The sequence below is a fragment of the Lygodium microphyllum genome, chromosome 16, assembly GCF_053477565.2.
Source record: "Lygodium microphyllum isolate KBCC chromosome 16, Lygodium_microphyllum_v1.1.10, whole genome shotgun sequence".
Lineage (NCBI taxonomy): Eukaryota > Viridiplantae > Streptophyta > Polypodiopsida > Schizaeales > Lygodiaceae > Lygodium > Lygodium microphyllum.
This window is the reverse complement of record NC_141150.1, coordinates 117,214,841-117,359,019: the sequence shown is the minus strand read 5'-3', so window position 1 is coordinate 117,359,019 and position 144,179 is coordinate 117,214,841. Positions and strand designations below refer to the sequence as shown.

The window sequence follows — 144,179 nt, the reverse complement described above, 5'->3', positions numbered from 1 at the left end:
TTAGGCCCAGTAGTTCTCCTTTTGGTACATTTGTCCTATTAGTTAAGAAGAAAAATAATACGTATAGGATGTGCATTGACTATCGTGCCCTAAATAAAATCATTGTTAAGAATAGATATCTGATCCCTAGGGTAGACGACCTCGTGGATAAACTACAAGGGGCCACTGTTTTTAGCAAGATAGATCTCAAGTCTGGATATCATCAAGTACACATGGATACACCTGACATTTTTAAGACTGCATTTAGAACTCAGTTTGATCATTATGAATTTCTTGTTATGTATTTCGGTTTGACCAATGCACCAGCTACATTCATTCGTATGATAATCATTTTTTGAAGTATTAGAATTGTGTGATTGTTTTCTTTGATGATATTTTGGTTTTTAGCAAGGATGAAAATGAGCATTGTGAACATCTATCTTTAGTTTTCAAATTATTGAAAGAGAATCAATTATATGCTAACCCTGACAAGAGTGAATTTTTCCAAACCCAAATTCAATACTTAGGTCACATTGTTTCTTCTGATGGTATTCACGTTGATCCTAAAAAGATAGAGGCAATTTTAAATTGGTCAATCTCTAAATATCTACATGAGTTATGTCCTTTCTTAGGCCTTGCCAGCTTTTATAGAAAAATTGTGAGAAATTTTTCATTGCTTGCATTGCCTTTAACAAAATTGTTAAAGAAAGGTGTTGCATATCGATGGTTTGACAACCAGCAAAAGTCTTTTGACTTGTTGAAACGTGCTTTAACACATGCACTTGTCTTGCAATTACCTAATTTTAGTCAACCATTCTTCCTAGTAGTCACTAATGCTAGCAGATCAAGAATAGGAGCTGTCCTCATGCAAGATTCACATTCCATAGCCTATTCTAGTTTTGATGGATTTATGTTTTATGAGAAAAGATTGTGTGTCACTGTTCAATTTAGATCATTTGTGTTGCATGAAATTCATCATCCTCCATATCAAGGTCACAGAGATATTCTTTTCACTTTAAAAACATTAGTTGAAGATTTTTACTAACCATAAATGGAATCTGATGTTTCTAACTTTGTTTCTGAGTGTTTAATTTGCCAAAGAGTCAAGCAACACCATGGTAAGAAATATGGTTTGTTAATGCCTTTACCAATTCTTGAAAGTCCATGGAAACATATTTCAATGGATTTTATAACTGGTTTGCTTAATACACAAGCTAATCATGATATGATTTGGACTATAGCAGATCGATTTAGTAAACAAGAATATTTTTTACCATGCAAGAAAACATTAACTACATCTCAAGCTGCACAATTATTTTTGAAGACTGTTTTCACTAATCATGATTTGCCAAAACTTATTATTTCTTATCATGATTCTAGATTTTGTAATAATTTTTGGACTACTTTGTTTGCTAATTTGGGTACTAAGATTGATTTCTCATCGGCATTCCATCATGAAACCAATGGGCAAACAGAAGCTACTAATAGTACAATTCTAAACATGGGACACACAATTGCATCTACTTCAATTTGCATACAATAATGCACCACACACAGCTACTCATAAAGCACCTTTTGAAATCATTTATGGATATAGATTGCCTACAGTTGTCACATCATTGACGAATAAAGTTAAAGTTGTTGATGATATTGCCAATATACATGCTAGTATTTTTGCTCAAGTTAAAAATATGATTGCAAAAGCCCAACAATCGTACACTAAACAAGCTAATAAGAAAAGAAAAGCCATGAGTTTCAATATTGGTGATTAGGTTTGGTTACGCATTGAAAAGAAAATATTGAAAAGTGTTGAGAAACACCTTGTTATTAAATTAGCACCTAGGTTTTATGGACCTTTCAAAATAATTCACAAGATCAATGACAATGCATTTAAATTAGAACTACCCAAACATTAGAAGATCCATAATACTTTTCATATCAGTTTGTTACGACCTTTTAGAGGTCGATTGCCTATCCACCCTGTCTATGAAAACCCTCCTTTGTTAGAAGAAGAAATTGAAATCCTTGAACCTGAAACTATTCTAGACATTGACTTTATGACCACTGGAACTGGCCGTCGTAGATATTCTAGATATTTGGTTAAGTTTAAAAACCATCCTATTGAAGAGGCCCACTGGATACACGCCGGTGACTTAAGTTCTTACCCCTCACTACTGACAGCACATTGAGCTAATAGCAATTGAGGACAATTGCTATCCCACCCTGGGGGGTATGATGCCAAGAGACATATTCCACTATGGATTCCGTAAAACTATTTATTTGCAGGGGCTCGTACACAAGGTGGATTCCTTATGCGAGAAGCTGATGGGGACACCTTTCCTATTCGTGTATCAGATTCATTTAATGTGCATGTGGGTGAAACACAGCATGTGATTCCGTAAATGGACATTTATGAGTTTAGAGTGCATACTCGAATTAAATTAAGGTTAGGACAGAGTTCCAACCTATTTGATTATTTTTGTAGCTGAAAGCTACTAGGTATTCACTTTTGTTGGGTTTTATTTAATTATTTTTTAACAATTGTGAATGCTTCAGTTGATGTGTAGAGCAAGTAGTGATGGCATTGGGTAGCACCGGGTGATGGCATGAATCCAAATGCCTAGAAGAATCACTATTTTTTATGGGTGTACATCTTATCACTAAAGGCATGGCGCCAATATTTATTTAAGCGTGCTTATTTATTAAAGCGCTTGACAAAACATTTATTATCTTATATACGCATAGCACTCGATTAAATATTTTATTATTTGATATTTGTATTTGGACATAGCCCGACTCTTGAACACCCACATGTCTTACTTTATATTTGAGCAAACGCAAACGCAAAAAGCAAAAGCATACTATTTGTAAAGTGGGCTATTTTTTAGCTTGAAGATAAATAAATCTATAAAAGCATGCCTTGTGAATCACTCACATAAGGTATGGAGGGAGATTGCACCCAATTTGTCTCTTTTGTCTCATGTCATGCAAATTGCTTTTGCTTTGTACTTGACATTATGAAGGTTGTAGAGTTCTTTTTTCTTGGGGACCTTTCGGCATTCACTACACACGCATATAGCAATCAATCTGTGCACTAGACACACATAGAAGGAAGACAACAGAAGAAGTATGAAAGAAGAGAAGTGGAGAAGTGGATAGGTCAAGAAGAAGAGAAAAGGAGGGAAAGAGGAAGGGAAGAGAGGAGGGGGTGAAGAAGAAGTGTTGAAGAAGATAAGAGGAGGAGGAGAAGAGAAGAGGAGGGGAGGGGAAGAAGGGAAGAGAAGGAGAGGGAGCAAAGAAGAAAAAAAGGGAGTAGATGAAAAGAAGAAGAGGATAGAGAGAGTGTGTGTGTGAAGAAAGAGAGGGAGAGGACGAAGGAGCAAGAGGAGATCATCTTCAAAAGCAAAGGGAGCACCACTCTAACTCACGAAGGTCTCATCTATCTTCGTACCTCTCGTCCCTCGAAACAATTCCTTCCTCTCCCAACAAAGTCTCGATCTCGCAAGGATCTACCAAATCGTTTAGAGTGCAAGACGTCAAAGCTTAAAGCTAGTACCATGAATTCTTCTCGCAATGGCCTCAAAGAGACGGTATTCTGAAGCAAAGAGTGCAAGAGTTACCAATGTAATCGTAAACATAGTCGACACACCATCACACTCAACTAGGTTTCTTCATAAATTAATGTTCATTCAATACATGTCTAGGAGTATAAATAAAGAAGTTTCAATTCGGTAAAGAAATTATAGTGAAATGAAATATTAGAACAAGTAAAGGCTATTAAACGAGGATTTTATAATATGAAGTTAGGATAAATTCAATAACATTGCATTGACTAAACTATCTTAAGTTGCTTATAAACAAACAATTGCATCAAGAATAAATTCCTTGGCATTTATAAATTATGCAAATGTAGGAAAATGTAAAAAGTTATATTAAGAATATTTGTATTAAAAATATTTTAAAGCATACATAAATATTAAAAAATATAAAAAATTATATTAACAATATTTCTTTTAGCATTTACAAATTATATAAATGTTAGAAAATGTTTTTAAAATTATTTAAAATATTTTTATTATTTATAAATCATATAAATATTATAAAATATAAAAATATTTACTTTAGCATTTACAAATTATGTAAGTATTAAGATAAGTAAAAGTTACATTAAGAATAATTTTTTTAGCATTTAAAATTTATATGAATATATAAAAAGATAAAAATTATATTAAGAGTAATTATTTTTGCATTTAAAAATTTCTTAAATATCAAGAAATATTTTTTAGTATTTATAAAGATTAAAAAATAGCTTTTTCTTGGTATTTAATAAGAATTGGGACAATGAATTTAGTAGATGATCAAAAATTATTGATTAGGAGTACTTCTGAAGAAAGGAAATTTCAATATTATTTCTTAGATCCAATAAAATCCCATAATTTACGATAAACTCTAGATTCTTAATTAGGTCAAGCGACCAACCTTTGACAAGGGTTACAAATGAAAGATTAAAAACAAAGACTAATGGCAACTAAGGAAAGACCTAAAGAAGGAAAGTTAATCAAAGTTTAAAAGGAGATTTAAAAAAGGCAACTCAAAAGGGGAGCTAGGAAAAAATCCAAGAGTTAAAAAAGAGCTAAGCTGGAAAGGATTGCCTCTAAGTTAAGATCTTGCTCAATTACCTTTCGATTTATTAGGAATATTGTTTGAAGGAAATTGCTTGTGCTTGTAGCGATGCATACAAGTTTAACTTGATGCACTTAGGAAATTGATTGAATAATCAAAAATCCTAATATACCAAGTATATAACAAGATAAAAAGGAAAGCATACTAGACCTCCCCCAAGGCTAGTTTTGCGAGTCCCTTCTTCAAGGGGGAATAAATTACCACCTTGGAGAGTTTTCGATGACCACGATGGCAAGAGCTTGCTCTGTAGGGGGATCCTTGGGCCGAAGGAGTTGAGGATGCCAAGGGGCTCTAGCGGGTAAACTCTTAGACTCGTAGGAACTATCCAAACTCCTACATGACTCAAGATGGATTTTCTGAGGCCTCAGAGCGAAAATCTTAGAGAAATAAAGGCCTTCTATCGTTCTTTCATATCGGTGGAAGGTGAACACTTGTATAAGAATTTTTATTAGATAAAGAAGTTATCTTTCAAAAGGGTTGTTTTCATTGTTTGTGTATTGTGATTTTAAATTACATAAACAAACATTGTGATTGAATAGATTAATTAAGAAAGTTTATTTTATGTGTACAACTTAAATGTGTTAGGTAAATAGATAATTAAAACTACCCAACCGAGGGAAAGCAAGTACCTACACGAGGGATAAAATGGTTTGATTTCTTCTCCCGCAATATAATCTTCTTCTTCTAGCTGGCCTATCATTGAGTTCACCTAATCTTTCACTATATTTTCTCATCCATGGCCTTTAGTGTTACTACCATTTCCATGGCCTCTTTTGGATGGTTGGTTAGGTTTTGGGTTTTGAGGAAAATTTGGATTGTGTGCTCTCAAGTATCTTGCCCTTCCATATTGGTAGCATTACTTGTTGCTTAGCTCAATTGCATGTTGGAGTAATAAATAGTATTAGCCTATCTATTAGTTTTAGCATTGTTTGTATGGACACCACGGTTTGTATGGGCACCATGGTTTGGATAATTTCTTTCATAGTTATTATTCATTGTGTAGTTCCTTTAACTACTCTGAGCAATCTCTTTGGCTATGAGTTTGGCTTGCATGAGGGTATGTTTGAGGATTACAAACCTCATCAACTTGAGACAAGTGTCCATAGGAGGATTCAAACCCTCATAGAGCCTTGTCATCTATTAAGATACCATCATCAATGGTACATACTTTTCAAGGGCCTAGAAAGTTTGAGTTTAATATTTCAAACGTAAGTTTGGCTCACAAACATTGTAGACTATATTCAACTTGACAGTGTAAGGATTCCACATCTTGGTTTTCTCCTAGGTATGAGAAGCTTTAGTTTACCCATTATATCCACACCATTTTTTCCACTAGAGCTTAGCCTTGCTAGTGAGATGAAGGCATGTGATCATGGATTGATTCATAGTAGTGAATTTACAAGTCTCAAAGTAATCATGCATGGCTTTGATATAGGCTTTTGCACCATATTCCTATTTGTGAAGTCCTTGGCTGAGAAGCCCTCAATGGCATGATTTAGTGGTCCATCAAGAGGCTTTTCCTAAGCAACACCACCCAATATTCCTTAGAATAACACAAGTCTTGTCACCTAGGATCTCTTGCGAGTACACTCCACAATGAAAGGTTGGAAATGTAAAGAATTAATCTCATCGACTCTCGACAACTATAGATTAACTGTCAGCCATGTGTGCTTCAATAAGTGAGTCAAGACCTAACTATGGTTAGGCAGTGTGGTTAGAAGTTAGACCTATGGTTTATACCATTGTAGTGAAGTGTGTAAGAGGTAGAGAATGAATGACTAATGAGGATGAAGGAGGCAGAGAGTACTCTGCTCTTAAAGCTTGCTCTATATCTATGTCTCTTTCTTTCTCTCTGAATTTGTAACATAGTATCAAATCCATGAAGCCATGATATTGGGGGTAAAGGCGCCTCCGCTTAGCCACCCGTGTATTACTACACTGACAACACCCGCACCTACACACTACAGGCAATGAGCGCCCATCATTATCACTTCATTCTTTATTCTTTCAATGGCATTTGAATAAAGAAAAGGCCGATCACACATTGTGACTGTTAGAGTTCCCACATTGTGGGTGTCTCTCTTGCTCTTGCTCCTTCCACCATAGCTCTTGCTCCCGCTCGTGCTTCCACTTCAAGGTGGCTCACCTCCCTTCAACTGGTATCAAAGCCTTCTTCTTCACGAGCTCAAGCTTGGTCCAACACACATTCAATATTCATTCAAATACGTATAGCTTGGCCTTCACTCTTGGCAACCATAGTTGCACCTTCAAGCTTTCGATCGGTCTCATCCTTCTTGGGCTCACAGTGGAGCTTCTTGGGCACCTTCGGAGTATTCATTTAAAGGTAGTGGAGGTCTCTTTTGTTGCTTTACTTTAGTTCACAGGGTATAAACAATAGGGCAGCCATGTCTCTTTACTTCTTATGAAGCATACACCTTCCCATTGCATTTACCCTTCAAGAGGAGCTTCCCCAAGTTGTTGGGGACCCCCCACACCTAGCCAAAGCCTTCTTGCAACCCCCTAGTCCCCCCAAGATTGAAGCCACCATTAGTATGGTTGCTTAGTGGCAATGTTTCAACTTTCTCTAGTCCAAAGCAACTCTCCCAGGCCTTGGGCACTTGAAACGGGTTCATCTAATACATACACACTTGCCTAGAGCTTGGCATTGAAGGCTTTAATCAATGGCATCGAGTTTGTACTGATATACATCAATTCTAGAACTATTATAATAGTCCATAGGAAGTTCACATGCAATATTACACTAGCATTTGATGTTTATCCTTGGTCGGTAATAGCATTTGATGTTTATCCTTGGTCGGCACTAGTTGTTGATGCCATTTGTTACTCGATTGATGCCCAAATGTCAGGGAATGCTATGCATATGTTATGGGAATGATTTGGAGCTAATTTTGGCCCTATTTTATCTCAATTTAGCAGTGATTTTATTGCTAATACACCAAGGATGAAATTTATTTGGTCACTTTATGCTTTGCATATTGGTCATGGTGTTTCCCATGTGATTCATATGGCTACACGGATGTATATGGAGGTTGGCACATGTCTTGTATTGCTCCAAAATTCCTTTTAAGCTTCGATCGAGCTCTATCTTGGTTGGCATTTGATTGACATTGGCCTACAATGGCATGCTTTGTGACATTCATCATGCCTATGGTCTATGCTTGACCCTTTGGTATACATGCTTTGAAGAATATGTTAGAAATGCATGCTCCTTTGTTAGAGATTTGACCTTGACTATTATATGATGTACTGGATGCTATAGGTGATGCTTGACCGACCCCTTGCTAGATGCTCCGTTGATATATGGTCTTGGCTACATGATGTCTTATATGTATTCACATGCTACCTTTGAGCTTGGTTGCTCTAGATATTGTAGAGCTTGCAATTTCTCTTATTTTCAGCTTGTTTTTAACAATGGTTTTGGCTTGTTTACTGTTAAATACAACAGCATATTTTTTGCATTGTCTGCCTCTGTTTGACTCATTATGGCTGGTCATCTCAAAGATATGGCTTTGTTTAACATTTCCAAAATGGATGGCACCAACTTTGGCTACTGGAAGTCTCAAATATGGCAAGTTTTAGTACAGAAATTGCAGAGTAAGCCACTAAGAAACAAGGGTATTAAACCCAAGAATATGGATGATGATGATTGGGCCGATTTAGATGCACTATGCAAGTCCACTATCATTTTATCATTCTCTGAAGAGGTCCACAATAATGTTGTTGAGGATGAAGATCAGAGTGCATGGAATCTATGGCAAAAGATTCAGGAACTTTATGCAAAGCAAAGCCCTGCTTTGCACAAATGTATTGGCTTAAACATTTAATGGATCTCTCCATGAAGGAGGGGACCCCATTGTCTACTCACTTTAACATGTTTCAATCTATCATGAAGAATCTACTTCAATAGGGTGTCGAGTTTCAGGATAATCTGCATCCTTTGTTTCTGCTTGGCACTTTACTTGAGTCTTGGGATGTATTTTGCATTGCGATTTGTAGCAACAAACTTGATGGGCTGAAATTGAAAGATGTAGAGAGTGCTCTTTTGACTGAAGAAATTAAGAAGAAAGACAATGATGCTTCCCATAGTTCAAAGGCTCAATCTGTTAGAGGTGGCAAAAGTGGCAAGAAACATAATGATCATCCTAGGAAGGACTCTCAAAAATCTCAAGTCCAAGTCACATGGACGCAGTAAGTCCCATGGACATAATTTTGATCTTACATGCCATTATTGTGGGAAAGCAGAACATATACACCCACAATGCCATAAGATGCGCAATGATAAGTGCAAACAAAAGGGGAAAGAGAAAGTGCAAGAGAAATCCAATGATTGTAGTATTATACCTGCAAAGTCCAGCGTAAAGATTAAGAAGATAAATGTCATGCAACCTCAAGAGTCCAATGGTAACTACATCTTAACAGCCTCTTCATGTGATGCCTCTCAGTTAACTGAGGCTCAATCTATGCATGCACAGTGTTGCCTCTTGGATTCGGGTGCATTTTTTCATGTGGCCCCCTACCTTGAGAGTGGTTTCATACCTATCATAGTGTATCTAGTTTTATGCACTTAGGTGATGATCGATCTCTTGCTATTGTAGGCATTGGTGATATCACTCTGCAGTTTCCCTCTAGTAGCACTTTTGTTCAGCATAATATACATCATGTACATGCATTGACTAAAAGTCTTATGCCTATTGGGCATCTTGATGATACAAGTTATCATGTATGCTTTGGTGATTCTACATGGAAGATAACTCGTGGTAGGCTTATTCTTGCAAGAGGTACCAAGTCTGGCAGCCTCTACCCCTTAGTTGTATTTGGTACTATTGACCATGTTTTGTCAATGGGTTCTATCCCACGTGTATCTCTTTGGCATGCTCATTTAGGGCATATGTCTCTCAAAGAAATGAAAATGCTTAGTACTTTGCAGTATCTTCCACCTTTTGACTACTCGCATTTTGATCATGTGATCACTGTTTATATAGCGCAGGCAGACTAGGAATCTGCATAAAAAGTCTGGTATTCCACGCATGGGTGAGCCTTTGGCTCTTATGCATTCAGATGTATGTGGACCCATACCTTGTCAGTCCTTAGGAGTGTAAAGTATTTTGTTACATTTATTAACAATTATTCACATAAGGTTTGGGCTTATCCCATAAAGCAAAAATCTGAAGTCTTGGTTGTTTTTCAGTGTTGCCTTGCTCTAGAAGAGAACCAATCTAGGCATAGGTTCAAATGCTTATGGACAAATAATGGGGGTGAGTATGTCTCACGTGCTTTTGAGCAGTTTTGTGTCATGAGTGGGGTATTAAGCGTCAATTGACCACCCTTTATACCCCTCCCCAGAATGGTATGATTGAGTACATGAATAGAAATATCCATGAGAGGATCCATAGCATGCTTAGCTAGGCTAGCTTACTGCAATATTTTTAGACTAAGGCAGTTATTACTGTAGTACATATCATTTTAGTAGGTCGCCTTGAAGTGGCATTGACTTCCAAGTTGCAAAGGAGGTATGGATAGGAAAGCCTCCCTCATATGCTCATTTGTGTGTCTTTGGATGTGAGGCCTTCCACCATATGCCCAAGGACAAGTGCAATAAGTTGAATCCTAAAAGTATGAAATGCATTTTTCTTGGCTATGGAGATGCAGGTGAGATGGGATATCGTCTTTGGGATCCGCAGGTGCAGAAAGTGATACGTAGCCATGATGTTGTGTTCCATGAGAATAAAATGCATATGCAACCTAAGAAAGTTATTGAGATACGCAAGGTTGTCTTTCAGAAGGAGTCCCCCTACCCCTACACAGCCAGCTAGATAGCTTGCAGTAGCTAATGCTCATGGCCAGGATGTCAGACAAGATATTAAATAGGATGTTGGATAGGCAGCGCAGCCTACATTGAGGTGTTCTACTAGAGATAGATGACCGTCTGACTGTGAGCATGGACAATGTGCCATCTCTCCCAACACAATCCCACATTCCTTTCATAGTTCAACATTCAAAGTTTAAGAACATAAATAAAAGATCTTTCAATACTCGATGATAAATCTATAGTTTGACAAATAAGCAAATTAAGGATTCATCAAGAAAGGCATGAGGAGTTGAGGGTGCCAATAGGGATCTAGCTAGTAGACTCTTAGGCTCCTAGGAACCACGGTATTGTAAGCCAACTAACCGAGAGAAGCAAAGTCTTTGTCCATGGTAGAATACCTCCTACCTCAACCCGAATTGACTTCTAAAATCACGTTTGACAGCAATGGATAAAAGGATGCTTTATTTCAGATGCATTGATTGATGGAGGCTCATCAGTAAACATAATGACGAATGTGACAATGAAAGATCTAGGTTTGCAAGGAATTCAACCTACACAATGGCTTATCAGATTGGCAACCTAAAGTAGAATGAAACCGTTGGGAATTCTTCTATATGTAAAAACAACCCTTGCAGGAAGAGACTATTGGCTAGCATATTTGGTGGTCAAACTAAATTCTTATGGGACCATGTGTCTCAAGATGGAATTCTTGAGAGCCCTGTTACTGGTTAGGGACAAAATCTTGGTAAAATAAAGGCCTTTGGGTCATTCTTCTATATTGATGGAAGGTGAACACTTGTTAAGTTTCTCTAATAAATAAAAAACTTGTATTCCAAAGGATTGTTTTCATTGTTTGTGTATTGTGACTTAAGTTACGTAAACAAACATTGTGACTAAAAAGGCCAATTAAGAAAGCTTATTTATTTGTACAAACATAAATATGTTAGGTAAATAGTTAACTAAACCTATCCAACTAAGGGAAGCGGGGGGGGGGACGAGATTCTCGACGAATCCACCCTAAGGCAAGGTGATCTTTGTAAGCTAAGAGCTTCTTCACATTTTGATGTGTTATAGTATAGGGAACATTGACCACATAGAATCAGTTAGCACCTTGACTCCGTATCATTTTAGGGGAATGAAGTGAGACTTTGCTCTACAAGTAGAGGGGTTGATGTGTCCATACTTTCCCTCGTTTAGTTCGATACGAGTTGGCTTTAGTTCGAGCAATCTCTCTTAAATATAAATTATGTAGTGATAGATAGAATAATTAGCAAAGAAATCGAAAAAATAATATATTATAAAAAAAGATGTAACTATTCAACACCTCTTTTTTAAGCTAAAGAATATAATATTTATGTAGTAAAGATATACTAATCCAATACATCTTCAAAAAGATAGTCTTACTTGGATCCAAATTGTATATTGATAGGTAGAATAAATAGCAAAGGACTAAACAAAAATTTTCAAAGCCTTATTATATTGAAGACACTCCAAACTACCTATAATTCTCTTTCCATTAAGTGATACTCCAAACTAGTTATAACAATCTTTATATCAAGCCACATTAATAAAGGGTATTTGGAAAAGTTATGAAAAATTAGAAACATTTGATATGTCCCAAATAGGGGATTCTAGCCATGCTTGAAGAGTTTATTCGCACAATATTATATATTTTCTATTTTTCATGTTTTTCTCAAGATTTTTAACTATAATTAAAAACTTCAATTTTTCTAAGATTTTCCAACTTTAGGGATATATTCACAATTAGATTTGATAATATGGTAATACTCTCATATCTAATTTTTTATGAGCCCTAACACTTGTTAAAATTTTTAAAAAGGAAATCCATAAATATCATATGCTTTGAAAAAAAATAGATTCAAATCTTTTAAGCTATAAATATGCCTTAAAAATATTAAAAAGTTTCTTAAAAGTATGAAACATAATGAATTTTTTGTTTTTTAGATTTAAAATATATAAAAATAGAAAATAATATTTAAACTTTGTAAAAAACTTATCCAAAAAAAATTAGATTATGAAGTGTTTATGAAATTTTTGAAATAAATTTATGGACAAGCTAACTACATATAAAAATAAATATTGTAATATTACTAGTACATCACAATGTATATAGCTAAGAAGAAAAGTATACATGATGAGAAGGTTAAAGAAGAATTTGAAATAAAGAAAGAGATCTATAAAGAGAAAATTAAGATACTTGCTTTTCTTGTGAATGTGTTTCAAATATATCCTTGAACTCTTATAAGAGGTTCATTAGATTGGTCAACTCATCCTTGGTTAGGTCATTAGTTATGAACATGGTCCAATGCTTTTTGCCTTTACTGGTCAAATTTACTTTCTTTAACTTGGTTGATCCTTCAATTGGTTCAATGACCTATCCTTGAGACGTCACTTCTAGTAACACCATGATTTGACTTCCTTTCGTGAATTCGTGAAACATTTGGAGAGATTCCAATGTTTATTTTGTCTCTTAGCTTTCGAATCCTTGGGTGTTTTCTTCATTTTGACTAGAAGGTTCCCTTTGGTGCATCAAGTCCTAAGTGACAATGGCATTTTTGGATCATTGTTAGAGGCAACTTCTAACTTGTAATAGTAGTCACATCATTCATTGGATGAGGATGTCTCACTTGGTGGTTGTAGCTTAGATTCAACCTTGACTTCATATAGAATAATTGGATCTACTTGGTTGAGTCCTGCTCATTTGTAATCTGACACTTTGAGTAGTCAAGCTAAGTTTGTCAATCTCAGTCCATCTTGACTACTCTATCAACAAGTAATGTAGTTGTTTCCATAGGTTTAGCATTGACAATGATCTACTTTACCTCTTAGAGTCAGGTATTTGTTTCAAGCTTATTGCAAGTGGTTTCTCCATTAGATTCACAATTGGTGGATTCTCTTTATGTATCCACTTCATTGGAAGGTCTATTATTGAATCGTGTATTATTGTCTAGAGTGTTGCTCTTCTCTAGAAGGCCAATTTGTAAAGAAGGTTTAGATTGTGCACCTTGGTCTACTTTCATTTTTGAGCATCTAGGAGCTTGTTGATTGGAACTTGATAGGTCATGCAAGAAGCTTAGCACTACATGTACACTTCATGCCATCATGGAGTTTGGGAGTACAAACATAACTGTTAGGGATAAAAACATTAAACAAGGCACTCTTGTAAATCCTTGGATTAAGAAAAGAGCTAAAGAGAGTCTATTACATACACAAGAATATGTTATTGTTATCCTCTTTGCTTTAGGGATAGAAGAATATGGTATTGTTATCTTCTTCACTTTAGGGATAGAAGAGTCTATTTTTTGGTTCTCTCCTCCTTTTTAGCCAAAAGATCTAAAGTCTGACATGTTTTGGTAGTCCCAACAGTCCAAGTCACTAACAAAAGCTATTAACAAGATATGATAAATATAGGACTCAAAGTTAATACTCCATGTTTTGAAAATTAAGAGATATGACTACACAACTTCTTTTTGGCATGCATTGATCTAAGCTATCTAGATTCTCCTACTTAACTTTCTCTTTAAGTTCCTTTCCCTACACAATATGTACACTTTCAGTTTTTCAATAAATGATTAGATTACCATGCTACTATCCTATAAGGGCTCCCACAAGGTGAAAAATGAGAAACAAGAAGATGTAAAATATCATTGGAAGGGGTGTATTGTTGCTTTTAAAGCTATACCTCAAGAAAGCTTGCTTAGCTTCAACATGTTTATATGGCTTGGGATATATATCTGCCTCCAACTAAATGTATTTCTCTAAAAATACACAATAAGTTGTGATACAAGTAATAAACGTATTTTCAATTCTATTAGTGCAAATAATAAAAACGGATCAATGTTTATAAGCATCTTTCCATCAACAAGTTTTGAGTGGCAGTCTATAGAGAGCTTGAGTGGTACTTTCTAAAACATTAGAAAAAATAGAGACACTTTGAAGTTATTGATAAGACAACATAAGTTTAGGATATAAGTTCTTGTGATAGCACTTGCACAACCTAGTTTGTGAGATAACACTTGCAAAACTTGGTTGTGAATACCTAACTCACAAAATAAAATAAAATAAAGATGTACATGTAAGTATAATAGTATAAACTAGTGGAAAAAGAACTAAATGCACTCTACCTTATGGGATATGTATACATCTCAGTGTTGTAATTTTTGAACCGAGAATAGAAATAGTTGAAAATTTGTTCTTGCTCATTGGCATTGTTGTGGAAAAAAATTTGCTAGAATTTTCCACTTTTCAATATGATTTCCCAAACAATAAAGTATTCAAATTACATGTTCAAAAGGATTTCATTTCATCATTTGAGTTACAAAAATGATAGTATATATGTATAGAAGTACCAAATGGTAATTTACACTTAGGGTAAAGACTGTTGGGATAAATATACAAAATGATGCTTTAGATCCTCGAGTGTAAACATCTTATAAGTTTTTGGTAAGACAATACAATTCTTGGATATATGTTTAAGCTCAATGGTGCAAACCATTGAAAAAGTAATTGAATGTTAATTACCTTGTATAAGTTATACATATCTCACTATTACATTTTTTGAACCATGCTCATTAGCACCTATTATGAATAAACATTTGGAAAAAAATTTATATACTTTAATATGATTCTATAACAAAAATAATGTTTGATTTTTGTGCCCAAAGTATTTTATTACATCATGACCAACAAGATGTTACTATACATCTATAAAGATATAAAATAATAACCCTTGGGATGTATTCCTTGGATATATTAGGAAAAGTAATAAAGAAAAAAATCTATTTATAAGATAAAAAGTAAAAGAAAGAGATGTATACAATATATTTTAGCATGGTCATACATTCCAATTAAAGGAATCGACCCTAGCATCATCACTCATAACATCCCCATGATACTACATGGGATACCTGTGAAACAACAATTGTACGTGAGGAATTGTAAACATGCATATGCTATCAAAGAAAAGATAGATAAGCTCCTAAACGTGGGACACATTTACGAGATTGAGCATACGGACTAGGTCTCACCAATTGTCATTGAGTTGAAGAAAAATAGAAATATTAGAGTGTACGTTAACTACAAAAAAGTCAATGAAGCAACAAAGAGAGATAACCACCCATTGCCATGAACAGAGCACATGCTAGAAAGGGTTGTAGAAAAGGAGGCTTATAGCTTTGTCAATGAGTTCTCAAGCTATAATCAAGTGCATGTTCATGAGAATGACATGAAAGATAGCATTCACCATTGAGTAGGGAGCATTTGCATATATAGTTATGCTTTTTAGCTTGACTAATATTCATGCTACCTTCCAACAATTCACGTGCGTGATCTTCAAGGATATGCTTCAGAAGTGGTTGAAAATGTTCGTGGACAATCTTTTTGTACGCATCAACCAACAAAAGAATCAAAAAAAGCTCAAAGCAATCTTTGAATGTTGTTCGCAATAATATGGTCTCTTACTAAACCCCTCAAAGCATCAATTTCGTGTAAAGCACGATTATATCTTAGGGCACATAGTTTCCAAAAACAACATCACCACCAACTTCTTAAAATTTAAGGTGGTTGTTAACCTACCACCACCAATGAACTACATAGGAGTTCAATGATTTCTCAATCATGAGGGATACTATCAACAATTCATATTGAACTATGCACGCATGAACTATGCATTGATTGCTAGACCGTTATACTTATGATGTACTACAAGAGGCTCTAATAATAGCACCCACTATACAAGTCATGGACTAGAACATAACCTTACATGTGCACATTGATACTTCAAATTTCGTGATGGGAGTGGTACTATTCCAACTGAGAGATCACTACATGGATTACCTAGTATTAAGTGGAAAAGGTTGTCCCACTTGTTTCCAAACTGACATGCTTCACAAATATGTAATTTTGCAATTCTAAATGCAATCAAACGTATGGCCAACCCTCTAGACTGCATTAATTTCATTGCTTACACATTTGTATATCCAATACATTTATGCCATATTCTAATGTCTACAACCTCACCTTTTACCTTTAGCATGGAATAATGTTTATAATCAAAATTTTATTATTCAAAATAAACATACAGCCAACCCTACTTCCTTTTGCAACTAGCCATTGAAGTCCTCCTTAAAACATACCTTCATATTAAATCTAACCTGCAACCCTTACTCTGCCATCTAACCAACAAAAAACAAAATCTTTGTGATGGATGACACTTCTAATACATCTAACAAACACTTCGTTTGCCCATCTTGCAAGGACAAATGAACTTTTCCAATGTGTGAAATTAGGTGGCACAATTTGTCTCTTCATAACCTAGACTCTATCAATTCTACATCTGCCCAAACCATTCAATATGGCTGATGATATGGTTAGATGCATCTAAATCAACAAATCATACATCATCACTTATCCTCTTTCACGTACCAAAATTCATCATATATTGCATAACAAATAAGCACTCACTTTTATCATCATTTTGTCTTGAAGATTGCGTAATTTCCTTGTTGCAATTTATTGCTACAAATATCATCCTTATCATAACAATGGATTGTAGTATGACATGTTCTTCCACAATAATGAAAAACATTGCTTGAAGTACAAGAACATCTATTCGACTATCCATCTCTTCCTCTAAAATTCTCCCTACCTCTAAAGTTATCATGGCCTAATTACCGCCAACACATCCCATACCAAGGCCTTTTGAAGAGGGCACCCCTTCTTGATGTTAAGTAGAATGCTTGGACCTACTCACCACTTCTTTTCAAAGATTCACCTCTCTTTTTTATCTCTTCAATAATCATGAGAGAGACAAATTTATCAAAATCTAGAAATTGCTTCCATACATACACAAAAGTAACAAAATATTTCCAAGCATTTTCATTACTAAGGCCACCTAAAGTAAATAAAACTAAATCGTCACCATTAGGCATTCACTACAACACATTGGGCTATTTAGTGATGGGAACAAAAAAAGTCATAGCTTTGCATAAGCAACCACATTAAATTGTGTCACTAATGCCACATCAAAATGAATCACGTAAATGATGTCATTTGTGATGCTTACAAATTGGAAAGTGTACTTCAATGAAACTAATATTATTTGTGTCACATAAGCGATGCTTTGTAGTTCAAAACTTGTCAGGATTCTAGCATGTTTCATTCTTGCTTCACTCCTTGAATCGCGCACACACACACTCTCTCTCTCTCCACTCACTCCCTCACTCAGATTCTATCTCCCTTCCTCTCACAATGTGAAGAAATGATCAAGGACACATATAGGTTGCGAGTGTAGCAGCTACCAAGGTTTTCTCTCTCACACACAATTGAGCATTTTTTTCTCTTTTGATGATTCAATGTGCTTTCAATATGGCTATAAAATATTAGTTTCTTTCTCATGTTCATTCTATGCATCCATAGAACATAGAAATAAATATATAGAGTTGATATAAAGGTAAAAATGAATACATACAAGGTAGAAATGAATTGTGTGTTCAAGAGAAGAAAGTAAAAATGATTGGCATTCAATATATAAATGGATGTGCCTTCATGTATTCCAAAAGGGAGCACATAGGTAGGATATAACTCTTCATTAAAGACTAAAGAGAGGAATCTAGGAGATTAATTATATCATTGCATGCAAAACATAAATACAAGCATATGTAATAGACTTGAATCAAGAGCCTAAGAGATTGCAACTATAGGTACTAATAAAGAGTCAGATGAAAGCCTTGATGAGTTCGCAAAGGCCTATTGCATCCTTAGGGTTAAATGTGTTGGGAATCAATGGATTTGGTTATCTAGAGCACCTACACAAGTGTACCTTTGATCATAATTAAATCTTTATCCAAGGCAAAGAATGACAGGTAGACCAACGTGCAAATCTAAGCCACAAACCAAGTAATTCAAGGGATTAAAACTAGACAACCAAACATTGAAAAGCCAATGCTTATCTACTGAAAGAAGACAACAACACCTATACCTATCAAAACACAATAGCCTAAAGAAATGGGCAATCTGTTAGATAAACCAAAAGTGTCCAACAAACCATTAGCTCAAGAGTAACAGAAATAATGTTCACATCCCTAGGATGTTGTTTAAATATCAAAACAATAAACACAAAAGAGAAAATGATAGAATCATCAAACATAAAGTAACAACCCAAGGCGGTTGTAAGTTCATCTTAATAGTTGGAAGCATCCCAATCTAAGGAGTTCATATTGTTAATATAGGGATAAGAGCCACAAGAACAACAATCCTTTGTCCACTCACTACAAGAGATTAGAGACATTTGTGACAAGGGGGCAAAATTTGTGTGAGCATTGCATATGCGACTAATGTTACTAGTGTCACATATGTGATGCAATTTAACGTCACATAAACAATGAGATTTTAATGCATACATGGCAAGGTATGCAATGTAAATAGCAACACTTACAAACTAGAAAATATAGGTAGCATATATTCATAGAGGATTGATCTCTTGTTGCCTCTTACATGCCAATAGCCCAACAAATTCTTGAAAATGTTGATCGACCCCTAGAGCACCACCCCACATAACCCACTTGCAATTATTAGTATCAAGTTCTATTTTATATTAACTCTAATTATTAAGCTAGCTCTATTTGTTTCATTGCAATAAAACATAGAGATCAAGACACCATGTTAAAGGAGTTTGCCCTTGCACAATTGGAACAAGAGTTTGTGGTGGGGCGGAGCCATAAGTGAGTCTTGCATGGCATGACTCTTCTATTATGGTGTAGATGAAGTAATACATATTATGTTCACATTCATTAAAGTTAGGCTTCTTGAGTTCAATTGATCACTAAAAGTCAAGGGAGTGGGTATGAAGATATCTCAAGGTCTGCATTGAGAATATACAAGATGTATGAGCACGACTAAAACCCAATAACTTAAACAATAATACTAAAACACGAAACTTAAAATGAAAACACAAAACCCAAAATGCAAAATGCAAAAACACAAATAGAGAAGACAGAGGACTCTCAATGAATGAACATTGTAAATGAAGGAAAGAGTGTACAAAATGTTCAAAGTTAAAGCAATGTCCGTAGTCAGAATGCGATGTCCCATTAGATGTGAATCCCAAGATCTGTTACCACTAGTCAATGTTGAAAATGGAAGAATAGTAGGCTTGAAACTAAAACACAACAATCTAGAGGTAGAATCTAGTGGAAACAATAGTGTAACCACCCAAAAATAGAGGCAACCAATCACTGGTAGCTGTGGAATGAGGTGTAGGCCGATGTTGACATAGGTTGTACTATAGTAAACATGGCTGTCTAAGAGAAGTAGGATGGTTGCTAGCAATATGGAACATATGGTAGCAATGTTGGATAGAGTGCCAAGATCTAGTGATGATGCGGCAATAGTTAGCAAGGACTAGGAGCCAATGGAAGAAGGCTAATGGCTCAAAACTTGTAAGACAAGAATGGGTTGAGTGGTAGGCAACTTGTATATTTATACACGAGTGGATCCTCCTAGATTAGGGTTTCACTTATTGGACATGGACACTCTATAAAAACACTATCATTTAATGAAAATTTTGGTAATAATCATATAATAGGCCAAGATATGTAGCATCAAATGCATGCTGCAATTCAACCTTTAAGGTTGCAATTTCTGTCTCATGCGTTAGAGATTTGGTCACCTCTTAGATAGACATACATTCAATGCAGTCTTCTACATTCTGCATACATTCACTATTGTCTTCAATATTCTTCTATCTCTTTCCTTGTCTCTCTTTTCTCTCTGTTCTCACTTTAAACTTGCAGTAGATTTCAGAACCCAAGCAAATCCTAATTGGGATTATTACCATCTCAATTTTTTATATTTTTCATAACTTGTTACCAAATTCCAAGAGAATATGGGGCTCGAGGAGTACTTCAAGAAATGGAAATCCAAATTGTCAATGAATATGGGTTTCTTGATAGGAAACCAGATAGTCCTCAATATATGATAATGCTACATTCATCACCATAGAATGCCTATCCTCTTAAGGAGAGTGTATGTTGCATTTGCAGATTTTTCACTCAAGTTATCATGAGCTTAAAGCATGACTTTAGGTTAAAGAAGCTTCTACTATCATTGTGTGCTTGAATTTATAGAAGACATTGTAACTTCTATTTAATTTAATCTACTCTATAGACAAAATGCTTAACTCAATGCTTGATTCTCAAAATGTTCCGTAAGTAATTAAATATATTATTGGACTAAATAGAGTTAAAACAAGTTGAAAACTTCACTTGCAATAAATAAAAAAGTTAAGAATTAGCCATTGAATCGAGCATTTTTCCATTCTTTGAAGAGAAGAATATCATTCATACAGACACTTGTTATTCTCGAAGTAGACAACAAAAGGGAAAACTCTCTTTGATATAGACATTTCTTATCCCCAAAGTGGACATCAATTGCATGGGTTAAGGAAAGATTCGTGGGCAAGGGACTAAAGTATACTTCATAATTCCAAGGGTCTTTCCTTAACTTATGTAATTGTGCAAAGTCAATACTTGGGTATTCTTGGTTAAATTTGAACTCCTAGATGTCTCAATTAGCTCTTTCTCTATAGAGCTTGCATCACATATTTTTTCCAATTGTTCAAAGATTTGCTCTTCACTGAAAGAAACCTTTAAAACAATTATAATATCATTTACTTTGGAAGTGTCTTCACTGAAAGAAACCTTTAAAACAATTATAATATCATTTACTTTGGAAGTGTTTTCAAAAACATCACCGAAATGATGATGAATAAACAAGTTCATTATGTCTTGAAAACCCTTCAAGCTACTCCTAAATTCATGATCCTCTGAGTATGAATTTTTCCACAACCTAGATCCTAACTTTTCCATGAACGATTTTGTTACTCATCTTCTTCAGCCCTCTTTATGCTGTCTTATTTGTTTTGAAACTCTTATTAATAGATCCTCTTATGTGGGAAAACCTCTTATATACTTAACCTAGTAATAAATGCCTTGTTAGTTATAAATTGTATCTTGGAACCTATGTCAATAGTAGATGCATTGTTAGCTATAAATTGATAAACATGTAAAATATAGATTAATGACATATATCTACAATATTTGAGACAATAACTCATGGCAAGACCATAGGATCAATATGTAGTGAAGGGAATGGGTCTTTTACTATCTATTCATTATTTTTCAAAAGTCTACATAAACCCTTAGTTTTCCAATCTTCTTAGGACCACCATAATTCGGAATATAACCTAGTCATTTCTTTCCATCTTCAAACGAATTCCACTTTTAGTGAACCATCAATTTCTTCCTATAGATTGTATAGATATATTGCTTGTTCTGTAGTGTACATCAAGTTTGAGTATTATTTTGTGATGATACACTTTAGGGTCCATTATCTTTTGATTTATGTGGTACCATGCCAAAAAATACTTGCCTACTTTGAGCATGTTATTTTGGTATGCCTTCATCAATCATGACAACCCTTGACTTTTTTGGTGTGCCTAGCTCTATTTGTTCTATATTACCCTTTATGGATATATTTATCAATTCAACTCTCTTCTTTGTTTCCCTAACACTTACATTAGTCTAGCCTCTTCTTGCTTCTACAAGAAGTACGCTAATAAGTGCAATTGTTATTAATCTTTCAGTCTCAGGTTAGTACCTCTATCAGTTAAAATCTACCATACCAACTCATACTAAATTAAGTGAGCTCCCTCGTGAGTGGCTTTGATAACTTATCTGGGTAAGTTCTCTTAGGCCACACTCCCTTCAGTACATTTTATGCTATAATGGAGATCACATGTGATTTTTAGTCAATGCATTCATTGGTGTCCCAGTAATGTAGAGCTTTTGATGCCTTAAACAAATGTCTTCATAGTAGCATATCATAGGCATTGTCTTACATCCAACACCAAGAAGAAGACCAGAAGCTTGGTTCCTTTGATCTTGATTACTATTTCTTTCACCATTCTTACTTGTTTTACAAGTCAATAATTTGCCATCTATAGCTTGAAAGATGCTCTTTTCATTTCCAACCCTAATTTTTTGTTGTATTGTGTTGACATGAAATGTGAATAAAAGTAACTTTGGAGCCTCTATTTACAACTACACCATCAATTTTTCTCCATTGTTTCCTTACTTTTCCATCCACCACTAATATTGATACATCCCTTATGCATGTTTATTATTTCATAAACTAAATTTCCATCATATTTTCTTCACTACAAGATACAGGCCACATACTGACGTTCAAAGTGACACAAATGTTCATTAAAAAAATTAAACGTGTTGTCGCTAAAAGCGTCAGTATAGGCATCTTTACAAAATCATTGCAAATAACATCGTTATTTGCATCGCTAAAGCAGCAATGCGTGTAGTAAATTAGTGACACAAATAGTGATGATTGTAGAGGAAAAAATATTTAGTGCTGCCCTGCCACCCACAACACCATGTATTGTATAATATTCTACAAAGCAATCACATATTGGATATGCAATCATCATCAAGACGGATGCAAAACTACTTAAAGCCATAAGACTAATAACTCATAAAATAAGTACAAGATTGGTGATGATAACTCATGAATTTACATGGAACCATGGAGTGAAGAGACAAAACAAACATGAAATTCTATATGTAAATATCACAAAGTGCAATTGTATACAAAGGATGATAAGTATATCTAAGGAATGCTACATGGAAGAAGCCTGCACGGATCACAAGACCAAAAAAGAAAATGATGTGCGATCCATGAATCCAAGCGCTTGCTACAAATCCTTGTAATCTAAAAGATCGTCTTGATGCAAAGGAGCATCGAACAAACTCTACAAAATGAACAACCAAACATTAGTCCACCATACCTAATGCATCATTAAAAAAACTAGTGACTACATACAAGAAAGAGAATTGACTTACTAGGCCACAGTGCGCGTACAATCTATCAATAAGTGCAGTGAGACCGTGTCTCTCTACATATCGAGTCTCCAAACCTGTGGGATCACGGTTTGTGATGGAGTGCTGCAAAGAAAATAGAATAGCATTGTTAGAAACAAGGTTGTTAGTACAAGTGATATTCCAAATAAGAAAGTGAGAAGAACCAAAAGAAAACTTACAAAGTCCTCCAAATAAGTCATGTGGTCACCACTCCCCAGATGATGCACAACCCCTATCTCCAAGCATGCCCTCGCTGCCTCCCACTCAGCTACCACCATTGTCCTAGAGAATCTGCAGCCTCCTTTGTGAGTCTCCACCAATCCTCTGCATCTAGCCACTTGAGCTTTGAGCCATCACTCTTGATTGCCTTGTCTATGTCTGATAGTCTATATGACATGTATGCATGCATATATTCTATCATCCACCCAGTGAAAAACTTCTCTGTTAGCATAGTAGGTACTTGAAACTCCTCATGCAAAGATACCACTACATAGTCCTTACTCCCTTTGGGTATATTCTTCCAATGGTCTAGAACGTTGTGCCTAAATACTTGTTGCCACAATTCCCTCATACAAGACATCACCCTCCTCCCCTCATCATTCACGATCACATCTTATCATCTACAAGGTATCCATATCCTACTAGGGTATGTCCAAGGTGTGGCCTCTCCCACTTGCGACCACGCTCCTAGGCATAACCAGGAGACCCCTATACATCTGGCATACCTACAGGGGTAGTATCTCTTGGAGTAGCACCCATAGGGATGACTTGTAGAAAATTGCTGAACGAAACCCAAAGTCATGGGAGTAGATGTCCCTATAGGTGTGACAAATCTTGGAGGTAACAAGTTTCCACTAGACCGATGAGATGGAGACACTACATCAGTGCCTCCACAACATCCACCTATGAGAATGAGGAGTAGCAACCCTCTCTAGAACTGTGATCGTGGGCTCACAGCATCTATATCTCCGCAACATCCCCCAAACTACTCCCTCCATCTGGGGCCAGTCTAGAACATCGACCTCGCGTACTATTAGAGATCATAGCATTGGAGCGTACTGAAGTAGACCTTATAGAAAGCCTAACCATGTTCATGACAGCTCCTAGTCTGCCATATCTCTAAAGCGAGCCATGTGATCCGGAGACATACGTATGAATATCTCTTGCAGTTCCTCATCGCTCATCCCTCGATTGATCCTGCTCTTTGGGTATCATCAAAGGTAGCCTACATAGATAGAAAATTATGTTAGCATAATCAATATAAGGATTTAGGTAAAGCCTGATAACATAACTCTAAGAAAAAGGATGCTAATTAAAATGCATATACTCAAGTACCCTTAAAAGTGAATTATCTACGAATTGAGCAAGCATATGCAAATATGACCCGACATATGGCCCCATGTCAATCTCTTGGCATAGTTCAGTGTACACTAGAATGTCTATAGATAGGTCACCACAAAAAGAGGAGTCCACTTTATTCTCCAAAAATTCATGGCCTCTTGTCTCTTCATCTACGTCTGGATATAAGATTACATGTTCAATATCATATATAAAAGAGAACCGACATTTGTGTTTGTTTTGTGTCGTGGAAAAATTTAAAAATAAGTCATGCACCTGTTCACATATGACCCAACAGGACAAACATGTCATGCAAATCTAACAATCTTTTATCATAATCTATTTTCAGAAATCCGAATAGACGTCGTCGAATAGTTGCCCCAGCTCCTTCCAATACCACTTTAAACCATTGTACATCAAATATGATCATGGAGAAGCTACGATAGTCCACTAAGATAATATATTGCAAGTTTTCAAAATACTTCATCTCATCTACTACGGTATTCAGGTATGTGGCCCGACGTCAACTCTCTTGCCCAAACTTTGCCATGACACCACAATTTATTATGGAGCGCATTCTGTCGATGCACTCAATATGAAAATCTCGCCCACACAACCATACCACACTATAGATTTTGTATTGTACACTGAAACAATTAGATTAGTTGTTGAACATAAAATCTAGATATGACAGTAAATAAAGCATGTGGTCACCTTCGGATTACATCCCTTTGAGAAATCCCACTCCTTGGTAGAGACTTCTATCCCTTCGCGAGAAGCTATGATTAAAGCTTCATACAACCACCACATAGACATAAACTGTGGCATCTTCTCCATGCCCTCATGATATCAAACTAGTCAATGGCGTGCACTATGTTGAAATTCTGATTGTGCTCCCTCCCGCTCTTTTTTGGCCTACTCATACCTACTATCGAGTCACTTCTCCATGGATGCATGATGCAACATACAAAAACGATTCGCATTCTCCTCTATGGTAGAATCTATCATTTTTTCTACCCCATTTCCAACCACCACATCTCTCGTCAATCTCTCATCATCCTTGAAAGACTATTGTTTGAATCCATTGTCGGTAGCCACTCTAGAATATGCTATAATATCTTCGACACTAGTCAACCTTCAGCCATCCTACCTTCTAACGGAGCTCATTGTCGCAGAAGGCCCTTTAGAGTTTTCATAAAGTACTCCAAGAAGAACATCTATCGCATATGGACGGGTCCCACAATCTCCACTTTATCTATAAGATATACCAAGAGGTGAGTTTGTATCGCGAGCATGCTCATGGGCAGATACTTCTTAAAGAGACAGACCATCTCCACTGCTGTGGGAGCTTTCGCTCAACCACCAAGACCCACGGACCGCTTATTGCTTCAAGCATTTCAAGCGAGCTCTAATGGCTATCTCTCACCTAGTCGACGCGTCGTCGATCCTATGAGTGTAGTGAGATTACCTTGATGCCGATGTGAGTTGCCTCCTCTCTCACACACCCCGGTAGCTCCACGATCCTAGATGCGAGCTCAAGAATCCTCAAGCCTCCTCCATCTCCAAGCTCCATCCTCCATAGCCGCGCACGCAAGAGAAGAGAAGAGAAGAGGAGATGGTGAAGAGCTTCACCCTCTTGATCCCTCACTCTCACACACTCACTCCTTCACACTCTCACACTCCCTCTCTCAAGAGCACACACAAGCAAGAAGATGAGAAGAAGAGAAGAAGAAGAAGACTCTTGTTGCCACACACCAAAAGAATGAGCTCTCATTCACTTTTTGAACTTTATGTATACAAACCCTAAAATCCCATGGGCACCCATCCCTTTTTTACATGACTGGCCCTTGTGGCAAAGTCTTTTTTCCATTTCCCTCTTCTAGCCTCATACCTCTAGCCTACATTCGTCTAGTATTTTACAATTGGCACAGGAGGGAGCCTGGCGCTCTTTTACAAGAGTTTTTCGAGTTTTTTGAGGCGCCCTTCATTTAAAATTGTGCTTTTTGCCCCAGCTTAGTTTTGGAGGTCGCCTGCGTGTCTTTGCTTTTTTTCCATGTTTTTTTTTTGCTTTTTCCTTCTTTTTCCGCCATCTCAACTTGGGGCCATCTCGACTTGGGGTTAACATTACCCCCCTCCTAGATGGGTGCGAGTCCCATGGCACTACTGTGTTGTTGTAGGTTGGCAGGCAATTGGCCAAGTGGTGCAATGGTGAGGGCCACTTGGAGACTTATGTGCTTGTAGGAGCTGTGAAATTCTTGTCGGAGAAGCCAAATGGATATTGCGTGGTTAACGGGGCCTTCGAAGTCGGTGGTTTGTTGCTCTCTGATGTTTGGAAGGAGAAGGTGCGGTGTTGTTCCTAAGGGGAGTGCTTACCTCATCGTATTAGTGCATTGTGCTCGTGCTAGTGGAATGGGGAGGCGGGTCTAACCGCAGGCGACCCAAGGTGATGTCCCACACTTGAGGACCCCATTTGTGCCAAGGGGGGTGCGGTGCAAGTGGCTTAGGGTGACAGGTCTAACCATAGGCGAGAGTGTTACCTCCCTAGGTATGTCCTGCCCTTGATGTGCCCTAAGCATGAAGTGGGGGAGCAAAAGGGCTAGGGGGTTGGAAGAGGAGTCGGTCGATCGAAGCCACCGGACACGCCTAACTTAAGAACCCCTAGGTGTAGTGATCGTGCTTTATGTGGTGGTAAGTGCTTCTACAAGTGGGTGATGTTGTCCAGTCAGTGTTTTTATTGTTGTTGTTTTCTCCGCTTTTTTTTTTTAACAGTAGTGGAATGAATGACAGCCAGGCCTAATCCTCTTCATTTGAATGAGGGGGGGGAAGGAGGGCAGATGGATTTGCGCAAAAATTGGTGGCTTTGCATGTACCCTTTCAGGTTCATGCGGACGTGGAGAGAGGTGGTGGAGAGGAAGGGGTGATTACACCTAGTAAATTGCCTGTCACTCATGTCCTCTAGGAGAGCTAGGCAAAAGGAGGGGAGTAGGCTAGCTCTCATCATTAAGCATGCCATAGCACAGCTATTAATAGCATTGGGATCAAAAAAGAGGGGGGGCAAGCCATTCTCTTGCGGTGTCGGATCTTGTTTGAGTAATAGCTTAAGAAGCCTAAGGTAATTACATGTAGTTATAAAGGCAGGATCTGGGCAGGAGGAGAAGTCTGCGAGAAAGCGAGTCATGGAGTCACTTAGGCTTCCTAAATCAAAAAGAAGGGCATTCTCGAAGAAGGTGGCATTGGAGTTGTAGATGATGGGGAAGTCATGCTGCCCATGGAGGGTGACAACAAAATCCACACCTACCCTACGAGGATACGCCATGAATGTGGGGTCGTTCCTCTCGTAGGGTAGGGTGTTGCAAAATGCCATCTAGGCGAGCATGTTAATATTGCATATTCACCTTCTCCAAAGAGGTTGGCAGTTGTAACCCCTTACAGTGTGTGGCACCTCGAACACTTTGTCTTGCCAAAACTCTGCTTCCTTCGTGCCCCACAGAGTGGGGGTCTTTGCCTTGTCTTCTAGCCATTTTTGGCCCAGCCGGCTGTCAGCCGCGATCACCTCCTCCATTACCTTAATTGGCAAGACCCTTCTCAAGCTGTTAGGCATGAGGAAACTGAAAGAAAAAGGGTCCTTTTCGATTTCCTACCGTTCCCAGATCACTAGCTCCGCGTGGAATTGCGTTGGGAGGTCATCGGGGCATGGTGGGAGGGATGCGGATGGCCGCACGACTAGCTTGGCTTGCAACTACCTTTTGGCTTCTTCCACTAATTTTCTCAGTCGCTCCTTGAGTGTGGTTTGTTTGTTGTCCAGGGGCGGGTCGAGTTATTACTGTTCCTGATCGTGCAACGAGGGGGGTTGTGGGATTATTTCTTCATTGGTTCTTCTTATGACGAATTGAATGTCGGTGTTCTCCCCCTACCGGTCATCTAACTGTGCCCCTTCCTCAAAGTCGAGTGCATCCGCCTCCTAGGGGGTTAGGCCGGCCAATAGCAAGTACTTTCGTTGTTCTTCTAAGCCCAGCCTAACCTCCGCAAGTTGGGGTGGCATCTATAGCCCCGCATGCAGGGCTCTACATGTGATGCTCAGTTTCTTTTGCACCACCTCCAACAACTCCTTTCCCTTCGGCCGGGTTGTGTCCAGTAGTGTGTTGAGGAAGGCCTGTTGCTGGGCAATGAAGGCTATCTGGGCGCCGTCCGCTTTGCTTTCTTCTAAGATTTTTTCTTTCTCCACCAAGGCGAGGCGTCGTGCCAATGCCTTCACTCGTTTCTCATTCTGCGTGGCCCATTCCTCGGCCCTTTTGCTCATTCCTTCCATGCTCTCCCCTTACTTTTGTGCTAGGGTTACGAGCTTCTGCTCCTGGGCTCTGAGTTCTTAGCTCATGTTCTCTTGCTCTTTCCTCCCGAGGTGTAGTTGATCGGTCATGGACTCAATCTCTTTTCAATGTTGCTCCCTCTCTTGTCTTCTCTCCTCTTCTTTGGCGTTTAGTTCCTCCATCATCTGCTCAATGGTGGTAGTTTTTGCCTCCAATTCCTTATGTTACATCAGGAGGAGCTTGTATTCTCGCTGCATTTGCACAAGTTCTTGATTCTCGTCCTCAAGCCGTTGTTTGTAGCTTTCTTCCATGTCCTCTTTTGCTTTCAATTCTTGCTTGAGTTCAAATATTTGACGTTGTTGCTGATGCCAGGAGGCATATTTCACGGTGGATTCCGTGCCACGGTGGATTCTGTGAGGTTTTACGGTGGATTTCGTAAACTTTGATGACCAAGGCTCATACACAAAGTGGATTCTTTGTGCGAGAAGTTGATGGGGACGCCTATCCTTTTCGGCATTTCATTAATTTAGTGTGTACATGGGTGATTCCATAGCGGGTGATTTCGCAAAATGCATATTAAATTAATAAACATTTATGAGTTTAGAGTGCACACTCGTAATAAATTAAGGTTAGGATTGATTTCTAACTAGTTGATTTATTTATGTAGCTGAAGACTGCTAGGTATTCACTTTTGTCGATTTAATTGTATTATTTTACTAACGATTGTGAATGCTTCAATTGATGTGTAGAGATAGCAGCAGTGGCGGAGGAAAGCATTGGAGGATAGCGAGTATTCGAGTTGTCACTTATATTTTGATGGGCGCATACCTTAGGCATGGCGCCTATATTTTGTCACGCCTATTTATTGAGGCGTTGGTTATTTATTATTTTGTATGCGCATGTGCGCACGATTATGATATTTGTATTTGGACATTGTATTGGGTATGCCTGACTCTTTGGGCACCACCCATTATCTTTATTTCTATTTTGCGCTAAAGCAAACTCAAAAGCCAAAAGCTTGCTATTTTGTAATTTGGGCTATTACTTGAGCTTGAAGATGATTAATACATAAAATACATACTTTGTGGAGCACTCACACAAGGCATGGAGGGAGATTGCACCCAATTGGTCTCTTGTTCATATCATGCATGTTTTTTACCTTGATTTTTGTGCAAAAAGTAGAGTTCTTTTGTTCTTGGGGACCTTCCGGCATTCACTACGTGAGCGTATAGCATCCGATCTGCGCACCAGTTGCATGGCCATGATGCGGGTATTCTCCAGTTGGAAGGCCGCCACTGACTATTTCTCTGCCACTAACTTAGCCACCATAGCCATTCTTTTTTCCTCCTTCGCCCTCTCCAGTTGGGAGAGCAGCTCGGCAACGTATTCGTCGTAACTGGCTGGTGGTGTCATTGTTGCGTGGGTGGGGGTGGTTGAGGCCTCCACACGCGAACGCTTCTGGTCGTGCCTCGATTCTACATCTGCGGTCATGGTTTCCATGCTCTTCCCTTGGGCCATTTCTTTACAAATGAAGTATTGCATCCAGGCCACCAGGTTGGAAACTTCCCAAGCTGGTGGGGACGCTAGGGGTGAGCATAGTGGGTTCAGTGGAGGGTGCCATGAGGGTGGGGATAGGATGGAGGGGTGCTTTGCCTTTTCCTTCCAGGACTACAAGCGGCGCGGCTTCTGGTGCCTGCGTGCTGGAGCTAGGCCCTTCTTCCCTCAGCTGGTTCCAGGCTTCTGGATCATCCGCCCTGCATTGTTACTCAATGGACTGGCATGTAGCCTCGGCCACTCCTCTTCCTTTGTTCTTAATTCCTCTTCCTTCTCCACAACTCTTATTTTTCTTTCCTTTTCGGCCTTTTTGTATTCTTCCTCTAGTTTCTCTTTTTCTTACTGCTCTTCTCTTCTTTTCCTTTCAGCCTCTTGCTTTGACACCTTTTTAGCCCGCTTGACTTGCTCTGTTGTTTCTTCTTCTTCCTGCTTCCTCTTCCTTTCTCTCTCCTCGGCCTCCCTGAGGGATTGTCTTTTTGCTTTTTCCAAGTCTTCCTTCTCCTTCTTGCGGCCTTCATCCTGTTTCTTATTCTTCTACATTGCCTTCTTCTTGGTTTCCTTGACTTGTTTTTTGCTTTTCTATTCTTCCTCTGTCTCAGTCCTGTCACTAGACCTCTCTTGGTGTTGATGAGGGGGTGACCTGTCAGGTGTTTCCCCTTCCCCCTCTTCTGCATCCTACGTCTCTTTCACGGCCTCCTAGATGAGCGCTGTTAAGATGCTCCCATAGGCGATGAACGAGGCTTTGGAGGAGGCCTTCTTTCTTTATGCGGCCTTAGATGCTGGGGATTCTCCTCCTGCAGGCATGCTTCCTAAGGCTAGCGCTCTAGCTGCCTGGTCGATGGTTTTGCGCACGTAGCCGTCACATTCTCCAATACCGATACACTGATTCGGTGCATCAATGCATTGTAGCGCTGGCTGGAGAAGAGCACATGTATTAGTTTCGCCTGCAGTCTGGTCTCTGCATCGGGGATATCTTGGATGTTGATGCCATCGTTTGTCAGCACGTCCTCCTTTCTCATCCCCAGCATGGCGTATACATCCCTCTTTTGCTTCTTTTCCACTTTTGGTTCTAGTCCCAGTGCCTTTTCCACCAAGGCCGAGGTTAAGCGAACAAATACTTGCTTGGCATCCTATCCCCTTCCTATTGTGACGGTGCCGCATTTGTTGTTGGGGTTGTAAGACATGAGAAATTCCACACAGCTTGTGTGATCGGGTTCTTGTGCGAATCTTTCCAAGTACTTGTTGAAGTTGCAGCTTTCAACGACTCTCCTGGCCGCCTCTTCCTTGGCCACTAATCCTTCTATATTATGAATAGTTTGGAATTTTAGCTGATTGTAGACGCGGCTCTCCAAGGTGATGCTGTATTGCGCTCTCTCCTCTTCTGTGAATGGAAGCCGGTGGGCACGGTCTTGTTGCGACATTTTTCATTCCTGTCATAAACCGAAATTTTCATTAGTGCTTTCCACATAGTAATTTGTTGATTGTCGAAAAAGAGAAAATCTATGCTTTTTGAATAAATTCATTAAGAACCATTGTAGATTTTCCTTTTTAGCCTTTGACTTTTTGCCTGTTTTTCATGATATATGTTTATATGTTTCACTAATTTTGATTTGGTTGGCCTGATTTGATTCATCTCACTCACCCCCCTCCCCTTCCAACTTGAGAAGAATCCTTCCTAGGATTTAGGGTCAGAAAGGCAAGGGCGTTTGGCATAGTGGCGTAGCAGTTACTTGTGAAGGAGCCAATCATAGAACTGGGGGTTGTACTCTAAGTGAGCGTCGCGGTCCAGATCAGAGGGTTTAATCCCCACTTGCATGATGTATGTGAGAACATCTGTTAGGAAGTCACCAGAGTTGACACGGCTAGCAATGTGTAACTCTTCCTCAATCAACAAGCGGTCGAGATAGGGGTGTCCTTTGATGTGTTCTTCCATGGGGCGGGCCCAAAGAGTGGTTAACACTTGATACAAGGTTGGCGTGACATATGTGGAGTCGTATTCCGCTTTCAACGCCTTGATTGACGAGGGAGTAGACTTCAATGTCTTAACCCACGATCAATGGCAGACCACCACTTCAACCCACTAATGCGAAATTAAGCCCATATAGGGCCCATTCCTACGCACTTATTGGCAAGTGCAGAGCCGCCGTTTCTATCGAGTCTGAGACTATTCCAATGGTTTTTTACATGTTTCCAAAGGTTAAACACGCAAGCACGGAGTCGCTGTTGGGGTGAACTTTCAAAAAGCAGACTCACTGCAATGTTGATTATGAGTCGTAGCACATCCACCTTGCAATAGGCAACGTTCGCATTATCACAGCCTTCAGCAAGGGCTGCGCGACCTCATCAATGTCTACAACGCCACCTGTAGAAATATCCGTAACCAACTCCAAGGAGGGGGGTAGTGCGCGATCGCCACCGCCTAGATTTCATGAATCACAGCCTGCAACAGTAAAACCTAAAGCCCAACAGCCTATATCTCAATGACAGCCGCCTAAGCAGCCGCAACCGCCGCCTAGAAATCGATGCTCCTATCCTCATAAAACCAAAAACGCTAAATCTAAGAGGCCAGGATGCAGTCACAACAAGGCCGCATGATCAAGCAAAGATGGGTCCCTAAAACCCTCTTGCATGCGCAAGGCTACTACATGGGCAACACCTGGCTATGGATCCCTAAGGCCTACACGGCCAAAGGCGCTACTCATACGCCGCCTTGGGCTAGGTTCATCTCCTTGGCTGGTCCCTCAATTGGTTCCCTCGTTTGCCCTTGACACTTGGCACCTAATAGAACTACTATCCTATCTCCTTTTGTGAATTTCGTAAATCGTTTAGGGAGGTCCTGCGGTTTTCGTTGTTCTTCCGTTTGTGTATCCTTGGGTTGTTTTGCCTTTTTTTGCCTTAATTGTATGTGCCTCAGGTGGACGAGTAGATCCCCCTTGGTGCGTCTAGTCGTAGGCGACCTAGGGATTTCTAGATAACTATCCGAACTAATCTCTGACTCAGAGTTGAATTCCCTGTTGTTGCTAGAAGAGGTGGTCTCCCCTGGTGGGCGCAGTTCGGACGACGACTCTGTCCTAAGCACTGATGTCGTTCCTCGCTAGGCTAGGCCTGCTTGCTCAAGATATATGGCACGTACATGTTCCAACTAGGCACAGTCACATTCCATGCACATGACTCCCCGCTTTATCCTGAAGATACTCTTTTTCTACGGCTTGGAGTCTGCTCGTATTTGCTCTATTTCTCGCCCTTCAGTGTCGTACTCCACGGTGTCTACCTCACCCTCACTTTTGTCACTGAAGGATTGGCAGTCTTCGTATTCGTTGTTAGTGTCCTCTTTGTTAGACTGCTCGTCGTCTCCTAGGGCTTGGTATCTCTTGTCGTTGGTCAGGAACTAGGGCCCAGTTATACATGAGGTTTAAGTCATGCACTCTGGTCCATTGCCACTTGGGTTCATCTAGGAGATCCTGGAGTGGTTTGAAGTTGGCAGCTGGATTGCCAGCTAGCTTGTCCGTTAAGTATTCCAATATCTCTTGGAGTTCCCTTTTGTTGGTTGGGACTTGGAAGTTGACAGGTTTAGGTTTCCCCCGAAGGGTTCCTACCATCATGCAGACTGGTACGGAGGGTGTGTCATTAGGCTTGCCGATTGTTTTGATGACCTGCTCATACGCCTCATGATCAAAGAATGACAGGTCAATTGTAGCGAGAACGTGCATCCAATCCCGCTCGTCCTCTGGGCATGGGATATACTTGGTCATGGGCCCATAGGACTTCTTAACCTGGGTGTTACCCTTAAGCATAGCAGAGATGGCATCTAAGTCGACCGGTGAGGTCTCCCAAGTGTCCATCTCTATTCTCACGGCGTCCGTTCTATTGCCAAGGAAGATCAAGCCGTTACCCCAATCTTTGATAACTCTAGCATTGCGCATCCAGGGTCGGTCTAATAGGATATCATACTCTACTTCCTTCATGACTATAAAGTCCACAGAGAATTGGACATCTACGATCTTCACTGGCCAATACTTAAGCACCCCGAATGGCTTGACTCTCATACCGTTTGCTAATGTGACATTAAACCTAGCAGTTTTGACAGGCGAGTTTCCCCAAGTCCGAAGCACCGCGTGGCTAAGCACACTAACCCCAGCTCCCGTGTCCACGATCCCCTTTCTCGTTGTATCACCTAGGGCTAGAACCGGTAAGACCGCATGCATCTCGAAACCTTCCCAGAAGGCATTGACGTCTAAGAATTTAGGCATAGAGTGCAGCATCAAACTCGGTATTTGCGTCTCTGCATCATGGTCATGAGGGTCTGTCATGACCTGCTCTCGTGACCCTTCAACCCACTGCTTAAGATCTTGCCATAGGATGGGATGCTGCCTAAGCAGATCCCCCAGGCTAAGTGTTACAGGGGTAGTTACCAACGTGGTCAAGAGATCGTTGGATGCTCATCTCTCTCCTAACCTGGATCGTCCTGACCAATGGCCGTGACTGAATCCGCGGTTTTGTAGCACCAAGGCTTGGCCTTAGTGGCACTCCTTGTGGTGCAGTTGCTTCTCCTGACTATGGTTGAGGAGGTGAGGTTGGCATGCTTATGCTGGAGAGGTCATCGATTTCATCCTCTATGATGGGCTCAGCGTCTTTTAGATGCTCTTGAGCCTCCTTCACCCATTCCTTCACTTTTTCTATGGCCTCTAACTGTCGCTTCAAATGCGGGTATTCCCCTACCTTAGCACTTCCCTTTTCGGCCGTCTTAGGGGTTGAAGTCTCTGCCTTTGCGTCAGAGACCTTCTTTCCAACAGGCAGAGTTGTAGCACTCTCCATTTTTAATGCGATTTTAGCTTCCGACCTTTTCTTCTTCCGCCTGCGACTTTTCTTCCCTATTGAAGCTGCGTCAAGGTTGCTAGGTCCTGGCAGTGATATGCCAGCTTGCTTTGTCTAGGCACGTATCATGACCCGTAACGGAATAGGTGCCGCCTCCCCATCAAGGTTCTCGACTCCAAACAGCCTCAATGGGACAGATGGTACATTGGCTGAGCTAGAAGACGACTTTTGCTTTGGGCAATTGACGAAGAGATGAGTGATTCCGCACTCAGCACACCTTTGGTTAGCCTTGTCTCTGTTTTGCTGCTCCCTTTCAGGGTAGCGTGATGAGACATGACCTGGGTGACCACAAGTCCAACAGGTGATTGGATCCTGTGTCTGCCCTCCTAGACCTCTACCTCGTCTTCTTCCTAACGCCATCACCGGCACGGGGCGATAATCCATGAGGGTAGCGTTGCTCTCATCGTCATGCCAGACGTAAGGGCATATATAAGTTTCTTCCTCATTTGGTTCTTCCACGTAGTGCATTGGAGCATTGCTTGGTGGATGGGTCACGTAAGGACCAGGTGGTCTGGGTATGCCAGTAGGGTTTATGTCCATCCTAGGAACAGTTGGCTTAATGTCGTTAGGGGCAGGAAGGGCTAATGGAACTCCCCTTCCGAAGAATGGTTGCGGCATGTTCGCTAGGTAGTAGGGCTGGCCGTAGGGTTGCAAATACGGAAGTCTTCTTGGTAATCTACAATGCGCGACGTCATGACTGAACCTACCGCAATTCGCACAAGGTCTTGACCTAAGGTCTTGACACTCGGTTGGTAAGTGGTTTTCGCCACAGTACACGCATTGGATGTGTAGGTGCGTTGGTCGTCTCAACATGTCTTGCAACCTGGTTAACTCCATCTTTACATCAGCCAAGTCTTGGTTCGTCTCGGTGGCCTTCCCCTTATCTTGGGTGATGGGACCGATCGCTCACTAGAGGCTGACGCTCTCTCTGAGCTTCGCGAGTTGGTCTCTTATAGGTTCGCGCTCCTGGAGCTCCGCTCCTTAAGCTGATCATCGACTCTGATGGCTTCCTCAAACACTCTAGCTACCGCATCTCACTGCAAGCTCGAATTGCTTGCTAAAGCCTTATATAACTCCTCATCTTGAATTTCACTGATGAATACAGTCGAAACTGCTCTTTCAGTTGGTCGCTCACCCATAGGGATTCTCTTGAAGAGACTTCTCACGTGGGTTACGTAGTCGCGAATGTCCTCCTTCTCTTTCTGCTTGACGTTCATAAAGTGTACTAGCAGATTATCGGAGTATCCAGGCTCCACAAATCTCTTAATGAAGAGATCCTTGAGGCCACTAAAGTCAGCTCGTTCTGTGGCATCTAGGCTTGTATACCAAGTCCTTCCCTTGTCATCTAAGCAGAGCTCGAATGCTTGTGAGCGTTGAGTCAGGTCATTGAGGCCGTTGGCTTCGCAAACTTGTTCAAACTGCTCTACAAAGCTATATGGATAGTCGTGGGGTTGGTATTTATCGAGTTGCTTGGCAACGACAGCTCGCTCAACGTCAAGTCTCCTTCTAGGGCTCTCTCATGATCTGTTCGGTTTCTTTCTGTTAAGTTCAGCACTCATGTATCTCACGCAACTCTGTGCTTTGCCTTTGGCTCCTAGCCTGCTGGTCCCTATTGTATTTGACTATGCTTTGCAAAGCCTTGCGAGCTAGTTTCCTTTCTTATTCTAGATCTGCAATGATAGCGTCTCTTGTCCTGCCGCGGTGCTCGTACCGGGCGAGTGCATCGTAGCCATTGACTAGCTCTGTTGAATAGCCTCTGAGAAGACCTTTAAGTCGAGTTCCTCACTAGACCTATGGTATGAGCCTTCTTCTGCCATAGTCGTGTTGTCGTGCTCCGCCAAGCTGTTGATCAGGTTGAGTGGATTTATCAAATCCACGTCGTTGACGCCACCTGCTTGGTCCTACTTTGCGCGTTGATGGTTTGTCTACGTCTTGGGTCCTCTCCTACTAGTGGGTTTCTTGAGTGGTTTATCTGAGTGAGTTCCTTCAGTTATTGAATACAATCCTCAATTTATGGTCACTCAGTGTGCGTGTCGCTCCTAGTGCACCTGTGCTCAACTAGGCTTTCAATTTCTTTAAGTGCATTCAAGTGCAGAAATTCAAGGTGAGTGCAGCAAACAACCTCGAAGAATCTTATGCACTCTCGCTTTGTTTCGGGCCTGATAGGCTTGTTGGTCAATTTTCTGGCCGCCTTGACAGGGTTCAGGGACTTTCTAGTATGTTGCCTTGTTGTTCTTGGCCAATCAGGTTTTAACTGCTCAGCGCTTTGCGTTTAGGTCTCTGGGTCCCACTGCTGCCTACTTCAAGCTGCCAAGCGACTGCTCCCTACAATTCCGTCTATTTCAAGTGCTAGAATAGACTTCTGAGCATTAGAAGAACTTTAGACAGTTTGTGCTGCTGAGCTCCAGCCGGGTCAGGTCAAATTTCTGAGAATTTGATAAAAATTTTCACTCGGCCTAGCTGGTTTGAATTGTAGGGTTCGAGTGGGTCACTCCGAACGGGCCGAGGCGCATGGGCCGAGGGCCGAATTTGGGACTTCGACAGGGTAGGCTCGGAGGGGCCGAGGCATGGACTCGGACGAAGTCGCTTGGACAGGTTGGCTCGGACGTGCCAAGTGGTCAATTCGGACGAGGTCACTTGGACGGGCAAGGCACTTGGGCCGAGGGCCGAGAATGACACGTGGGCGAGGGCCGAATTGGTCGATGGTCCGAATGGTTGACTCGGACGGCGGGCCGAGTAGGTCTGGCCAAGGGTCGATTAGGATTTCGGGCCGAGTGGGCTGAGCGAAAAAGGGCTGAGGGCCAATTCTGGGACTCGGCACAAAAGTGACCATTCGGATGGGCCGAGTGCGGAGCAATGTCGACAGCGAGAGTTTGATTTCAGTTGTTTCTTGCGATTTACTCAATCGTATCAAGCACAAACCTCCAAATCCTATCTAGGGGGATAGGGGAAGGGATTCTTATAACTGAATAGAGCGGTAGGCTCATCGATGGTGCGATCAGATTGAATCGAGCGATAGCTCTCTCTCTCTCTCTCTCTTACTAAAATGGTCACAAATGAGCTCTACCTTGGCCTCTTGGCTCTTATGCCCCTTTCCGGGTATGGTGTTGATCCCAATCACTCATTTGCCAATCTTAGGCATCACAAGCGAGCTTTTTGCCAAGTTTTGCACAATTTTTGCCCTGCTTTGCCCTGCTTTGTAACAGTAAACCCTACCCTTTTCGAGTGCGCTTTCCTAATCCTAACCTACTCTAACTCCAACAAGAATCGAAAGCAAAAAACTGAACTAATTTCTCCATGTTTCCCAATCATCAAACAAACAAAATATACCAAAATACTTACTTGTTTTGAAGATCAAAAATACCCAAACTTCCTACCTATCTCAAAGCTTCGTTTCGGGGACGAATCCCTTACTTCGATGCTCGATATAAGGTGTGCAAGTGCTCAAGCTTGAATCCGTTGTCCCGACAACGGAACCAAAATGTGGGAGCTTTCGCTCAACCGCCAAGACCCACGGACCGCTTATTGCTTCAAGCATTTCAAGCAAGCTCTAATGGCTATCTCCTACCTAGCCGACACGCCATCAATCCTATGAGTGTAGTGAGCTTACCTTGATGCCGATGCGAGTTTCCTCCTCTTTCACACACCCCGGTAGCTCCATGATCCTAGATGCGAGCTCAAGCATCCTCAAGCCTCCTCCATCTCCAAGCTCCATCCTCCATAGCCGCGCGTGCAAGAGAAGAGAAGAAGAGAAGAGGAGATGGTGAAGAGCTTCACCCTCTTGATCCCTCACTCTCACACACTCACTCCCTCACACACACACTCTCTCTCAAGAGCACACACAAGCAAGAAGATGAGGAGAAAAGAAGAAGAAGACTCTTGTTGCCACACACCAAAAGAATGAGCTCTCATTCACTTTTTGAACTTTATGTATACAAACCCTAAAATCCCATGGGCACCCATCCCTTTTTTTACATGACTGGCCCTTGTGGCAAGGTCTTTTTTCTATTTCCCTCTTCTAGCCTCATGCCTCTAGCCTACACCCATCTAGTATTTTACAATTGGCATAGGGGGGAGCCTGGCGCTCTTTTACAAGAGTTTTCCGAGATTTTTGAGGCGCCTTTCATTTAAAATTGTGCTTTTTGCCCCGACTTAGTTTTGGAGGTTGCCTGCATGTCTTTGCTCTTTTTTCATGTTTTTTTTGCTTTTTCCTTCCTTTTTTCGCCATCTCGACTTGGGGCCATCTCGACTTGGGGTTAACAACTGCTCCCTACCTTGCGGATTCAATAGAGGATGTCTTAATCTCCTTCTGTGAGATCCATTGCACTAAATTCAACAACTTATAAATCACTGACTGGAGTGAGGCACCTCGCAATCGTGATCATTAGTACAAAATATCAAAAATGGAGAAGCATTATGAACATCAAGTAGACACTAAATAGCAAAATATCGAGGCTACTTTTTATCAAGGTCAAGACAAACCTAGCATATCTTATGCTAATCATGGGATTTCAGCCCTAATAGTAGATGGTCATATTTAGAAAAAGTAAACCTGAGGGAACACATCACACACATTGGGGTGCGGATAGACCCAATAATCTGCTTCACAATGCGCTCTTCTTTAGTGGACAAGACCCAAGGAGCATGAGGTAGTTGCAAGTGACTGTCAAGGCTTGACTATGGTCAAAGTGTCTCCATCTTGCCTACCTCCTTTAAATCCATTCGTGCCCCTACAATGTCTCTCTTTCCTATGATATGGTTCCATAATAAGCTACCCGTGTTCTTAAAAATATGCATGGGATCCAACAAATGGTTGATCTGTAAAGTGGGTCCAATAGGGCAACTCGTAAAAAACTGAGAACCATCGCATTTCACTTGGATGTGACTCCTTGTGGACCATTTTCAACTCGTACCAGCTTTGGGCATTCATTCGTACTAGAGGTCATCCAAGAAAACCTTCCCTCAATTCATGACCCTCCGGCAAGAAAGCGGCATGTCTCTGATATACCTTCTTCTTCATGGTCTGTGACCTTCGAGATTCTAATTGTGGCCCATACAATGGACATGCATAATAACCTGAGGTAACCAAACTTGTCACAACACCCCTATCTAGTCAACACAAACTTAAACGAGCCATGTTAAATATCAATAATGAGAATGGAAGTCCACTTACCTAAGCACTCCTCAAATCTCAGAAAGTCATGCATGGTCCACATGAAAATGACTCGTATATTAGTGGACCATCGACCACCATCGTGTTTACTTATGACTTTCACAAAAACCCCCTCCTCCCACAAAATCTTGAGCTCATCAACTAATGGGCAGAGGTAGACATCCATGTTCTTGACTTTCTAGTGCCCATGAACGAGGAAGCTAAGGATTAGGTGCCATTTCTTCATAGAAAGCCATGGTGGGATGTTATAGCTAACAAGAACTACATGCCGCACACTATACGAAGTTGAGTAGAGACATGATGGATTCATGTCATCCATAGCAAGATTAAGTTGAAGATTCCTTGGCTTACGTGCAAAGCCTACTAATATTCATTGGACTCTATCTATGGATCTATTCTGCACATGCCACATTGTCAAGCTCACCATGCCTGATATACAAAACATGTCACATATACGCGGTATAAGTGAAAAGTATATGAGAACCTTGTGAGGTATGGTTTACCCTTGCAAGTCCTATCAATACTCATGAGCATTGTACTTGGGACGTGTCTCCATAGTCCCGCAATCTCCTCAAAATAACACACAATCGTTGACATATGCATGGAGCCATTGTAGTCCATGCCAAGCTTTCATAACACCAATCGTGCATCATCATAGGACTTAGGCATCGTGTTTCCAGGTAGTAATATGTGATACTTTAGTAACCTTTAAAAAAAAAAACCGAAGCATCCTTGAAGAGCACCAGAAGTGTTTTTTATAATAGAGTCAAAAAAATCAATGGAGCGTAGAACGTACGTGAACGACTTGGTCACACTTGCATCACTCCACCCATACATTGCTTACACACTCAAAAGCGCAAGTAGCATCTTCAAGCAAGATACTCGGCACCCATCATACAATGGTATGGACACTTCCTGTCTCAATGGTGGATCAGATAACTTGATATCCATGGGCAGTAATGCATCAATCGTTGCCTCCATCTCAGGCTTCAAGATTGGAGGAAGGTATGAAAGCCCACTATCTCCTTTGGTATCGAGGGTGTAGTCTACCATCCGATTAGTGTATTGGCTTAGGCACTCCATCCATTGTATATCCATGAACTCTTCTAAGGGGCTACAATAGGTGCATTCATTGGTATAAAGTGTTACCTCTTTGTACAAATTTTCAAGACATGTCTAATATTTTTGTATATGATATTCAATTACTTTGCAAATGTAAAGCATAATTGATACATACTTTTCTTACCATTCACTCAATGTTTGAGATCGCCTAGTCAATGATCTCCGATTGAAACTCGCCAAAGCGTCATACATGTTCTATGGACAAGCGACGCTTTTGTCTAGTTCACACACTAATTAAGATACACCTCATGATCTTGGACATCACAACCATCATCGTTCTCCATTTGGTCTATGTTATAACAAACAATATGTTTTTGTTTTCCTCATTGATGATCTTCCTCCATTTTAATCTCTACTTATCTTTCTCGATCTCCATTCTTATATTTCCCACCGTTCCTTTTATCTCCCCACCCCTCTTTCTCTCTCCCTTTCCCTTCTTTGTTTGTCTCCTTTCATCCCATTGTTTCTCTCTCTACTCTAATTTCTCTCACTTCCTTAATTTCTATTTGTCCTCTTTATTATCTCCTCACCCCTCTTTCTCTCTTCCTTTCTCTTTCTTTGTTTATCTCCCCCTCTCTCTCCCCCATTGTTTCTCTCTCTACCATCTCTCTACTTCTATCCATTTCTTTTCTCTCCCCTTCACTTACCTTTATCTATTCCCCTCGCTGTTTCTCTCCCCACTCCTCTTTCTCTCCCTCTTTCCCTTTATTTGTTTGCCTCCCTTCATCTCTCTTTGTCCATTCCTTTTCTCTCCCCATCTCTCTATCTTTATCTATTTCCCTCTCTATTTCTCTCCCCACCCCTCTTTCTCTCTCTTTCCCTTTTTTTATTTGCCTCCCTTTATCTTTCTTTGTTTTTTTTCTCTCTCTCACTCATTGTTTCTTTCTCTCCCCCATCTTCCCTCCCCACTCTCACTTCTTCTCTCTCTTCCTTTCCCTCCCTTTCTTCTCTCTATTTCTTTTTGTCTTTCCACTCTCACTCAGCACATCTCATTATAATCGAAATCAAATATAAAAAATAAAAAACTTATAAAACAAGGACATTGAAATACCCTCTCTTCTCACCTCTCTTTGTGTCTCTCTTCCCCCTCCCCCTTTATTTTTCTATCACTCCATTCTTTCTAATTCTCTTATTGTTTCCATATTTCTCTCTCCCTCTCTATCGCTCTCTATTTGTTGTTCTCTCTATCTCTCTTTTTCTCCCTCTTTTCGTCCCTTTTTCTCCCCCCCCCTCTCTCTCTCTCTCTCTCTCTTTACCTCACCCTACTTTTCTACCTCTTCCTTCTCTCTCTATGTCTCTTTCTCTCCCCCATCTCTTTCTTCCTCTCTTTCTCTTTCTTTGTTGCCTCTCTCTTTGTTTCTCTACCCCCCTCATTTCTCTTACTCGTTCTCTTCTCTCCCTTCCTTCATATCTCATTTCTCTCTTCCTCTATCTCTTTGTTACCCTTCCTCCCCCCTTCTCTATCTTTCTATATTCCTCTCCCTTTCTTCATATCTCGTTTCTCTCTTTCTTTCTTTCTTTCTTACCTTTCCCCCCTTTCTCTCTCTCGTTCTCTCTTCCTCTTCCTTCCTTTTTCTCCCTCTCTCCTTTTCTCTCTTTCTCCCTCTCTTTTAATCCATCTCATTACATAGAAAAACAAAAAAAGAAAAGAAGAAAACACAAAAACAAGGCAAAAAGAGGTAATGTACCTACCTCAAAGACTCAAAGATGAATTCTTATTTGCCTCCTCTTCGCGGCGTCCCTTCTTTCTTCCTTACGCACTTCTCTTTCTTCTTTGCATATGACTACAATGGCAGTGAGGAGCTCTCATTCTTTCTCTTTCCCTCTTACACTCCATCTCCCTCTCAAGGTGGTGATCTCTCATGTTCTCTCTCTCGAAAATGTTTGAGGTAAATGCCACGCTTAGGTTTTCAACACCTTATTTTTCTTAGATCGGCGTTGCTATTTGTGTCGCAATTAGCATTGCTAAGTGTCATTGTTTGCATTGCGACACAAATAGCAACGTTGGTATTTTACATCACAAATCACCTTTGCTATCACTTCATTCCCTCGTAGTGCTTGCATGCACTCCTCCATTGTTTCTAAAGCCTCCATTAACCTTGATAACTCTATTATCAAGTAACATAGTTTTTTAATATCTTGCAACGAATTGTTGTTCCCTCTCCTACTTATGGGTTCTTTATATTTTTTGTGAATATAGTGTTACCTCGTCTTCAATTACCTATTATCTTACCAATTTAGCACCATCCCTTCTTATTATTATCATTTTTGGTGTGGTCATTCTCATTGTTGGAGAGGCAAGTAGTTGCCCTTGAGTCTTTGTCTTAGCTCATGGTAAATTAGTATGGCTCTATACATTCATGATAGTAGAATGGAAACTATATATTTGCTAAAAATCCTCTATATACAACCATTCCCTAATTAAAGGATATACCTGTGTAGGTGTTTTGGGCAACCAAATCCATTGATTACATACATAGTAAGATGCAACAAGACTTTGTGGACTCATTATGACTTTCACCAAACTCTTTGTTAATGCCTATAGTTGTAATCTCTTGGTCTCTTTATTCAAGTGTGCTACACATGCTTGCATTGATTTCATAAATGCAGTTATGCAAATAACCTCCTCAATTGGTTTCTTTGGTCTTTAATGGAGAGTTATATCCTAGATATGTGTTTCCTTTTGGAATTCATCAAGGCACATCTGTTTATATATTAAATGCCAATCGTTTATATGTTTTTCATTTGAATACACAATCATTTCTACATTGTATGTACTCATTTCTACCTTACATAAATGCATAGAAATAGCAACAAAGAAAGAAACAAATATTTTAAAAACACATTTTGCAAATTCATCTACAACATCACTACTTGCAACCCATGTGTATATGTCCCCTATCCTTTCTTTACCTCATAAGAGAAAAGGAGGGAGATAGTCTAAGTGAGGGAGTGAGTGAAGAGGGTGTGTGATTGAAGGAGAGAGAGAGAGAGAGAGAGAGAGAGAGAGAGAGAGAGAGAGAGAGAGAGAGAGAGAGAGAGAGAGAGAGAGAGAGAGAGAGCATAGACATCGCTTATTCAATGCCTGTTGTGGCATAACTGATGCCATTGTTGATTGCATCGCATGAATGAAGCATTGAAGTGAGCCCGTAATGACGTGCTTGCATGTCATTCAGGGATGCTAAAATGATAGACATGGCTTATTCGATGCCCATCACGACACAAGTGATGCCATCATTGATTGCATCACATAAGCAACACATATGAGCGATTCCTATAGTAACGCATTTGTACATTGATTATGTGATGAAAAATAGCACATATTGCTCTAGTGATCGCACCAATAACTACCAAAGCATCTATAATGCTTCTCATCTTCAAAACATACTCATTTACAAACATCTTTCCTTTTTTAAAATTATTTAGCTCTTGCTTGAACTGAATCTTTCACACCTTTGTGTTTACTAGAAAAATATTTTCAAAGATGGTCCAAGCTACACATGAACTCTTTGCATTGTTTATATACCCCAAGATAGTATTATTAATGACCGCAAACAATCAATACATTACGTTTTTATCTTTTGCATTCCATTTTTTCTATGCCTTTAATTCTTTTGTAGTCAAAAGATTAGTTAGTTGTGGTTCCTTTTTTTCACCTTAAACAAACTAATATATGCCTTTCCAATAAGGAAGTTCATCACACAAAACTTTCATGATGGGTGGTTGTTATTGTCTATATTCTCAATCGTAGGGTTTCCGTAGTTCTCAGGCATTATGTCAAAATTGAGTAGTAAATAGCAAGTAAGTCTTCTGTAACCTTTCATTAGAAGTGCGTAATAATAAACTAGGTAGCCTTAAAATTAAAAAAAAACTATTCATCAATGTATACAATCTAAAATCTGTTTACAAATAAACCTTATATTTGCAAACATCTCAGGACTTACAGATTTGAAATCTATAACTTGTGTATCTGAGAACATTTGACACAATCGAAATTATAGTATACCTCAAAATTGTTGTCCTCAATCTTGTAATACTAAAGGGGAACCCGAATCAGCCAAATCTCATGACAATTAGAGATTTTTGCTGTGCCTTGCTTCTAGTGCTTTTGTAGACACCCTCCAAGGGAAAGAATGACTGAATGTGATAGGTTCTTATCTATTGCTTGGTTGCTTGAATCCTTGCTCCTGATTCATCATTAGAACCTCTAGAACCAATCTCCATGAGTGATGTATCTCTAATACCATGTCATGAATCATGTAGTGGGGGACTTACTCAAATTGTTGCCCTGAACACACATAATACATATGAGGAGAAGCTTACTCAAGGACATAATAAGAGAGATGGAGGCCAAGACTTTTTCTTATTAGTTTTTATTTCTTCTTCTACATACTATATACAATGTACACAAAGCATAGATAAGAACATAAAGAAAAGTAGCTTACAAAGTCAAATAGTGCATGCTTGGCTATACTAGTAGACTAATACTATAATTGTGCCACCGGTAGATAGATATAACTAAACAATTATAATGAGTGATGGTTAGTGTTCATGTGAAAATCATAATTACTATAGATATGGTAAATATACACATGCGAACCCCTCTAACTAGGTGATCTTAAATCAATGTCCGCATGAGTTAAGCTTGCTATATACAAAGTGTCAACCAATATCATAAGCAATCGTAATTAAAAGTCTAATATCCATTTGCCACAGGATTAGTAACCTAGAGCGTTCAAACGAGCTCAACAAAATAATGATCTCATTTTGGAACAACACACAAAATATTTGACAATACGAAAGGTGAACGTTTATAAAAGGATCAACATTTCCAAGAATCATCTGTGCAAACAAAAAACACAGCCCATTGTCTTCTGCAGGAGAAGAAATTGCTTCCGACAGAAGACGAAGCAGCCATTGAATTCAACGTTGGGGACGAAGAAGTCCTTTTGATTCGTAGTCTCTGCTACCGCGGCGTTTAGGGTTTCCCTTGAACAGATCACGGGGGGCTCTGTCTGCAGTTTTCCTGCGATAGATGCCATCCTGAGGTCCTTCTCTTCGTAGGCGATTTCATGGCCTTATTTCACCTCCGGTTGGCCTCTGGAGCTTTTGTAATTATCCTCCTGCACTGCGCCTATGCCAAGTCCTGCTGCGCTGACGATATTTCTCATGATGACGATGCCGCTCCCAAACAGCCTGGATGCGATAACAAATTCCAGTTGGTAAGTGAGGAATCAAACTTTTCCCATCTTTCAATCTTAGTTAATATTAATGGAACGATGGCCCCAAGCTATCTCATTTTCCAGCACCGCTATCACTCTTTGATTGAAAGAAAATAAGGATTTGCTCGAGCTTCTATGATTATCTACATTATATGACTGAATTTGCCGTATCGTGATACGTTTTCAGCAGTTTATGTTTATGCCAATGTGCCCTATTGTTTTTGTCCTTCCTGGTTTTGATTCATTCATTCCAATATGAGATTGCTTGTATGCATTGTGGCATAGTGTGGGCAGCTATTTTGACTGAAGTCAAGCTCTGTTCTGTTAGTGGTTTTTAGTGATGTCAAAACTATTGTTGATCTGCAGACCTCATAGTAAAGACGTGCAGTTTTAATGTCAGCATATTGTTTTAGGCCATTGGGTGTTGTCCTTTTATTCCTTTTACTCCTTTTATTTCTGTATTCGAGACATCACATTCTAGTGACTCAGACAGCAATCGTAATCTCTCTCAGGTTAAAGTTCTTTATTCAGTAGATGGGAAAGCCACCAGAGAATTGGTGGGTTTGAGCGCCAGGTTTGGTGCTACATTGGCTAAAAGCAAAGCAGAGGCAACAACTGCATTTTTGGTGTTGGCAAATCCTGTAGATAGCTGTTCAAATTTCTCTACTCAGGTTTCTGCCAGTTACCTTGACCGAGAAGTAACGTTCTTTTACATATCTCTGCTTTTGAGTCACTAACTTTTCATTGCTTAGTTTTGTCCAGATTACAGGATATGCTGCTTTGGCTGCCCGAGGAAATTGCACTTTCACCCAAAAAGCGCGAGAGTCTCAAGCAGCTGGAGCTATAGCATTGCTTGTAATCAATGATCAAGAAGGTGGCTTCTACTATTCAATTCTTAGTAGTTGTGGGCTATCTTGCCATTTTCTGCATTCCTAAAATGTAGCTGATTATTGTCATTTTTACAGAACTGTATAAGATGGTCTGTTCGGATGCTGACACTTACACAGATATAACAATACCCTCTGTCTTACTGCCCAAATCTGCGGGGGGAACAGTTCAGTCTGCCTTGATATCTGGATCATCAGGTTTGCATTTGTCTCAAAGATGTGTTATAGCTGTGGAAATGAAGTCAGAAGTATGAGGTAGGTTCTGGGCTTTTTGGGAATCTCAAATCCAACTCTGAGGTGGCTTACAAATAGCTTGTCATCATAACAGAGCTGGCATGCTTTCTGTGGTGGCTGTCTATTGCTGCCTTAGTGATGCAGGGCACTCTGCTGGTTGGGTGCCTTGTAAGTTGACCCTGCTTTCTACTTGGGCTCAGGTTAAGCCAACTAGCTATCTTTTCCCACCTTATATATAGTGCGCGGCCAGTTTCATAGTTTTGTTGCAGGAACATCACCCACTTTCTCAAGGGGGTGAGCCTGTGTCTGTCCTACATGCAAGCATGAGTTGCAGTAATTGGATTTCAGAGCCTGTGGCTGTCCTACATGCAAGCATGAGTCGCAGTAATTTGATTTCAGAAAAGGATTTTTGGATATCACCATCTTTTTCAAGGTAGTGAGCTTGTGGGTGCCTTGAAGAGCAAACACATACATTTTGGTCTAACGGCAATTTAATTACAGTAAGGTTTTTGTGTGCTCAAAGGAGTGTACAGAAAGAAGCAGATAGCAAAAAATGTCACTCAACGGTGGCAAGAGGAGTAAGGCACCAGTAAAAGTAAAGAATAAAATTTGGAGCATTTGCAAAAGTGTTTTAATTGTTAAGAGTTCTTTCTTTTTTTTGCCAAAGAATCCAAGTGTGAATTCTTTGCAGAAGGGTTTAAGTATTTAGGGTATATGATTTGGAAAGAGGATATTGAGATGTTTCTAGAAAAAGCTAAGGTCATTATGTAGTGGCCACCTCCAAGAATCCTAGAAGAGCTTCATATCTTTTTATGTTTATCTGAATTTTATTGTAGATTCATTTCAGGATTATGCCAAGATAGTTGTTCCCACGACTTATCAACTTAAAGGGAAAGGAAAAGGCTTTAAATGTAGAACAAACCAAAAAGAAAGCTTTGAAAAGCCTATGGTAGCTATTACTACAGTTCCGATTTTAAATATATTGGATTCCAAGAAGCCCTTTGCAGTTGAAAGTGATGGAGGTAATTTTGTAGTAGGTGTGACCTCGTTACAAGAAGTTGAATCAATAGCTTGAAGTTAAATGTTATCGGCAATATTAAAACATCTCAAAATTTCACGTCCCCATGACAAAGCTCTCCCTTGAAATCCTTGTAATCGTCCTTGATTGCATTGCATTGTGCTAAAGGAAAAGCATACTGCACTAGAATTTCCATAAGGCATCATAGTCACAACATTAGCCATTTTTGTCTAACCATGCCATATGCCCCAAACCTTGCTGAAAATTTTCCAGTTAGCATAAACATCAAATAATAGAGAGAAATAGTTTAGAATTGTTGCAAGAAACCCACTGGATGCATCCATAACTCATGTTTCTCAAATGCTTTTTTGGGGTTAGGGTTTCCCCTTCCCCTCAAGGCCACAAAAAAATAGGCCATCATGATATGGCGCGAATAGGGGGTTGGGTGACGGGTGTTACCCAACCCCCCTATTTGTGCCATATCATGATGGCCTTTTTTGGTGCTTTTTTTGGGTTAGGGTTTTCCCTTCCCCTCTAGACCATTCACACTCAGCTCCCCTTATCCCTTACAACATATAAGGAGGATCCTCTTTTCATTTTTTTCTTAAAAATAGCTTTCAAATAATAAATGAGCTAAAAAAATTCTAAAAAACTTTTCAAAAATTTTAAAGTCATATTCTTTTATGATTTTTTTTTGGATTTTTTAATAGATGTAAGGTCTTATTAAAAATAAAGATTGTAACATTATTAGAGAGTCACATGTGATCATTATCCTAAAGCTTAATTTTTTTTGGACTATTCCTTTACTTTTTTTTTCTACCTATCATTACATAATTTTAGATCCAAAATAGACTATCTTTTTGAATAGATATTGCATTAGTATATATTTGCTATAGAAATTCTATCATCTTTAATTGTTTGATTTCCTTGGATCGGGCAACATAAGCACAAGATCTGCAGTTATCTAAATGCTGAAATTCTACTGTTGCCTATCTAAATGGCCCATTTTCTATTGCAAAGCAGGCAATGGAGATACAATTTCAGCGAACTTAGGTATATACTTGCTATAGTAAGAACATAAATCCAAGAAGTTGCAGATCTCATGCACATTTTTCAAAGGTGGCCATGATCGTATTGCCTTGTCCTTGGGAATACCATTAGTCAATACAATATGCCCCAAAAAGTGAATTTCATGCAAAACAAATTCTCTTTTCTTTTCATTAATAACCAGCCAATGCTTACGTAATTCATTGAATAATGTTTTCTATGCTTTGTCTCATTCTTTGAATAGACACTGTCATATTATCAAAGAATGTGTTCACAAGTCCTCTATGTGGCTCGAAGATGTAGTCCATTATTTGATTGACTGTTGCAAGAGCATTTCTAAGTCCAAAAAGCACGACAAGAAGTTCATATAATCCAAAAGATGTCTTGAAAGTTGTCTTAGGCACAGTCTTCGGTCTAATATGTATTTGATGATATCCACTTTTCAAATCTATACGACTAAATATGGCTGCCCCCTGCAATCTATCCATAACATTATTGATTTGAGGGATAGAAAACCGGTTATTTATCGTGATCTTGTTCAAAGCATGATGGTCAATGCACATACGCCATGAGCCATACTTTTTTTGCACCAAAAGCACTAGAGAATAAAAAGGAGATGAGCTGGGGTGAATTAGCCCTTTTTCTAATAGCTCATTTATGTGACTCATAATCTTCTCTTGTTGGGATGCATTGACTTTGTAGGGTGGCTTATTAGGTAGGCTATTTCTAGGGATAAGATCTATGCCATGATCTTGAGGCCTTTCAGGCGGTAGTTGCCTTGGAAGTGACTGAGAGAAGCAATTAGCATACAGTTTCAGAAATGACATGCAATCCTTCTCTAGCTCAGACATATTCTCAATATTCTCACCATCATCTTTATCCTTAGTAAAAACCAAGTACGTTGAAAGATGATTTTTCATTACTTTGAAAATGGCAACTATAGATACAATAGGGATAGATTTTCCTTTTAGTTTCACATCAAGTGTGAGTGTCTTTCACAACCCTCAAGTGGAGGAATGAAGAACTCTTCGTTGTCCACATACATGGTCCCAATCTCATCCTCTCTTATGCTTAGACGGGCTGCCATGTCAAGAGAGATGAAGTTGGCTTGTGTACCATTATCAAAGAAAATCAATGCACGTTGATTCCTAATTTTGTCCCATACTTTGCACAACTCAATAGCATCATCATTGGGCTGGTCACTAACAACATTGGGCACCAATCCATTGATGTTTTGGGCTTCTTTCCCTTAGGACCTCCTTGATTTTTCGATTTTTCAGCTTACTGCCTATTGGGACAGTCCCTTGCAATGTGACCCTCGCGTTCACAAATGAAACATTTATTTGCAGCCATCAATTCCCTACGTTGGGCCAATGTTTTCAAGCTTTTTCTTTGTTGTTTGGTCTCTTTTAAGGCTGATTTTCAGATCTCCCCTTTTCTCAGCCTTGAATAACTTTTTATTTGGCTTTCCTCTCTCCTTAGGAAGCCTGAATCCTTTCCACACAGCAAAGTATCTATTGTAGCAGTAGTCTCTATGAGCCGAGACATGCTAGAGACGATGGATTTAATGCAAAAATCCCTAATTCCTTTTGGCAATCCACAAACATATTTTTTCACTTTTCACGAAGGGGTATGGGGCGATAAGAAGTAATAGGCAGCAATGCATCCCAAAACTTCTTATTATATTATTCCAAATTCTTACATTCTTTAGCATCCAACTTATTCCAAGTTGTCATGGTGTCCACCTCAAAGGTACTTGTTAATCAATTCGATGCAAACATTTGCTTGAATTGTACCCATGTTGACGGTGCTCTACCTTGCATCAAAAGAGTGGACCACCACTGCATGTTAAATGAAAGTCGAAGCTTTTAGCCTATCTTGTGCAGCACTGAAGGACTCAAAATTCATTACTTTTCCACCCTCATCATAGTCTTTTTCTACCTCTTTGGGTGTCAAGTTATCATTCACTAGCTGTTGCAAAATGGGTGCATTTGCTGAATTTACATCAAAACTAACACCAAAGGGAGCATTTGCATGATCGGTACTTATTCCTTGAGTCCCATAAGCATTCGAAGGTGTGGATACATTACCAAACATACTACTTTGTGCCCTAGGTATCAAGCCAATGTTGCTATACATAGGGTTTTGCACATTTCCAACCATACCCAAATACATTGGGCCTTGCACACCATGCATTGGTGGTTGCTGCATACCATAGGGGTTTGTGCCATACATTTCCATATGCGGTCCTTGTCCAATCATAGCATGAAAAATCATGCTTCTATCAAAGTATCTTGGCTATCCCATCATAGTGTACATGCATGGCTATCTAAAATCCATTGGATTGGCACTTCCATGATGGCCTTGCTTTTTCATTCCTTGCCTTGTACGCACCAATTGTTTTGCTTCATTACATCTTTGGGAGATTCAAGTGAAAGCTTTGGCATTACCTTCGGTGCACCTTGCTGTCCCAAAGATGTAGAAGATGACTTCTTCTTTTTGCCCTTGCTGTCCTTCTTTGGAGCATTCAAAAATCGGGTGAATCGAGGATCCTTTGCCAATTCAGCAAAGAGATTTGCTGCTATGCTCATCCGATTCTTGAACAGGTCATCGAATTCCTCTTCACTTTGCTGGTCATTAGCCTCATTATGCCTTGAAGGCCTTGCATCTTGCCCAACAACAAGATTTTCGGCTTACTGTCCATGGTTTGAGCCTTGTCCAATATCATGCATTGTATTTTTTTCTTCCCCATGTGAGTGTCCATATAGAGAGACATAATCATTGCTTGATTCCACTTCACTGTATGATGACATATTGCTGTAATTTCTCAGTTGAGAGCAAAAATCAGGACGAAACCGGCCTTCCTTTTTGGAGAGGGCGGTAATTCCTTGATCAAGCACTTAATTACAATAATCGATAAATAAACATAAATTGAAATACACAATTTACCTTAATAATTCTTGACATTGGACACTTTGTTGGCCCCAAAATTGGTACCCCTTTCGGTATTTCTTTAACTTCAATTACCAATGAATTGTTTATAAGCCAAGATTCCACGATCTCCTTGGCTAATCCAAAAGTCCCTTTTTGGTTCAACAATTAGCTACCAAATTGGGCAATTTGATCCTTGATTTTCACATAGGATTTACTCTAATTGGACCCCAACTGGCCAAATGCTGGCCCAAATTTACAATGGATGGTTGAGCATGTGAAATCCTTGACATTACAACCAATTGCAGGTGCTAATTTCAGTGTATGGTACCTTCTCCTATTGGCATAGGTTCGGAGGTGGCCGGTTTATAGTAGATATTCCTTTGTTGTCCACCAAATATGTTCAAGATTTGCCCCAAATGGTTGAGGTAAGCTGGTTGAGCATGTGAAATCCTTGACATTACAACCAATTGTAGGTGCTAGTTTCAGTGTATGGTACCTTCTCCTATAGGCATAGGTTCGAAGGTGGCCGATTTCAGTATACGATACCTTCTCCTATTGGCATAGGTTCGGAGGTGGTGGTTAAACCCTAATTTTTGTAGAAATTTAGGGTTTATAGTAGATATTCCTTTGCTGTCCACCAAATATGGTCAAGATTTGCCCCAAATGGTTGAGGTAAGATGAGATTTCCTGAGAATGGGATTGGAGAAGGTGAGAGAATGCTAGAGAAGAGAGAAATTTTTGATTTCCATGCAAGGAATGGTTGAAAGTGACTATTGCATGCTTTGATCAACCTAGATTGTTGTTGCCTATTGCCAGGGGAAGTGTCCAATTGCTATCACTTACACTAAATGTTGTCACTTGCATCAGTAGCATCCTAAATGCTATCGCCTAAATCACCAGGGTTTCCTAGAGTAGTTGGCAGCCTTGTGAATGTCTCCACAGCAGGAAAATTGTAGTGACAGGTCAGGTGAGGATCGAGACACGCCCGACCCATCACTACAAATTGGTATCAAAGTGTAGATTTTGCGAGCTTCTCGAGACCATGGCACAAGCTGCTTGAGCCACAAGGCTCGTTCAGCACATGTTGTATTGAAGACTAACAGTTGGGCGATAGGGCGGTAGTCAAGTAACCAACTCGTGTGTGGCAGTGGTGCGATAGGCTGGGCGAGCAGGCAATGGCCTGCTGTGCAGGGCGATAACCAGTCGAGCAAGGAGCAGGCTTGTAGCATCGCACGACGGATGGGGTATTGACCAGCGTAGCAGCGTGGCGACTGACGAACAACGTCTACAATGGTAGCCAGACGTAAGATGGACGAGACCAGTAGGACGTGCCAAGGACGGGACCAGTGGGGCTCACAGGCGCACGACTAATGGGTCAACGGACGCGTCATCCATTTTTTTTTCTTCTTTCAAATTTTTTGAAATTCCTCTCCCTCTAACCAAGGTTAGCGGGCACAAGCATAAAATGCCAGATTTGTGCAATCTTGGCCCAGAAATTCGGGGTTTCTCCAGACTGAGTTTTGTCCATGCAAAATTGAGGCATCTGCATCAAACATTGCGGACATTGTGTGCATTTCAATTGGGGATTTTGCCAAAATTATTGAAATTTTGCTCATGTGAGTGAAATTTCTCAATATTGGACCCATAAAAATTTGGGCTTTTATTGTGTTGGTGAAATTCTGTTTAGCTGAGTCAGATTGGGTTGACATTGGTGCACATTTGGATCCGAGAAATTTGCGGTTTTGCAAAATTTTGTGAAATTTTGCTAATTTTGCCTGAATATGCTTTCAAGAACATGTATTAATGCAATTGGGATTGATTGGTTAGTGAAATTTAGGGGTTTCACTGAAATTGCTCTATTTTGGCAAAATTGGCCTATTCTATGCATGTTAGAGACAATTCAGATATATGGTTAATGCTTTGAGCATGAAAATTTTGGGGCTTTTGACCATGCGTGTTAAATTTTATGCATGTGGGTAAGAAATTGCAGCTAAAATTTGGGACTTCTCATATAATGTGATGTATTTGTCCTTGGAACAGCTGTAATTAGTGTCAAAATTGAAGAGGTGAATGTAGTCACTCATGACGGTGACAGTGGGAATGGTGTACTCTTTGTCTCTTCACACTTTGATGCACATGCTTTACTTGCAGATACAAGTGATGACATGCATACCTGGATTCTTGATTCAGGTGCTTCCTTTCATGTCACCCCTCATCATGAGTGGTTCTCTGCCTATACAGGGGGTCGACATGGTGTTGTCCATCTTGGGGACAACTATACATGTGACATTGTAGGTATTGGCCGTGTGCAGTTGCAATTTCAGCATGGTTCTGTCTTCACACTTCGGCATGCACGGTATGCACCTCAGCTCAAGAAGAGCTTGATTAGCATAGGGTAGCTAGATGATGACGGATTTCATACCACCTTTGGTGATGGGAAATGGAAGATCTGTAAGGGATCTAGAGTGATTGCCAGAGGTTGTAAAAGTGATACCTTGTATCCTCTCCATGTATTTAGTGTTAGTGATCATGTTGTTGCGGTGATCGAGCAACCAAGTGTTTCTTTTTGGCATGGACGGTTGGGACACATGAGTTAAACTCGAATGAAAGTGCTTTCTCGTTTGGGTTACTTGCCTTGTCTTCGTTATGCTGATTTTGAGCATTGTGATCATTGTGTTTATGGTAAACATGCATAGACGTCTCATAGAAAGTCTCTTTTGTTGAAATCTTCTTCTCTAGAGTTAGTACATTCCGATGTATGTCAGATGCCAGGATTATCTTTAGGGGGAAAGAAATATTTTGTCACCTTTGTCGATGATGCTACACGAAAGGTATGGTTTTACCCTATTCGTAGCAAGGATGAAGTGCTTGACAAATTTAAAAAATTCTTGGCATTGGTTGAAAATCAGACTGATAAGACACTCAAGTGTTGCTCTGACAATGGTGGGGAATATGTATCCAAAGCCTTTCAGGCATTTTGTGACAATGAAGGGATCAAGAGAGAGCACACTACCTGTTATGAGGACATGTATTTTTGAAACCTCACTTAATATGTGTGTGGATTAATTCTTAATCACATGATTAAGTAAATAATGCACATATGAGGTGCAACTGGGGTTAAAGTAAATTTATGAGTCCGGGACCCGAAGAAATGACGGGATGTCAAAGGCAAAAGTTGCTATAAGTTATGCCGCACAGGTACTTGGTGGTATCTCGTGCCAGTAGTTGGCCTAGGTCATCCATTTGGCCATATAGTTGGTGACACTAGAGAAGCGGTGTTTAATGGTACCTAACGCCAATCTGATGGCCAAAGATGGCACAGAGATACTCGGGAATGGAAGTTGCTTAGCCAATTTAATTATTGGCCAGTCAGATTATTTTTTAGGGTACTAAAATAATTATTAGATTAATTTTCAATATTTAAAGACTGAAAATTAATATTTAATTATGAAAAATGCTAGAAAAACCATTTGGGAAGGTTGCCACTTGTAAAAAATGCCCATGCAAGATTGAAAAACGTTTTTAGATGCTGGGGAGAGGCATTTTTATAAATTCAGCTTGCAAGAGAGAGAGAGAGAGGGGAGATTGCTGGTTTGATTTGCAGCCATTGGAGGACCTTCTGAGGCAGCTAAGGGGCAAAAGATGTAAACGCCCTGAACAACGTAGTATGCTTAACAATTATGATATTCGCTTGTTTTCGAGATTTAATATAAAAGAGAATGAACACTTAAAGCTGAAAATAAAAATTCTTACAAAATTACAGCCATGAAAATGTAAAAGTAATGGAGACAAGATTGAGGGTTTTTCATTTCACAAAATTACAGCCATGAAAATGTAAAAGTTATGGAGACAAGATTGAGGGTTGAAGATGGGCAAACCGCCCCCCCCCCCCCCCGGAAGGAATGTATTTTTGCTCAACCCAAGTCCCTTAGGGAAGAGCTTAGTTACAATCAACCTGAGAGTGAGGAGAAGTAATTCTCACTCTCACAAGATCATGCAAAGATGTACAAACATACATGCATTATCTATTATGCAATGATAAGAACTGATTTCTTTATAGTATGAGAGAAGAAAGAGGGGAAATGAGCCTTTCTCCATCGTTGATCAACAATACATGAATAGGGCTTGCTTCTTGTTACTAAAATGGAAGAAAGAGCTCGAGAAGGAGGTGCTATAATGAATTTACAGGTTTGCTGTCCTGTAAAACAGCAGTGATAGAAGAGGGAATATGGAGGAATTTGATAATGGAGAAGTGGGGGATGATGATGGGGATGGATGGGGCCAGTTTCTGGCTATCTGTGGGTGTTGTACATGAGTTTACAACAAAGAAAAATGATACTGAATGAAGAAAAACGAGCTCTTATTTATAGGAAAGGGAAGAGCTAGTACAAAAGGGGAAAGTGGAGTAGCACAAGACAAGTGTCCAACCACATGTCATGAGATGTGACAAGTGGTGGGACACTTGGAAACTTGTGTGACAAGTGTCTTGACACTTGTCTCCTCTCTATGGCCTTCCTTTTTGGGCTGAATACTGTTAAGAATAGAAACAACCAAATTTAGTAAGCACGGTCAGAGTACAGAATTTACTATTTTTAGAATGACATCCCTATTTTTTAGGACTAGCATTTTTAGGCTAATTCGAGGCTTCTAAAATTTAGGGACCTCCTAAAATTTAGGGACCCCCCCAATATGGGTGTCATATGAAAGCTTTTTCCGTGTACATTGCAAAAACGGTATCAGAATCTTCATGTGACTTTCCTATGCAAAGAAATATGCATTTCAAGCTTTCAGCTCACACATGCACATTGTACAAGCATTTCATGATCATGCCATCTTGTTGATTGTAACTGTCTGTTCTAGCGGATCTAGTCCACACTTCAAGGCATCAATCCTTTCTGTGTGCGAGTCTAACCCTGATTTGCGTGAGTTCTGGTCGCAGGTGCCCAATCGGGCCATATAGGTGGAAGTGTGAACTATCTTTTCTCTAACCCACCGCGTGGGTCTACCATAACTTGTGACCACTCATCAGTGGCCAGCTCCAATGCACTTTTCTTTATATCTAATTAGTGCAAAGGAAACAAATTTAATAAATCATTATATAGACAAATTAATGAAAAAGGATACAAATTTTGTTTCAATAGAGTTGTGACAAAAGAAGACCAATCAACAGCAGGAGACAGTATCTACAGGCTGTTAAGGTAGGGCAGCAACAGTAAATGACTGATTTTCTTCAGTTCTTTGCATCTACATGTTGTTGTGGTAGGGCGGCAGCTGCACTTGACTGATTTTTAGTCATTCTTCATGACAAAACTCTAAATTTTCTCTCTCTACAGCTTTCCCTCTCATCTCCCAGCCATTTCACAGTCTTGCTCCGAAGATCTCAGCATTTGGACCCTTGGGGCTGAGAAATTACAAATTTCTTTGTTGTAAACCCTAATTTACAGTAGAAATTAGGGTTTAGCAGCAGCCTTGGGAAGCATGTCAGAAATTGAAAGCTCCAAGTCTTGTATTCAATAAGGCTGAAGGTGAATTTCAGCTGAATTCAGGTGGAGGACTAGCCAGCCATTGAATTTGGGGCATTTCCATCGTCTATGAAGTGGGTGAAGGCCAATTGAGTGCCCGAATCAAGGGGCAAAATAGATTGAAAAATTGTTGGTCACTTTGGACAGCAAGGGGAGTTGAAATACCGAAAGGGATTGGGAGAATCCCATTATAAATCAACTTTTTCTTCAATAAAGCTAAAGAAATACTGAAAGGGGTGTCAATTTTGGGGCCAATCGGGTGTGGGTGTGCATTGTCCAAGATCAGTAGGTAAATTTGTATTTTGAGATTTGCATTTATTGTTTGCTGTTGTAATTAAGTTGTAATCGGGGATTTACCACCCTATCCGAGGAGAAAGGTTGGTTTCATTGCCCCTCATAATCCACCCCAAAATGGAGTTGCAGAGCGTATGAATCGGACCATACAAGATAAGGTCCGTACAATGTTGTCTCATGCTGGATTACCCCATGGTTTAGGGCAGAGGCTCTTATGACAGCCGTGCATTTGATTAATCGGTCACCAAACAGGTCTTTGGGAGGGGAGAGTTCCCCAAGAAGTGTGGTCGGGCAAACCATCTTCATATGCTCACACCTAAAAGTGTTTGGTTGTGAGGCTTTTGTGCACATTTGTAAAGAGAAAAGCAACAAACTTGAGCCAAAGTCTTGTGAATGCATTTTCCTAGGATATGTTGACGAGGGTGAAATGGGGTATAGATTATGGGATCCCGAGAAAAGGAAAGTAGTACGCAGCAATGATACTATCTTCCGGAAAGATCGCATGCATAAACAGCCCGAAAAGACTGAGGAGGTCTGTAGGGTTGGATTCCGGGAATAAACACCTTTTGGATAGTGAAATGTGGCTGCTGTACAGCAGCAAATAACTGCTGTAAATGAACCTGTAAATGCAGAAAATAATGCTGGAAATGATCAGCCAGCTATTGACCATGATAATGAGCCACTACATGTGCAGGGACAGCCAAGACAGCACTCTGTTAATGCTGATTTGCAAGCTGAAATGCCAGGACAGCAAGTTGAAAATGCTCAACAGCCAGCAAACAATGATCATTGGGTTAGGAGATCGTCTAGGGCTACTAGACAACCTGATAGATTCATTCTTGGTGCGAAGGATGTGGCTAATTATGTCATGTTGACAGATTGTGGTGAATTGACTTGCTTCAAGGAAGCAATGGACAGATATGATAGTAAGAAATGGTATTAAGCCATGTTGTAAAAAATGGAATCTCTTGAGAAAAAAAAAAACTTGGGACTTGCTGTAGTTGCCTAAAGGGCATAAAACACTTCCATGCAAATGGGTTTACAAGATGAAGGTTACTTCTGGTTCCTCACCAAAGTACAAAGCACGATTGGTTGTAAAGGGGTACAAGCAGGAACATGGAGTTGACTTTGATGAGATTTTCTCTCCTGTAGTCAAGATGACTACCTTGAGAACCATTTTGGGCTTGGTTGCAGTTGAAGATATGGAGCTCATATAGATGGATGTAAAGACTGCATTCTTACATGGTGATCTGCATGAAGACATCTATATGCAGCAGCTTGAAGTTTTTGTGAAAAAAGGAAAAGAGAAGATGTTATGTAAACTCAAAAGGAGTTTGTATGGGCTGAAACAAGCAATAAGAGAATGGTATTATAAGTTTGATACATTCATGTAATCTCAAGGTTTCCATAGAAGTCAAGTGGATCACTGCTTGCACACTAAGAAGGCAGCGGATGATAGCCTGATTATCTTCGTTCTGTATGTTGATGATATGCTGATTGCTGGCATGGATACTCATGCCTTAGACTCACTGAAGCAAAGTCTTCATGGCAGCTTTGACATGAAGGATCTTGGTGATGCAAATCACATTCTTGGCATGCAAATACTCAGAGACAGGTCAAAAGGATTACTCTATCTATCTCAGCAGGAGTATATCTCCAAGGTTTTGTAGCGTTTCAATATAGAGGGGGGAAAAACAATTAGGGTTCCATTGTCTCCCTATGTGAAACTCAGTGCAGAGGACAGCCATACATCTGATGATGAGACGGCTGAAATGGCCAAGATACCATATGCTTCAGCTATTGGTAGTTTGATGTATGCTATGGTTGCTACACGTCTTGACATTGCCTTTGCAATGGGAGTGGTTAGTAGATACATGGAAAACCCTGGTAAAAAGCATTGGGAAGCAGTGAAAGGTATTATGAGATACCTCAAAGGCACAAAGAAGTTGTGCATCTGCTTTGGAAAGGAGTAGGCATCTGTCGTTGGCTTTACGGATGTAGACTATGCTGGTCATGTAGATTGTAGAAAGTCCACTTCTAGGTTTGTGTTTACTTTCACAGGAGGAGCAGTCTCTTGGATCTCCAGGCTACAAAAGTGTGTTGCATTGTCTACTATAGAGCAGAGTATGAGGCTGCCACTGAGGCATGCAAGGAGGCTTTATGGCTTTCACGTCTGGTGGGAGAGCTTGGCATTATAGAGTTACCTGTTCTCCATTGTGATAGTCAGAGTGCTATCATGCTAGCACAGAATCCCATCTTTCATGCAAAGAGGAAGCACATACAGTTGAAGTATCACTTCATTAGAGATGTACTTGATAGTAAGAGCATTGAGCTTGTCAAAGTGTGTACAGATGATAATCCTGCAGACCTTCTCACGAAGGGTCTTCCAGCAGAGCGGTTTGCTCATTGTCGACAGATGATGGGAGTTGGATAGATATATGTATTTCAGCTTTGTACATATCTAGACTTAGTTGATTCTTTTCTCCTCTTTAGGCACATTGCCTGAAGGTGGAAGGTAATTGTTTGTAGTGACGGGTCGAGTGAGACACGTAGGGATTGTTAGCAGTAGAGAGAGAGAGAGATAGAGAGTGAAAATGAGTACGATTTTGTTGGTACAATGACGAGTGTAGCACTTTAGGTTTTTTAGATAGATATGTATATGAAAGTACAAGTACTAAGGGTGTGTTCACATCCGAGCACATTTAAAAGGAATGAGGGCCTTTATTCCCAATAAAAATCAGACTAATAGCTTCCCCCCTCCCCCCCTCTCAGGCTTTAAATTGACTAAATGGTTGAGACCCAGCCCCAAAAACGTTTCTCAGTTTGCATGGGCATTTTGGTCAAGTGGTAGTATTCTAAATCCATTTTTCAGCATTATCGAGCCATTAAATTAATTTTTAGAATTAAATAAATTTAAGAAATAATTTCAATCCTTTAGACTCTACTTGAAATCAAATGTGCCCATCCATAATTAAATTGGCTAGGCCATTTGCAACCCAGAGTGGTCTGCCAAGGTGTCCAACACTCCATCCATCATGACACTCCTACAAATTTCTTGCCGATAACTTGAGCATCAAGCACATATACTTATATTATTTCTGAATTTTTATCAGAAGATTGGTTGGTTAATGCGAGTAGTTGTGTTGGTTACTCCATAAATTAAGTTGCCTTTTCAAGATCATTGGTTGTATTAAAGGCCAAGAAGTTATAGTTTCATTCAATAATAGCTTTACTCACAATTTCTTTTATCACAAGGATGTGAAAATTTGACATGTTTTAATCTTGGGGATAACATTTGATTAAGTTATTAATCAAATGCGCAAGGTAAAATTTGCACATGTTACACATGGTAGTTATGCTATAGTAACAGACCAAGGACCTCGAGGATGCATGTGGGTGTCAAGGCAAAAGTTGTGATAAGTTATGCCAACTAGGTTTTGGTGATCAATTGATGTCAGTTTTTACCTTGGGACAATTGTTTGGCTAATAAGTGTCAATGGTGACACTAGGGACTAGCATTAATTAATTAATTAATGTCTGTCTAAGGGACAACACTAGTTTGGCCTAAGTTACTCTCTACGTTTTATTGGTTGTATGTTAAGACTATGGTTGAGTCTTATGTGCGTGAGTGCCCATAGTGTGAGCCTCCCTTTATAGTCCTTTAGACTACAACGCTAATATATGGTATAAGAAAGACAACACAAACTTTGAAGTTTGTTGATAGCCAATTGAGCTTCTTTCATACAAAGCTTGCTTTAAAATACAAAACTAAAAGGGTTTAACGTCTTCAAATTTTTACTGTGCTGAAATAGATGCTGTAAGACAAAAATTATCTTATCAAGTCCCATCCATGATCTGTTATCACAAATAAACTTTAGGTAGCTTGAAGACCTAAGGGCATCTTTCAAAACACTCCACAAATCGCTGAACGTTTTGAAATCAACAAGCTTTATCGAATCCATAACCCATGGTTAACTTGAATCAATTTGTGTATATGAAACAATTGCACTAGGTCTTTTTTTGGCATGGTTTGCTTGTTGAGATAGTCAATAATTGAGATCCTAAGCTCATTGGGCATTTTTTGCAAGTTGTTTTTTAAATATTGAAAACAAGATTTTCTATGTCATCATTAGAACATCATGAGGTCGATGGGTAGACGGAGAGGAAAAATCAAACTATGGAGGATATGTTGTGTGCATATATCTTCGTAGATAGTGTGATGGGGAGTGCTACCTTCTTCGGATTGAATTTGCTTATAATAGTGGTAAGCATTCGGCTATTGGCTAGAGCCTATTTATGCTTAATGTGTGGCTATGATCCGAAGCCGCTGATTGCCATCAAGCTTAAGGGAGTGGAAATGTAGTTTGTGGTTAACTTCTTGCACAATATGTAGGAAATGTTGCGATTGCAAGGAAAGCATTAAAACATTCTAGGATCGTGCTCCATTTTATGCTAACCAACATCCGTGAAGAAAATTGTGAAAATTGTCAATTGGAGTGTCGAAGGTGAGGAAACTGTCAAAGGCAGAGGCCAAAGATTGCTGAAACACCTGATGTTAGTAGAGAAAGCAGTGGAGGAGATAGGCGGCAGCCAGAAGCTGCAAACGTAGATGTGGAGTTGTCGCTTGAAGAGGGAGAGCCGTCACCTGGGCTGGAGGACAACAAATGCAGGTAGGTATAGTCTTTGTGGAAGTTGACGATGAGGACTGGGGCTCAAATGCATGAGTGGAGCACCTTGCGTGGCTGATGGAGATGAAGCACAAGTTTCAAGAGATTGTTTGGAGGTTGGCGATGATTATGGAGTGTCAAATGCAGCAATGGGAGTGACATCAAGTAGGAGGGAGCAGTTGCCAGAAGCTGGAGCACTTGGAGGAGCGATGGCAGCACTTGTGAAGGTTGGACAGCCACATGGAATAAGACTAATGGTTGAAAATCTGCTTAAAAGATAATGATTGAATGGGGGCAGCTTGTCTATTTATAGATGAGGGTGGACCCTCCCAAATTAGGGTTTCATAGAAACTATCTTGATCTGTGTCCTGTTTTAGGGTTTTTCATTAAATAAGCATGTTTTGGGACTATTCAAGAGGCTATAAATGTGGACACCAGCACTTTTTGGGGTTGTTAGTGCAAAACCCCAAATGAAGTGTGTAAATCCAAGAAGTGGTTTCTCAACAGAAGTAGTTACCCTAGAGAGTACAGGGCATTGGACAAAGAGTGCTTGTCAGTTGTCTAGTGGTCTACTAAGTCCTGCAAATGTGGATGGAACCACAAGAAACTTAAATGATTGAGAGATGGTTTGTGGTTGATTAAGTAATTGTACCATATTTGAGAATAAGAAGGAACAGTTAGGTTCAACCCATCACAAAACAAGGAAGCTACCCATCCACTCGAGGGTGTTGATGACGAGGGAAGGGTAATGAAGTAGTGGTGGTGTGTTGTACAAACTGCTGGTGGAAAGAGCTTAGGATCCGTCTACTAGTGCTCTATACAATGAGTATGCATGTAGCAAGTGCCACTTGGACAATGTTCCTCGTAGGAAAATTGTTCACTTGCCCAAGTGTCCTTTACAAAGATGATGAAATCATGTAATGCAAAGGGAGGAGGTACAATAGAGTGGAAAGACCGATGTTGAAGAAAAGTGTTAAAACCTGTAGAGTACCAAGAAGGGTAGTGTAAAGAAATACTTTGACACAGAAACACAAACAACAATCGTACGACAAAGCACAAACTAATAAAAGAACTTGGTTAGGGTTAAGGTAACTCAGAGACAATGAATACAGAAAATAACTGAAGTGATATAATTGCTGAATATACAGTGCTCATGCAGCAAACACACTGTGCAGTGAATGAATATTGAACCTCGAATTCGTGTATCTCAAGGATCAGGGCAGGGGTAATGAGTTGGAGAGTATATTGTACTTTGAATGGATCTCGAATCGCAGCAAGGTAGCCTCCGGATATCGAACACCAACAAGCGTAGCTGTGAGAAGTTGAATCTGATGCAGATGGTAGTGACGAGAGAGAGAGACTAAAAACGCAGGCAAGACAGCTTGTAGGAAAGAGAAAGCTGCCAAATGTAGGCTGGATAGCCTGCAAAAGCTGGGCGACAGCTGGAGGAGAGAGAAAACTGCCAAACGTAGATACAGATGACGTGATAGGCAGTACGGCAGTAGGTTTGTGCAAGAAAAGTAGTCGCTTGGCTGGGATCAACTCCAAACTGCGAGAAGAGGCTGGAAATTTGGCGCCAACTGATGTAGAAAGCAATGGACAGCTTTGGCTGAGAAGTCCTCCGCGAACGGGGTGTGGGCAGCAAGCTGAAACACCTGAAATCTGCAAAATGAGATTGAGGGCTGAATGGAGGATAGCAATGTATTTATAGAAAGTTTGGGCCCGTCCAAGTGGGTTTGTGCTTATGGGACATAGAAACTCTCTAAGATCGCGTTTCTTTTAAATAAACAAGGTTTTTTCATTAATTAAGCAAGTTTTGGGGTTGTTTAAGTAAAGCTAATTCATTTTTAGCTCAATACCCCCTCTCAGGCCCAACAACTGTGCCATGAGAAAGATCTTTTACCCCAAGGTGTCCCACCCCAAAGCAACCAGAGTATCGGACAAAGGGTGTGTGTCGGTTGCCTAGTGGCCTACGAAGACTACATAGGCGATGGTTATTTTACCAAGGGAGTCTAAGTGATTATCCTAGAGAGGACAAGGCATCGGACAAGGGGTGCACGTTGGTTGCCCAGTGGTCTACCAAGCCCTACAAAGGCGGATGGAATCGGCTATGGATTTTTTTTTTCGAGAATTTGATAGGTTTAGAATTAAGTGTGGGGTTCAAATCAGCTTTCGTCCTATTGAGTATTCGTGCCCCAAATGGGAGAATGATAAAGAATGGTTAGACCCAATACCTTCACAAAACAAGCATACTATCCCTACCATTACTGGGTGTGGGTGAAGAATAATAAGGCTAAGGTGTGGATATAGCAAACATGTGAAGCAAGCAAGACAAGCAAAGTAAGCAAGCAAGCTAAGGAAAAAAAAAATGCCTTGGAGATTGCTATGGGTAATGCCATGAATATAATGGATCCAGAGTCGATCACTCCAAAAGACCGAAAAGGGATAAATACACATAGATGAATATTTACATGAACAAAATGCCAATGCATGGGGTAATGCAAAGGGCGATGCAAGATGCCATGCTCACACAAAATGCAATGCAACGGTGCCACTTGGACAGTGCCCTCGCAGGGGAATTGTTCACTTACCCAAGCTCCCTGTTACAATCATATCATCCTAACAGTGCGGATGAAGTTACAAATGTACATAATACAATACAAAAGAATAAATGAATGAATGCCAAAAAATTGTAAGCAGCATCACTGTCACTATCAAGAGTAAAAGCCGCCCCCTCTCAAACTAGAAGTGAAAGCAAGAGGGAAGCACCCTCTCCCCATCAAGCTGAAGAAGTAGGGGAGGATGTATCCAAACCGATCTTGGATAATAGGTACTGAAGAACCGGTCGGCTGGCCGCTTTGGTCAAAATATCTGCAAAATTGTTGGATGTAGGTACAAACTGTAGGCGGATAGTGTCTAGCTCAACCTACTCTCTAGAAAAATGGAAGTGGACTCCCATTTGCCGCGTTTGTGGTATAATGATCAGATTGCTGGCAAGGGCAATGGTACTCTGGTTGTTGCAGTAGACAATGGTGGGAGAGTCACATGGAAAATGAAGTGCCGCTAGTAAACTCCTCAGGTAGATGGCCTCAGTGGTGCCATCGAAGAGATTTCGGTACTTAGCCTCGGCTGTGGAAGCCACCATCGTCTCCTGCTTATGGCTTGACCAAGAAATGGGAGCCGTGTTGAAGGTAAAGAGGTAGCCGCCATGAAAATGCCAGGTGTCAGGATGTCCTTCCCAATCAAGATCAGTGTATCCTTGCAAACATAAACTAGAACCATAGGTCAGGCCATAAGAATAAGTACACTGTAAATAACGCAACACACAAAGATATGCAATCCAATGTGACATCCTAGGTGCTGTGAAGTATTGACTGAGTATGTTGACCGAGGAAGCTAAATCTGGCCTACTGTGAATTAACAAAGAAGTTTTCCTACAACAGAGCGATAGGTATGTGCATCGAAGGGCTGCTTAGGGTATCCTTCGGCAAGTGGACAATAGGATCAAGAGGTGTGGCTATTGGCCATGTCTGATCTGAAGTGTGTTGTTCCGCTAGCTGAAGTGCGTACTTCTGTTGTGACACAAAATGCATCTCCTATATGTGCTATTTAAGGCGGGAGTGGATGTTGGCCCACAAAGATAAACATGAATCAATCTAAGAGGCTCCTTAGTATGATGTGTGGACTACTGAGGGAATGGGGTACGGTGCTGCTTTTCTAGCTGATAAGCTTTATAGACATTGCGAGCTAGTTTTAGATAGGGAAGGCCCTCAACCAGTTGACGGCGGGATAAATCACAAAGAGTCATAATCAATATGCCCTAAGTGTAAGTGCCAAAGATACTCATTGTTCGTAGGCTCTCGAGATGTGGCTAATGCCTGAAAGCTATGGAACACGGAGCCCTCTGCTGTCGGCTCGGTCAGAAAGTGAGTCATGTGGTAAAGGCCATCAGGCTGTGCCTCATCGGGAGCAATCACTAAACCAGTTAGAGAGTCAAGGATCTCGACTATGGTCACTATAAAGAAAACTATTTGCCCCAACTGGCAAAGCTGCTGAAGAGATAACAAGTTTACGCCAAGCTGGGGGTATGGTATACATTGTCAAGCGAAGCTAGATTCGGATCCTTGTCAGTGGCAAAATTGATGCTACCTTGAGCCTGAATCTTCATCGAGGAGTTGTTTTCTACGCGGACCTGCTCGGCTGGCAGGGACTCGGGTACGGAAAATGCCTTCTATAAGAGTCATATGATGTATAGCTCCAGTGTTCATAATCCAAACCTGAGCTAAAGTGCTCGGCTATGACAAGTGGGCCTTTGCGGTAACCTTGTCAGAAGACAACTCACAGATGTGGACGAGACTCGCATTTGTTGTCTCTATGGAGACGATGTGGGCCTTTATAGACTAGTCAGACAAGCCCTTTGGAGTTCGACTAAGATCGCTGAGCGGTGGCAGTATGAGTCTGACCTTTAAACTGCCCCTTGCCATCACCCTGTCTCCCCGGCTGGGGGTTGCCCGATTGAGGGGTGGGGGTTTGAGATTTAGATTTGGATGTTGTGCCTCTGGCCTTTGAGCGACACTCCTCGCCAAAATGACCAGCCTTTTGACAATGTTGATAATGCCTATTCTTTTTAGTTATATTTTGCCATCCTTGTTTGAGTTGTGATTGGGAGTTTTCTTGCAATTCCTCGGATTGATTTTGTTTTTGATTTTGAGTGGAGGTTTGATTTAGTTTGCCCTTTCCTTGTAGCCTCTTTTGAGAATGAGCAACAAGAGCCCTCTTTGAGGAAGAATTCATATGAAATTGGTTGAACAACCATGCGTAACGCAACAGCTGTTGACACTCAAATTCATAGAAAGTAGGCATGGTAGACTTTGAAACTATACATTTCACAAAATTGAAGTATTTCCTGGGGAGTTTGTTTAGAAACAATGTGACTTGATCGTCAAAGGACTTGGGAGTCCCCGTAGTGGAGAATTCGGTAAGAAGTCGCCGATACTTAGCCAACTTGACTTTTAAGTCATCCCGGTCAATGATTTTAAAGAGTTGGAGCTCATGGTCAAGATTTAGACGACGAGTCCTATCCCAAGCCGCATAATAGTCAGTCAAGTGTGTCCATCGTTCTGACGCTAAGTCAAAATGTTGAAGCTGAGAATGAAACTCAGGCAATAAGCCTTGTATCAACTCAACAATAACGGAGGCATTCCTAGCCTTCCATGAGAGGACAACCTAGTATGGAACAAGTGCGGGATCGAGTTGGGGTTTCAACCCCTGCACAAGATCCCATAGGTTATGGGAGTCAAGGACATGTCTCATCAAGTTCGACCAAGTGGTAAAGTTTGGTCCGTTAAAACGAGTCTTATCATTGAAAGCATGCTTAGCAAAAGATGAGGCAAAAGATGTGTTGGAACCATGAGGTGTCGGGAAAGTGGGATAAGATGATGGTGGTGGGTTGTCTGATAGGAAGAATGAGGGGGAAATGGTGGGTAGAAAGAAATAGGCTGGGGGTGTCCAATGAGTGTTGATTGATGCAGAGGCATTGGAACATGAATGTTCCCATAAGGTGCCGATGAAGGTGGAAGCACTGGGACACAACAGCCCTGCCCAAAGCTTGTTGGGGCACAGCAGCATGACTAGGATGTCCACTGGGTAATGCTATAGAGACAAGCTGTGGTACTAACTGATCCACACTCGGGAGTGATTGGGGGGGATACCTAGCTTGCAATGATCCCCAAAGTGTGTGAGAAGTAGGTGAAACACCACCTGATGAAGGAAAGGATGAGGTCCTAAAGGCAGTGCCTATGTTTCCATAACCCCTCCGTGCGGTGTGAGATGCAACATGAGGTGTTTGATAGGGGAATGTAAATGGTGTGAAAGCAGCGGAAGAATGTGGTGGGATGGGTGGGTTTTGAATTTGTGGTGTGAAAGATGTAGATGTATTTTGTTCATTTTTACCATTTAATGATTGAAAATGAAATGATGATGATGATGATGATGCACCATGCAATGTAGAAATAGGAACACCAAATTCATTCTGATTTTGAGAAGTAAACTGAAAAGAAGAAAGGATAGAAAAAGAGGTGCCTGGCTCTTTTTTGTAATCCCCACGACATGTGTTAACATACAAGAATTGGTCCTCAAGAGAACCTTTTCCGTAGTTAACTGATTGTACTCTATCTTCCTCATGATTTCTACCAGTATATTGCAAAGCAGAAGAGGTAATGGACGAAGGAACAAAAGACAAATCTAAAGTACCTTGCATTGGAGTGGACGGAAGAGGATGAAAGAATGGAACATACTACGGATCTCTTTCTCCAATGGGGGGCCCATCCATGAGGGAGGTCTTAACAGCCTTGCAATATCATCAGATTTATGCACAACATTTGAAGAGAGAAATTCATGCATACCTTCATTGAGTAGCTTCTCCTGAAGGGCAATCCTTCGATATAGCTCCTCAATCTTCTTTCGTTTGAAGTCCATAATCAAATGATATTCTTTAGTGGAAAGCTTGTATAGTCTTTCTTCCGTGTTGCTAGAAGTGTCTTCCACAATGTCAGAACTTTGTGGAGTAGGTTGTTCTGCCCACTCTCGTTGGGATCTTGTCATAGGTTGTTTTGGAGATTGAATTGGTGTTGATGTGTTCGAAGTCATTTGAACCTAATGTTGTTCTTGCTTCTTGCGGAGAGCTTTCAGGTCAAAGGCCTAGGTTTCTCAGAGAGTACCAGGCTATGATACTATGTAAAGAAATACTTTGACACAGAAACACAAATAACAATCGTACGACAAAGCACAAATTGATAAAAGAACTCAATTAGGGTTAGGGTAACTTAGAGACAATGAACACAAAAAATAACTAAAGTGATATAATTGCTGAATATACAATGCTCACGCAGCAAAACACTATGTAGTGAATGAATATTGAATCTCGAACTCCTATATCTCAAGGATCAGGGCAGGGGTAATGAGCTGGAGAGTGTGTTGTACTTTGAATGGATCCCGAATTGCAACAAGGCAGCCTCTGGATGTCGAACACCAACAAACGCAGCAGAGGAGAGAGAAAGACTAAAAACGCAGGTAGGACAGCCTGCAGGAGAGAGAAAGCTGCCAAACGCAGTCTGGACAGCCTGGCGAAAGCTTGCAGAAGCTGGGCGACAACTGGATGAGAGAGAAAACTGCCAAACGCAGGCTGTAGATGACGTGGTAGGCAATACGGCAGCAGGTCTGTGCAGGAATAGCAGTCGCCTTGCTGGGATCAGCTCCAAACTGCAAGAAGAGGGCTGGAAATCAGGCTCAAACTGATGTAGACAGCAATGGACAGCTTCGACTGAGATGTCCTCCGCGAACGGGGTGTGGGCAGCAAGCTCGTTTCTTTTAAATAAACAAGGTTTCTTCATTAATTAAGCGAGTTTTGGGGCTGTTTAAGTAAAGCTAATGCATAGCAACCCTCTCTCAACATTGGATGTCGATGCCAAAAGAGAAAGAGGAGTTGGATGTTGGTCTTCGTGTGGTGCCGAGAACCATGATGTGAGGAAGCATCCCAATTGGAAGAACGAGGTAGAAGTCATCGCCATGATAGCATTAAGAGAGATGCTACACTATTTGCCTCGAGAGGGGAAACCTCTGTGTTGGTAGAAGAGCAAAACTGTTAGAATGATAAGACCATGAATGGAATGATGGGCATCCTAAGTCTCTAGCCCAGGTAGGATTGGTACAAACCTGCTTGCAGGTTAGCCCTACATTGAAAATGAAACCTTGCAAAATAGAGGAAGATCTGCAAGCACAAGGCTCAATTGTGAGATGCTCCAAAAAACAAAACAAAACTAAAGGGAAAAGCTTATTGAATGAACAATGCAATGATACAAATATGTATATGTGTGTGAGTAGATACAAAGAAAGACTCAAGAATGTAAATTTAAGGATAAAATCCTATGGGCTTGACTCAATAGCCTAAAGACCTAAGAGTGCGACGATGGAGATAATCTAAGGATGTGGCCACTATCACGTATGCCCACTAGTAGGTCTCTACCAATGAAATGCTTGACGAGGTGGTGAGATAGTCTTAGATGGAGGTGGATGTGAAGTAGATGCGTAAAATGCAATGGGATTGATACTTGTAGACCAGTCATGCAACCCCTTAGGAGTAGAGAAGAATGGCCACTGGGGTTGTCCATGTGCCATATGTTCAGCAGCTGTTGGGGCCAAAGGAGCAGATGGGGTAGCAATGGGAGGTGTAGCCCTAGTGGACTATCCAACAGGAGTGGAGATAGTCGCAGTGGTTTGCTTAGGTTGCTTAGGAGGAAGACGTGGGCCTTGGTACGACCTTGCTCGCCCATGTGGCCTGATCGTTGTTTATGCAAAACCTATTTTTCTTAGGGAGTTGTTGCTAGATGGGTTTTGTTTCTTTGGTTCTGTTGGTAGAAGGGGAGTGACCCTTGGTTTGGGCTACCTTCGCATCTTGCCAGTTTTTGCCATTGCTAGTTTTACCTTGCAAGAATATGCAACTAGGCCTCTCTTTGAAGAAATACGTGCGGAGGATTTCTTGTGGACTTGGTCATGTAGGCGTGCGTAACGCAAAAACTAGTACTCAAAGATAAAATGAAAATTTTTTTGGGCAACTTGTTCAAGAAGAATGTGACTTGTGGTTTGGCTTCGGGGAGCGAGTAGTTGCAAACTTTGCAAGTAACCGTTGATATCTAGCCAACTTGACTTTGAGATAATTTACTTCCTTAATGGAAAACTCTTGGAGCTCAAAATTGAGATTGATATGGTGAGTGCATAGTGATTGGTGAAATTAGTCTTCTTCCTCGGATAGGATAGTAAATAGCCTGATTAAGCACTAATTACATAAAGCATAAAATTCATGTAAACTAAAAACGCATACTTTACCACTTTAATCTTGGACATTGGATATTTTGTTGGTCTCAAAATTAGCACCCCTTGCGGTGTTTTATATTGCAATGGAAGGAGTAGAATTGAGATCCTCTGATCTCCTCCACTGATCCAAGTGGCTTTTGTTGTAAAAAATGACCAACAAGTTTGTGAACCAAATTGCCCCTTGGTTTGCTTGGGGATTGGCCTTTACCTTGCTCCTTGAAAGATAAATTCAACCCCAAATCTGATATTGGTCGACTAGCCTCTTGAGTCTCCTTGAAATTCCTCAATTTTAATTGTTGGAATTTAAGTACCAGGGCCTCAATTCTGAGCACACATCTTGAGGCGATTGTCAAAGCTCTAATTTTTGCCCTAAATCAGGGTTTACAGCAGAGATTGACTGAAATCTCTTCATCTGATGGCTCATACTATTGGAAAATGTTGAGATAACTTGAGAGATGGTTGGGGGATGAGAGAGAATGTTGTAGAGAGAAAAATTTTAGAGTTTCATCGTGAGAAACATTGAGAAAGTGTTGCTCCCTTGCTCAAATAGCCATGGAAGTTGCCACCTATAGCGTAGGATTACCAGAAAGATTGCTGCGATCTGCACCAGAAGGACCTTGGGCTGTTGTCACCTACATGTGGAGGGCTCTAAATTGCTGTCACATGTTGTAGGACTGATCCCTGGTGGGTGCAAATCACATTAGTAGCCTCTTCTTGCTCTCCAATTGCCTCGTCTCACAATGGCTGGAATAGACCTTGGGCTGCTGTCACCTGCATCTGGAGGGCTCTAAATTGTTGTCACAAGTTATAGGACTGATCCATGGTGGCTGCAAATCACATCAACAGCCTCTTCTTGCTCTCTCAACAGCCTCCTCTCTCACAATGACTGAAATAGATCTCAACCAGCCCCTAAAAACGTTTTTTCCACTTGCATAGGCAAGTTTTGCGAAGTTGCAACCTTCTAGTTTCATTTTCCAGCATTATCTATTATCTAGCTTATTAAATTAATTTTTAGAATATTGATATTGAAAATTAATTAATAATTATTTTGGTGCTCAAAAAATTAATTTCAAGAACCAATATTTAAATTGGCTAGGCCAATTTGTCTTTTAAGTGTCCCTGAGGAGTTACTAACCCTTAGACTGGCATTAATTAATTAATTAATGCTAGTCCCTAGTGTCACCACTAGTACTTATTGGTCAAATAACTATCCTAGGGTCAAAACTGATATCAATTGACCCCTAAAGCTCGACTGGCATAACTTTATCCAACTTTTACCTTTGACATCCATTGCTTCCTTGGGGTCATTGGCATGTTACCATGAAATAACTGCCATGTGTATCACATGTGCTAAGCAACCTTGCACATTTTATTAATAACTTGATCAAATGTTTCGGCAAAATTAAAGCATCTTAAAATTTCACCTCCCTGGACGCTTAGATGCGAGGGGAAAATGTTGTAATTGAGAGTGGAACTTAGGAAGCAACCCATGCATTGGCTATGGCATTGTGGGCTTTCCATTGATGGATGTGATCAAGGTGAGCTAACTGGCATAGACTCTAGACCAATGGCAAGGTTCCAAAGTCTTAGAATTCAAGCACTTGTTTCGTGAAGTTCGACCACATGGAGAAATTTGATCCCTTAAGGCGAGTCTTTTTCGTGAAGGTGTTCTTGGCTGTTGCAATAGGAGTGGTAGTGCTAGGAGATGGACAAGGTGCGTAATGAGGGTAGGGTGGATAGGGTGGGGAAGGGGAGTATACTTGGAAATGAATCCCAGAGTACCCACCATGCATGTGGGAAGTGGGCATAGTAAATCTAAATGTGGGTATGGATTGATAATGCAAGGGTGGGATGGGAGGGATTTTGAGAAGAGTAGCTTACATGCTCAAATGAAATAGAAGATGTAGATATACTTGACAAAGGATGTCTGCTTTGAGAGCCCCCTCTATTGAAGTTTACATACAGAAAATCATTTGGATCGTGCATACCAAAAGGAGATACAAGAGAGAGTTTTAATTTATACAACTTAAAGGGTTGTAGGAACATGACACTATACCTGGCTAAGATGAAGAAGGGGCACCAGTTGTCCCAAATGTCGTATGTCCTCCATGATCGGAGAGGTGGCAAGCCTTACCAACTGGTTTGGATGGAGTAGCCAAGCTAGTAGGAGAGGTGTAAGTTCGACTATACGTGATGTGCAAGTACTCTTGAAACTCCTCTGTCAGGAGATTGAAATTTGGAATAGGAGAAAACAAAGAAGATTAAGGTAAAGGTGAGATGTTGTCTTTCTCGTGGAGTCCATAATGCCTCCTCAGGGCCTCCAGTGATGGAGAAGCATAATAAGACATCATGGGGTTTGGAGAAGGTGTATGGGACATTGTGATTTGGTTACGAGTCGTTTGTGCACCTTGCATAAAACCAAGCCTCCATAATATTTGTAGGATACTCTTTACAAGAGCATCGGCTCTGATACCATGTCATGAAATTGTGGAGTAATTGCCAGGGTTTGCACTGAGGAAACGCAGAATGTATGACCACAATAGAAACATGATGACATAGACACAGACATGCAAAACTCAAAACTGAAACACAAAAACAAACACAAGTAAAAGGAGAAAGAAAGAACAAAACTTTGAAGTGAATGAATACTATAAATGAATGGAAGAGTGTCCAGAGTGCCTAAGGGCAAAGCAGTAGTATTGGAGAGAGACGTCCACTAGAGACGGATCCCAAGTACTGTGACCAATAGTCAAAGTATTGGAGGTGAGGAAATTGTTAAATGCAGATGCCAGAGGTTGTTGGAACACTTGACACCAGTAGATAAAGCATTGGAGGAGGCAAGCTGCAACTAGAAGCTGCAAATGCAGATGTGGAGTTGTCGCGTGAAGAGGGAGAGCTACCGTTTGGGCTGGAGGACAACAAACGCAGGCATGCATAGTCTTTGTGGAAGTTGGTGATGATGATTGGGTCTCAAACACAAAAGGAGTAGAGCACTTGCTGCTTGGCTGATGGAGGTCAAACGCAAGCTGTAGGAGATTGTCTGGAGGCTGGTGGTGATTGTGGAGTGTCAAACACAATAGTGGGAGTGATGTTAGGCTGGAGGTAGAAGCAGGAGAAGTAGTTGCCAGACGCTAGAGCACTTGGAGTGATAGCAGTAGTTGCAAAGGTTAGACAGCCATGTGGAAGAAGACTGATGGCTGAAAATTTGCGCAAAAGCTAGTGATTGAATGGGGGAAGCTTGTCCATTTATTTTCTTGTATTGCACCTCGTTTTAGGGTTTTCCATTAAATAATCATGCTTTGGTGTTGTTTAAGAAACTAATCAGCATGTAATGCATTTTTGAGCTCAACAACATAGTTCTCCTTGAGAGTTCGAGGAGGGCATGCTGGTTTACCTAAAAGCCCCCAAGGATATTATTGAGGACAACAATCATTCATAAGGGGGGAGGTGTTGTATCCTTGGACATCCGGATGAGTGCTAGTAGCATTGTTTGCAATGGTCATGAAGTGACTTAGTGCGAATGCACTAAGGACACTTTGGGTTTAGGGCATCCAAGTCCTATTTATAGGACTTGAGGCCCTATTGTGCACATTCATTTTGTGATCACTACTCTTGGACTCTTGGCCCATCGGTTGACATATATACACTGTGATGGTGTGGGTTGGTGGTATGGGATGCCAATCCTTGGGATATGGTCATGATTTGGAGTGCTGCCAGCTCCTAGGCTCAAGGGTAAAGTTTGTTTGACTCTATGGCTAGGAGGTGAGTCTGATGTCTAGTCCCTTATATTTGTGAATGTGGTTTGTGTTGTATCTCATGTGCAGGTTGGATCCTAGGGGGACCTTTTATGAAGCCTTTCCAATCCATGGAAAGAGGACAATGCTCAAAGCTGTCTCCTTGGTATTGTGGTCCCTTCACAATACTTAAGAAGATATGTGAAATGACTTATAAGCCTCAACTTGTTGCCACAAGCAAGATGCATCCATTTTTTCATGTAAGCAAGCCAAGGAAAAACTTGGGTGAAGCTGATAATCTTGTCTAAGGGGATGAGATAGGGGAGCTCTTTGATAAGCAATCCCTTCCACACAAGCTTGTAAGAATTTTAGATATTTGTAGTACCCAAACTAGGAATACTGTTTATCAAGAATGCTTGGTAAAATGGAAGGATTGGTTAGAAGAGAGTCCAATGTGGGAGCGTGTAAGCACTATTCAAAATTTGCAATTAGACCTTGTTTTTGAGGATGAAAACAGTTTTTAAAAAAAGGGGGGGGGGGGGTGTTAGAGATTAGTCATCCTTTGGACTAGCATTTCTTAGGCTACTATTGGTGCAGTCAGTTCTCTTGAAGGTACTCTCGAAGGGCATTACACATTTTTCCAGTCAGTTTATGGGCATTTCTAGCAATTAGTATATGGGCACCTTTTTTGGGCAGGTGACTATGCCATGTGGCAGGCAGGCTGGTCAGCGCTGATTATTTTATGCATTTATGATGCTGTCAGCTGGTGCTGATCAGGTCAGCCATTTTTTGTTGGTCGACTGCATTATTTTATTGCCTTTTATTTGGGCTATTTATGCCCCACTAGCAGCCTGCCCTTCTCACTTGCTTTTCAAGTGTTGATGGAAGAGATTTGGCTCGAGGAGATACATTTAGAGCCCTTGTACATTTGTGCGTTCTTTTGTCTCTTTTCTCTCTCCCTTTCTCTTGTGTTCATTGTCTTTTAGTCTTATCCATACGCTTTTGTATTCATCACACTCTAACATGGTATCAAAGCAGCGTAGAAGGGTTGATTCATTGTGGGCAGACCCGATTTGGAGGATTCTTCGCGATAAAAGTTTGAGCCTTCAGCCTTTGGAGGCTGCGGTGAATAGGTTGTACTCAAAGGAGCGAAATTGCTGTATTTTGCAGGTCCTTGTTCTTTGTGAAGGAGGAAAGGCTGCATTTTCAGCCTTTTGCTATAGATTTTGAGCATTGCCTCTGGCGGGTGAAACTCTTTGAGAACGAGTGGAGGAAGCCCTAGCAGGCATTGGCATTGTGCGTGGAGTCAGAGGGGGACTGCTCTTTTTTCTGTACAGGTCATTCCATTTACAATGCCAACCAAGATTGACATAGAGTTTCAAGACATTATGGATCGTAAGGTCCTCATGTTGCTTGCTCTTCCTTTAGGTCAAAAGCTTGATGGGGAGAATTGTTTTGCATTAATTGACCCTTGGACAAGCATTAATCCATTAATTAATGCCTAGTCCCTAGTGTCACACTGACACTTAATGGCCAATTAATGGTCCTAGGGGCAAACTGACACCAAAATTCACTTAGAATCTAACAAGTGTAACTTATTACAACTTTTGCCTTTGACACCCATCTTTTTCACAGAGTCCTTCGGCCTTCAATTGTGAAACAGTAGCTTGCACCTCACATGTGCATCTTTTAATTGCACATTTTATTAATCCTTTAATCAAATGTCAATTAAACATAAGCAAAGCATCAAATTTTTATGTCCTCGTGACAATTTGACTGATTTTCAGTCATTCTTCACGACAAAACTCTGAATTTTCTCTCTCTATAGCTTTCTCTCTCATCTCCCAGCCATTTCACAGCCTTGCTCCAAAGATATCAACATTTGGACCCTTGGAGGTTGAGAAATTGCAAATTTCTTTGCCGTAAACTCTAATTTACAGTAGAAATTAGAGTTTAGTAGCAGCCTCGGGAAGGGTGCCAAAAATTGGAAGCTCCAAGACTTGGATTTTTCAAGACTGAAGGTGAATTTCAGCTAAATTCAAGTGGAGGACTAGCCAACCATTGAATTTGGGGCATTTTCATTGTCTATAAAGTGGGCGAAGGCTAATTAAGTGCCCAAATCAAGAGGCAAAACAGATTGAAGACTTGTTGGTTAGTCACTTTGGATAGCAAGGGGAGTTTGGATTGCGAAGGGGATCAGGAGAATCCCATTGTTAATCAACTTCTTTTTCAATAAAGCTAAAGAAATACCGAAAGAGGTGCCGATTTCGGGGCCAATCGGGTGTGCATTGTCCAAGATCATCAGGTAAATTTGTAGTTTCAGATTTGCATTTTATCGTTTGTTGCTGTAATTAAGTTGTGTCTTCACATGGTGATACGGGATCAAGTCGAGAGGATGCTTCACTCCTTGGTCAATCACGTGATGAAGGGGGAAATGCAATGATTGATGTTGGGCCTGGTTCTCAGCATGGATAGCATGCTGAAAATGTGGGAAATGACCCAAATGTTGGCACTTCAATGCATAAAGAGACCGATGACCAGCAAGGGGTTGAAGAATTTGGTGATAGCTTCAAGGATCGAATGCGTACAACAACAAATCTTTTTACTGAATTAGCAAAGGATCCCCAATTTACTCGATTGAATGTCCCGAAGAAGGACAACAAACACAAAGAGAAGAAGACACCTTCTACAGCTTTGGGACAGCCAGAAGAACCGAAGGAAATGCCTAAGCCTTCTTTAGAAGAGCCCAAAATGCCTGATGAGCACAAACAATTGGTATCCGTGGGGCAGCAAGTGCAAATGCATGGCCAATTTGGTAGTGCCAATCCATGGGAACATGGGCAGCAAGGCAATTATGCACATGCAAGCATGGGACAGCAAGGATACTTTGGTGGTGATACCATTTTTCATACTATGGTTGGACAAGCACCGCATACGGGAATGTATGGCACAAATCCCTATGGTATGGAGCAGCCAATGCATGGCTCACAACACCCAATTTATCCGGGTAATGCAAGTGGAATGCCTAATCCCATGTATGGCAGCTAGGCATGATGCTTTGGGGCACAAAGTGAGCCATATGGATATGTATCGTAACCCCCAGGGATTGTTGGAGCACAAGGATTTGGTGCTGGTCATGTAGGTGCTTCAATTAGTGCTGGTTTTTATACAAATACCGTCAATGCACCCTTTTTGCAGCAGCCCATTTATGATAACTTGACTTCCACAGGTCTGCCGAAGGACTATGATGAAGGTGGCAAAAGTGTGAAGTTTGAGCCTTTCAGTCGTGCACAAGATAGGCTGAGAGCACTTGTTTTTATTCAGTAGCTCGATGCAGCCTATTCTGGAGGCAACTTCACAAAGGCATCTAAGATACACAAGGCAACCACATTTTATGAAGGGAAATGCATTGCAGTGGTGGTCTACACTTCTTATTCAAGGGAAGTCACCTACCACTTGGATCTAGTTTAAGCAAATGCTTGCTTCAAATTGGTTGACAAGTACCTTTGAAGGAGACATTATGACAGCTTGGAATCAATTGAATTCCAAAGACTGCAAGAACTTTGATTGGTGTAATAAGACGTTTTGGGATGCATTGCTGCCAGTTACTTCTTATCGCACAAACCCCTCCATGAGCAGGTGGAGAAGTATATTTGTGGTTTGCTACAGGGTATTCGGGATTTTTGCATCAAGTCCACTGTTTCCAGCATGTCTCAACTTATAGGAATTGCTACTACAGCTGACACATTGCTGCGTGGAAAGGATGGAGGATTCCACAATGATGATGCCAAGTCACATGTCAAAGAGGCAAAGGTTGAGAAAAAGGGTCCCATTGCAACTAGCCATGAGTGAGTTTTGAGGAGGCAATTGCAGATTCAAACCCTCCAGAGTTGGGCGATTGCATCTAGGTACAAGGTGATAGCTGATTTGGATGTCTTAGTTGTAGGCGAAAGCATTTAATGCCGTTGTGGCAGGACAACAGCTGCATTTGACTGATTTTTAGTCCTTCTTCGTGACAAAACTGTGAATTTTCTCTCTCTACAGCTTTCTCTCTCATCTCCTAGCCATTTCACAGCCTTGCTTCAATGATATCAGCATTTGGACCCTTGGAGGCTGAGAAATTGCAAATTTCTATGGCGCAAACCTTAATTTACAGTAGAAATTAGGGTTTAGCAACAGCCTTGGAAAGTTTGCTAGAAATTGGAATTTTGAGACTTGGATTTTTTAGGGCTGAAGGTGAATTTCAGCTAAATTTAGGTGGAGGGCTAGCTAACCATTGAATTTGGGGCATTTCCATCGTCTATGAAGTGGGCGAAGGTCAATTAAGTGCATGAATCAAGGAGCCAAACAGATTGAAGACTTGTTGGTCATTTTGGACAGCAAAGGGAGTTTGGATTGTGAAGGGGATTGGGAGAATCCCATTGTTAATCAACTTTTTTTTCAATTAAGCTAAAGAAATACCAAAAGGGATGCCAATTTCGGGGCCAATCGGATGTGCATTGTCCAAGATCAGTATGTAAATTTGTATTTTTAGATTTGCATTTATTGTTTGCTACTGTATTTAAGTTTTAATCAAGGATTTACCACTCATCACCGAAAGGAAGGTTGGTTTCAATAACTCTTCTTTCTCAGCTATTGCCCCGATTTAGTGCATTATGCCTTGATTGCTTCAGGGCGGACAATGACCCTTAAGTGGAAGGAGTTGGTTCCTATGGTCTTGGACCAAGAGGAATAACTCAAAGGTCAGAATGCTCCTAAGTTTGAGGCTTTGACTGGACAGTCTTCCCAACAAAAGGAGAAGAACAACTATAAGACGAATGACAAGAAGTCCAAAGAGAATGAAGCCAAGGAGTCTACTTGTCACATATATGGCAAGATAGGCTATTGGAAGAAAGATTGCCCCGGTAAGGACAAGGAGGACACTAAGAAGGAGAATACTATAAACTCAAGAGTGATGGCTACTTTTTCATCGGCCGCCTTCCTCCATTTGGAGGTGATAGAGGATGTTCCTTCGATGGCCATTTATGTAGTGATGATGGCCTCACATTCTTGTGAGTGGATTGTGGACAGTGGTGCTTCTTGCCATATGACTCCTCCTTAAGTTGGGCTTGCTTGCATGTGTTCGATACATGGGCAAATCCTTATCGGTGACAATTCTTCAGTTTCCATCAAAGGCAACGGTGATATGTAGTTGATTTCAGATGGACAAGGTGGTGACGTTGACAGGGACTTCTTTCAAGTTCTGAATGGTGTTTCTTAACAGGGGATGGACAAGGCGGTATCCACATATTAGAGGTGCTCTATGTGTTGTGTCTAGGGTATCATCTACTTTTAGCACACAAGATTTGTGCTATTTGTTTGATAGTTGAGGTTGAAGGGACTTCTTCGGAGTTCTTGATGGTGTTTCTTAACAGGTTCTGTATTCAGGACATGAGGAGAATGGAGTTTATAAGATGTGGTCTTCTTCTACTTTTTCTTCTCTTTTTCTTTCTTCGCAAACTCAAATCAAGCTTTGGCATGCTTGGTTTGGCAACCTCAACTACAAGTACCTTCAAAAGGAAGTACGTGGATTGCCAAATATTGGGGTGAGCCACTTGTCATGTGTATCTTGTATTTGTGGCAAGTAGCATAGGGATGCTATTCCCAGCAAGGCTTCACAACGAGTAAGGAGCCCTTGGAGCTTGTTTTGACAAACTTGTGGACCCATGAGGATAGAGTTCCTTAAGGGGAGTTTTTATTTCATGCTAATTGTTGATGATTTTAGCAGGATGACATGGGCGTATTTCTTGGCTTTGAAGTCTGAAGCATTCTCACATTTTAAGAGTTGGTTGATTTTTGAAGAAAATAGGTCTGGCCGGAAACTCAAGTCCTTGTGTTTCGACGAGGGGAGTTTGTCTCCCATGTACTAACTTGTTTTTGTGTAGATCGTGGCATTCACCAAGAGTTTGCTAGCATGAATACCCCTCAGGATAATGGCATATTGGAGCAAAAGAATTGCAATGTGATCAAGATGGGATGGACTATGATGGAGCATTGGCAGACACCTCATGATATTGTTTGATGATCCGTGCCATATAGGATAGGGAGCCCACCTCCGTGAAGGAGGCTTTGCAGTCACATCATTGGAAGAAGATTATGGAGCATGAGTTCGATGCTATTGAGCGAATGGCACTTGGGATCTTGTGCCTAGGCTTGTTCATAGGAAGGTGATTGGTGTAAAATGGGTCTTTAAGATCAAATATCACAATGATGGTACTTTGGATATGCACAATGCAAAGGGCTTTGCATGGCGGCTATGGGTGGATTTCAATGACACCTTTGCACCTATAGCTCGAATGGCTACCATTAGAGCTGTTCTTGCCTTAGCCAGCCATAGGACATGGCTGGTTTATCAGTTTGATGTGAAGTCCATCTTTTTGAATGGTGATTTGAAGGAGGAGATCAATGTTGAGCAGCCTCCTAGCTTTTCCTCCTTTGACAGATAGGTCTATAGGTTGAAGAAGGCCCTTTATGGCCTCAACTAGGCCACACCTTAGCTAGAGTGCACATGTTGTTTGTGCTTTATGTGGATGATCTTATTTTGTAGATGACCATGCCCAGAAGGTCAAGGAGACTAAGGTGGCACTACACGAGGTATTTGAGATGATGAATATGGGTCTTCTTTATTTCCTTTTAGGCCATGAGATTTAGCAAACTTGGAGGGGGGTTTTCATCTCCCAGCAATGGATATGTGCAGGAGCTTTTGGCCATGTTTGAGATGGAGGAATGTAAGGCCATTTCTACTCATATGGATCCAAATTGGAAGGCTACGACCCATGCAGATTAAGCTACAACCCATGCAGATTCTCTGGCGGTAGATGCTATCCGCTACAAGTAGTTGATTGGGTCCTCGACTTGGCATCTTAACAATCCTGTTGAGTTGTGCTTTCCTGTAGGTTTGTTGGGGTGGGTTCATGAGTGAACCCAAGATGGTACATTGGCAGGCTCAGGATTTTGCGGTTCCTAAGGGGGACCCCTGATCTTGGTACTCATTATCCAGTAGGTATTGGAGATTCGCTTTTGGTTCTTATAGGCTAGACAGATTTAAATTGGATCGGAGATGTTGACCATTGGAGGCCAACAACATGATATTGCTTTACTTTGGGTGTAGGTGTTATCTCATCGAGTAGCAAGCAACAACTTGCTATTGCCCTTTCTTCTACAAAGGTGAAGTATAGAGCGGCGTCTTGTACCACATGTGAGTTAGTGTGGCTTCGGAGGTTGCTAGGAGAGCTTGGTTGCCTTCAAACAGGTCTACGACACTTCATTGCGACAATGAGAGTTGCATTGCTTTGCCATGGAATCCAGTGTCTCATGCTAGGTCTAAGCACATTGAGATTCGGTACCATTTCATTTGAGAGAAGATCTTGGATGAGACCATTGATGTGGTTTACGGCAAGATAGAGGATAATCTTGTAAATTTGTTTACAAAGGTGCTTCCTCAGGTTGTTCTTTGACATCACTCGAGATCCCGACGCCTTGTACTGTATCTAGGATCTGAGAGGGGGTGTTAGAGATTAGTCATCCCTTGGACTAGCATTTCTTAGGCTACTATTGAGGTAGTTAGTTCTCTTGAAGGTACTGTTTGAGGGCATTACACATTTTTCCTTTCAGCTTGTGGCATTTCGAGCAGTCACAATGTATGGGTACCTTTTTTGGGCATGCGGCTATGCCACGTGGCAAGCAGGCTGGTTAGTGCTGATTTATTTATGCATTTATGATGCTGTTGGCTGGTTGCTGATCAGGTGGGCCAGTTTTTGCCGGCTGACTGCATTACTTTATGACCTTTTATTTGGGCTGTTTATGCCCCATTGGCAGCCTGCCCTTCTCCCTAGCTTTTCAGGTGTTGGTGGGAGAGATTTGGCTCGAGGAGGTACATCGACAGCCCTTGTACATATGCCCTCTTATATCACTTTTCATTCACTGCTGATTTCTGTGTTCTTTTGTCTCTTTTCTCTCCCCCTTTCTCTTGTGTTCATTGTCTTTTAGTTTTGTCCATATGTTCCACATTCATTGCACTCTAAGCGGGGGGGGGGGGGCGGGAACATAAATGTAAGTGCCAGTTAATTATTGTGATATTTAGAAAGAGACCTTTTAAGGATTTCGGAGAAGTTGTATTTATGCATGTATTATAGAATATGGACGTATAGGGTTAGGGGTGCATGACTAACATCACATATAAGTGACACATGTGACCAAGGGCTTAGGCTATTTGAAACATAAGGTTCTAGTCTTTTCGCAGCCATGTGTGTCTTGTGTGGTCATCTCTTGCGTGTGAGCATCAGTCTGAGTTAGACAGGACATTAGGAGCTTTGACATTGTATTTGTCTATCATTTTATGTGTTTTAGACACTTTAGATGGAGGCCACATTAGTGGATTTCTGTTTGTGCATTTTTGGCTATTTTTTAGGGGTTTGTTTCTTTTTTATCTATATACAAGCAACTTGCCCTCGCACTTTCATTATGCATTATCCATCATTGATCCTTCAGGATCAGCCAACCCTTCTCATTCTCTCATCCCCCTGCTATGGTCTAGCACCCACACTGACGCATAGAGCTGTGTGTCATGGCTGTTGACTGTTATAGCCTTGAATCTTCAGCCATTGTAGTCACATTATTCCTTCTCTCTCCTGCATTTACTCTTTGTCTCCTTCTCTCTGTGTTCACTTTCCTCTTTTCATTGCACACTTTCATGTGGTATCATCTCCGTGTGTGGGAGCTGCAGATCTCGAAGAGGAGCGTGCTGTCCGCGACAAAACTTCCCAGGCATCATCTCCATGTGCTGCAGACCTTGCGCTTGGAGTCAATCAAGGTAGGGCAGCTTGTTTCCAGTCTGTTTTTAGGCTGCGTTTACTAGGGCAGATTTGCGTTTTGCTCCTGGGCGGCCTCTACGAGGCTGGGCGGCACCATTATTGTACCTAGGTGGTGTCAAACAGTCTGGGCAGCATTCTATTGTCTGAGTGACACCAAAATAGACCTGCATTTTCTGCAGGCAGCCCCCGGCAGAACCATGCTCTATATCACCTGCGTTTTTGTGTAGACAACCCCCGGTACACTTGTTGTAGGAATAGGCCTGGCATACCCACGTTTTTTGTAGGCAATCCCCCCTGAATCTGCATTTTGCTGCTGGGCAGCCCCCTTTTTGCCAGGCAGCAACCTTTAAGGTTGGGCGGGAACTCTTTGGCGGCCTGTTTATAGGTGGGCAACATTCTTTCTTTGTTGCGTTTCAAACTGGCAAGTCTTTTTTAACTAAGGCGATTTCTTTTCGGTGTTGGGCAGCCTCTTTTTTCAGGTGAGCAAGAAAGGCAGATTTGCATTTATTGTAGGTACACCATTTCTTGGCACTCCTGGTACATTACCAGCCCCTAGATTGGCTGTGATTACAGACCAAAGTCCTGTTTTCCTCTGCATTTACTGCTTCCTTGCTTTGCCCAGCATTGTGTGTTCCCTTCGGTGTCGGATACTCCCTGTCTACCTTGCCTCAGGCAATCTCGTTCTGTACCATGGCTCGACAGACCCGGATTATTCGGAGGACATCTCTTATTTGTCTGTCATTTTATGTGTTTAGGCACTTTAGATGGAGGGCACATTAGTGCATTTCTTTTTGTGTACTTTTTGGCTATTTTTTAGGGATTTGACCACATTTAGGGTTTTCCTTGTTTTTTTGCGTATATATAGGCAGCCTGCCCTCACACTTTCATTATCCATTATCCATCATTCATCCTTTGTGATCAGCCAGCCCTCCTCATTCTTTTATCCCCCTGCTACCGTCTAGCGCTCGCACTGACTCGTAGAGCTGTGTTGGGGCTGCTGACCATTACAGCCTTGTACCTTCAGCCATTACAATCACATTGCTCCTCTCTCGTGTTCGCTCTATGTCTCCCCCTCCTCTCCGTATTCACTTTCCTCTTTCCATTGTGCAGTCTCACATCTCCATTAGGGGCTACAGCTGCTAAGTAAGTGGGTGATGTGGCAGGCATGCGCACACATTCTCTCACTTTTTTTTCTTATTCAACTACTGAATCCCTAATTGACAGATCAGACCAGCAAATACTTAATGTCCTTTATCAGATGGCAACGATGATGGCAGGTAAGCTGATGAAGAATAATAGCACTTGGATGTGATAATCAGGGATAGAATGGACATTGCTCAAGTGCCCTATTTATAGAACTTTTTGAGCCATTTGTTCTAGATTTCCACTTTTTGAATTTCATCTAAATTTGTGTTTTGGCCCTTGGGGCTGGTACAGGAACCAAAGAAGTTGGCTAGCAATTATGGGATTAATTTTGGTTTAAGCTTTGGTAGCTTAGTGATCTCCTGGAACTTGTGTCTGAGCTTGACCATGTGTGTTTAGTGGTGATAATTGCAAGTACAGCAAGACATGACAAAGTTCTATCTAGCCCTCTTTACCACCGCGCCCCCGCACCACCGCCCCCCCCCCCCCCCCCCCCCCCCCCCCCCCCTTCAGGTTGGTTATTGAGGTCGTCAAACCCCCCCCCCCCCCCCCCCCCCTTCAGGTTGGTTATTGAGGTCGTCAAACCTTTAATTTTTAAGGCATTTACAATTTGCACACGTTATTAATAATCTTAGAAGTTTAATCAGACATCAAAGGGCTTTGGAGCTTGGTCAGACATCAAAGTTCTTGTGTCTGTATTTCAGACTTAGTGTTTTTGTGCTTTCTCAGACACCCCTAGTTAGTAGCAAGGTTTCTAGTTTTTGTTATTTAACCTGTCTTGCAACCCAATGACCAGCTGTGCTCTCAGTTGAATGCATTTGCGTTCTGGTTAGCCATTTTTACACTCATTAATGACTTCATATAGTTTTAACTGCATTTAGTTAGTTAGTTGTAAATTAAGATGGCCTAGCATACTTTATCAACAAACTATTGGTACCGACAATAGATTTGTGGGACTGCATGTACTAGCACAGTTCTGTAGCGATTAAAGTAAACCACTGACTGGATTTTGGTTAAATGATTAAAAAGGACGAGCTACAAAAGGTTGCTTCTGAGCTGGGCTGCCTGTATGACTCTTCCAACAGTACTCCTGGCTTCTGGTGACTGCACTGCAGCAGGTTAGCTTTGCAGACAGATACGAGCCAAACAAGGACACACAGTTCTTATTTTTTGCCCTCTTTTTATATAGTGTTTGAGTTGTTTTCAAGAAATAAGCCTGTGTTAATATGATGACTTAGAAGTACCAGTGAAATTGACATCAAACAGTCAATTACTGGCGGTAGTATTTTTGAGCAGAGTGCTGTCCAGTGAGTGGGCTTTAACAAAACTGAGTTTCATTAGTTTGACACAATGTAGATGGTTTCTTTGCTGGTTTTCTCTTGATGCCTGCAGGTGCACTTCCTCTAGCCCCTTCTAGTGACTATCTACCCTGTTGCCCCCTTCACCTGCAATCGCTGCCTATGCACAGCTTCCTCCCCAACCAGCTTGGTGCCTCCAAGGTGTGGCCTGCTGCCTTTTCCCTGCCCACTGCTCTATAGATCTATGCACTTCCTTGTGCATCTGCATGCTGCTCTCTCCTGCTCCAATTTCTTCACTTTCTCTTAGCCTTTCCTCCTCTTCCATCCCCTCCTTTCTATTCCTTGCACTCTCACATCTCTCCTCTTTCCTTGTAGGTCCCTGAAGCTCCTCTCATATGCTCTCCTCTTGCCTTTCCTTCTTCCTTCACCATTTCTTTAGTTGTCTTGATGGTCTCAAAATGCAAAAGACTTGTGGAGATTTAGGCACTCTCGTTCTGCTCTTGGGTTGTGCAGCTGGTCCTAATACTCCTTGGATACTTAAGTTGGGACACTTAAGTTGTGCACATGTGAGGTGCAAATGTGAGAGCAAGTTAAACCTATGTCATAGTGATAGATAATCCTAGCCTATGCAATGGGGGATATTGGCAAAAGTTTTTTGTGGACAAGTGCCAATGGGTGTCTAGTCTAGAGGGACATTAAATTTTCCCTTGGAAATGACTTTTGGTGTCATGGGGATTTGAGATTTAAATTATTGAACGTCCTAGACTAAGGTTTGTGGAAAGTTTCAACACTTTCTAGTTCACATTAGAATTTAAAATTGACATTGGGCACCATTAATTTTTATTATGTCAAGTTCGGATTAGGTTCGGTTGCATGCTATGTATGGGCTGTTTTTCTCCCATTGTGGGGGTTTGGACCGATTTGGGCTGCATGTTGGTGTATCTTTCATGTTGGGCCGTTTTTCTCCCATTCTGAGTTGCTTGGGGTAGATTTGAGGGCGGAGAATTGAGTGGTGGGCTGAGAGAGAGAGAGAGAGAGAGAGAGAGAGAGAGAGAGAGAGAGAGAGAGAGTAACTAAGCCATTAGGGACAGCAAAGGGACTTGATCTACAACACTTTCTAGGGCTCTTGTAATAAGTGTTAAATCAGGTTTTCTACCACCCTATCCAAGAAGGAAGGCTAGTTTTTGGTTTCTTGATGGCGGAAGATCTTGACTAATACTTATACACACACGTTGTTAGAAGTGCATGCAACGATGGAAGCATAGAAGATTGCTGCAAGAGACTGCACAACATAAGAGAGAAGTAATAGAGACTATAAGAAAAGAGAGAACACAAGAACACTGCAAATTGAAGACCTCAAGTAATACTTAAATACGCATGCTGCCAGAAGTGGGTGCAATGATGGAAGTGCAGAAGATTGCTATAAGAGACTGCACAACACGAGAGGAGTAAAACAGAGACTACAAGAAAAGAGAGAACACAAGAACATTGCACAGGGAAAACTTAGAGATATGCTTGGAAAATGGAATCCATATACCAGAAATGAGATAGTGGTGTGCAACAGTGAGTCACTAGTTGTATGGGTGCTAGCATCAGCTACCTCTCTCCAGAGTCCAAGAGAACCTGCTCTAAAAGGCTGCAAGTGAATGAATGAAGGATTGAGGAGGGAGCCATTGAATAAATAGCCAGAAATATGCTAATATTTGGATCATGCCAGCCAACAAATAAGATAATAGGAAATGCTGGTCGGCCATAAAATAATGGCACAAACCATAAAAATAAGCACAAGAAAAATGCATTAAATAATCTCATGTACCCAGTCCACGAAACCACACGTAGACTCACTCATGAGCTGACTATTTTGCCAACACCCTCTCTTAGATCATGGTTCATGGTTGATCTAGTACAACACGGCGTACAAGGATAGTGGCTTAGTATGGTACATAGAACAATGATCATCAAAAAGAACCATGGATACCCAAGCAATGAGTGGCCAACCCACCAGCAAGATGCCTTGGAGAGAACCTGATGTCATTGTTGAATAATTACCTTTTGGGGCTGATTTAAGGGCCAGGAAAAAAACCAAAAAAATTAGCATAATTTAAGTGGCAATTTCATCTGGCTTAGCACATTATAACTTATGCCACTGTGGTGCTTCAAAGTTGCTGGAATTAGAGGCAATCTAGTGCTTTTTAATCTGAGCAGGGGCCTTTACTAATGGTTTCATTGGTATTTTTTGTTATATTTTTGTTGTCTTACCTATTTGTCAGACTTCTTACACAAAATTCTATAATCAGATTTAGCTTCTTAGTCATTATCTGGCTGATATGCATGGTTTTGTTGCAGTGGAAGTATCTTTGTATTCTCCGAGTCGTCCCCTTTATGACTTGGCAGAATTGTTTCTCTGGCTTATGGCTGTGGGTACAATTTTGTGTGCTTCATATTGGTCTGCTGAGACAACCAAAGTGGACATGAATGAACGCTACAAGGAGTTGGATGAGAAAGTAAAAACTCTTTGTCATACGTTTTTATCTCATCGAGGCAAATTGAGAGAGGCCTTATTTCAGTTTATTCTTTCAGGAGTTCCAAGGCGAGATGAGGCTTGAAAAGGGGAGGGAGGAAGAAGAATCTGTGGATATAAGTATGAGTGCAGCAGCCTTCTTTGTTGTCTTTGCCTCGGCTTTTCTGTTGCTACTGTACTTCTTCCTGTCAGATTTCACAATTTGGATACTGGTGGTGATTTTCTGCATAGCAGGTGTTGAGGTATTATGGTTTTTGTTGATCATGGCCATGCTTCTAGGTTTGGTTTAAATAAGTTTTCTGTACTGTAATTTTTTAGACTGCTTGCAGTTTTTTCCCCTTTTTGAGAAGATAATCAATTATGATCATTTGTTCCTTTTTGTGCAGGGTCTGCAACACTGTGTGGTTTCTTTGTTGTCAAGGTAGGCTTTTTTGAATTAGCTCTTTGTTTCAGGCCTAAACATTGCTGATGCTCCTTAATCAAAGTGATTCTGCAATGTAGGTGCTTCAAGAACCTAGGTCAAAAAATTGTCACAGTTCCATGTCTTGGAGGATTGCCAGTCCTCGCTCTTGTGGTGTCTCCATTTTGCATAGCAATGGCCTTTTGGTGGGCTTTACATCGACATGCCTCTTATGCGTGGACTTTGCAAGACATTCTTGTGCGTAATTTGGAGTAGATTTCAAATCTTCCTCTTCATAAACAATTGTTTGCCTTTAATATATTCTATTTGTTTAACTGAAGTATCAAAGTAGCGGATAGGTAGAATGTTTTTGATATTTTTTGTCCGTATGACCAATACAACTCCATCAATACGTGGCTATCTTTTGTGGTTTTGATCAAGGAACAAATATGGACTTTTCCATTAGCTTAGCCACTGGTCCCTTGGCAAATGGTTGACTAAGATGATTTAATACCCAGGGCAGAGGATAGTACTTTTTAGGAAGTGCTAGTGAACTTGTTCTATAAGATGCAAGAGAATAGTGGTTTTAGGATGCTCTAGTGAACTTGCTGTGTAAGATGCAATGTTTTAGGATCGCCAAAATAAACAGTGAATCAAAAAATACTGTCGTCTCAACATGCTCAGTCAATTTCAAAAGAAAAAAGAGTAATTGCGAACATTGTATTGGTCTGGTAGATGGTTTTTTTCAATATTAGCTCTGAAATAAGGGTGCTGTCTAACAGTCTGATGTGATTTTGAAGAAATGTTGTTGATTTCAAAAGAAAAAGAGAGCAATTGCCACCATTCTATTAGTCCAGTAGATGCTTTATATTGATACTAGCTCTGAAGTAAGGGTGCTGTCTAACACTCTGGTGTGATGTTGAAGAAATGCTCAATGAGGTATAAGCAGCATCTGAAGCAAGGCATCTCTTAAGGTTCCTGCTTTCAGTTATTGCAGATGACAATAAAAAGTCATTTAGACACAATAACCAAAGTGTTCAACTCTTCTTACTAATTCTTCAAAAGCTTGGTCCATGTAAGCAAATATTTTAACAATTAAACTCATCTGGAAGCATAGATGCACACCCGTTTGGGTTAGGTGTCAACATTTATGGTACTGTAGGGCAATGACAAGTTACAACTGTACTTCTGATGGTGTACTTATAGGTTCCTAGTAGGATCATTTTGTAGGTGCCTTAGGCATCCAGGAGGTACGTAGGCACTATAGGGACGCATGATGATAAGTTCCAACTGTACTTCTGATGGTGTGCAATAGGTTCCTCGTAGGATCATTTTGTATGTCCTTTGGCATCCATGAAGCATGTAGAGCATGATTCTTGGTTCGCTGAGCAAATAGGTGCTTAACCCCCTAGAGGATGGCATTTATGATTGTAAAGAAAAGTCAAACTGATTAGGTGCAATAGCACCTAGGTTTAGAACCTAGGCTATTTAAAGCTCTTTTTGTCCTTATGCATGGTGTGTAATAGTTTGTGCGCACAGTGTGTTACACCCTCGGAGATTGACCTGAGGCTGTGACCAGTGTTGAGGGCACGGAGTCAATTTATGACCCAAGGTTATAACCAATGCTGCAGGTGCACATTCTGGATATATTTAAGGATGTTACACTACCCGTGAGCCCTTTTTTGTGTTTCTGAGCAGTTTTAGAGTTCTGTTGTGTGCATTCAGCTGTGCCTGTGCCGCAATGACACTGACATTTGCAACTCTCAGTTGCATTTTTAAACCTGTTGTCTAGTCCGGGCCTTACCTTTCCCCTAGTTCTGTCCCTTCAAACAAACTAGATCACCTATATCAGCTCAACCACTTTCCCATACTGAAGGATGGATGGAGTAGTTGTGTTTTACTGGTTTGTGCCCATGCAGGTCTGGGCTGGTGCATTTGCTTACCAACAAGGTCTCTATAGTTTTGCCTAAGCCTGGTTCCAGGCAGCCGAGCTGCATGTTAGGCTAACAAGCTTTTGATCAATTCAGTGCTACACCTCCAGTTCAGAATTTCCTGCCATGTAGCATAATTTATCCAGTCAGTATTTTGTCAGCATTCTGTGCATTGCATTTGCCTGCAGTTAAGAGTCAGGGTAGCACTCAGTCGATTGCTTCCTTTTAGACAGCCATGTAGAGTTCTTCGTGGATGTGGGTTTGCATATGCCTGCAGCACTGAGTCAGTTGCTTTTTTTAGACAGCCAGTTAGAGTGGTTCATGGATGTGTTTTGCACTTGCCCCCAGAATTCTGGTGACTGAGCATTCTGGTCATGGTTGCTTGTTTCTGGAGTCTTTGCTGAGGTTGAATTTCAGCTACTTTTCCAAAATCTAAGCAAATGGTTAAGAGTCTCTCTCTCTCTCTCTCTCTCTCTCTCTCTCTCTCTCTCTCCCATAGTCAAATTTTCTTCTACAGTTAAGGTGGCCTTAGTTACATGTTTCTAGTGTAGTACCATAGGTTATATTAGAATTTCTGGAGGTTGGTAAGCTTCATTTGAAGACGGTCTCAGAGCTGATGCAGACGACGACGACGACGAGCGGCGGCGGCGGTGGCGGCGGCGGCGGCGGCGGCGGCGGCGGCGGCGGCGGCGGCGGCGGCGGCGATAGCAAATTTCTTATCACACTGGTATCCTTCAGAATGCAATTGGCTGAGAAGAAAACCTATTCGTGATGGCCAGACTTTTGAAGATGGGCTCGTGTACAATCACTTTCATGCTGATCAAGGAGGAATTTTTAGCTTTTGAGTGATGAATGCCAAGGTGGGTTGTGATAGAGGTCTAGCTGCATCACACCCAAACTTGGTGACATTGTCTAGTATGAACCTCTCAGTTTCTGGAGAAATAATTGTCTGTAAAATAGGTGTTGGTGAAGATGCATGGTGCAATGCTGTCTAGCTAAGGAACATGGATGACCCTTGAACGTGAGGATAGTGGAACTTCCTGGCCTTGTCTGTTGTAATTGCTTGAGATATGGATATTCTTAGTGTAGCATTTGAAAAATTGGTCTTCCATAATGTAAATCACCTATGTTTGAAATTCTTTTTGGTAAGATATCTCTTCAAGTGTTACTTATAGTTTCGAATTCTAAGTTGATACCTAGTGGTTGTCAAAGCCACTCTTTGCAATTAACAGATCAAAATTAGGTGGAATTAACTCGATCCAGTTAGCATTTAGTTATCAGAGTAAGCAGTTGGTCTAAGAGTGCTGCCTTCCTAAAGCCAAAAGACCTTATGACAAGTATTTGTAAGCTAATGGATGCATTGTGCGTACTTCTCTTTTGTGATATGTTGAATATTCATGCAATATGAGCAAGTTCTCTTACCATCGCTTCTATGATATCTATTATTATCTCATATTTTTAATGAGATTGTTGCCTTTGCTGCAGGGCATATCATTCATGGTTACGGTACTCCAAATGATTCGTTTACCAGAAATAAAGGTATAGTACCAGCAGAGGATACATCCACTCTTGTCAGTCCTGATGCGCTGAATGACTGATATTTTCTAGTTTTGTTGTGGAGTAGGTGGCGACAGTCCTCCTGAGTTGCGCATTCTTTTACGACATATTTTGGGTTTTTATATCACCTCTTATCTTCCATGAGAGTGTCATGGTTGTGGTAAGTTCTGATAAATAGATCGTTCCCTCTGCTAAAGATCTGTGAGCTAGGCATTCCATCCCCCTCCCCACACATAACAACAAAACCACCCGCCCCCCCAAAACACCCCCCCCCCCCCCCCCCCCCCCAAAAAAAAAAAAAAAGGAAAAAGAAAAAATCCCAACACCTTTGAGATTCGAACAGGTGGCTAGAGGCGATAAGAGTGGAGAAGGCATACCCATGCTTTTGAAAATTCCTCGGTTTTCAGACCCATGGGGTGGTGAAAGTATGATTGGCTTTGGAGATATCATTTTACCAGGCTTGCTCATCTCTTACTGCCTGAGGTGAGGTTTTCACAGGATATGATGTATGAATAAGCTTTGTAATGCAAAATTTAGAACCTATCCATTCAAAATTTGAAGCTAAAAACACAGCTAACTTGTTTCGAATGTCATTGCAGATATGATTATATGCAAAAGAAGAGTTTGACGACAGGATATTTTCTTTACTCCTTCGTAGGCTATGGTGTTGGTAAGTGGCACTGGCTTAAATATCATGCGCAATTCAGGTTATGAAAGAATGTGCCAGGAGTTTGTGCAACCAGAGGGGTGGATGAGACAGGTGAAACAATGAGAGCATAAGTAGACGTAAAAGATTCTGGTAGTGAGAGAGATGGTGACGGCAGAGTGTGGTAATGAGCCTAGACAGAATAGATGTCTAGAACCTCTTAGGAAACTGTATTTTAGACAACCTATCTGTTTTGGAGTTACAAACTTATGCAGATCAGTGTTATTCACCAACTCCAGCCTTATTAAACTGAGGGTAGACTTCTTTCAGCTCAAGCAACAGCTTTCTTGTTTTTTGAAACCAGCTTTCATTATCTGAAAGGGTGGTAAATGACCTGATTTTACACTAGTTACATCAAGCAATAAATGCACATAAATTGAAAGATAAATGTTACCGAGTAATCTTGGGTAATAGACTCCAGATTTGCCCTAAAAACTGGTGCCCTTGTGCTATTTCTTGAACTTGTATTGAAATTGGAAGAAGTACACTGAGTTTGCTCCAATCTCCTTTGAAACCCAATGTCTCTTGTTGTCATAAATGACCAACAAGCCTTCAAACCAATTTTCCCCTTGATTTGATGGGAGAATGGCTTTCAATAATTTCTTGAATGGTCTAATCTAGCCCCAAATTCATTGGGTTGGGTTGACCTCTTAGATTATTTGAAAATGCCCAATTTTCAGCAGTTGATTTCAAGTGCTAGACCTTCAATTCTTGTGCATGGGACTTGAGGTGGTGGTAAACCCTAAATTTTGCTGTAAATTAGAATTTACAACAACAAAGGCACAATTGCTCTTCACTAGGCTTGAGAATGGTTGAGAATTCTTGAAAATTGTTGGGAATTGGCTGAAGAAATGTTTGTAGGTGTGAGAGAGAGATGATGAGAGAGTTTGTGGGTTGGCTGATGTCTTTTGCTAGTTGGAAATCCTCTAGCATGGCCTTGGATAGTCTTCTGCTACCTGGAAATCCTCTAGAATGGCTAATGGCAATAGGCAACTTGCTCTCCTCCTTTGCTGCACAATGCAAAATGGGTCCTCCAGTCCCCAACCAACCTCTTCATACTTGCATGGTAAAATTTGTTGGGAATAAAGGGTCACCATCGTGCCTTTTACGTTGTTTGGGTGTGCACGCACCCTTACACATATAATATATATATATTATCAAAAACCTAAAGTGGTACTTTTGAGATTGTACCCACATCGAGTCTTGTGCTCTCTCTTTCTCTCTCACTGTGCAAACCACAGCATCGCGTGTCTCGATTCTCATGCACTCTACTGACAAAATTTTACCAAGTGGTGTAAAGATATGCTAGGGTTTGTGTTGAGAAAATACATAATATATGAACATGACTAAAATACAATAACTTAAACAACAATGCAAAAACACAAAAACACAAATATAAATAGAGAAAGAAGAGAACTCTGAAGTGAATGAAACAATGCTGTAAATGGAGAGTGTACACAATGCTCAAAGGAAGAGCAATGGAGTAGTTGGAGTGTGACATCCACCGGAGGTGGATTTGGAGCACTATAACCACTAATCAAAGCTGGAATAGTGCTGAATGTGGAAGGGCAGCAGGCTGATCACTCAAAACGCAGCAGTTTGGAGGCTGAATTTGGCAAATCCAATAGTGTACTACCAAGTGGAGGTTGGAAACCTAATCACCAAGGTTGTAAATAGTAGGCGATGGCGGATGGAAGGTGTGTTGATGCCAGGCAGCTTGTAGAGTAGCAAAAATGCACGGTGAAGTGAAAAAGAAGTAACGCCAGTTGCTGCTGACAATGATGAGCTAGCAGTAAATGCAATAGTTTGGTATGTCTTGACAGCAAGGTGACACTTGAAAAGCAAGCACTAGGAGGTAGAACAATCGTAGTTGTAGTTGGTGATGACTGGATAGCAGATAGTTGAGGGCTGAAGGCTAGAAATATGCTGCCAACAGTAACGGAGTGTGTGTGGATTCATGTAACTTGCAAACCAGGATGGGTTAAATGGTGGGAAGCTTGTCTATTTATAGATGCAGAAGGATATTTCCAAATTAGGGTTTTGCTTATGGGACAAAGAAACTCTTTAGGAAGGTGTTTTTAAAAAAATGAAAGTTGGTAACGTATGAGTTTTGGGGCTCTTTAAAAGAGCTAATGAGTTTGTAAGGCCTTTTTAGCTCAAGCATGGCAATTGTGAAATGTGTTTTATTGGCATTGAAACATGAAACACTTGAAAAACCTATAACATTTCATTGAAATGCAAAATGCCTCGAGTGAAATGGTTGATTGAAGCAAGATTTTTAAATGTAAAATGATTGTTTTTCTTAATTTTTGGAGAGTTTTTAAACAGTTTGCATATATGATAGAGATTATTTGTTGATATGAAAGGATTCACATGGTATAAATGTGTAAGTTGCAACTTGTTGTTTGTAAAGAAAAACTATTTGATATACATTATTTAATAGTATTACTTAGTGTTTTGATTGGGTCTTGCCCAAAGATAAAATGTTTTGGGGTGAAACACAATGTCTCAAGAGTGAAACATTTTGTGGTTACCTTGAGCTCAATGCCCCCTCTTGAGCTCAAGTCCATTTTTACCCAAGGCATTTTACCCCAAAGCAGCCAAGGTATCAAACAAAGTGTGCACATCGGCTGCCCAATGGCCTACCAAGACTATAGAGACAATGGTTATCTTATGAAGGGAGTCCAAGTGATTACCCCAAAGGGACCAAGGCATCAAACAAAGGGTACTTGTCGGTCGTCCAATGGCCTACTAGCACCTACAAAGGGGATGAAACCACATTGAACTTTTTTTTTTGGGCGAGTTTTAAATAAGATTTTTATGCTATTAAGTAATTGTACCCTAGGAGAAACATAAAAAGGGATGGTTAGATCCACCACATTACAAATAAGCTATCCCAACTATTTGTGGTTATTGATGACAAAGCACAAGTGTGAAGAGGTATGGGGTTGTGGTGGTAGATGTTAAAAGAACTATCGATGGAAATAGCTCAGGATCTGCTCAGGGGTGCTCTACACAATGAGATGCATAGAGTAATACTGCTTAATTGACTCGCACATCATGTGCACATTTGATAAATGCCCAAGCCAAATGCTAAGCAAAGCATTCAAAATTTATGTTTGCGTGACATTCTCTCTTGTATTAGTTTTTTGATCCTAGTCCTATGGAGCTTGTCTAATGTCCTTATGCACAATTTCTTAAATTGGTCCAATGCCTAGAGCAAACAATCAGCCATGTAAATTTTGAATCACAAGGGGAAGAAGACTTGAAGGGCATGCTCTTCATTAGAATCTAGAGGGGTCATCTTTTGGCCAATAATTTGGTAAACATGTGATGGCTAGCTATTTCTCTAATCGACCCAAAGGCACAACAAGAGACTAATGATGCTTGGCTTACCGCTAGATGCCTCACTGCATTGGCACGCCACCACCTTGCTACTATGTAGCTGATGAACTTGCGAGTGAGCACACTTGCAAACATGTGAGGACTTTCTTATGCAAACAAGGTGCTCCCCCGATGATTGCTGGTACAACTTCTATATTGATGGTTCAATGCAAATAAGATGCATATGGCCATATTTGATTCCTCGACCAGCTGAGCTTGGTGAATTTGGTCTCCTGGCATGTTATACTTTTTGGTTGCCGCCTTGCAACTGATCACTTGCAGTTTTGGCTAGGATGCCCCTTTTGGTGAATATCTTGCTACATTATACTTTTCGGTTGCAGGCATACATTTGAATGACGTTCCTTTATGCGTGGGTGCCCTAATATTGATATTTTTGATGCTTCTATGAGGAAATGAACTCTAAGGAACTCAAGATATAGCACTATGAGTGAGAACCAACAAAAGAATGCTCGGAGAGTAGAAGGAAATGACAATAAACTAAAGAAGGAATGAATGGTACAAGGGATATGATACTCGAGGAGTAGAAGAAACCAATGGCAATATAGCTGGAGCTGAAGCAAAGGTTTGAAGCAGGGATGGAAGAAGCCATGCAAGCCTTCTTGACTTGAGGTCTAGGGCTGTGGGTTGCTGAAGAAGAAGCTGATGATGCCATGAATCAGTAGGATGACTGTGTCTTACTAGATGGATCCTGGATGGGGAGCAACCAGCCTGTAGTAGTGTCAGAAATTAGAATATAGCAAGAATACCACTAGTGTAGCTGTTCTAGACAGCAAAGTGCAACTGTTTGGAGCAGTGTCAGGGCTGCAGCAGGCTGTGATTTGATGCTTGGAACTTTTGGCAGCAGTGAAGATGTTGGGGCAGTAGGCATGACAATTGTGGAAGGTCGCTAGGATAGTGAAACCAGTCTATGACTCACATAAAGCGGTAGTTCCTTCAATTAATACTTGGTCTTTTCTCTCTCTCTCTCACACGCACACACACACACACACACACAAACAAAGATCTCACTCCCTCGCTCAACACCAGATTGACCTCGAAGACCGGATCCGCTCTCGGTATTTCTTTATCAATTAAAAGATGGAAAGTTACAAAAATGAAATGCTCCAAAATACATAACCTGTGAACAATTGGTTTTCGTCTTTTCTGAGTAAATCCTGGCTGCATAAGGACAGTATAGCATGACCAGAACAACATCCCTATTAGGAAAGCATTTTCTGTGACCATAACTCAATAATTCATGTGCAGAATTGGAGTCTGTAGAGCTCTGTATTCACTGTTCTTACTGTCCAACATATCCATAACATCTCTTTTAGCAAAGCATTTTCTATGACCATAACTCAATGATTCATGTGCAGAATTGCAGTTTGTAGAAATCTGTATTTACTATTCTTACTGCCCAACATATTCAGAACGGTTCATGTGCAGAATTGCAGTTTGCGGAACTCTGTACTTCCTGTTCTTAGTACCCAGCATATCTAGAATAACATCCCTTTTAGGAAAGCATTTTCTGTGACCATAACTCAATGATTTATGTGCAGAATTGCAGTCTCCAGAACTTTGTATTTACTATTCTTACTGCCCAGCATATCTAGAACAACATCTCTTTTACCCTGGCATCATTCCAATAGTAAAACAGTCCCACAAATAGCTCTAAAATAGAGTTGAAAAACCCTGTTCATGTGTGGCGTGGTCATCACTTTCTTTAGTTTTTGCATTGGAGAAGCCAACAGCTACTCCTGAACCTGGACAATGAGGCTCTTGCCGAGCAAAAGTGCAAAGAAAACACGGAAGTGTACCTTCAATGGAATCAGCCCATCATGCGGAGCATTTTCTCTGAGAATAGAGAGAGAATTGACCATAGGGAGCAAGCTCTATCTCCGTACAGGAGTCAGAGACCAATAAGTACTCTCCATAGCTGATGTACTTGCAGCAATCTGCCCTCAGCTCCTTCAAACTTCATTCTCAGATTTGCCCCTCATGTCTATTACGTTTTTTTAAAATGCTCTCTCTCTCTCTTTCTCTCTCTCTCTCTCTCTCTCTCTTTTGGGAATTTGTGCCACATGGCATACATGTAACAAATTTTCCGTTTAAACCTTCTGGTCTAAAATTCTCCATGATTGGTGTAAAATTTGACATTGGCATATACTAGAGAATTAATCCTCATGCAAAAACGAAGATAATGGCGCGAACAGATTCTGTTGTCCAAAAATAGTAACTCCCTAAATTTTAGGGATGGTGACCCTTGCATTCCTCAAGTTGTTCTGAGCAACTTTTATCATTGCAACCACATCAAAAAGTGTAATGTGGCTCAGTTACTGTGACTTTTTTTTCGTGAGCATTCTCACATGTGCATCTTCTGTCTTGGCCTGGCTCATTGTCCTGCACCATCTCCAGTGGCTAAGCACATAGTCCCAAACCGCTGACATTCGATTCTTCAATGCCCATTCAATATGGAACCGGTCCTAAGGCTCAGACAAACGATTAGTCCAATTTGTCCCAATGATTGCCTCTTTTGGCCGTGCAAAAATCCCGGCTTAATCCAAGAGAACTTTGGGGGTAAAAAGCAACAACAACTAAAAAAAGAAAAATAAAATATTAATATAAGTAAATAAGGAAAGCAACTGCAAAAAGTATCACCACTTGGACAGACATTAAGGATTATGTAGCAAGAGAATGGTGTTTTGGATTTGGGTAGCTTGTGGCAATGCAGGATTGTTGAAGGTAGATCATGTCGATGGCAATTTGGAAAAAATGGTGGCAATTTGGGCCATACATCAAGGATTATGTAGCAGGAGAATGGTGTTTTGGATTTGGGTAGCTTGTGGCAATGCAGGATTGTTTAAGGTTGATCATGTCGATGGCAATCTGGAAAAAATGGTGGCAATTTGGGCAAAATAATGTTGATGTCAATCTAGGCAAAATGGTGGCACCAATTGGTACGCAAACATCTAGGTGCCCCTTATATCTCTCTCTCTCTCTCTCTCTCTCTCTCTCTCTCTCTCTCTCTCTCTCTACACACCCACACACCCCCACACACACAACTTTCAATGCTATAGTGTCATACAAGGGCATTAGTTTTATGTTTTAGGATTGTGTGAGAGAGAGACTGTGATTTGAGGATTAATTTGAGGTCTAATTTTTGGTAGCTTAACAGCCATGGTTGCAACTAGTTTTGGATTGTCCATCTGCTGTGACATAGCAAGGTAGCATTGATATGCTTGCTCGAAACACACATAGATAGGAACCCAAACCAGATGCCTGTTGCAGTTTGAGCTCCCTTGCCCTTGGTACAGTTACATTTTTTGGCTTCTGGTTGCTTTGGCAGGTGCTTCAATTGGTTAGCCTTGGCTGCATTACCATCATATGGTAGAGGATCTTTGGCGGCTTGATATATGTGTAATTTTTGCTCTTGAATGCCAATAGATGTTTCCTTTTGATGTCTTGCCACAACAAGACTCTCCTTTCTGCATGTGCCATATTAGTGTCAACATGTTAACTTTGGGCAAGGGAGATGATGGGCTAAGCTATTCTATCACATTACATGCATGCATGCGCGCGCGCGTGATCCACACAACATGTGAAGTCTAGGAAGTGAAGTACCATCAGAGAAACCTAGGATCTCAACAACTGCCTACAAATAATGAAGCAACTTCAAGGAAAAGACTCTTTTGGAGAAGACAAAATCCAGACACAAACAATATTAGAAACAAAGGTGTCCACAACCTTAGGGGTCATGAGGCCAAGTCCTAATAATGAGGCTTACACTTGGCTTTGGGAAGTATCTTTTTTTTGAGGTCTTAATGCTTTTTCAAAAGAATGTGTATCATTTTTGGTGAGGCTTCACCCATCCAATAGGCGAGTAGTAGAACTTACACCGAAAGCGGCTTTAAGTGAAACTAAATAGCAATGGGAACATAAGCTTGCAAAGCACAACAAACTACATTGAAATTAGCAAACAAATCACTCACAATAATGTTGCTACAATGCACCCATGTTGCAAAGATGACACCTATTGCCCCCAAATCTTGATGCCTTTGGTGGTATTTATTTTCTTTAAAATGCTGGAGAGCTTCCAAATTGGTTTAGCAAATGTTGATGCTTAGCTGGTTATGATTTTAGGGCAGTATTGGTTGATGACTATAAGCTCAAACATCATTTTAGGCAATCACATTTAGTACATTGACAAATCGTCATGTAAATCCTAAAACATAGGAGCAAACCAGTCCTTATTTTGATCTCAATCCTTAGTGTATGGCCTTTAAAATCAGTCCATATTTTTCCTCTTACTTTGCAATAGTTGCTCTTACTAACAGTGACCTTTCTCATGAAAAAGTGTTTCAATAGCTCTCTATCAAACACCAATGGGCATTACAGATTAGCACAAAGCTCCTTCAATGATTTTGTGTGTTTGTCCCAATTCCAAATCCAGAACACATGCACAACAGAAAACTCTTCTCAAGCTGATGGCTACCCATTAATAGGGGCATTAATTGCAGCATGCAGTCCAAACCATGGTAACCATAAAACACATTTCGCTAGGGTTGAAATGTGAATGTGTTTCACTAATGAAACCTTGTAGTATATAGGGTTTTGCCTACCTGTTTCAATCCAAGGAAATAAACCAATTTTATATCAAAATATTGCCAGTTGAAATCTCTTATTTTGCCATTTGATATGGCATTTCACTTAGGGCCTACACAGGGGTGAAATGTTTCATGTTGAAATGCAATGTTTTGGGGATGAAAGAATTAAGGAGTGAAAGGTTTTGTGGTCACCTTGGTTCAAAATAGCTGATCAACAAAAAGTTGTCAAAAAGAGAAAGATGCGCCACAACCCTAATTTGACCAAAATGAGCAATTTAATGTGAGAGGAGCAAAGCGACATCAAATCAATGCATCCAACAGCCATTGTCATGGTAGTGGGCCAAGGGGGAGTGTTGTCCTTCGGAACAATTATGGATTTTAACAAACCACGGATGCTCCATGCTAGATGATGAGGAGAAGATGCCAAGCAGCTAGATGGCAGCAAGAGATGCCCCATGCAACATTGTGGAGGTTGTTGAGTGTCAACATTATGATTTCTGGTAGCTGAATGATAGCAAGATTGTAGGTGGAACCAGAACATAACATTTAAATGGCAAGGAAAAGCAAAATTGTCATGGAGGGACCTAAGAGGAGAGAAGACTACAGAAAAGAGAGAAAGAAAGTGCAAAGAAGAGAGGAAGATTGGACGAGGAGAGAGACTAGAAATGGAGAGAGAAAGATAGGAAGAGAAGAGAGAGATGGCTGGCAGCCATGAAAGGATAGGTGAGAAGCTTGAGAAGGTGAAAGATCAAGTTGTATTATTCAAAATGGTGCCTATACATGTGTAATGAAGATTCTTTGTGCAGTTTCATTAAGCTTGAAGCAGCAATTGCAGCAGCTGAAATGAAGTTTTGTGCATTCATATATGCAAGATTGGCACTATATCCACCATCTATAGGTGCCTTAGTGGTGGATGCATAAGCAAGACCAGTTGCACGTGCAGCTGGAGTATCAGCACTTTTTGAAGCTCCATCTTCACTTGAATTCCAAGCATTTTCTCCACTACCATTCATTATTCAAGCCTCTATAGCTTTCCTTGATCACAAGAGTCTGCAACATTAGTAAGAAGCTTTTATCTTTCATAATTGCTTTGCAAACCTACTTTCAGATCTTGGACATAATCAGATATCAGTTTTCCATTCTCAGCTTCCCAATCTCTATTTATTTCAAAACGTCAAACTCAGAATGAACAATGCTGCTTTTACAGCCCGTATGACACTATTTACAGCAAGCATTGGCTCTTGGATTATTTTCTGAAGTATTAAGCTTTGGCATTTCATTTGATACTGATGGGAGAAGATGGCAAACACCTTCATTCTTTTGGCTTCTTTTTTCTTGCTTTAGTGCTTCTAGGGTTCACATCTTATTCACGTTTTCTTCAGCAAGTCCCAGCAGCAATTTATGCATTTTATGCTGTCATAACAGACATGAATGCTGGTTAATTCCTCAAGGATTGTGCGAGAAAAGGCATTGGGAAAATGCTTGCTATTAACTCTCAGAAGCATTCTCAAAACTGGGCTCAAGAAATATTCTGTGAGCTTGCACATGGATGCTTGATAACATTGCTGAATGGTGTATCAATGGGAGGGGATGAATTTTGCCTTCCTCATGCCTTGAGAGAGTGGAAGATTATAAGCAGTTTGTTCTTCATCAAAGAGTAAGAGCACAGAAGACCAGGGTCCAGCACACCTGTGTCAAATCAAAAGACCAGGGTGCCTCAAAGAAGACCAGGGTGCAGCAAATTCAGCAATTGTGAAACGACCAAGGCACAGAGTTCTGAAAGTCTCTGCAAAGCACAACAGAAGCTTGCCAGCTATTCTACTAGTTTTAGGCTACAATAGAGAAATCAAGTGCGAGAGACCCTGCCTTTGAGCAAACAACCACTTCATTTCAGATCTGTTTGAGGCTGGAGATACTACAGAATGAACATGGTTAGCATTGCTATTTGTTGGCCTCATGAGCAGCCATGCCCTTGTATGTAGTATGGGCCTATTCGTACTGTACAATCCGTTACGGTATGAATCTGTATGTCTGTGTAAGAAAAACTGCCACTTTTGGGCCACCGCGTCTGGCGTGTTCTGCATCCTAGTCAAAGTCAAATCTGCACGCTCTGCCCGCATTTTTGTTCCCTTCTTTGCCTGCATGGCACACTTGCCAGCCCAATGCCACTTGCAATTGGATGCCATTGCTCATTGGATGCCAATTGCCATTGGATCCCATGCTCTAGTCTTGGATGCTCTTTTCCACACTCTTGAGCCTTATCTTTTCTTCCACTTTGGATCCCTCTCTTGTTTCACTCTTTTCTCTAGCCTATAAAAGATGCTTCTCCCCTCCATCCTTCCACAGCAAATCAGCAAGCATTCTCATTGCTCGAGCTTCTCTCTCTTCACGCAAGCAAGATTCAAGCCTATCCCGATTCCTACGCCCTCTCTCTCTAACTTCCGTCCCCTCTCTCCCTAACCTAAGCTTCTCACTCTTCCTCTCTTTCTTAAGGCCCAAGGCCAAAGCCTCTAACTATCCCTTGGGCCTCTCTCTCTCAAGCCTCTCTCTCACTTATTACTCTCCCTCTCCATCAGCATCATGACTCGTAAGAAGCACGATGCCTTCGATTTGCACGCCATTCATATGGAGAGAGACACAAAGAAGTCCAACTCTCACCATTGGATGTGCAAGTATTGTGGGAAGTGCTACACAAGTGGTGCGATCGGACTTCTCCAACATCTTTCCAAGATAGGGGGGCAAGTTGCTCCATGCAAGGAAATCCCTCAAAACATCGCAAACGAGATTCTTGCCAAGGTGAGAGGGGGATCCATTAGAGGAGGAGTGGCGTATCGGCACCAATACCTGTGCCTACTAATGAGAAAGCATCAAATGTGGGTGTATCTTCAATTGATGTGGCTGAGGCCTCCACCATTAGTAGCGGGGGTGTCGCGTCCGCATCTAGCTTCGCAGAGTGGAGGCTCATGTGGCACTGGAGTGGCAATTCTCTCTCTTAAGCTATTGGTCATGTGCATGGATCGGTTGTCTTTCTTAGAGAAAGGCAATGACTTGTGAACATTGAAATTGCATGCACGATGATTGAGTCTAATCTTACATTCCATGTTCTAAAGTAAGAGCAACGGAAGAAGATGGTAAAAGCCATTGCCAATGTGGGTCCATGTGAGGGATGGACTGGTGTCACATACAACGATATGAGGATGAAAAAGATTGAAGAGAAGGAGAGGATTTGTAGAGCCCTTGATCCTATTTGTGCTGCATGGACTAAATATGGTTGCTCCATTTTCACGGACGAATGGAGTGATCGTAAAAAAAAGGGGGTATCATTAACATATTTGTTTCATGTTCACTTGGCACTTACTTTTTGTGGACTGTAGACACTGGAAAGAGGGGGAGGAAAACGATGGATGCCTTTTATCTATCACCACATTCAGCAGGCTATCATTGAGGTATACATTGTTTTTTAAATTTATTTCTTTCATTATTCATGAATCGTAATTATCTATCTCCCTATTCTCTTTTCCCAAATCTCTCTCTCTCTCTCTCTCTCTCTCTCTCTCTCTCTCTCTCTCGATTCTTGAAAGTTGAATCTTTTGAGGCTGAACTCTTGTCTTTCTCTCTCAGATCTTTAAGTACTATAATTTGTGGTTGTAGGTGGGCCCCTCGAATGTGGTACAAGTTACCGACAATGAATTGAATTGTTGGTGTATGGGCCGTTTGCTTGAGGTCGAGTTTCCCACGATTGTTTGGACTCCATGCACAAGTCATTGTTTAGATTTGCTTATGGAAGACATTGGGAAGCTCAAGTGGGTGAAGAGGTTGGCCCGCAAAGCCACACCAGTTGTCACCTTCTTCATGGTAAAGGTAAAGTTACTTGCTATGTATTGTGAGTATAGCACACTCGAGTTGAAGAAGTCTTCTTCAACTCACTTTGCTTACACGTGGTTATTACTCGAGCACCTTTATGAGGTGTGGTGCGCCCTATGCCAACCTTGCGTTAGACAATGGTGTCCACTCTATGGATGGGATAAGCATGAGACAGAGTAGGCCAAAGCTATGCAGCGCTCGTGTCCTAGTGAGCATTTTTGGCAGAAAGTCCGTGCCATTGTCATTGTCGTGACTCTCTTTTATAGGGTGTTATGTATGAGTGATTACAAGAGTTCCACCATGGACCTTCTCGTTCACTTCTTTAGAGTGGCATCAGTGGAGGCACTTGCTTACATGGTGATCATAGAGACACAATGTGTACATGTTCTAAAGATAGCAGAGAGGAGATGAGCTTGGATGCATAAGCCCATCTATGGTATTGCAACATTGGTACATTTGGCCTACAAGTCATCGATGGTCATGGATGATAGAGAGTTCTGTTCTTCGGACCGGTTTGCTTATTTGACATGCGTGGTCAGTGTGAATGACCACAATGCAATGCTAGAGGAGCTAGGGTGCTAAGCAGAGCAGAGAGGGCATATGACTTTTGCTTCTCTCACTTTTTGGAGAGAGCCACTTACGAAGTCACTTTTTCGATGGCAAAACTAGAGTATCTATTCTCTCATTTACACGAAGATTTGCAATCAGCTTACCACACAATATTAGAGTAGCTAGTCTATTGCCGCATTAACTTATGCATGATGAGGGCTACAATGAGCACATGTAGTCCAAATTAGGTAAACACTTGACTATAAAATTTAAAAGTTTAGACTTTACAATTTAGACTTTAGTATTTACAATCTTATGTGCATTCTTTAGATCACCAAGAATCATCATACCATGTGAAACTGAGACATATAGAGCCAAAACCATCACTTCACATTTGGAAGGAAGGTCCTTTTTCTCATGAAGCTCCAATGAGTTACTCTTATCATGGCTTAAAGTAATGAAGGTTGGTTGAGGTTCAATTAGCTCATTTTTCCCTTGGTTCTCCGCTTCATCATTAAACTCTAGTACAAGTACTAGTTTAGCATCCTTTGCCTTGTAGTTGTATTTGTGATCAACAGATATAGGCTTAGCATACCTACAACATAAGCCTCAAGCCTACATTTCCCGTATCTCATCACTATTGAGGTGTCTAGGTTGAGTACCAACATGCTACCTATAATGATCCTCATACTGCTCAAAATTGAGTGGATGTTGATAGTCACTGCTGCACAAATTTATCAATGATTGTATAAGGTATTCTTGAACTGTCGCCTTAACTATGGTAATAAAATCAAGCAACATTTTTTTGGCTTCTACATAAGCTAGGCTTTTGTTTAAAATAGCATTGTAACTTGTCATAAAGATTTATGAGAGTCTTTGTAATGCATTGCAGTACCAACTAGCAACAATTGAGAAGCACAACTATGGCACTTACCAAAAGAGGTATTAGACTGGCATCATATAAAACCACCGAACTTCTTGTGAAGTCAATGAGAGTACTCTCAATACGCTAGCTGCATTTTCTCAAACAAATATATCATTATCAAGGTATATGAGTTTGAGTAGCAGTGAATAAATTGTCTGATTATGAAAATTGATGTAATTTGTCTCCACATTTGCTTGTGAGGCCTTGAGTGCATTATTGTCTTTGTTGCCTTCAAAGGAGACTGAGAGGGCAGAGAAAATAGAAAGAAGAGAGAGAAAGAAAGTGTAGAGGAGAGAGAAATATTAGACGAGTACTGCTAGGGCACTTACCACAATAACCTTTATACATAAGGACATTGGTCAATCTGAACTTCCAAGTATGGAAGTTATGCTTGTTAAGCTTGTCACTCTAACAATCTAATTAAACCCTTCAATCATTGTGTAATAAAATCCAAAAAAATGCTTTTATCAATAACCTACTACTTCAGGTAAATTGTCACCTATATTGAACTTAATACATAAGAATATCTTGAGCAACACCTACATTGACTAACAATCAACAAATACTATCTACCACACCCAATACCCACAACCTATTTGTGAAATGACAAGGTTTATATAGTTTATGAATCTTACCAGGCATGGAAATCATTGTAGCAAGAGTTCCAGCCCTAGAGGGTTCCTCTAGGATTAGAGCATTAAGAAATGATTTACGGCTTAGGGCATTTGCAATCACATTCTCCTTGCCTGGTCTATACTTGATTTCAAAGTCAAATTTCTGCAAGGTCTCAATCCATTGGTGTTGTGTTATATTGAGGTCTGGTTGAGAGCTTCTTGTGAAGTCGATGAGAGTGCTCTCAGTGCGCTAGCTGCCTTTGCTCTAAGAGATATATCATTATCAAGGTATATGAGTTTGAGTAGACGTGAATAAACTACCTAATCATGAAAATTGGTGTAATTTGTCTCCACATTTACTTGTGAGGCCTTGAGTGAATCAATGTCTTTTTTGTCTCCAAAGGAGACTGAGAGGACAAAGAAAATAGAAAGAAGAGCGAGAAAGAAAGTGCAAAGGAGAGATAAATATTAGACGAGGAGAGGAAAAGATTAGAAGTAGAGAGAATGACAAGAAGAAGAGAGAGAGGTTGTTGGCAGCCATGAAAGTATAGATGAGAAGGTTAAGAAGGTGAAAGGACAAAGTTGCATTATTCAAATGGTGCCTACACAAGTGTCTTTCACACCTTTTATGCTTAGGTCAATGTGACACCAAGTATTATTCAAATATTTCCCTTCATTACAAAAACAGAGCATTGTACAAAACACATCAATATATAACCTTGCGACAACAGCTGAATGAAAATAATGGCGAGAAAAGGAAAAATGCACTTGTACATGTTGTGGCAATAATAGTTAAAGCCTAACAATGGTTGGAAGATGGTGAAGGATAGTAGAGGGGCAGCAATTGATGAGAGATGATAATGATGATGATGGTAATAATGATAATGGTAGTAGAGAGAGGTTGGAGAGCTCGCATTGAATTGAGATGGACACAGATGAAAGCGGCAATGACAACGATTTCCTTTACATAGTTTTCTGAGCGAGTTGTTTATCAAAGTTCTAGGACCTTGTTTTTTGATGGAATAACTCTTTTTGGGACTTTTGAGATTTCTAGGTTGCTTAACTTTCTCCTCTCATATTTGAAAAGGGTGAAGGGAATGAAAAGTGGGTTCTTAGTATGACCCTTAATGGTCTTATCCCAAAGAGATCGAGGTATTAAACCATGAGTGCCAGAATGTGTTTGCCACAACCCAATGGCTTACCATGATCACAAGGGCAGTGGATATCTCTTTTTGAGTGGCCCAAAGAGTTCCCTTCTTGTGAAATTAAGACATCCAAGGTGCCACAAAGGTTTGGCAAAGGACCTACATGATTACAAAAGTGGTGGGACACTCCTATGTGACTTGGATGTTTGTTTTTATTTTTTCAATTTTGATTTTCCTTGTAATGTTTGACCAAGCTCATTAGACTTTGAGGAGTACTTGGCTATATTTTGCTTTTGGAGGATCCTCCATTGTCGTATTGGTATTGATCTAGTTCTCCACGCTATCGGTTCTTGCACATGGAAGGAGAAACATAGAGAGACCATGGTTTATATAAACCAAAAGCATAATATAGACTTGTCATCCGGTTTGGTGGAATGAAGATGCTGGATTGCTAGTCATTGCCTCCATGCCAATGATATGTTCCCCCCAATTGAGAGGTGGCCATTGTTAGCTACAGTTTGCCACAATTGAGATGCCTTCTTCTTTTGAAGGAGGAATATGGAGAGGAGAGGGGGGATGTGGATTCCTTGGGTGGGAGAGTAGGAGCTGTAAAAAAATGCTCGGCTACAGAATACAAATATAATTGTATGAAAAATGCACAGATTGGCGAAGAAGCACAGTCATGGTTAGGATAACATAGAGACAATGAACACAAAAGTTGAAAGAATTTGAATAATGAATAAACACAATGCTCAATGCCGCACACTATGCAGGGTAAAAACTGAAACTTGAACTTCGGTGTCTTAGGGACCATGGCAAAGAGTATGAATTGAAGAGTGTGTTGTACTCTAATGGATCTTGAAACACAATAGATAGTCTCCATAGATGTCAAATAGCAGCAAGTATGAACTGAAGAGTGTGTTGTACTCTAATGGATCCTGAAACACAATAGACAGTCTCCATAGATGTCAAATAGCAGCAAACACAGCTTAGAAAGGTTGTGCCTGAAGAAGCTAGGTAGTGTAGAAGACTGCAAATGCAGCAATGGCTGATGATGTGGCAGGCAGTTGGTGATGCTGATCAGAAAAATGCAGCAGTGGCTGATGACGTGACACAGATTTCTTTAAATGGAAGTTTAGTAATTTAATTAATTAAGTGTGTTCTGGGGCTGTTTTAATGGCTAATTTAGTATATAATGCATTTTTAGCTAGTCATTCAAAGGACACAGATAATGATACATTGTACAAAAAATAATTATTTGTAAAGTAATAAATGAATCAAAATCATGTTACACTGAAGAGAAGCCGCTCCTTGTCAAAGTGGAAGAGAAAGCTAGAGAGAATTACACCCTTCCCATTAATTGGAAGTAGTAGGGAAGGATGCATCCACACTGATCTTGGGTAGAGGATATTGAAGAATGGGATGGCTGACAGGTTTTTTCAAGATATATGCAAAATTGCCTAATTAAGGCACAAAGTCTAAGCATATGGTGCCTAGCTCACCTTGCTCTTTGGTGAAGCGGCAGTGTACACCAATGTATCATGTTTGTGCACTAAGGATAGAGTTATCAGCTAGTGCAATAGCATTGTGGTTGTGGTTGGTTGTGGTAGTAGAGGATAGTTGGTGAAGCACATGGAAAGTGGAGTGCTGCTAGCAAACTCCTCAGGTAGACAGCCTCTGTAGTACTCTCAAAGAGAGCTAAATATTTTGCCTCGTCCATAGAAGTAGACATCATCTCTTGTTTACAGCTTGATTAAGAAATAGGAGATATGCCCAAAGAGAAGATGTAGCCACTCTAAGAACTTTTGTTGGTAGGATCTTTTGCCCAATTTGAATTGGTGTATCCTTGCAAAAACAAACCATGAACAAAGTCAATAAATATGAACAAGTGCATTGAACATATCTTAACACACGCAATGTGCCTATCTTAGTTGCATTGAAAGATTGACTCAAGAAACTTGAGTATGCAAGATTTGGCCTAGTATAAGTTAGCCAGAGTAATTTTCCTATAGTTGACCTAAAAGTATGCTCATTGAAGGGTTGATCTAGAGAATCCTTAGAAAGCTTGGCAGTGGGATCAAGAGGCATGGCCATAGGCCATGTCTCATCAGTGCAATGCTGCTCAACTAATTGAAGGGCATACTTTTCCTGTAGGACAAAAATACCAGCCTTGGATCAAACTACCTTCAATCCCAAGAAATAGGACAATCGCCCAAGGTCAATCATCTTAAATGTGGAATAAAGTTGGGCCTTTGTATCTTTTATGGCTGCAACTTTGAAGTTGTAATAAATAAATCATCAACATATAGGACATAGCTGACCCCCTTTTAAGGTGGATTTTACATGTTGATTCAGGTCATAAAGGGTAGCTAGGTAACCATGAGTTTGAAGGAGCTCATCCATCGCATGGAATCGAGAGCATGGTGCTTGTTGTAGCCCATAAAGAGCTTTTTGCAAATGAAAGGCCTTATTTTTATGGTTGGCAAAAGGAAATTTGAGAGGTTGCTCCATGTAGACATACTCCTCCAAGTAATTGTTTAGGACTTTTGACATCATCTGATGGAGCGGCCAATTGTGATGAGAGGCTAGTGAACCCATAGATGGAATGATATCAACCGTGTGGTGGGTGCAAAGCTTTTCTCATGATCTATGCGATGTTTTTGCCAGGAACCTTGCACAACAAGGTGAGGCTCGTATTATTGGTTCAATGTTGCATGAGCTTTCAATTTAGTTGTAAAAGTTTACTTGGTCTCAATGACTTTCTTGTGACTTGTACGATCCATCAAAGTCCAAGTTTCATTTTGGTCAATGCTCTCGAGCTCATTTTCCATGGCCTCTCACCATTGGAGATCCTTTAGAGCCTCTTACCAACTCTCTCGCTTAAAATGTGCTATATAATTTGTTGTAAAGATAGATGCAAATGAGACACTAGGTGCAAGTTGGAACAATGTTCTAGGGCTCTCTAGAGTAGAACCTTGTGGAAGGATTTCCGAATCCCACATGGTCTATTGGTATTGGTGATGTAATGGGTCTCATGGAGGGAGCTTGGGTGTCGAAGATGCTGCAAGTGGGTAGTTAACTTAGCTAAGACAAGACTATCTTTGATATAGTAGACGGAGGAAATGGCTTAAACCGGTGCAGTGGGCTGCACAATACCCCTCTCATAAAAAAAAAGACATCTCTTCAAATAATCACTTTGTCTATTGGACGATTGAGCAAGGATAGGCTTTTGCCTTGGAGAAATATATCCAACAAAAATCTAGAGATCAGCTTGGGTAGTGAGCTCACCTATCTTATCGTCAAGAGAGTGTAAGCAAGACATCTAAAGACTTTGAAGTGGGAAATCATAGACCGAGTGTCAAAAAATGCTTCAAAGGGGGTCTTTTGTAGGACCATTGCAATTAGGCATTGATTGAGGACGTAATTGACATGTTAACAGCCTTGACTCAAAGGTGCTCAAGGAGCTCTATTGTGAATAGCACAGAGTGTGCCATGTTTGAGTTGGATTTCTATGCTTTGGGACTCTATTCTGAGAGGGGGAGTTGGTAGAGGCGAGTTGGCGAGAAATGCAATGCTCCTATAAAAACTCATTAAACTCATGGGAGATAAACTCACCACCACTACGACTCCTCTTACAACCTACATGATTACTCGTTTGGTTATGTAGCAGTAGAAGCACTCATGATGAGAAGCAGGTGAATGCGTCAGATTTATGCTTTAGAAATTACATCCACATGTATCGTGAAAAATAATCCACTATCAAAAAGAAGTATAGTGTGCCATTAAGGGTAGTAGTGGATGTCGGCCCACAAAGATTAACATGAATCAGTCTTAGGAACTTCTTAGCTTTGTGTGTGGTTTGCTGAGGGAACGGGGTGTAGTGCTGCTTTTGTAGTTGACAAGCCTCAGAGACATCTTTGGATAGTTTCAGGTGGGGAAGGCCCTCAATCATTCGTTGGCGGGACAACTCATAAAGAGAACCATACCCAAGATGTGTGACACAATAATGTCAAAGATGTTCATTGTTTGTAGGCCCCCATGTGGTGTGGGTGTGAGAACTCATAAAGAGAATCATACTCGAGATGTGCAAAGTGATAATGCCAAAGATGCTCATTGTTTGTAGGCTCTGGTGTGGTGGCTAAAGCCTGGAAGTGGTGAAACTATGGGCCTTGGGTTGTCAGCTGGGAAAAAAACTGAGCCATCATATAGAGACCAGTAGGCTGTCCCTCGCTGCGAGCAATCACTAAACGAGTCTATAAGTCTATGACCTCGACTGTGGTCGCAGTAAAGAAAACTGCTCACCCCAATCGGCAAAGTTGGTGAATGGATAAAAGGTTCACCCCAAGCTACGGGACATAATACACATTGTCCAGTGAAGTGAGATTCGGTCAATATCTTTTTGGTAGTCTCTGCTGGTGTGCTTGTGCTCTTAAGGTAGCCAGCTGTTATACCTAATAATTGATTTCTACATCAGATTGAAATCTGGATGCTGCTAAGAACCCTATGCTATTGAAACCAGCTCTTTTACTGGGCTATTGTGTCTTATATTTATTGAATTGCCCTCTAACGTTAGTTGAACAGAGGATAATGTATTTGTTTAGGTACTCACAAACATGGCCCTCTCTGATTGTTTGTGTTAGTCCAATTTATTGATGGTTTGTTGTTTATAATCTGTCCTGAGCTTGCCCTTTTCTTGCATTAATAATTTTCTGCTGTATGGGTGCTTGCAGGGCTGCTTCTGACAGATATCGGTCTGCTTTTAATGGATGGGCGCGGTCAACCGGCCCTTTTGTACTTGGTACCATGCACCCTTGGTATGTCAGCTTTAAGCTGAGAGACCTCTTATATTTTGAGAAGCTTGATTATGATGTGAAAACTTACATGATCTCATTCACTTGTTCTTTGAACACGTTGCTGTTACAGGCGTTGTTGTTGTCCTTGCCTGGATCCGGGGTGAGCTAAGGGACATGTGGACAACAGAGAAGTTTAGGGAAGTCACTGACAAGGAAGATCCAACTGACCTTACTTAATGTTACTATGTAAAAATCAACTGGATTTCTGCTTGGACTGTGTGTCAGACTGCGGCAGCATTGCAAGGTCAGCGCCTGCAGTGTTTGATTGAGGCGACCAGTCTCGCTGAAAATGTAAAAGCTTCAACATTGCCAACCTTCCGCCGATTATAATTCTTTGTAGATATTTTGTCCTCGTATTTCCAGTACATTCCCAATAAATTATGGAAATTGGATGTATGTGTCATATTATTTTTCATGATTCAAAGCAGCAACACTTCTTGTCCACAGACGTCACATGCAAATGTGACATGCTATCAGCAAATGCAACATGTTATCTATTCCTCCAGCAGCTACACGGAATGATGTGATGGGTATGTTTGTGAAGCTGATTGTCCAATTGAGCAGGGAGCAATAGGAACCAATCTTTCAGGTAATGTGTAGTGTGCTTGTTGCTTGTTTTCTTTTTTGGGGGGGGGGGGGGGTGTGCACGGGGATTGAAGAGCAGGACTTGGTGGGACTAGAGATCAGGATTCTGAATCGTCCATAATGAAGGATCCTATGCACAATGCTAGGTGTAAAGTAACGTGCTTAATATTCTCACTGAAATCAATCACTCTGACCATCATTTCTGATTCAAAACTTTGCAATCTTGTGACCAGTTTGCTGGTGTACTGTTAACAGCTTGACCGTTGTATATAGGTGTTGTTGCTTTGGATTTAAGTTGTAGCAACAGTCAAGCAGAGACTAAATGGTATAATGTTCTGTGCATTTCCCCACAAGATCATTTTTGCTCTGACAGTCCATTGTATGGATGGTATCTGTATGAGAACTGCTGTTGCTGTCATTTTACTTCACAACGTATGGTGTGTAACAAAGCTTGCTCCTTTGTTATGATTTGTTTTTTCGAGATCTGGTGTGAGGGTCTAAGAAACGGACCTTTGTCATACAAAATCACATTTGAAGATGAAAGCATTAAGGATATTATGGTTGTCGACATAAGTAGGGGTGATTATAGAAGGTGGACACAATCTAAAGCTCAACAATTTTTTTTTTGGGGCGGGCTTTGGGATGCTTTAAAAGTTCTTTTCAATAGTTTAGTTGTGGGAATAGGTTGTAAGACCTGAGAAATGTAGTATCCTTAAGATGTTGGAAGATTAGACACCAATAGCCTTTGGACCCTTGGGAATGTTTTTCATTGAGAAAGTGCAAATGCCAAACAAAAGTAGCCTTTGGACCCTTGGGAATGTTTTTCATTGAGAAAGTGCAAATGCCAAACAAAAGTAATGCAACCATGGCTCTTAGTTTTAGGTGAAGGTTTTTATGCCATGTGATTTCAAGGTAAAGGTTCTATCGTGGTATGCTATCATTATATACATTGCAAACTTGTGGTAGATTCCTTACATCATGCTTACCTTTTTCGCCTCCCCATGATTGTGTTCTTGACCTCTTGGATTTGACAATGTGCATATGCTTGGGTGTGAGGGGATTTTAATTGTTCTAATTGGTTAGTGATTTGAAGGCCATGATTCCTTAAGACTCGGGTGATGAGCAAGGGTTGAAGGCATCTATTTTGCATGTGAATAACCATCAACAATGATCATGAATGTTTGACATATGCCTCTGTTAGCATTGTTTGAAAGGTCGTATGCATTATGCTTTAGCAAAACAAGAACCCAAGGAAATTTGTTTGATTACATGTAGGTGACACATCCAGAAGTATGGTCGCTACCCAAACACCCCCCCCGGCGCCCTTTTTTCTTTACATGGTGGAAAAAGTGTGGCAGTAGGACAAGCGTGGGAAGTTGCCATGTGGTGATCATTGGCACACCTCGGGTGTTGGTTACTTGACATTTGGCTCTCTACTTCTTTCTCAATTCTCAAGGTTCATAGATTCTCGTCTCAACAAGGGATGTGATTGTAAGGAGCCAAGCCATGTGTGACTTCGATTCTCAGGACTACAACATGGTTGGAATTGTAGGCTTCATAAGAGGAATCTCTCTACACACACACACACACACACACACAATAAGAGTACCAACTAGTGAGCTATTACACACTCCTTTAGAGCTCCAATTGCACAAGCCTCATCGGCCTATCCACCTTTGACACCAAAACTCATATAAAGGGGGTAAAGTAGATCTCAAGTGCAATTGTAGGCACCCTTGTCCACGCTTACGAAGAGTTAATCACAGCAAGATTCACATGATTATTAACCCTAGAGAAGCTAGTTTTGACTCTTAGAAAAGAATGTTGTTCTCTACGTTCATATTTATTACAAGAGACATTATTGGGTGATATCCATATGTTAGTAGAATCTCCTCTCCCCTTTTCTTTGTAGTATCCCTCGCTAGTCATCAACATTTCTTACATTTTCATCCCCTTTTGCACGATGTATCACTCGATGAAAGTATCATTTATGGGCATTTATGTAATGTTTCGGGTCTCAAAGGTCTAACTCTATCCTTCTAGAGGTGTTAATATAGCTTTCTTTCTTTTTCTTCTTCAAAAGAATGGAGATCACAATGCTCACACACATTACATTTTGTTGTCTTTTTTATAAAAGATTGATCGTAGTAAGCATTCATATTAAAAAACAAGGTCTTGGTCACGGTCGCACATTCATGGATTAATGAGACACTATATTCAAAACATCCTATGCAAAACTCTACACTTCCATTTAATGATATAATATCCTTGACTAGCTTTGTTGGAGATGGGGATAAAGCACATCCTTACAAGTATTGTCATTTAGCACCATATTGGGAAATATGGGAATTCCTCATAAGTTTGGGACACGTGGTCAAATATTTGGATTTGTCATAACTTGAACACTAACTCTAAATTGAGTGCTTTATAGCTCAATAGATTTCATTTTTCAAACACTTTTCAATGATAGGTCACATTATATGGTTTTGAGAAACTTATGGGCATGTTATCTGGGTGTCATCTTTTTAGTATTCAAAAAATGAGAATTGGGAGATTTTCAAACTCATTAATATTGTATTATTTGCTTTTTGGTAAGTAATTAAGTTGATTAAAAAAATAGATCTATCCTACATTTCAATCAACAAGTAGATTCAAGCAAAGAGGCTTCAACTAAACATATCTAAATGCTTTTTAATAGGGAATCTATCAAAGCAATAATGTTCAACTAAACATATCTAAATGCTTTTTAATAGGAAATCTATCAAAGCAATAATGAAGAATTCTTATAATACTTTTATTTATGTTATTATAACTTATCATTTTTATTAAAAAACACATCTATCCTACACCATGCTCTATAAGTAGATAGCCTTCAACTACACATATCAAAATGCTATTGAGTACTTAATCAATTAAAGCTATAATGAAGATTGAGAAATAGAATAGCTACAAAAGAGGAGATTGAGGCCTTCATGAAAGAGAATCAATTGATCCATGTAACATGTATGCATTAGAGTGAGACATGTATATCAAGTAGGGGATACATAGCTAAATATGAAGAACTATAATCAAACTAAAGAAATCTAGGATTTGTGGATCGATCAATAATAATAAATCCAACATCACCTAGAAGAATATGAAGGCAAGTGAATGTCAATAGTCCCATTTTACAATGAAAATACGTATTTTGTACCAACAAGAGATGTGTTCTACAACACAATAATAATTATTTTATAACCCGGATGTTGTGATTTATTATTATGTTCAATTATTTGAAGTCACTCCAAAAGAATGTGATGATGTTCTCAAATTTGTGCTAAAGATTGATGAATGTTTTATTTTGAAGGAGTGAAAGTTAGAACATTAGTATTTAATCCATCTATTTCAAAGGACAATCCAAAATGTTTGGGTGTCCAATATGAAGAAACATATTTCATTTGTAACCATTTAAGGTAAAAAGTCTATTTTTGGACATTTTCTTATATAGAAAATGTTTGGTTATGTAAAAAAAGAGCGATATTATATGCTTATGTCATGTGTACATTTCAGGTTGCATTTGAGAATTTAGATACCCTCCATAGGGGTTTTCCATAGGACACATACACATGAAATCATCCATGAGTAGAGAATGGTAATACCCTCAAGGTGGAAGGCTTTAGATGATATAAAGTGGGTAGGTGATCTAAAGACATTGAAATGCATGTTCAATGTTTCAAAGGGTGAATTTCAAAGAGCACTACATGCGTAGTGCAAAGGTACTTTACAAAGAATTAGAGGAAGATAGATGGAGGCACCTAAGTGATGCAAATTTCAAGCCCATTTTATGTATTCTATTGTCAAGAGTCCAAAGGTGCTTGATAAGAAGAACTAGAAGGCTCCTAATAGGCATCTAAAAGATCCAAATTTCAACTCCATCTTATATATTCCATTGTCAAGAGTTCATATTTTCACAATGCATGATTTGTGTAGAATCATTGAGAAACTATTCTATACATACATACATATAATGTATGCATATTTTTTACATAAACTATGGCCTAATATGGAAAAGGAGGCAATCATAAACATTAAAAAAGGCTTTCTTAGACATCTGTTTTCATGATGAAAATATGAGGATGAAACATGAGGAGGGAATGTCCAAGAATGGTTAACTTGTGTATGAAGCCTCTCATGGTGAAAATATGAGGATGAAACATGAGGAGCGAATGTCCAATGATGGTTAGGACTTGCCTATGAAGCCTTTCATTATAGATATGAAAGTAAGAAAAATTCTATCACTGCCAATATCAGATAATAACCTTGATTATTGAGGGATATAATCTATGCAAAGTAGTAATTAGATAAAAGTGCACTCATAACATGGTTGTAGACCATACAGAAAATGGTGAAGCATGATCATGTAAGGCCATTGTGTGGAAGCCTTCAGATACAAATTTTAAGTCCTGTCACTTCAAAGTTTGAAATAGGGATGACCTTAAATGTTGGATTTAGGTTGCAAGAATGCAAGTAAATTAGCTTGGAGAAGAAGTAGCTTGAGAGAGCAAAACTCAAGGTTTTTGAGAGGTATCAATAGAGATGATTTACAATACTAAGTATGCCCTAAAAGTGAATAGGCATATATACAAGGCTAGGGGAAAAAGACCTCCTAAAGAGGAACAAAAGTGCCTTGATGGTCCTAAATGTGCCACTCACATCACTTCCAAAGTTTAGTAACAAATTCCCCTTGGGAGTGGTGTGGTGAATGAGAGCTAGCACTCATGTATATGGAAGTGCTATGCTACTTAGTGGACTAGATCAATCCGCAAAAGAGAGGAAGCCTAAAGCTTTGTGAAAGCCTTCAAAATTATCGTTAGGCAAAGCCTTTGTGAAAATGCTTATGAGGTTATCTTGTGTTGGCGCATAGGCCAAACTAATCTTTCCTGCAAAGAGTCTCTCCTTGACATAATGATAGTGCACCTCAATGTGCTTAGTACATGCATGGAGCACTAGATTCTGTGCAATTGCCAATGCACTATGATTGTTAATGAAGATGGTGGTGGTTGATGATTGTTTAACACCCAAATTAGCTAAGAGGCATTTGAGCCAAATACACTCAACCATTGTGACAGTGGCCTCTTATATTCTGTGTTGTAATTAGAAGTGACCATATTGAGCTGCTTCTTGCTTAGCCATGATATGCATGAGTTGCCAACTATGAAGTAAAGCCACTTGTGGATACATGAATATCCTAACAATTAGCCTAGTTAGAAGCCAAAAAAGCATGCAAATTTGGCGATAATGATCCCTTCTTCGGATGAAATAGCCCAAGGTGCTAAGTTTCACTCAAGTATAGCAAAAGATCTCGTTCATTGCTTGCCAATGCTTAGTGTCTAGGCTATGCATAAACCTCATCTATGAGACCACAAATTGAATGTCAGGTCTTGTAATGCATACATAAATCAAGTATCCAACAATATTTTGATAGAGGAAGATACCAAAACTATCTTCGGTATCATGAAAGCTTAACTTCAAACTTGTCTTCATAGGAGTAGCAACATGCTTGCACTCTTCCATACCAAATCTTTGCAATAATCTCTAAACATACTTTAGATGACACAAAACATGCACACCATTGAAAAGGGACAAAGTGTCATAGATATCCTCAAAGCATACATTTTTTTTTTCATACATGAAAGTAAATACTAAACAACATCTTCCACAAGACAACATCATGGGTGACAAAGTTATACTTACTTTGTGGATGGTATAACTTATAACCTTTACTTTCATTACTGTACCCAATTAAAACAAAATTTACATCCTTGTCATATAACTTCTTACATCATTGCAAAATAATAAAAGCATAAGGCAAGCAACCAAAAACATTCAAGTGAGCCCTAGATGGTTTTTTAACCATGCAAAGCATGATACATAGTGATAGGCTACAAAGTCTTAGTGGGATACTTGTTAAGTACATATTTTTAAGTACATAAGGTGCACAAAAAAAAAAAAACTTAAGGCTAGAAACTATGTGGGAAAGCTTTGACTCTTAATCATGGTTATGTTGATGCTTCATGTAGGCATTCAAAAGCATGTTTCATGGGGCAAGAGAGTTCATAGAAGGTTGATATAAGGAACATAATTCAAAATCTTTAGCAAGTTGGACTAATATGATGTTGAATGCACGAAAATGCAATACATGGAGATGTGGCACTCACTAATATATAGGGAGTGAAAGACCAACATTAATAAATCCAAGCCCAAATTATATCTCCAAAGAATCGTTTATGACATCTCTATCAGTGGTGTTTTGCCTCTCAGCTACACCAATTTGTTGGGGTGTATATGGCACTATACACTAGTGTTTTATCACACGTGTAGCCATATATGCATTAAATTCCTTAGGCATATACTTGCCGCTTTGATTAGACCAGAAAGTATCCATTTTACATCTCAATAGATTTAAGCCATGCCAACAAATTGCTTGAAGCACAAAAATGCTTTGGACTTAGCTTTTAAACCATATTCCCATGGATGCTTAAACTTTTCATTAATGAAAGTCACAAAGTATAGGCAGTTACCAAAACATGCTATTTGCATTGGACCATAAACATCATTGTGTATAAATTGTAGTTTGCGAAGAGCTCTCATTGGACCATCTTGTGAAAGTGAAATACATTGCATTTTACCCAATATATAGTCTTGACAAATGTGTTCTTCAGAAGTGTCTCAAGAGGAGGAAATAAAGATACTATATCACATTTTTGTAGATTCAACAAACTACTAAAATTTAGATGACCAAAATGTGCATGCCAGAGTTTTGCATTCGAAATTGCTTGTGAACTTGCAAGAGTATGTGCCATTTCTTCCACGCATTTTCATTGTTATTGAGCTTATATAGGCCACAACATAGCGAATCAAATGCAATAATCGTATCACCACAAGAGAGATCATGAACTTTAGATGTGCCATCAAGAAACTTCACAGTCAAGCCAATCTTGATAAGTGAAGAAAATGATAGCAATTCTTTTTGATATTTGGTACATACATAAGCATTCATAATTGTGAAAGTATTGCCATAAATAATAGTAAGCACAATTTTTTCAACTCCTCTTATCCTAGATAACTTATGTGCTCAAAGCCCCATTAACCATCCCTAAGCCTCTGGAGCCATCCTATAGAATGGGGACAATTATTACTTGGCCTTTTGTCATAATAGGTGCATTGAAGTGTTCAAAAAGTAAAACACCTAGCTCTTGCAAGAGTGTAGGATCCTCATCTCATAAGATGAGTTTTTGAGCATCCTATAGGATGTTAAAGCATGTTGTTATAAGGGTTCCAACTGCCAAAACTATCATAATCTTTTTTTTTTGGCTGTCATAAGCACGGATTCCTAGGATAATATAGGTAATAGAATTGGAATATAAAAATAGTCATATTGCAACCATAATACAATACTTTTTGATTATGCTATGCATGACATGAACTACCCTTGATTTTACTCCATGTTATATTTTTAGAAAGCAAATATCTAATCAAAGTTGATTTTGATATTTTTGAGGTTATTACCAAGTTAAATTGCAATTAATATAATTTTTAAAGCCAAAATAATACTTCTATGTGCCATTTTAAACCATTCTTGAATTTATAACCTTGCGAACGTGTATATGGCCATCCACATAAGTTTTTTTAAAAAAGCAAGGATTTAAAAAGGATTTTAAAGTAAATTTAACTAATTGCACTTTATCTAAACTTGGCAATCCTAATTTGGACATCCATCATTGCATGGAACCATCGTGACTTTAGCTTGATGTTTGTGACTACCATTATTTTGAGATGCATGGGTTCAATGGTCTCCTCTAGTTATGTTCAACTTTGGGATGTGCCTCAACTTTATCAATGGGTTCATTGATTGCAAGACAAAAGCATACTCCCTATGTCTCTTTAAGGTTATTGAAAATAGTCTTCAAGTCAGGACTTTTGCATACTCATGATGTTAATAGCCTCCAATATTGGGTACATTATTGCTTAGGGAAGAGTAGAGGTATAATAACACTCATCTATTTTGCTTGAGTCATTTCAGCACTTGAATCACCTCTTGAGATTTAAAGATAAAAAGAGGGGCTTTAGTAAGTGCCTGGGAGAAAGAGAAGATGTAAAAAAACTTTAAAGGTGATGTAGCATGTGTTAACACTATTTTGAGAAGGCAAAGTCAAAGAAGGTCAAAATATTAAAGTGTAAATGTTGAATATATTTATTGATGGAACATTATTTTCAGAGCACTTCAATGATATTATTTTAGGATACATGTACTATTTGTGGTACTACATGGATATCACATCATTAGTATGGTTGTATTATATGTGAGTGATGTGCTCACTCTCATGCACATTGTATTAGCACCACCCAAAGTTGTATTTGTCAAACTTGCAATTGTTTTGTTAATTGGGTATATGGAAATATGTGTAGAATAGCATAGACTAGATCTAATTAGGCTTAGGCACAAGCATGATATAAGGAAGGATTGACCTAGAGTCCAAAAAGTGGATAGCATTCCCAAAAAGGGATACTTTAATTCACAATTGTGGAAATCCTAAAATCCAAAAGGGACACAAACCCTAATTGACAAGGATGCAAACCCTAAAAGAGGGCGCTACCCTAAGAAAAGGCCTAACCCTAATCTTGGTCTATATAAGGGTGGGAGATCTCAATTGTATTTATCCTTTTGGTGCATCTATGTGTAGAAGCTTTATTAGTGTAATGATTGAACCTTTCTATTGTCTTCTTCTATTCTATCATCTTGTTTCCATTTGTCGAGGGGGACTAAGAGAGAGAGTGAGAGTTGTGTTGAGTGAGAAACTTAGGAAAATGAAGATCTATGACAACTCCTTGCTTTTCTTCTTCTTCTCTATTAGCTTCTCTATTTGTTGGTATGCTTGTTGGTGGATGCAAAGGAGCAAAAACATCAAATTATACTGTTTGGGTTGTGGAACCATCTTCGAGCCTTCAATATTTTGGACTACGATGTGGGAAGGTAAGTTGGTGAGTTCACTACACCTTGAAATTAGTATTGTATTGTTACTTTCTTAGGTTAGAAAGAAGGATACACGATTAGTGAGAGTGCATGAAGTATCAAGAAGACGAGGTGAAAGGTTATTGCCAAAATACATTGCAGCTTCTAAAAGTTTAAAAGTTTGTCCAATATCTCGACTATTGTATATTTATTCTAACATTTGGTTTCATTGTCGCTACAAAGGATGGTGCAACTGCTAAGTCTCTTGCACTTCTATCACGTGGTAGAATAGGAGGCTTGCCTGCATGAGTGTGGATGGGATTGGTGGGGTATCAATTGTTTGTTCTCGCGACTTGCATACTCTAAAACACATGTGGTCACGTGGCTAGTTTAGAGAGATCGAATTGGAAGAAACTGGTTTGTTGAATTGAGATTGGATGTGTTAGAGTAGAAGGAAGAACAAAACTCAAACTCAAAGACACAAGAAAATTGAAAAAACAACAAAAAACAAACAATGTAAAACTCAAAATCTTGCTGCTTAAACAAATATTGTAAATTATTATAGATTAAAGATGCATCATGCTTATCATGGTGATTTGGTTGTATGTGCATTGAAGCGAGAACAACAAAATGCAAAATGCAAGACTTACAACACAAAAATCCATCATAAGGTTACCTTTATCAAAGGATCGATGTTAAGGTATTATCAAACCAGACCTTTCATTAGGCCTTCATGGCAACCACGACATGAGTTGCAAGTATACATGTTTCAATCAATTGTTCTAGTTTTGTAAGATGTTTGTCCAAAATTTTGTACCTTCCTAGCATTCTTGTATTACCTTATAGAGACTCGAAATGAGGAACTTGACTTGCATAACTATGTCAGTCCCATAAGTTAGCTTGAAGGGTGTTTGAACTCTTGTTGTTTTATAGTTTGTATGATAAGCTCATAGTGCATCCATGAGCCTATTGTCCCTACTTGATCAAGAACCCGAGATGGTTTTTGTTGAAACATCAACCAAGTTTTCATTAGTTGCTTTTTCTTGGCCATTTGATTGTGGATAGTAGTAACTAAACTTGAGATGCAGGACCAAGAACATGGATGAAAGATGGTCGTTAATGTCATTCAAGAAATGAGTTTCTTTCACGAACAATATTCATGGGGTAGTCAAAATGTGAGATGACCTACTCCCACAAGAAATTAGCCATGGTTTTGGCATTACACTCTCACCTTTGTCCACTTGGTCATATAATCAATAGAGCTACAATAATATAGCGTGGGGTGTCCTAAATCCTATCGTTGAGCTCATGGAGTGCAACATTGTGTTCCATTGCGCACAGACAAAGCACGCCTCAGTCATGTAGCCACTTGCACATTTTGCATAGCAAAATAGGAGGGATGCATTTGTACCAACTCCAAAATACTTGCAAAACAGATAGGCTTAATTATTGTTGAATGGAACTAAATACCTTGAGTTGCATACAATGTATTCCATTATAATGTAACTTGGTTGAATAACTAAGTGTGATACTATGGAATTGTAAGTCGAATTTGTCTCTTGATTAGATTTTTCTCTTGATTGTTAATAAATTCATGAGATTGATATTTATACAATGTGTTTAAGAAAAGAAAATTGAATGTATTGAGAATGTATTAGTGTAGTTTGAACTTTATAAATACACTTTCATGCCTGCACAACTTGGAAAAGAGAGGAAAGCAAAAAATATGGAAAAGCATGGCTTTTTAAGGTAGGTTTGTTTTGCTAGGGATTCGATAAACTTTCTTTTATTCATTATGGTTATTTGCTGGTCCTGTTTTGTTGCATCATCTTTATCTCCTCTGCGCTTGTGCGGTTGTAACTTGTAGACTTGATCATCCTCAATGTCTTGGTGGTCATGACAGTAGGTAGTAGGCAAGAAGATTGCCTTCATCATTATCATAATCAACACCTACCCAAAGGAAGCTTTGCTGATCATGTGGGTTTTCCTATGGGAAAGGTAACCATCTTGCTACTTATAATATTGGATTGCTATGGGAGGGGAATTGTGTATAGGAAACAGTCGGTGGCCACATGGATTGCCACAGACAGCCCCACCAGCTAAACGAGAACACCATCCTCGCCACACAAGTTAATCACCAAGTTGATAATGCTTCATCCTCCAAAAAATACTACCCATGTTGCACACCTAAATTAGATTTCCCTAAAATAGGCCACCTAACACACCATCATCATCATTATCATCAAAGTAGGTTGCATCACCACTGCCATCATTGTAATCAGTAGAGGAGACAATGATACCTTCAATATCAGTGCCATAATCATCAATAGTAGTAGTGAAATCATTATCTTTACCCCCATAATTGTGCAATTTCTTATTGTCTTTCACATCCTATTGCTTAAGAGGCCATCTTATTGCCCCAAAGCATCATCCTCCTCACCATGATTGGTTGTGTTAAGTTTGCAGCAATACCGATGCACTAATCATCAACATCATAATCATCTTCAATTTGTGTATCCCAAAAGCCTTCTCCCCATGCACCCCCATCTCCTCTATCACCTCTGCTACCACTCAAATCCCCATCATCATCCTTCTCTGCATCCTTGAAAGGTGAGAAGGATTGAAGCTTGCACCCGAGAGTTATGGCGGGAGAGCAAGAGCAAGAAAGAGAGAGACAAGAAATGGGAACTCCAACAGTCACAATGTGTGACAGGGCCTTCCTTTATTCAAACATTCACTAAAAGAATAAAGAATAAAGTGGCGGTGACGGGCGCGCGCCACCTGCAGTGTGTAGTGGCGGTGACTATTAGTGTAGTAATACACGGGCGGCTAGGCGGAGGCGCCTTAACCCCCAACAATCTTCCACTTAAAGGCGAATCTGCCCTAGTGAGGAGTGAAAAGAAAAAGAAAAAAAAAGATAGTACAACATGTACACAGGTACAACAGGATAAGGAAAGACGTCATCTCATCCCATGCCCATCAAACTCCTGAGGAAGGCAAAACACTTTGTAGAGGCTTTTCATGAGCAGATCTGCAGGATTCTGGTCAATTGAGATCTTGACAAGATCAATAGACTTGTCCTCAACGACCCCATGTATGAAGTGATACCTCACCTCAATGTGTTTCGTCTTCGCATGGAAGACCGGATTCTTGGTTGATTCTTGGCTAACTGAATAGCACTCATAGAATCCGAATGCAGTGTAGGGGTAGCATCAATACCAAGGTCAGCAACCAAACGACCCAACCAAATGGCCTCCTTGCAAGCCTCAGTGATGACTGCAACATACTCGGCCTCTATAGTAGAAAGGGCCGTGCATTTCTGCACCCTGGACATCCAAGAAACAACACCTCCAGCATAGGTGAATACATAGCCGGAAGTGGACTTCCTACTATTTGCATGTCCTGCATAATTAGAGTCAATGTATCCCATGACTTGTAGCCTGGATGCCATAGCATATGCACATATCTGCAGTGCCCTTCAGGTACCTCATGATACCCTTCACGGCATCCCAATGCTTCTTGCCAAGTGTAGCCATATAGCGTGCCGCAACACCAGCTGCAAAGGCAATATCTGCACGAGTGGCGATCATGGCATACATAAGACTGCCCACTGTGGATGCATAGGGAATCTTGGCCATCTCGGCCCTCTGTTCATCTGTCTGCGGACAATCAGCCTGTGATGCCTTCACATAAGAAGGCGATGGACAGCCAATAGGCTTTATGTCTTGCATGTGGAAGCGCTCAAGGACTTTATGAATGTACTCCTTCTGTGACAAGTAGAGGAGTCCCTGATGCCTGTTGCGTCTAATGCGCATACCAAGTATGTGAGCGGCCTGTCCCAGATCTTTCATCTCAAAGCTATTATTGAGTTGAGCCTTAAGAGCATCTAGCTTATCATGAGCTTTCCCTGCTATATCAGTATATCATCCACATAGAGTACCAAAATCAATAAAGAACCATCATGGGCTTTCTTCGTGTAAGTAGAATCCATAGCACTCCTGATGTAGCCCTGTGACTGGATAAATGCATCAAACTTATGATACCACTCCCTAGGTGCCTGCTTCAAGCCATAAATACTTTTCTTCAATTTGCACACTAGGTGCTCCCTGCCAAGTTCTGCAAAGCCCTTAGGTTGCTCCAAATAAATCTCATCATGCAAGTCCCCATGTAAGAAAGCTGTCTTGACATCCATTTGGTATAAATCCAAGTCAAGCTGAGCAACCAAAGCCAAGATTAAGCGCAGCGTGGTCATATTAACCACAGGAGAAAAGACTTCATCAAAGTCCACACCATGCTCTTGCTTAAAACCCTTTGCTACCAATCTAGCCTTGTATGCCGACTTGGGGTGTCCAGGGGTACTTTTCAACTTATACACCCACTTGCATGAAAAAGCCTTCTTGCCCGTAGGCGAGGAAACCAAATCCCAAGTGTCATTCTTATGCAAGGAGTTTATCTTAGACTGCATAGCCCTCTCCCAGGAGTGACTGTCACCCTTGTGCATAGCCTCATCATAAGTGAAAGGCTCTCCTGCATCTGTAACCTAGACATAATGCATCGAGGTCTAAAATCTATCAGGTGGACGTCTGTCTCTAGTAGATTGTCTCACGGCAGACTCAGCTACCTGCTCAGCTTCCTATCCAACACCCTGACCATGAGCATCTGCTGCAGCTGTAGGTTGTCGAACTGGTTGTGCGGGAGCTCTCAGCTCCTCCTGAAATATGACCCTGCGGATCTCAACAACTCTCTCAGGCTGCCGATGCATCTTGTCTTCATGGAAGACTACATCATGACTGTGGATGACTTTCTGCGCCTGCGGATCCTAGAGACGGTAACCCATCTCGCATGCATCCCCATAACCAAGGAAAATGCATTTGACACTTTTAGGATCCAGCTTACTTCTCTTGTCCCTGGGCACATGGAAAAATTCTTCACATCCAAAGACACGGAGATACACATAAGAGGGAGGTTTTCCAGTCCATACCTCCTCTGCAACCTGGAAATCGAAACCACTAGAAGGTAATCTGTTTATGACATGCACAGCTGTACTAAATGCCTCAGCCCAAAAGCTCTGTGGTATGCTTGCATGGCTAAGCATACTGCGTACACGCTCCTGGATGGTTCTATTCATCCGCTCAGCCAAACCATTCTTGGGGGGAGTGTAGGGGGCAGTCAATTGATGCTTAATACCCCTCTCATCACATAATTGCTCAAAAGCACATGAGACATACTCACCCCCATTATCTGTCCTTAGGCATTTTAGCCTATACCCAGACTGGTTCTCAACCAATGCAAGCCATCTCTGAAACACAGCCAAGACATTGGATTTCAGCTTAATGGGATAAGCCCAAATTTTCCGTGAAAAATCATCTATGAAAGTAACAAAATACTTGGCACCACCCATAGACTGACAAGGCATGGGCCCACAGACATCCGAATGTACCAATGCCAAGGGCTCACTCATGTGTGGCCTACGAGACTTCTTATGCATAGACCTAGTCTGCTTGCCATAAAGACAATGCTCACATGAATCAAAACATGCATAATCAAGGGGCGGTAAGTATTGCAAACCAGAAAGCATTTTCATTCCCTTTAAAGACATATGGCCCAAATGGGCATGCCAAAGAGATACATGTGGGATAGAACCCACAGACAAAACATGATCAAGGGAAGAAGCGGATACAATCAAGGGATAGAGCTGTAACTTGGCACCTCTTGCAATCACAAGTCTGCCATGAGTGATCTTCCATGCAGAGTCTCCAACAGATACATGATAACCTGCGTCATCAAGATGTCCAACTGAGATGAGAATGCGTGTCAAAGCAGGTACATGACATACATCCTGCTTGCATAACAAAACTGCTGCTAGAAGGAAACTGGAGCCTAACATTACCAATGCCCACAATATCAAGAGAGCTGTCATCACCCAAGCGCACAAAATCCGAAACAGTACGGTATGAATGAAACCACTCTCGACAAGGTGTCACATGAAAGGACACACCTAAGTCCAAGAGCCAACACTGTGCATACATAGAGTGTATCTCTGTCATTTGCGAAGCACTAGAAGAAGCTGCAAGGATATAATCATCATCAACATCCTCAGGCTGCATAACATTGATCTCTTCAATTTTAACACTGGACTTTGCAGGCATTATGCTGCGATCAGAAGACTTATCTTGCACTTTGTCTTTCCTCTTATCTTTGCGCCTTTCATTGCGCAATTCATGGCATTGTGGCCTAATATGGCCCTTTTTTCCACAATGGTGACAAGTAACATCTGCATTCCTACCACGGGATTTGCTATGCGACTTCCCATGAGACTTGGACCGAGATTTCTGAGAATCCCATCCATGGCCACTACCACTGCCATGCTTTTCATATCCATCATTCCTGCCTCTAACTGTCATAGCATGCGACACACGAGAGACATCCAAATTCTTATGGTTAACCTCTTCCTGCAGAAGAGCACTCTCAACATCAGATAATTTCAAGATGGTAGTAGAGGCACATAATGCAGTGCGGAATACATCCCATGACTCATTAAGAGTACCAAGCAAGAAAAGAGGAGTGACATCCTCTGCAAAAGTGATGTCCTGCGAAATCAAGTTCTTGAGTATAGCATGGAACTGGCTCAAGTGAGTAGACACAGTCACATTCTCCTTCATGCGCAGATCCATAAGCTACTTCAGCCAATACATCTAACTCGTTGGACTTTTCTTGTCATAGAGATTCTTGATTTTATCCCACAATTGCCATGCACTTTGTTCTTCCTTAAATACATTTTAATGAACCTGTTCTGTGAGAGATAATACAATAGTGGACTTGCATAACTCATCAAGCTCAAGCCATTCCTTATCTGGCATAGTTGCAGGCGGATGCCCGCTCAACCTCAAAGGTTTGATCTGCAATTTCTGCACCAACACCTGCCAAATCTAGCTCTTTCAATAAGAGTAATTCGTACCATCAAGCTTAGTGATGTTGAAAATAGCATAATGGACGAACTTCCTATAATGCAGGTTGGAAGACTGTAGACAATTCAAAACTGCTTATTGTTTACTACAGAAAATGACAAAAAAATCACCAAAATCGAGAGAAAATGGCAAGAAAAGTGTAACCAAAGCTGCTGTCCACCAAGTACTAGTGAAAGTACATCATTTCACAATATTTCAGCATGAGAAATCCATGTCAGTCCAGAGTTATATGCTTGCTGTAATAAATGATAGCAGGGTACTGTGAGAAGCAATTGCTGATTAAATCACTGCACCAAGTCAAGAAATGATAGCCAAGATATGACCAGCCATAACTGGACATAAATCAGCACCAAACACTCATCAAGACTCTAAGCAAACACCCAAACATGCCACTAAAGCATCCATCAGTGAGTAGGCATACCCCCTGGACAATAGGGCAAAGTATACATAACACTAGCAAGACTTGACACCAGTAGGTGTATGCTCATAAGAGTGCAAAGCCCAAGCTCAGGTCAAAAGAAACTCCAAGATATCAGTGCATGAACCATGCAATATTTAAGTGTAAGAGATCCCAAAGTCTCAAGTATCTGCAAAATGCTCAAAATAGCATAAACCTCTTGCTCAATGTCGGTCAAGCATACAAGATGCTCCCACTGGCTCAAAAGGCGGATAAACGAGCTCAACAGCTCAAGCAAAACAAGTCAAAGTACCAAAGGCAGATAATGAAGACAATGCCTCAATAGCATCCAAGGTCGTAATGGAAAAAGCCAAGTCAATGTCGAAGTGCTCAAGGGAATACTCAAATGAATGTCAAGACAAGGTCAAACAACTGCCATCCACAGCCAAAGCATAAAGCATTCACCAAGACATCATAACCCGTACTGGGTAGCCTAGGCATAAACCATGTCATAGATGAAATGCCAGCTGCAAAGAAGTGGCATTCAAACCCAAATCGAGCTCTAATCTCAGCTCAAAGCCATTATGGAGCATAAACAAGATATGTGGCATAGTCCAAATACATCATGACATCATACCGAGTAGCCGGGAGCACCCCGTGACTAATAGGCATAACCCAACTGTAGCATAAATAGCTTCAGCCCTGAAGTTTCCAGCGGCATATAACCTCTGTAAAATAAGCAAATCAATGCTCAATCCAAGCTCAAATCCATAGGCAAACCATAGGCATACATTCCCGTATGTATAGGCACCAACTAGGCATCGAATGCCAAGACCTGTAAGCATAAAATTGAAGTAATAGGCGGCTGCCCTGTTTTGGACAGATCTGGGATTGTTCAAAACAGTCAATGGCTGAGCTAAATCAGCTCCAAATGTGTCTCACATAAGAGGCATAACATCCACAAGTGATTCGGTATCAATAGACATCAGTAGAAGCATCACATAAGCCGTATGCATAGAAATACATGCTATCTCAGACTTGAAATCTATCACAGAATATTCTATCATCATAATTTGGCAAATCCAACATCACCATTGTGTCCCGAGCGTGCCAAAACCCCAATTTAGACTCTTACCTTGCCTGAATCGGTTTCGAATGCCTGAGATATGACAAAAAGAGTGATTTTTTTGGGCCGGATTTTGAAACAGGCGTTAAAAAAAAACGTGGGCTAGCTGAGGGGGTCTGCTGTCCCACGTGCCAACAATGGGGCCCAAAGAGGGCAGAAATGGGGGCCAAAGAAGGCTGCCTTAGCAAGCCTTGATAGGTTGGAAGCAAGATCCAGGTGAAGGAAGCTCCAAGAGGTGTGAGCTATGGCTGCCCACAACCTGTGAAAACCCTGTTTACCTAGACATGTGGACTGAGATAAATCTCTGAAATAATGAAGCAATATCTCAATGTTAATGCCCTGATGGTGCCTCAATAGGCCGGGAAGAAGCTCGGGAAGCTGGGGAGTGACAGGAGCTCAAGAGAATGAGCTATGGCTGCCGGGAAGGAGACCCAATGCGAGCGGGGAGTCGATGGGAAGTTGAGAATGCCACGAGCCAAGCTCAAGAGTCAGAAGTCGTACTCTGATACCAATTGAAAGGTGAGAAGGATCGAAGCTTGCACCCGAGAGCTATGGCGGGAGAGCAAGAGCAAGAAAGAGAGAGACAAGAAATGGAAAGTCCAACAGTCACAATGTGTGACCGGGCCTTCCTTTATTCAAACTGTCACTAAAAGAATAAAGAATAAAGTGACGGTGATGGCGCCCGCCACCTGCAGTGTGTAGTGGCGGTGATTGTTAGTGTAGTAATACACGGCGGCTAGGCGGAGGCGCCTTTACCCCCAACAATCCTCAGTGAACCCTTCTCATGCTCACAAGGAACTCTAAATCATTTGCTATGTAGTAAAATGAACCAAAACTAGAAAATTCATCCTATTTCCTAGTTATAACTAGCAAAACTTTCACAAAAAATTTTACTACATAAAACCCAAAAGAATCGTATATAGAACTAGTAAATCTATAACTTTTCTTATATAGTTAATCCTTTTTGTATAGTAAAATACAATCTTCTATATAATTAATCTTTTTTGTATAGTAAAATGCAATCTTCTATATAATTAATCTTTTTTGTATAGTAAAATGTAATCTTCCTGATAAATAGACCTATTTGATGTATAATGAACCTTTCTAAATTAGAAGTACATTAATTTTCTATATAAAAACGAGCTAGATTTAGTACAACTATAATAAATTAATCACTTTTCAACATAAGTTCATTTTCTAAAAACAATTGTTGCGAGTGGTAAATTGGTTATTTTCTCATACTTTCTCACTTCTTGTAATAACCGTATTTTTAGACTGAAGTAAGTTATTACATCAATTTTACAAATGTAAAGTTTAAGCCTTAATCGAGACATATGGGGATCGAGGGGTAGAAGAGAGTTTTAAGATTGGCAAGGTAGATAGGAAATGCCCTAGATGTAAGGTAGAATTAGAAATTATTGCTCACTACAAGGAAATCCACCAATTCATGTAGGACATTATCAAAGACTTCCACCTAAAAGCATTCACTTAGAAGGAAATCCTTCTTGTCAACGAATCCAATGGGCTACTTGTGATATTTTGTGCCTTCATAAGAGGCCATTGCCTATGGGCCATATGGTGTTAGTGAAATGACTCAATCTTTAAAGGCAATTTCAAATCTTCCTCATTGGCTCTAAAATGAGATTTTATTTTACAAATCTTGATCAACCACCACGACACTAATTGATGGCCTTGGCTACTATTGCATACTTTGAAGAAAGTTTTGTGAGGTCAAAGTAGATGATGAAGAAGAGGTATGTGTTATCTCAAATGGAGGCTATTGATCATTAAACTTGGATGATCATTAACTGATGCTACACCAGCCATAACCAATGCCATACCAAGCATAACTGATTACACCCTGAGCATAACGAATGTAAGAATAAGGGAAACACAACACCCCATGTTGACCAGGACACAGAGGGAGCGCTCTCCTTGCTGCTCCCTTAGAAACCCAAAATATTACAATGTATCCCATAAAATCTATATATGTATCAATCCACCTTTTGGCCTACTTGAGTAGAAATATGCCTTCTCTAATGATAACCTAACTCATCCTTCTTTTGCATCCTATAAGCTTGCACATTTTAGTTTTTAGCTTATCTAAACACAACCTTAATGCATTTCTTTAAAAAAAAAAGACATATGGTGATTGAAAATGGTGTAGGAGAGAGAACATTCATACTAAATACACATTGATGCAAGGATCAAAAGAACATTTGGGTCATTTTATGGAAAACCACCATGTGAGATTATGATTGCTTTTACTTTGTGCAATAGATACCCTCATGAGTATAACAATTTGATTATATTGTAAGCCAACATCTCACAATGTGCCATTGTGATGTATATAGCATGACTTTATTGGATAGATGTGTCTAGATTGATTACAAATATTTTATGAGATAGGTGTTTTGGATACAATTAATATTTTTGAAAATAAAACAACTTAACATTCTTTCCTACACATGAAAAACATTCTAATATATAATCTGAAAAAAAACTACTAGTGTTTCATTAACTATTGTTTCCTTGATATTTGATGTGAATTTTAAATTGTGGATCTTAGTGTTCTCTAAACTTACATTGCTAGAAGTCACAAGTGTTCATGTGTAACTATACATTAGTGGTTACACATATTATACCTACAAAAGAAAAAGTAATGATAAACTCAAGGGGAATTGGATCCCAAATACAATTTGTGTTTACTAATAAGGAGTCTACTTGCACAATTCAAACATAGTATTTGTAGAGAGATGCATGATTGCCTCTAAAATGCCTCTCTTTCTCTCTCATGCATATTGTTAAGTAAGAGCATATGACTTTAATTCCACATATATGAATGTATAGCTTCCACATGCACATGAAACTATGTCCTCTAACAAAATTCAAAACTTCTAAACAAAAAGTAAGTGAATTTACAAGTTAAAATAAAAGGTCAACTCTACTTTTACATCATTTAGTGACCTTTCATATTCCTATCTATTTTGTGCATTTTTTTTTCAACGATCTCCAAAGCAAAACCATGAAAGCATTCCATGACTGATATAGACAAACCTAATCATCTCTTAAGGTTGAATAATCAACATCAAGAAATTTTTTCTTTATTGAGCCAAAGATGTAGACTATAACAGAGGTATAGTCTATTTTACGAAGATCTATTTGGGATAATAATTAGGATTATTTTTAAGAGTCCTTGTCTACAATAATATACCAACAATGAGTCATTGGGTTACTTGTTGAAATTTAAAGGTTCCAATGTCAACAACATATGCCAAGGCATGCATTTATCAAGGGTTGGGCTACACATGCTACTAAGTTAGAGACACTCCTTTATGCTTGCTTATATCTATCCTAAGCCTTGCTTTAGTTATCCACAAGCAAGAGAAAATGGTATTGCAAATCCAATACTGTGACCTTTTGGTCCACTATTGGTGCATATGAGAGAGAGAGAGAGAGAGAGAGAGAGAGAGAGAGAGAGAGAGAGGATATGGTTATAGAAATGATCGTTTGTACTGGGATAAGGATGTGCTGAGGAAGGATTTGAATAACATATTTGTCATATATTACCAATTAGAGGCTAAGTTTGATAGAAGAAAAAGTTCTCAGTAATCATTGATGGGTTCATGTGAGTATTTCTAATAAGGAAATCTAATAGGATGAGGCTAGTATGACTCCTTGTTATGGATTTGAAGCATTGTGTAGATAAGAATATTAAAGGATATAATGCAAATTGATTAGGTATGTGCAAGGAAAGTGTTACTATTTGGTGGCCAATCTCACCAAGTTTGATCAATTTTTGCTAAAGATGGTCATACTTGCAGATATAAGGAATGCTTCATTGTGCCAACCATATGTATGAAATATATATATATAAGATCTAATTGGACACTAGATGTTGGAAATGGGTCTATTAGAGATGTAGGCTCTTTTAGATATGCAAACAATTCCACTTAAGTCTTGGTGGTAGCTAATAATATCATTGATGAGACAAAACCATTTTTATTTAAAGAATCTTGAATGTTACCAAGATCTCTTTAAGTCTTCCAAATTTGATGAGACACTAAAATTTTCTAATAAGACTTGCTTTTGGAATGATGATCAACAGAGTTTACTCACTCTACTCATAGAGACAAATGATGTGGTGCTTACACAAAAAATAACCAAGAATTGAGTCATCAAGGGGTTATTTAAAGAATCTTGAATGTTACCAAGATCTCTTTAAGTCTTCCAAATTTGATGAGACACTAAAATTTTCTAATAAGACTTGCTTTTGGAATGATGATCAACAGAGTTTACTCACTCTACTCATAGAGACAAATGATGTGGTGCTTACACAAAAAATAACCAAGAATTGAGTCATCAAGGGGGGGGGGGGGGGGGGGTAATATTTTATAAAAGATTGGTGATGCTATCAATTTGATCATATGACTTATCTTTTTCTAGAATTCTTCAAAAAACAAAAGGAGAAATTCAAGGAGGGCCTGATAGATTTTTCTAAGTTTGCTTACAAGGCTATACAAACATGTAAATAGTAGCTTTAGGTTAATTCAGATACACATATAGTTCTTTTTCAACATATTCTTTTCAATTTCTTATATGAAGCATCAAATCGGTATGGTAGAAGTGGTAATCATATCAAATGTTATATAGAACTAGATTGGCTTATATCCTATGTCTTGAGGATGATTGTGGGTCTTGGATTGTGTCGAGCTTGCATCCTCGAATGCTGCACTACTAATCAAGACCAATGCACTTTTTTGCACATCTAGCGAATATTTAATTTTGTAGATGTCCAACATGTAAGGGGCCTAAGTTAAAACCCTCACTTAGATATGTAAGGACACTACAGTGCTATTTAGGTCCAACACACTTCTGCCACACATCTAACAAACATTTGATTTTGCGAATGTCTACAATATGTGTAGGGAGGCCTAAGCTAGAACCCTTCCTTTGATGTCGTATTAATAAATAATGATAAATTCAAATTATTTTTTTAAAAAATTTATCATATTACTATTGTAAAACATGCATATTAGCCTCACACAATAGTCTTGTGTGCAGTAGAGCACTCTCACCCATGCACATGCATAGTGTACTCTCCACGTAATAGTGCATTGTAGTAGCACACATGTACACATGCATGCGCACTTGAGACTATTGAGATTTCTGCAATCACACCTACTTAGCCTCTTTGTATGGAGCAGTGTGGGCTTGGGACTAGAATCCCATAAGCACAATAGGAGAAGTGCTACCATCCAGTTCCTATAAAGCATTGTACTTGCTCTCTTTTCTAATGCAATGTCATAGTACTTTTGTCCTTTAGTAAAGTCTCTGTGTCATTGTCAGTCTATACACAAGATTGTGTTTATGAGTCCAAGCTTCCATCTTGGAACCTAATTCACTTGTGTAACAGTCAATCATGTTAATGTCTTCATGAACTCACTCTTTCTCTTCCAACCTCCATAGCTTCTGCCTCAAGCCATGTTCTAGATCCATGTTTTTACATGGTACCAAAGCCATGGTGAGCATGGCATACATCAGTTCAGATCAGTAAACCTCCCTTCCAGTCGCTCTCCAACTCATCTAAGCTCAAGTCCAACTAATGAGTTTATTTTCTTACTCTATCTTCAACAACCTTTCATGGCAGCCATAGCCAGGCAGTACCAACCTTGCTTGGAGCTCTTATATCTCCCAATCCAAGCATTATCTCTACACGCTTCCTTCTAAGAAATTGTCCTTGAATTCAAGATGCTTCATCCTATCATATAAATTGTCCACATTAGGCAACCCACAGCCTGGCATTTTCATTTTCTCAGCTCATTGCCTCATTCTGTGCCTATTTGTATTCATATAATGATGTGCTCTCTGCGTTGCGCAATCTAGCAAGGGATCATGGGGCTTTGGTAGCATGTCTACCAGGCTTCATTTACACACACACACACACACACACACACACACGCACGCACGCACGCACGCACGCACGCACGCACGCACGCACGCACGCACGCACGCACGCACGCACACACACACACACACACACACACACACACACACACACACACACACACACACACACACACACACACACACACACACATTGAAAACGATCAACTATCCAACTCACAGAGAGTGAAAAACCAGGCTGCTCTTAGAAACCCTAATCCTTCCTCCATAGCCAAATATTCCTCAAGCTTAAAACCACCTCATTTTCTCTCTCTTGCCATTCAAGCCAAGGCATTATCATTTAAATCTAGTTACTCTCTGAAGATTCAAGCAAGTATATGCATCAAATCATTGAGGAGGGGAGATCATGGTGACTTCTTGCAAGATTGAAGCATAGTATCATAGTGTCTCTTAACACTTATTTAGTGACTCTTGTCACATATCAGTTTTGCCTCACATCAGGTTTGAAATTTTTGGGCTACTACCGGCATCAAATCAAGGAGGGGAATACAACCTTGAAGATCAGTTCTTGAAGACTCATTGAAGATTTGAAGATCAGAGGCTCCAAAGTTACTTTTATTCACATTTCATGTCAACACAATATAACAAAAAATTAGGGTTGGAAATAAAAAGAGCATCTTTCAAGCTATAGATGGCAAATTATTGACTTGTAAAACAAGTAAGAATGGTGAAAGAAATAGTAATCAAGATCAAAGGAACTAAACTTTTGGTCTTCTTCTTGGTGTTGGATGTAAGACAATGCCTATGCTATGTTACTATGGAGACATTTGTTGAAGGCATCAAAGGCTCTACATTACTGGGACACCAATGAATGCATTGACTAAAAATCACATGTGATCTCCATTATAGCATAAAATGTACTGAAGGGAGTGTGGCCTAAGAGAACTTACCCAGATAAGTTATCAAAGCCACTCACGAGGGAGCTCACTCAATTTAGTATGAGTTGGTATGGTAGATTTTAACTGATAGAGGTACTAACTTGAGACTGAAATATTAATAACAATTGCACTTATTAGCGTACTTCTTGTAGAAGCAAGAAGAGGCTAGACTAATGTAAGTGTTAAGGAAACAAAGAAGAGAGTTGAATTGATAAATATATCCATAAAGGGTAATATAGAACAAATAGAGCTAGGCACACCAAAAAAGTCAAGGGTTGTCATGATTGATGAAGGCATACCAAAATAACATGCTCAAAGTAGGCAAGTATTTTTTGGCATGGTACCACATAAATCAAAAGATAATGGATCCTAAAGTGTATCATCATAAAATAATACTCAAACTTGATGTACACTATAGAACAAGCAATATATCTATACAATCTATAGGAAGAAATTGATGGTTCACTAAAAGTGGAATTCGTTTGAAGATGGAAAGAAATGACTAGGTTATATTCCGAATTATGGTGGTCCTAAGAAGATTGGAAAACTAAGGGTTTATGTAGACTTTTGAAAAATAATGAATAGATAGTAAAAGACCCATTCCCTTCACTACATATTGATCCTATGGTCTTGCCATGAGTTATTGTCTCAAATATTGTAGATATATGTCATTAATCTATATTTTACATGTTTATCAATTTATAGCTAACAATGCAGCTACTATTGACATAGGTTCCAAGAGACAATTTATAACTAACAAGGTATTTATTACTAGCTTAAGTATACAAGAGGTTTTCACACATAAGAGGATATATTAATAAGAGTTTCAAAACAAATAAGACAGCATAAAGAGTGCTAAAGAAGATGAATCAAGAGTAACAAAATCGTTCATGGAAAAGTTAGGATCTAGGTTGTGGAAAAATTCATACTCAGAGGATCATGAATTTAGGAGTAGCTTGAAGGGTTTTCAAGACATAATGAACTTGTTTATTCATCATCATTTCGGTGATGTTTTTGAAAACACTTCCAAAGTAAATGATATTATAATTGTATTAAAGGTTTCTTTCAGTGAGAGCAAATCTTTGAACAATTGGAAAAAATATGTGATGCAAGCTCTATAGAGAAAGAGCTAATTGAGACATCTATAGGAGTTCAAATTTAACCAAGAATGCCCAAGTATTGACTTTGCACAATTACATAAGTTAATGAAAGACCCTTGTAATTATGAAGTATACTTTAGTCCCTTGCCCACGAATCTTTCCTTAACCCATGCAATTGATGCCCACTTTGGGGATAAGAAATGTCTATATGAAAGAGAGTTTTCCCTTTTGTTGTCTACTTTGAGAATAACAAGTGTCTGTATGAATGATATTCTTCTCTTCTTCAAAGAATGGAAAAATGCTCGATTCAATGACTAATTCTTAACTTGTTTATTTATAGCAAGTGAAGTTTTCAACTTGGTAGATTAAGTATGCTACATGCCTCATATACACACAAGGGCACACTTAATGAGCATCACTTATTGCTCGCACACACAATGACACACAATATCTTGTGTCACATCCATCTCTTCTTCATAGCAAACCAATGTGCTTGGCACCCCACTTAGGCACTCTAACCACTACTTGATGATGCACATCACCACACCCCTCACACATGAAACCTAGGGTTGCATGCATTAAGATGCTCCCATGTAGTCACAACAATCCATCTTCGGCATGTAATGGCATGGGCACATAGGCATAGTGAATAGAGAAGGTAATTGCAATAACCAAGAAAGAAGACTCATAAGGGAAAGATATGAACTCAATAGAGCAAAAAAAATCCTCACAAAAATTAGAAAAAACCATGCTCCATCTAACACAGCCATATTTGTTCGAAAAGTTGAAGTGCTATATATAAGTATTTTTCACACTTTGTTTGATGAATGAGAAAGCCTATTTGTAGAAAGATCACATGCACAAGCCAGATTGTAATAAGGAAAAATTTTCTTGCTCAATATTCATGATCTATAAGGAGACTTAAAAACAAGATGTAGGATAACAAACAAAGAAATACCTAGGACTTAAAAGCTCATGATGATGCAGAAGGATGCACCTCCATAGTGGACGTGATCTTCCAATGCCCAAATCAAGTAGAGACCCTAGTCCTAGTAAATATGTAGATGTTGAGTGCACACGTATTTTTGAACCTAATTGATTAAGTTATCTAGTTAGTCCACCTAGAAGTGAGAGAAACCATGCGGATGACACCAAGCATGATGGAGATGATTGAGGACCCATGTGATGCCTCAGATGACTTTTAGGATTCAATCGATAGCTTTCAACAAGCTACATATTTCTATGAATCTTGAGATTATGGAAAGAAAACTTCAAGAGTTGCAATGCTAGGGGACAAACACTCTCAACCAACAAACTTCTAGATCTTAACAATGAAACTAGATATCAGCTTGTGACCATGCAAGTGGAGATGAATAGTATACACAAAATGTTGTTGAATGTAGGAGTAACTAGCTCGTCACACAAATCCCCTCTTAGATCTTGTAAACAATGCTTATTTGACCACATATGCATGATGCAAGTAGGGATCCACGTTTCACAAAACCATCCTAATCGAGATGGGAAACACTCTAGGTGCTAGAGACTAGGTACAAATTCCCTTAATCACAAAACACTCTAGGTGCTAGAGACTAGGTACAAATTCCCTTAATTACAAAACAACTAGATGAATACTACACCTAGGATGACCCTTACAACTTTATCAAGCAATTTGAACAAGTTTATGAGGCCAATGAGCTCCTTGGGGATGCCAAGAAAGTGCAAGCCTTTGGGCTTTGCTTAGGAGAAAAGGGACTAGGTTTACCAATCTTGATGCTATGGGGAAGGTCTCCTTTATATTGCTTAAGGACCTATTTATTAAATGCTTCCTTGAAGTGAGCTATAGGAATAACCTCATTTTTTAGCTCATGAATATCGAGTAGTTGGAGGACAAGAGCATGAGAGATTACATCTCTAAGGTTGGAGTCTATACAAATGGATCCCTACCATAGAGAGAACACTACCAAGGCAATCACCACAAAACCTTCATCAACGACATCCACAACAAAAGGATTTATGAGACTTTAGCCAAAAAATCCAAACTTGATTGTTCCAATATCAATAATGTTATGGAAGACAATAGCCAAGTGGATGATCCCCATTGTGAATATAGTGTGATGGCTATCTCTCACCTAGCCTCTTGCATGATCCATGAACACAATGATTTGCTTGTAGTGAACTTGCTAGACATTCCATCAAGCATGATGGAAGCACATGGAAAAATCTACAATTCAAGTGGGTGCTCTTTGGTCCTCAACCCTTTATGACCTCCACATGCATGAGAGCAATCATGGATATGGCAAGAGAGAGCCTGGAGAGAAAATAAAGAGATTCACTCACTTATTCCCTTACTCACATTCTCTCTCCCTCAAAATCTCACACTCTCTTCCTTTCTCTCTCTCTCTCTCTCTCTCTCTCAATGGAAGCAAGAAAGCAAGTATAAGTTTGTACACACATGAATAGGCTACTCTATTATTTCTTATCCTTTGAATAAAAACAGATTAGAGTTAGGGTTTTCCCACCCCCCTTAGGCATCTTGCCTCTTTTGTGCTCTTTTCCAACCGATCATGGGCTTATTTACATGCAAGTAAGCTTTAGTCTTATTGAGAGAAGAGATTAGATATAGAATTCTAGCTACTAATTACAATTTGATGGGAAGAAGCGGTGAATCTCATAAAATAATGGCACCAAGTGTTACAAAAAATATCCAAATTTTTTATCAAAATTTAATTTACTAGATTTTCTTTGTCTTGCTTGTGCTTCTTATATTTCTTTTTGCTATCTTTTTTTTTGCTTCTTGTAGTCTTTCTATTAATAGCATGTGACTCTTGTGGTATACTCTGTGTGTGCACTGTGTGTAGTGCATTATTGTGCATTATGCACGAGTTTGAATACATGTGTGCATCATGCCTCGTACACTATGCACTATGCATTGAGGTGATAAGTCAATGCACTAGGGTGTAGTTTGTATGGATATGTGGCAGAGTGTGAATATGCACGTGAGGTTTATGTGTGCCCATGTACACTTGTATACTATACGTCATGCAATGTTTACCATGCACAATGTATTAATCCATGCACTATGTAGCATGCAGTGCACTAGTGCATTGTGTAGTGCATTGGAAGGATGCAAGTGTAAGATATCCTAAGGGTGGTGTATATCACCCTAGATGCAATGCAGACGAGTAAAATGAGTTTTCTCTATGGATGGGTATTAGTGAACTCTATGTGAATGCATCGTGCACTATCTTGTATGCATTGTGTACCATGCACTATGCACTGTGCATTACGTGGTGTGTGAGGCTAGGTGTGGGGTGGTATTGAAGGACTTGTAGTGTGGATGTGATGCACAATATGCATTCTAGTATTTACTATGGGGGTTATTATGATACATGAGCTCAATATTGATGGGACTTTCAATACCCTCTTATTTATTCAAGAGGCCCAGTCACATGAAGCACAATGACTATCTCTCACCTAACCTCTTGCACACATAATGAATACTAAGATTCACTTGTAGTGAGCTTGCATGGACTTTCTTCAAGCATGAAGGATGCCCTTGCAAAGGTCCATGATCCATGAATG

At 40.2% G+C, this 144,179-nt stretch overlaps 2 protein-coding genes across 2 annotated transcripts; both read left to right on the top strand.

The window, feature by feature from the left end:
* The first annotated feature begins 46,629 nt into the window (after window positions 1-46,629).
* On the top strand, window positions 46,630-115,092 carry LOC148023285 (signal peptide peptidase-like 2). Its single transcript, XM_087696323.1, has 14 exons — window positions 46,630-47,030; window positions 47,543-47,701; window positions 47,793-47,904; window positions 47,996-48,115; window positions 89,878-90,035; window positions 90,112-90,294; window positions 90,439-90,473; window positions 90,554-90,710; window positions 93,869-93,922; window positions 94,008-94,100; window positions 94,284-94,423; window positions 94,540-94,610; window positions 114,462-114,545; window positions 114,655-115,092. The coding sequence occupies exons 1-14, from the start codon at window positions 46,881-46,883 to the stop codon at window positions 114,759-114,761; spliced, it is 1,623 nt and encodes a 540-aa protein (XP_087552449.1). The 5' UTR covers window positions 46,630-46,880; the 3' UTR covers window positions 114,762-115,092.
* LOC148023286 (uncharacterized) lies at window positions 94,617-114,455 on the top strand. The gene is made up of 3 exons (XM_087696325.1): window positions 94,617-106,080; window positions 106,286-106,495; window positions 107,940-114,455. Exons 1-3 carry the CDS (start codon window positions 106,039-106,041, stop codon window positions 107,994-107,996), a joined length of 309 nt encoding a protein of 102 aa, XP_087552451.1. The 5' UTR covers window positions 94,617-106,038; the 3' UTR covers window positions 107,997-114,455.
* Window positions 115,093-144,179: the final 29,087 nt, after the last annotated feature.

Bases quoted from the DNA above. Each gene is read 5' to 3' on its own strand.
- LOC148023286 (XM_087696325.1), top strand. From the start codon at position 106,039: ATGCCTTTTATCTATCACCACATTCAGCAGGCTATCATTGAG. The intron at 106,081-106,285 runs GTATACATTGTT...TTGTGGTTGTAG, and splicing joins TTCAGCAGGCTATCATTGAG to GTGGGCCCCTCGAATGTGGT. The intron at 106,496-107,939 runs GTAAAGTTACTT...AATGCATTGCAG, and splicing joins TCACCTTCTTCATGGTAAAG to TACCAACTAGCAACAATTGA.
- LOC148023285 (XM_087696323.1), top strand. From the start codon at position 46,881: ATGGCCTTATTTCACCTCCGGTTGGCCTCTGGAGCTTTTGTAATTATC. The intron at 47,031-47,542 runs GTAAGTGAGGAA...AATCTCTCTCAG, and splicing joins GCGATAACAAATTCCAGTTG to GTTAAAGTTCTTTATTCAGT. The intron at 47,905-47,995 runs GTGGCTTCTACT...TCATTTTTACAG, and splicing joins TGTAATCAATGATCAAGAAG to AACTGTATAAGATGGTCTGT.